The 104,259-nt window shown below is 32.9% G+C and overlaps 6 protein-coding genes across 6 annotated transcripts; 3 read left to right on the top strand and 3 right to left on the bottom strand.

Annotated features, from left to right (window-relative positions):
* Window positions 1-519: 519 nt before the first annotated feature.
* Window positions 520-12,889, bottom strand: LOC105317319 (titin homolog). The gene is made up of 12 exons (XM_066075907.1): window positions 12,757-12,889; window positions 12,045-12,362; window positions 11,420-11,592; window positions 8,682-8,811; window positions 8,221-8,370; window positions 6,490-6,606; window positions 5,797-6,075; window positions 2,711-2,998; window positions 2,335-2,496; window positions 1,965-2,141; window positions 1,083-1,406; window positions 520-761 (listed from the first exon to the last, which is right to left on the bottom strand). Exons 1-12 carry the CDS (start codon window positions 12,803-12,805, stop codon window positions 601-603), a joined length of 2,328 nt encoding a protein of 775 aa, XP_065931979.1. The 5' UTR covers window positions 12,806-12,889; the 3' UTR covers window positions 520-600.
* A 2,664-nt stretch (window positions 12,890-15,553) lies between these two features.
* On the bottom strand, window positions 15,554-19,904 carry LOC105317326 (ankyrin repeat domain-containing protein 7). The gene is made up of 5 exons (XM_034462277.2): window positions 19,771-19,904; window positions 19,180-19,648; window positions 18,565-18,666; window positions 17,422-17,628; window positions 15,554-16,040 (listed from the first exon to the last, which is right to left on the bottom strand). The coding sequence occupies exons 2-5, from the start codon at window positions 19,529-19,531 to the stop codon at window positions 15,781-15,783; spliced, it is 921 nt and encodes a 306-aa protein (XP_034318168.1). The 5' UTR covers window positions 19,532-19,648; window positions 19,771-19,904; the 3' UTR covers window positions 15,554-15,780.
* A 364-nt stretch (window positions 19,905-20,268) lies between these two features.
* LOC105317314 (uncharacterized) lies at window positions 20,269-29,500 on the top strand. Its single transcript, XM_066071447.1, is given in 13 exon segments — window positions 20,269-20,417; window positions 21,140-21,330; window positions 21,609-21,666; window positions 22,015-22,066; window positions 22,293-22,483; window positions 24,021-24,115; window positions 27,508-27,512; window positions 27,653-27,782; window positions 28,291-28,464; window positions 28,943-29,000; window positions 29,137-29,188; window positions 29,307-29,388; window positions 29,391-29,500. Coding segments are annotated over 12 exon segments (1,188 nt in total). The 5' UTR covers window positions 20,269-20,417; window positions 21,140-21,149.
* A 2,477-nt stretch (window positions 29,501-31,977) lies between these two features.
* Window positions 31,978-34,259, top strand: LOC105317315 (uncharacterized). Its single transcript, XM_020062819.3, has 2 exons — window positions 31,978-32,157; window positions 32,873-34,259. The coding sequence occupies exons 1-2, from the start codon at window positions 32,055-32,057 to the stop codon at window positions 34,078-34,080; spliced, it is 1,311 nt and encodes a 436-aa protein (XP_019918378.3). The 5' UTR covers window positions 31,978-32,054; the 3' UTR covers window positions 34,081-34,259.
* A 5,719-nt stretch (window positions 34,260-39,978) lies between these two features.
* On the top strand, window positions 39,979-44,262 carry LOC105317316 (large ribosomal subunit protein bL17m). The gene is made up of 4 exons (XM_011413926.4): window positions 39,979-40,189; window positions 41,520-41,591; window positions 42,091-42,241; window positions 43,899-44,262. Exons 1-4 carry the CDS (start codon window positions 40,013-40,015, stop codon window positions 44,252-44,254), a joined length of 756 nt encoding a protein of 251 aa, XP_011412228.3. The 5' UTR covers window positions 39,979-40,012; the 3' UTR covers window positions 44,255-44,262.
* A 170-nt stretch (window positions 44,263-44,432) lies between these two features.
* On the bottom strand, window positions 44,433-59,425 carry LOC105317317 (neuronal acetylcholine receptor subunit alpha-10). The gene is made up of 8 exons (XM_011413927.4): window positions 58,926-59,425; window positions 50,823-50,962; window positions 48,803-48,847; window positions 47,483-47,589; window positions 46,634-46,726; window positions 46,097-46,539; window positions 45,497-45,696; window positions 44,433-44,970 (listed from the first exon to the last, which is right to left on the bottom strand). Exons 1-8 carry the CDS (start codon window positions 58,987-58,989, stop codon window positions 44,551-44,553), a joined length of 1,512 nt encoding a protein of 503 aa, XP_011412229.3. The 5' UTR covers window positions 58,990-59,425; the 3' UTR covers window positions 44,433-44,550.
* Between the last annotated feature and the right edge of the window lie 44,834 nt (window positions 59,426-104,259).

Genomic DNA, 104,259 nt, shown 5'->3' with positions numbered 1-104,259 from the left:
TTTCTTGAAAACCTGCCGCCACAAAATATACATGTAGTCCCTTACTAAACTCTGTAAAATTGTAATTTAAAAAAAAAACAATTTTATTCAAAAAATTGTAAAACAAGAAAGGTATAAAAGTTGGGTCATAAAGAAAGTGGATAGGCCATGAAGTGGATGATTTCTAGGTAGGCTTGAAATAGTGATGTCTTTGATTTGATTTTAACCAAATAATTGTAAATCAACGTATACAACTGTTACTACTACTACTATTACTTCTTTTGGCTACTTTGTAAGTGTGCTAGAGCTTCTAGCACGTTTTACCAATATTAAGAGAGAAACTAGCGGTATATAAAACTCTAGAAAAGACAATTATCACGTCAAATCTTTCTGTGCGAGAATGTACATGTAATACTTCTCTCATACATGATGATATCATTACTTGTAAATATGATATCATGATTAAAAGGCTTAACAGTTAAAAAAAAATATCTAATTATATAATGTATACATAATTAAAACATAGAATAAGGTTTCATAACTTTATTTCAACACCATATAACAATTAAGCAACATTGAAGAGGATCGACCAATAAATATTTTGTTTTGTTCAACGATTTATTAAATATTGTAATTTTTTAATATATATCCTCGAAACATAAGAAACGCTATCGCAGAACCCATAATGATTCCAGCTGGGCCATTCATCTTAGAGGAGGATGCGTTTGGAGGTAAGGTGGCAGCTACGGATGGGACAGGTCTTAGTGCTGTAGTTGATTCATCTATAAAAATTAATTTCTCTGAACGTTATGGTTACGTATACTTTTTTAATCATCTTATCTATAATCTTATGTATCGTTAATCTTGTTGGTGGGAGGGTTCAGTTGAATACTGCCAACAGAACAATCTTTAATACAGGACTTTAAACACTTTTAGGAATACAAAACATCCATCTGTTATGATACACACTATTAGATTTTAAAAAGTTTAACCTTTATAAAAAAAAAACCCAGAAAAAACTATTTCACTCATTCTATTTGATTTGTCATTTTCTAGAAATATTTTACTTGATGAGTTAGGAAAGAACAAGAAGAGTAAATTACCTGAGCAAGACGAATTCTTTAATACCCGAATGTAAGTCTTTGCAATTGATCCTCTGAAATTATTTGCTTCAACAAGATATGTTCCAAACAGATGCCTATGCATAACGGGAATGTGGTAATTTGTTTTGTAAAATACTTTTGTGTAAGTTCCGGGTCCCACCCGTCCTTCAAGGTGATGCACATATTTACGGGTATTCGGTAAAAGATACCAGGAAATAAAAGGTCCAGGAACAGACACAAATGATGCTGTCATATTCAGCTCAGCCCCCTCACAGGTTCTGTAGGTCTGATTCATCGGCGCATTGTTAGCTAGACGAGGTGTGCCTTCGGGAGAAAAAGGTTTCAGCGTACAAATTATTACAGGTATAGATACTTCTTGAAGATAATAGAACAGATAAACTGGTTTTAACATAAATGTTATGTAGCATGTATATTGCTGAATTAGTGTTCATGTACACTTTGTAGAGTCTGCATCATTTTAAGATTCGGGAATTTGCCCCCAGATAATAAAGTTAAGTCTGTATTATTGATAAGATGTCATAATGTGCCAAAAGAAATCAAATATGAATTGTGATTTCAATGTATAGGATCTCAGCTTACCTTGAAAAACTGCCATCATTGATAAAAAAAGAACTTCATAAAGAAATGATAGGCACTTTGCTTAGTGAGAGTTTTTTTCCATCAATATAATGCAATAATTTTGCAAAAGAAATCCAAATTATTTATGTTATAAATCAAAACATCTATGGCCTACCTTGCACAGTTTTAAATTTGCTTTTTTAAGCTTTAAACTTCAATTTTAAAAAAATACAAACTTTGCTCGGTACATGAAATTTAATATTGGTTTAGAGGGTCAATGTACCTTTAGATGACTTAACTTACATGCGATGGTATTGCTGTAGTGGGTTGTTTTTATCGTGGAGTTTCCTTTCCTGTTCGTGGCATACACGGAATACTTGTTTCCTGTATCAGTACACAAGGGAGGGAACACGGTCAGAATGGCCGTGATTTCACAGTCATAAGTGCACGTCATGGTCTTGTTAGCACTGTATCTGGAGTCTTTGGTAGAATGAACAAAAATCAAGTCTTATTAATATTTTAACGCCTTACACGTTCATATTAACACTGACATCTTTTGATATCATATATAAAATTTGCATGTACACGAAACTAATTTAACTTTTCTATTAGATTTCGCGAACTACGGATCTGGATAGAATTTAGCCATTCCAGTTAAAATGTATCATCAAACCTAAGGGCAAAAACGAGTTCAAAGATTTTTCATGTGAGATGCCCCACGTGATGGTGGCATTTGGATACGTCCTTATGATACTGGTTACAGTGATGGGAACACTTTCACTGTATGGATTCCCAGTGTATCCATTTAAAGTCACTGACTTTATTTCTGGAGCATCTGTGAGAAAAAATTTCTAAGTTCAATGTTTTTACCTAATCTCATTCTTAAAAAAATAACAAAGATTTTTGCTATGATATGCAATGCATTTTTACGTAAAAAACAAATAATCAAATATTCAATTAATTAAAGACAACTATATTTTCTGCACTTCCAATAATATGATGTTAATAAAATTAATAAAATGGTCTTCAAATAGCATCGTTTTACTAACATTTCACACGCAGCTCAAAGGTCACATTTCCTTCAAAATTATCTCCAATGACGTTGTTACTTGCTCTACACATGTAGATTCCGACATCGGAGGATGATGCATTGCCGAGGTTAAGGACGGCAGTGGATGCCCTGTATCTGTATGTATTCGTCCTATAGTATTGAACCCAAATGTATCTGCAGGCAGGTTCACATTCGGCGGAGCAAGCAATGGGCGGTACAGTCTCTCCAGCGTCCACTTCGAACGTTGTTAAATTTGGAGACAGCTTAACGGAGTCTCCAGGCCCATCTGTGTTACAAATAAATTTATCAACTGTACATATGAACACCCAGGTCAACTTAAGCTACAATGCACCCTAATCTATTCTATGCAGCACTATTCAAAATACGAAATTATTGGTCTCAGAGATTATAAGAATATAAGGTAAAAAATGAATTTTGTTGTCGTTATGTGAGGAATAAAGTTATTTATTGCCTTGTTTATAAGAAACTAAAACATGGAAAAATAAAACCAATGATTTGTACACATTCATACTACTATGGTATCATTAAAATTCATGGCCCAATTAATGTTTGTAGTATTTGTGAATTAAGACGTTTATTTTTTCTACAGAAACTGTAAACCGACGCATCAATGAAATTGCATCTCAATTAACAAGAGGCCCATGGGCCACATCGCTCACCTGAACAGCAGTTCCTTGTAACATTACATTTCGTAGCATATGCTTTTTCTATTTTAAACATTGAACCCCTTTCTCGGGACCCAGTTATGGTCCGAGGTTTATGGTTGGCTTGAACAACATAAATAGTAACATAGGAATGAAAATGTGAAGCACTGCGGTGGGACCGCACGTACACAACCTAAAAAACTGAACATAGCAGAGTTCCACTTCAAGAGGAATAACTCTCAGACTGTACAGAACACAAGAAAGATAACTCTTGGTTCCTCTACATTAGAGTTTACACAATTTGAGGATCCTTGCATAGTAATCTCACAAACTGTAGCATTATAGTTCTCGAGAAAAACTTTTTAAAAACATTTTCAATATATCTGTCTATGTTAAACTTTGAACCCCTCTTGGGGCCACAGTATTAGTCCAGTGCTAAAGTTTTAATTATTTGGAATCTACATTATTTAAGGATGCTTGCCTAGTTATCTCACAAGCTGAAGCATTATAGTTCCCTAGAAAAAGATTTTTCAACATTTTCCCTCTTTATTTCTATGCTAAACTTTGAACACCTCTTGGGGCCCCAGTATTAGATTGAGATCACGGCTTTTATAGTTTCGAATCTACATTATTTGAGGGTGCTGACGTAGTTATCTGACAAATTGATGCATTGTAGTTCTCGAAAAGAAGATTTTTAAACATTTTCCATATATACCGGTACTTCTACATTTAACTTTAAACCCATTTTGGGTCTCTAGTATTAGTCCAGGGGTCACTATTTTAAAACTGTCGAACCTTCATTATCCAAGGTTGTATGCATGATAGTAATCTCACAAATTGAAGCATTGTAGTTCTCGAGAAGAAGATTTTTTAACATGCTACCTTTATATTTCTTTAATAAATTTTGACCCCATCTTGGGGCCCCAGTATTGGTCCGGGGGTCACGGTTTTACCAATTAGGAATCTACATAATCGAAGGATGCATGCATAGAAATTCCACAAACTAAAACATTGTAGTTCTTGAGAAGAAAATTTTTAAACTTTTCCTTTATGTTTTTTAAAATGTTTAAATTTTGAACCCCTCTTGGTGCCCATCAATTGTCCGGGAGTTACAATTTTTTGAATCTCCATTATTTAAGGATGTACATGTATGCATAGTAATATCCCAAACAGTTGCACTATAGTTCTTGAGAAGAAGATTTTAAAACATTTTCCTACATATGTTAAAATCTAAACCCCTACTGGGGCCCCACTTTTTGTTCGGGGGTCACGATTTTTACAATCTTCACTATGTATACAACCTTTTGTGTATGTATTGGCATTTTTGGTGAAGCGGTTCTTGAGAAGAAAATTTTTAAACATTTTTCATATGTAGTTCTATGTTAAACTTTGAACCCCGCCTGGGGCCCCAGTCTTGGTCCGAGGGTCACGATTTCTACAATTTAGAATCTTCACTATGTATACAAGCTTTTGTGTAAATATTGGCATTTCTGGTGCAGTGGTTCTTGAGAAGAAGATTTTTTAAACATTTTCCTAAGGTATTTCTATGTTAAACTTTGAACCCCGCCTGGGGCCCCAGTCTTGGTCCGAGGGGCACGATTTTTACAATTTAAAATCTTCACTAAATATACAAGCTTTTGTGTAAATATTGGCATTTCTGGTGCAGTGGTTCTTGAGAAGAAGATTTTTAAACATTTTCCTATGTATTTCTATGTTAAACTTTGAACCCCGCCTGGGGCCCCAGTTTTGGTCCGAAGGTCACCATTTTTACAATTTAGAATCTTCACTATGTATACAAGTTTTTGTGTAAATATTGGCATTTCTGGTGCAGTGGTTCTTGAGAAGAACATTTTTTAAACATTTTCCATATGTTGTTCTATGTTAAACTTTGAACCCCGCCTGGGGCCCCAGTTTTGGTCCGAGGGTCACCATTTTTACAATTTAGAATCTTCACTATATATACAAGCTTTTGTGTAAATATTGGCATTTCTGGTGCCGTGGTTCTTGAGAAGAAGATTTTTAAAGACATGCACCCTAAACTTACTGTTTCGCAATTATCTCCCTTTTGAAAAGGGCTGTGCCCTTTATTTTAACAATTTATAACCCCCTTTCCATAAGGATGCTTTGTACCAAATTTGGTTAAATTTGGCCCAGTGGTTTTTGAGAAGAAGTTGAAAATGTGAAAAGTTTACAGACGGACGGACAGACAGACAGACGGACGGACGGACGGACGGACGACGGACAACGGGTGATCAGAAAAGCTCACTTGAACCTTCGGTTCAGGTGAGCTAATAAGCAAAAAGCCCACATTCCAAAAACATGCACCCCCTCTACGAAAATAAACGGTGCCACAGTACTTGAAACTAAAATGAAAAGTATGATTTCAAAAATTAAAACATTTCAACATGTTTAGCCATACATTTGACAACAACATTGACTGTGGTGTTTCCTGTGACTTCTTCAGTCGTGTTGTTCTCTCTCATCCTTAGACTTGTGGCTTCTACGACATACACCCCTGCTTGTTCTCTTCTTATGTTTTGGAGACTTAGCTTCAAATTTCTGGACAATAACTTAGTACTGCCTTCTTTTCTCCACGATATTTTCATAGGGTGTGGATTTGCAATAATATAGGCTTCAACAGTAAAATTCTTTCCTTCCTTTACCCACATTGTTGAGAAAGTAGAAAATTCTGGTCCATCTATTAAAACAGTTAAGCTGTTAAGCTAAAATTGTTTTTATAAAAATTGAATCTTTAATAAGTACATTTCAAGTTACGACACTTGAATGTAATACTGAATTTACAAATTTGAATAATTTTAAGAACTTTTCTTAGCGATACCAATACAAAAAAACCAAAACATTTGACTGAAATGAAAAACTCTGTAGATTAATAAGTTAGATGACTCTGATGTGTAAATAAAAAACTATCCGCTTTTACTAATATGAAATGTTAATTGTCTTCCAAATTGATATTGTATATTTTGTCTCATATATATATATATATATATATATATATATATATATATATATATATATATATATATATATATATATATATATATATATATATATATATATATATACATAATCTTGAAATAATATAAATACAAACACTGTATAACAAGCTTGACTTGAATGGAACTTCTGGCTACGGAGTTTTGAGCTTCACAAAAAAAGTCAGTAGAGCTTAGGTGTCTTGGCATGTTAGTTATTACTAATTGGTCACTTCCTGAAAAAAATATAATAAAGAATAATTAAAAACTAGACTTTGACCCGTGCGTGCATGGGTTGACATTGCATATGATATGATGCATTTACATAATTTTTAGCTTTCAGCCTAGAATAATGCTTTTAATTTCACTACACTCTTCTTAGTTAGAATAATCTAACTGTGTCTAAGGACAGGCCTTCACAACAGTTAAACTGCCTCCCTGGTTCCATATACCCGTTATGTAGCAAAAAAATGGCAGAATCGCTCCGAAATTTTGGAGAAAATTAATGAAGCTGCATTGAAAATATAGCGGTTATATTATTCATAACAAACCAAGAATTCGATTCTATTATTTTAATATAGAAGTATAGATGATTTGAACTCAGACAAGTTCATCAATTACTGTTTATGAAATACTCTACATAGTTGATATCTTTTTCATTCTAACTATGTTGTCAGTAGAGAGAGCACGATGAAGTCAAAAAGAAGTTTCACACACAAATTCATCCGATAACAAATGGTCTCAAAATAACAATTTCGGTGGATTTTGACATCAATACAAATTTCTGTATTGTATTGAAAACCGAAAGCATAAATTAGAACACTTACTGTGGGTCATCAAACTTTTCCTGTTCTCATGAATAAATCATTCCTTTTTTTTTTTGGATAGGATTATTTTCACTTAATTTTCAAAACACACACACACCCACACACCCATATATATATATATATATATATATATATATATATATATATATATATATATATATATATATATATATGTAGCAGTGTTGATTTTATATCTTTAAATGAATAAGAAGAAAATAATAACAAGAAAACAAAACGGTTGGAAGTTTACCACAACAACGATAAAATCATGAAAAACAGCAGACATTTCGACACTAATGCTGATGTGAGCCTTTGGGTAAGTTTATCCAAAATTATAAACTAGGCTCTCATTTTAAGAATTTTAGAATATATACAAATTGATAAAAATAATAATAATGATAGTTTAAAGGGACTTGGACACGATTTGACTTACAATTTCCAAATTTTATTTTTAAGTTTCAAAGTTTATAATTTCAAAGTCAAATATCAAGTTATAAGCAAGAAAGAGAGTTCATAATTCTTTGTTTTGTAAACAAAGCTCGAATATTGTCATTTTTACATATGTGTTGTATTTGCGTAGGTTTCAATCAAATGTATCTTTCTATTGTTTATAATAGTATTTATGAAGATACTGAACAAGTTTAAAATGTTTTTTACATGTCATTTTGTCTAAGAAATGGTAATTCTCTACATGACATTTTTTGTAAACAACTATAAGACTCGAGCTTTGTTTACATAACAATCGATTTTTACCTCTGTATCTCGCTTGTATCTTGACTTTAACAATCAATATTTTGGTCAATCATTTAAAATGCACCAGTAAACCATTTTATTCACAAAAAATAAAACTAAAATTTTTGATCTCATATCGTGTCCAAGTCCCTTTAAGCCAACAAGTTATTCCAGTTAATGTTTGTAAATCTCGGTATGTGTTTAAAACAATGAAAGTGTTCTTGTGTTCTTTAGACAAAATGATTTCTATCAATGTTTTTAAGCAGTGAGGGACTTTAAAAGTGATGGTACCTCTTCCAGACCAAACTGCACTGGCCATGGGACTGGCTGCCACCACTCCACATGTCAGATTCAAAGTGGCTCCCTTATCTACATAACACTTCATTGTGTCCTTATCTGTGACGTATAAGTACTTCCCCCTGACTTCTAGCTCTGAAGCAACTGAAACGAGATCTCAAATATATCTAATTGTTATTATAGCATATACACACAAATATACCTTGATTCGATGCCATCCTGCACATTAATTTTACCTGTATATTTATATGCTTGTTTAGATTTCAATGCATTGTTTATGTTGCTTGTATTGTATTTACATAAAAATGATCCTGTACATCAATACACAATCATGTATTAATTAAGATACTGGTGGATAACTATCATTTGAAACAAATTTAACGCAGTTATACCTGCTGAATTATTTAACATAACATATCCTGAGTTTTTATTCCTTACTCGGCATACAAACTTACAATTGACCTGTAACTGCTTCGATTTAGTGACTCTTTTATTCTTGTATCCTGTGGCTACACAACTGACATTAGACCCAGTGTAATCTCGAGTGTAGGTAAACTTCCACCATTGCTCGGTTTTGAAGTTACCCTAAAAAATCATGAAATACAATAGTAAACAAAAACATTAATGAAATAGTAAATCATTTTTTCACGTGTAGTAAAGAAACATAACTAAAGACCCATTGGCCATATCGCTCACCTGAGCAATGATAGTCGTTATAAAATCAGCTTTATGGAGTCATTTACACAATATCTGGACTATGTAGTGGAGAAGATCCTTTATAAAAAAAAAAAAGATTTTAATATTTTTTTCTAGATATTCCTACTTAAATTATTGTAACAGGGAGATTTCATATTCATATCCTACATTGAGCATTGCAGTTTTCAAGAATATCTTAAACAACTGTTTAAATATATATGTAAACATCCATCAAACTTTAAATCTTTTATTGGGTTCAAAAAATGTCTAATAATTCAGAATCAACAATATGTCAGAATACTTGCATAAACGTACATGCAATACCATATCTACTAACATTTTAATTTTTTCAGATTTTTTTTTCACATGTAAAATTTCACCCTCAAATGTTGCCCCACCCTACTCCCGAAATATCATGACTTGAATCTACACTATTTTAGGTCGACTTCACACAAGTTACAACCTCTAGATCTCTGGCCAATTGGTTTTAAGGATGACGTTTACTCAGAATGAAAAAAAAAATCCACTGATGATAATGAAAAAACCATCAATTGTATGTAATAGACCTTTGATTGTAGTGTTATTTTTTATTTTAAAAATATAGGTCAATGACCTACTTTTCGAGTTAATGGCCATTGAATATTTTTTGAAAAATCACGAAAAATCCCATAAAATAAAAACCATCAATTGTATGTTATAGACCTTTGATTACAGTGTTATTTTTCACTTTCAAGAATATAAATCAATAACCGACTTATCGAGTTAATGGCCATTGAATATTTTTTGAAAAATCACGAAAAATCACATAAAATTTTGCACTACGATTGGATTTTTCTTCATTGTAAAAATATTACAAATAATAAATAAAAACACTTTAAAAAATTAAATACAATTAATGAATGTTAGTGTCACTATATAGGTATAAAGCATTAAGATTTAAGCAACAATTTTTAAAAATATTCCAATCCGAATTTCCTCTATCAGTTTTCGCATCCCTACCCATTTTTGATCCAATTTTACAGAAATTTAATGATAATAATACATAAACATTGATAGTACTAAACTACGTATAATTACCTGATTCTGTTGGCATTAAGTTTAAATGAGGTCAATGATCAAAATTTTGAGATATGGTGTCTTTTATCATTTTTTAGCATTTTTCAATATATTTGCAATTCGTGCCATACGATTACATGTATTTTAATGAAAAAGTAAGGAAAAACCATCAGAAAATATACAACATTATATAGACTAAATATAAAAATGTTTTAGCGGAAAACAAAATCTGCAAAATTAAGTCCGAAATCCCTCTGTTTGGCCAAAAGTTTATTTTTGTTTGAGCCTAACTCCATAATAAACGGAAAAAATTGAATTTATTGTCAATAATAATTCATTTTATAAAATTAAATACCTTTTGTGTTTAGAACAAATTTTACTCATAACATTGAACTTTATAACAATCCGAATTTGAGAACTCAAACCCTGAGTAAACGACACCCTTAAGAGCAGGATTTTAAAGATTTTTCTCTATACATTTCTTTGTAAAAATTCAAACCCCAAATGTGGACCAATCCTTCATCTATAGGTCAACATACAGCTTGTTTTTGAGAATATTTTTTAGACTTTTTTTTTTAACTACCACTGGGGATCATGCTTTGAAGAAAATTAAGTCTACACTATCTAAGAATGCTTCTACGCAAATATCAGCTACTATGACAATTGATTTTTAAGAAGAAGATGTTTTAAAGATACCAATAAATGTTCAATAACTCTCTAGTAAATGATTCAAATAAAGCGTGACCCTTTTTTTTAACAACCGTGAATCCCCTCTACCGAATTATGATATGTGTCAAGTTTTATAGAAATCGGCATAGTGGTTGTTTAGAAGAAGTCAAAAATTTAAAGGTTTACAGATAGACAGATAGACAGACGGAAAGACAGACAGACAGACGGGACGGACAGACAGCCACACAAATGAGCGGATGCCAGACAAAAAGTGAACAGAAAAGATCACTTGAGATTTCAGCTCAGCTAAACATGTCATTTCAAATGCTGTTTATAATCATGTATTAATAGGTAAGCATGCGTGTGTATACATGTAAGACTCAGAATATATGAGTGGTCAAAATTGTGTGATCAAATAAACTTCGAGATAAGTGGTCAGAGTTAAGAATTATTAAAATCCGGAAGTGGAGCGACACTCTTTGTTCGCTCACTGGAAATAAGTTCATTACGGATAAGACATACATGTAAAAAAAACCCTCAAGCATAATTGATGTATGTAAGTGTAATTAATCTATGCGTAGAAGAAAACCAAACTCTTGCAATAACGTTTCAGTGGAAATAAATAGTTTTATTTGTTGTTTATACAATCAGCACCTTTCTTGTTTGACACGTTCGTTCGAACGTAGTGAAAGAGAACTGAACTATCAAGTAAGGCAAACCGAACTGAATGTTACATTTTTTATTCAAATGTTGTTTTAAAAGTCAGGCTTACATTAGTATTGGTGACAACAGCTTTAGAGTCAGGAGTGAATTCAGTGGAACCATTGTACCAAGTGAGGTTGACTGCAGGATAAGATTCGCTCACTGCACATTTCCAGTTGCCAGAAAACCCTTCCCGTCCAGTCTCACTGCCCCAGAGTGTCATTTTATTATCGTCTGGACCATCTACATGAAAAAACCTCGAATTAACCGACATATTGAGTTTCTTAGCTCGGCTGTCCCTATTTCATATTCAAAACGCTAATATAATACATGAACGCAATCATGACCGCTACATACAGTTCAGAGTTGTTGTTTTACAATGAAACGTACGACAAAGCCGTACATATTTTCAGTTAATGGAATTATCATAAATATCCAATAAACGAAATTTAAATAAAACCACTGATACACAACAATTCTGATTTGTTCATAATTTCAATCTCATATAATAATTTTCAATGATTAAATATTTTATGAAACTCTTCATTGGCAATAATTCCAGTTTATAAGATTTTATTCTTAAAAGCATACTATTAGATTGTAATATTAATTTTTCTGCAATTAACAATTGTACACCAATTTAATCGTCAGCTGTAAGTTACAATTATAAAATAATTCATAGAATTGCGACTCACAATGAACGGTCAATCTTTTCCCGGCGCCCACCAGACCACTGAAGCACGACAAAAACTGGTAATTGAATCGTCGATCAACGAGGACATTTGATACTTTGAAAATAGTCGTGTAATTCTGTGTACTGTTATCATACTCAATTACTGGATTCAAGGTAGAGTTCATGAAAGCACCAGATATGTCACGGTTAAAAAAGAAAAAGAAATAGGTGAGCGAGGTGTTAGGTGTTGTTGATCCAATCCAAGTACAGGTAAAGTTGACGGTATCGCCCTCCTCTAACTCCCCAAAATCATTAATGGTCACAATGAATGATGCACCAACTATTGTAAAAAAAAAAATACATCGTACGTATAGAAAGAATAACGTGTAAGTGTTAAATCCTCAGTCAAAATGACATGAGTTGGCAACTGTCTAAACAATGTTTCTGGCATTTGGGGAACATGCATTTAATTTTATTATATCAAATGAATTTCAAAATTTGTCTTTTAAGTGACAAGTTTATAAACATTACAAAACGAAGGTTAATACAAACAACCAATATTGATAGCAATAGCTCACAGAAGTTCTTAAAAAGAACATGGGATCTTAAAACCAGCCTCATCTCTGTGAGTTTAAATTCCGATAAGTATTTTTGTTCACTCTTAAGTCACTTTGCTGGAGTAGTCGGAAAAGCTATCTAGACCCAACATGCATGCTCATGTTTTAAGTCCAAACCTTTTATTTGCACAGCTAACACCAAAGAAATCACCACGAAGAATCTCATTTTGGAATTTGGTTCCAAAGACCTGATTTATTCTTCTACTAAAGGTGCGAATCTTTCTTGGCTTTTGACTTTAGTTTAAACTAAAAGAAAAGAGTATTAATTTAAATGCAGGTTGTTTACATTTACAATACAATTTAATATGCCAAATTTTACTATAGAATACATGTTACAAACGCTTAACAATGAGAATTATCATCAATATTAAATCAAGATGATTTGTCTCAAAAGGCGAATAGTTACATTTTCCAATTTATTTTCTATGAGACAAAACTCCAAATCGATTTTTATAATGTATAGTCCAATATATGTCATCAATGACAATTTTGATGTCTAATTGGATGTTATACTGAAACTTATCTATACTACTATATTAAAATAAAAGACTCGAATTTTTGGGCTTCAATACCGAGAAATCGGAAGAGTACTGCCTTTTGTTTTATATATTTTTAACATCATTGGTACTTGGAGATTACCAATTTGGTTTTGGTTTTTTTCTATCAGGCTTCGCTAATTAATAATCAACGAAAATTCCTTTAAAAATCCGGAAATATTCTGATTTTTTCCGGATTTTACAATCTTGCGCATGCGCATTACATTCACGCTAAATCGCCGGATGCTCTATAGTTTATGTTTCCACAAAATCATATTTGCATGGATAAACTCAAAAACGATAATACAAAAACGTGTAAATTTTTCATTTAAAAATTGCTATATATTCTGTTCATCAAAGGAAATACGGGAGATAACTTTAACTCAGTGCGTCTAATATGAAAAATTTCCAGAGTTCTGAATGTCAAAATGGTGTGCAAATTTGATGTATCTATTTCGTAATTAAAAATGATCGACATAATATGCAATGTCAACCCGTGCACGCACGGGTCAAAGTCAAGTATAATTATCACTAAGAAAGAATAATTCTTTGATTGTTATGATGAGATCAAATACGGTCAGGGGTGATCAACTCTATCATAAAGACATTCAAAGTGGTATCGAAATATGAATTTCTCTAGAACTAACTTCTGGAAGACATTGCCTATAAACGATAACCTGTATGTTAATTGTTTTGTCTCAACAACGTTCATTAATGTGTAAACTTTTAACGGATTAAGATGTCCCGTCCCAGAGAACTTTATAACGTTGCTGTTTATTTATCAGCTCTAAGAGTTTTTAAATATAGATTTAACTTTTTGGAATGCACCTTACATGTAAATAGTGCAAAAGTGCCAACTATTCCCCAGAATTTTTTTCATGTTCTAGCTGTTTTCTAACCCTTTTATAAACCAAGAAAAAATTGATTGTTGCATATTGCAAATGAACACTGTTTTTTTTTTTGGTTGTTTTTTTTTTTGGTTTTTTTTTTTGGGGGGGGGGGGGGGTATTTAGTTTAAGAATGTGTATTCCAGTGTTCATTTGCAATATGCGGCGACTATCAATTTACTCTTAGTTTATAAAAATTCTAATTCTTTTTAAAGTGATAGATATGATTTACCTTTGATTAAAACAGCGTTGATCAATTCCTAGGAGTATATATGTATATCCAAAATTTAAAAAAGAACAAAAAAGTATGAATGTTATATCCGCGTACTTAACATAAACAATCCATTACATGTACAGGTAGGCGAAGGCTAAGTGCATTACGGAACAAGATCGTTACAGAGCCTGGGCACTACATAAGATGTTCATGCACTCTCTCTGTATATACTCCTAGAAAAGATCCTTCCGGAAATGACTTGATCCTATATAATACACGAATCAAATAGTTCCTTATTTCTACATATCCGTGGTTTTACACTCTCCCATCTTAAATATCTGCCTGTATAATTAGTACAGCACAGAGTTAGTTTGAAAATTATTTATTATATATATTTAGTAAAACTAATTTGGAGGTGTGGTACTAATGTAAGTACTATGGTTAGAAAATTTGGGAAAAAACGTGCTACATATATATAATCTAATTTTCCTATCTGCTTTTTTTTAAACATTAACATCAGTGCTAGCGTTTGTAACATTCACCTTAGGTCTAAAACAGGAATTTTCAAAATGTATACAAAAACATGATCTGAGCTTTGGACATTTGGTTACATAACAAAGAACCATGAGCTCTGTGTCTTGCTTATAACTCGACGACTGACACTCAAATGTCGGTTGACCATTAGTATATCTTTCGGAAGAATTGTACACATTAAAAACGAAAAAAAAAAATAAATTTCAACCAAAACCGTGACCATGCACCTTCAACATGTTATTTAGTTCGCTTCGGGACGATAAAACCTTTGTTGAAAAAAAACTTTTTTATTGACGAATAGATATATGATTTAATGATTATTTTCGATTAGATCATATCAGATTTGTTATGTAAATCTGAACGTTTCATTTAATCTTACAATAATAAATACGCTCAAAACGCGTGATGACGTTTATATTTGTGCTCATGGCGCATGAATTAGCAAAGGAAAATGAACGTCGCAGATTTCCAATGCAAATATAAGGGGAAATATACACCGAGTGTAAATATTCATAGGCATTCAAAAGTTGGAGTTCTATTCGCTTTTCACTATCACTATTCGAATAGCGAATAGTTCTGAGTGCCATATTCATATAATATATAATAACCTGAAGTGAAGACATTTTGTTTCGAAAGATTACACATACATGCACATCCTTGTGAATTCTGACTCTTATCTCCTTACGAAATGAAGTCTCTTGATGCACCAACCCCCCCCCCCCCAAAAAAAAAAAAACCAAAAAAAAAAAAACACACACACACAAAGTGGCATGCCTAGGCAAAAATATAGAAATTTCATCAAGAGTATTAATTATCCGACAACCACTCCTCTCTGTGTTGGCGTAATTCACTCTCTTTTGATTAACAATGTGACAAATGAAAAATGCGAACATACCTAAATATTCTTATAAAAAAATGTTTTTCATAGTGTATGCACAATATAATACAAATACACAATAGCCACTGCATTTTAAGGTTCACATTCCTCAATATCTGTGATTGACAGTTGTTTTCCGTAAATAAAGGACAGTGAGATCTCGCTGACATTAGAGATGCGTCTGGTTGCTACGGAATTCCGGCGGCTCCACCCACCATTAGAAAAAGGATTCTGACATGCCTCCTTAATAGACTTTTTCTGCAACAACATTTCGGCGTACACTTTGTCTTGTGGGTCCCGACTTTTTTTTACCATCTCTTCCAAGTAATCCCGGTCATAGTCAATGCTATACTCTGTGATTGATAAAAAAAAATATTCATTCTGTGAATGGTCTTTTGTAAAATTTGAGTTTATTGGGTAGCAGAAAATACAAAATGTACAGCATGACTCTATACTAGACTAAGTATTTAATTCAGGGTAATCGTGTGTATGCGTTGCGTTTCATTGTAAACTTTTAACTCCATAACCTTCGTTCTTTAGTGGACATCACAAACGTTTCTTTCAACATGTTCTTAACAATATACATAACTGTCTAGCTGCAATAATGTAGCCCTCTCCGATTTTTTATATCTGATGTTTAACTGGAGAGGGCTACAATTCCACAGGATCTCCGTAATGGTGCAAAATTAATTTTTTAATGCGGCTGACTTCGGTCTAAAAAGATCGATTTTATATTTGACTTCCTTTAGATAAAATGATTTTTTAATTCAGGTTGAACAAATTAACCGTATATAAACCAAAACCAGATAAAACACATCAACATGTTTACCAGTCGTCTTTTTCAGCAGCCATGACAGTTCTCGCGTGATTTTATGGGATGTACGCTTGGAGTTTTGATGGGCTTGTTAACGTGAATGTCAGTGTAAATAATCGATCTTACCTCGTTATATCACTAAAACATCATTTAAGGAAATGGTATATAATGGAAAATTCATATTTACCGCGTTAATTATGTTTAAAATAGGGGAATTCCTATATTCAGTTCAAGATCCGCTCCTGAATTCTCATTGGCTGTCCCAAAATAAAACCGGTCAAGGTCAGTAAACATGGCGGACAAATTCAACTTTCGTTGTTGACATACACGAAAAATAACCGATATATAGACTATACTTGATATTTTTGGATTAATTTATGCCATAGACATTTACAATGTTTGAGTTCGGGTAAGAAATGCAAATGTTATTGTCATTTATGTACGATTTGAGACGAAATCGTTGCGGGAGTGAATCACTCCCGCACTTGCACCATTACGGAGATCCTATGGAGTTGTAGCCCTCTCCCAAAAAAAAAAAAAAAAAAAAAATCGGGAGAGGGCTACATTATTGCAGCTAATAACTGTCATGTACTTTATCAAACAAAAGAGTATTTGAAAAATGAGATACACAAGATACAAATAGTGGGGATGATGAAATATATATACATATAATGCTTTCTTCATGAATTCATAATGAAGTGCATACTAAATTGTATGTTCTTCAAAAATGTAGTAGGAATTGGATTTTTGAAAAGCAACTTGCAAACTTTTTTAGCATTATACTTACTAGTGCTCAATTTATTTTTTATTGTATGCCTGATATAAACATTAACTTGCATATCTCAGTGACACTTTTTATGCCGCATGACTTTTCAAGAAAGTAAAAACCACATGCATATATCACAGAAGTTTTAACTGACCGAATTTTTGAAGTAGTTTGATTGCCTCAGCTTTGATGATGGAGTTGGTTTTGAAAATGGTTTTGAGGATGGTGAAGCCATGGTTGTCCCTGACGTTCGTCTTACAGCCATTCTTCAGCAGGAGCTCCATACAATTCAGACTGCTCTCCAGCACTGCTATAAATAGAATTGTTCTTCCCTTAGCTCCGGACGCGTCGACGTCTGCACCTGATAATATATATACTAGTATATAGAAACAGGGCCATATACTTGTTAAATATGTATACATAAACACATAGACTAAGTAGAATTTACAACAGTTTTAAATTCCTTATCATTAGTCAAGAATAGATCTCGTTTTTAACAAAATTACTCATTTTTAAAGAATTTCTAATTATTTGAAAAAAGAAATCTTCATGCATTTGTGTTCTCCCAACCAAATTTTCTTACGATTTCTTCAGAGATTGCTATCTAATAATTTGCAGATCTGGGCAAAATAACGAATTTAAATAGATGATAAAACTTCGCTGTGACGAAACTTCAATTTCATTGTGAATATGCTTTTTGAAAATTCTTGTTCTTGGTTTATTACCGCTGTGGGATTGTGGCTAAATCGTTTAAATTTTTGTTCTACTTTCAAACGAGAGAGATAGATTTTGCTTCATTTTGAACTTACTCTGTATAAGTTAACGTGCACGTGGGGTTTCATAATAAACAATACATGTGTTTTTAACATGCCAATCTACCAAATGTGAAGCAAATTCAGCATGATATTTAATTATTACTATATGAACCTCTATGGACCACAAATTCCCTAACATAATTAAAACTAAAGGATTTAAAAATTTAAAGTTATTGTGGATGAGGAAACATGTACACTATATCCAAAATACATAGATTTTCAAAATGTGCTTAATACTAGACCAAAAATTGCATTTTGAAATTTCATAGAAAGCTAAAAAGTGTATATACATGTAATTCCCAGCTGGTTTCGAACTCATGACTTGCAGATCAATATTTCACGACTTAAATTGCTCTGTTATACATAATAGATATTGTGAAATATACAATTAATTAGACAGTTGCAGTCAATTTCATCGTCTATTAAAAAAATACGGCTTAGCATTGAGTTGTGACATACTACATGAGCTGAATTACATGTACCTGCAGTGATAAGCGATTCTGCGATCTCCTCATAGTCATGGTACACAGCAGTCATTAAAGGTGTGTATCCTTGCGGGTTTTTCAATTCCAATTTGCACAATCCTGTTTTTAAAATAAAGAAAAGTGACTTTAATGTGTCTGAATGAGATTAAACTCATCTGAAGTAAAGGCTGAAGTGGGGTTTTCTTTTCTGTCCGACCGGCGTCTGTCGTCGACGACGAAATCGTGGTTAACTGTTCACATTTTCGTGTCTGTCCAAACTTGAACCACTGTGCCAACATCAACACAACTTAACAGAAAATATCCCTGGATGAAGGGATCTGTAGTAATGAAGTCTAGATCTGTTACATGTAAAATAAATGATCCGATCCCCTTTTAAAATGAGATACATGAACATATTATTAGGAAATAATGTCTTTAAAATTGAAACCCAGAAAGCTGATGATCTCAAACCTTTTACATTAAAGCTTCCTTATATATGGAAATTTCAAGTTTGTTTGTAGCATATAATTATATACTTTTGGTCAGAGAGAGGCAATACACATGTATATGTAAACCAATGGATGAGGTGGAGAGAGATAGAAAAAGAGAACGAAAGAAAGAGAAAAAGGGTACCTGTGTTCACAAGTTGTTTAACTATTTGTAAATAACCCCTTTCCACCGCCTCATGGAGAGGCGTGTTTCCATTTTTATCCGCGATATTCACATCCGGTTTCGGATCACATTCAAGCATTATTTGTACCAGTTCCGGATTTTCAAGATACACAGCAAGTCCCAACGGAGACCGGAAGTTGCCTGTTCTTTTGCTGAGACTGGCATGTCCGTTGGCTTTGATGAATTGTCGCAAACCCTCAGCATTGCCTGTAGAGACAATGGTCCATATACTGACTTCGTCCTTGTCTTTGGCCTTTGATCCCTTTGAGAAATCAGGGATCTGCAATGCCACACTTTTTCGACGAGTGTTCATGATAGATGAGAGAAAGATGCATAGATTTCATTTTGTTGTCCCTGATTTAAGTCTTTTTGGAATTGACATTTCTCCATAAATCTTCTATTCAAATATTTTTGATACAAAATCGGAAAGCTGTAATTAACATAAACATTATATTAATCAAATTGGTTGCGTTTCAAAGGAGAGAGAGAGAGAGAGAGAGAGAGAGAGAGAGAGAGAGAGAGAGAGAGAGAGAGAGAGAGAGAGAGAGTTACCTGAATGCTAGTAAAATATAATATCACATTTACATCAATTATACTAAATTATGCATTTTATATTATTTACTGCATGACCTCTGGTAAGTTCCAAATAACCACACGGAGTGGTTTCCAATTCATGTAATAGGATTGGAATAAGAGGATTATTTAAAGCACTAGCAATTCATTATTAAAACAACAACATGAATGACAAAGAAAGTGGGAATGTTACTAAATTTAAAAAGAAGAAAAAACAATTGGAATGAATAAGGTAACTATGTTTAATTGTTTTTGATTTTTATACCAATTATAATTGAATTAAAATCTTAAAGTTTGAAAATTCTTATCATAATTATAAATTATAATAAAAATCACCTACAGCTCTATTACAACATAATTATACATATTTCGGATGTGTTCTAAAAACTGAATTATATTTATACCAATCGATGACCATGTACATGTAAGAAAAAGGAAAAAATGCAATTCTTGGATCCGCTCCAAACCGAATATTTTGATGTACAAGTGCTCTAAACCCAATTTAATAAAAAATCGTGTATGCCGATCTCGATTTATTATTATTTTTCGCAGCTGAACAGAACCAGCCACATTGAACCAAATAAGACATTAAAGCCATAAAGGACGCCTCAGGGCCATACATTTTGGTAACTGTCAAAGAAAATAAGAAGACCATATATATGGTATTCAAATGTTATATGAAGAGTACAAAAATCTTTTAGTCAGTACATGGTAATCGGAAGTTCAACATGTGGGGCGTACATGCTGCACATCAGCTGGTCACTCCGGCGTGCCATATGGATTTTGGATTTAATTTTGAAATTTACTTAATATACATACTATATATGCTGCAGGAATTGTAGCCCACAGGCTCGGGAAATTCGAGTTGACGGACCGTATGCTAGATCTCTTAGCTTAGAAAATTCTGAATTTTAGCTAATGTTATAACTACGCCTAATATTCTCAAGTAGTCTAATTAAAATTAGCCTTACGATTCATTATAACAAATGATAAAACGTATGGTCTATTTTACATGCATTTTGACTGTATTCTCAAGAAATCGTCTCTCAACAGGAGAAACGATCTGTAGAAATACTGGGCTGTTAGTAGAATAGACATAAAGTTCTTGTTTTTGTGAATATTGCAGGATAACCCCCTCGGTCTCGAAATTTTGTTTAAAATATAAAAGCCTCGGCTAACGCCTCGGCTTTTATATTTCAAAACAACATATCTCAACCTCGGAGGTTATTCTGCAACATTCACGATAACTCGTACTTTATTTCTTAATTTAACAGCTGAAAGCAGTGTAACGGATCCATGGGTTCAGAAAGGAGTATAAAAAGTTAAACAATAAGGATCTTTTTTGCAGGTTCTAGAACATGCAGTTTGAAATAACGAAAACCTGGAATAGTAGAAACCTTGATCATCCACCTGTACAGCTCTCTTTCAAGGCAGACAAAGATGGACTTGAAATGAGAGTGAAAGCCCCCTTTTTCAACGACCCAGGAAATCCCGGAGGAGAGCCTGGTCAACCATTTCAAAATCTGTGGGACTATGAAGGTAAAACTTGTACATTTCATCGGTGAAGGAAACACCCTTTAAATTAGCAGTTTTAGAAAGAGTATAGAATTAGCCTTATGTGAAATCTGCTTTCAGAGAATGTTTTATTTAATTGTTTTAAATAGTTTTATTCAATTGCTCGTTTACGGTTTCTTTGATATCGAGTTTTGAAGATTTATATAATTTATTTAACTCATGCATATGAAGAATTCATAAGAAATATTTTTTTTTAATATTCAAACAGTTATGTAATCGTTAAATTCAAACATACGTTTCAGTGGTTGAGGCATTTTTTCTAAATGACGACAATCAGTATTTGGAGGTTGAGCTCTGTCCGTGAGTACTGTGTCCCATAAATACACATGTAATAAAACGTGTTTTATGTATCTACATACATTTACATGTACACTGTTCAAGCCATTTTGATTCTTTACACTGCACTTTCATGATGCCAGGCACGTAGCAACAGGGGTGGGGGATGAGAGCGGGCAGGCCCCTCCGCTTTTCAAAAAAAAAGTACCAATACCCTTTTATAGACACATTTTTATGAAGAGAATCATAACGTATGTGTACAATTCAAATCATCCTCAACTTTGGCCACTCCACTTTCATAAAAACGATGCTACGTGCCCACATGTAGAGTTATGAGTTTATTATGATATATCAGATTCCATCATTTATTAGACATGGGCAGCACATTTTATTGCTATTGAAGGGCTACAGGCAACCCTTTGCTGTAAGTACACGTACACATATAAAATGAGAAATATCAGCTTGAATATTTTCAGTCTTATTAAGATTAGATACTAATTTAAAATATCCGCTCACACACGATCGTTACAATTGTTTAGCGTACATATCGTAGAAGAGCGGATTTACAAACATAATTTTTATTAGATTGCAATATTTTTGACATTTAACCAAAATATGTTCTCAATTGATCTTTGCTTTTCTGACAACAGGACTTGCTGCCTTTGAAATATACCTCATCCATAGGCGGGGACACATGGGAAGGAACTGCTACGATTCCTTTGTCATATTTTCCGCCTAATGTTTCTAAGTTTAATGCTTACGCAATACATGGTTCAGGATCTTCAAGAACGTACGAGGCTCTATATCCAGCACCAGAAGGCAGCCACACCGATCCCGATTTGTAAGTCGCTGACATTTAACACAAGTATAAATCCTGTTTGTTAATTCACGTACATATATATACACGTATCTAATTATATAAGTTCTGTTGCAGGTTTCTATGTCCTTTTTTAAAACTATTTTCTGTTCAAACACACTTGACCTATATTTGATTAAACCATGGGCCGATATATATATATATATATTTTGAAAATGATTCCAGATAATGATATCCATATTAATATACTTATTGGTGTTCGTAGAATTGTTATGATGTCGTACGTTTGTAAACGACAATGTTACCGGGTGGCGGTAAATACAAAATATCATACAAATATACATCAAACAAACTTACTATTTATGTACTGCCATAAGTAAAGAAGATGGGTGGATAAACAATGTATATTTAACAGTAATGAATTTTTAACTCTTGAATATGTTCAGTGAATATAGTTAGAAAATGTGCTTTTGTTAACTTGTACACAGTATTATACCATTATCAATTATTATGCCTTCTGTCAGTTTGTCACTATATATTCAATACTCATCTATTTTCGCATAGTATGAAAGGATTTACATAGCGTAAGCATACTATGCCGAAATAGAGCACGGCAAATGTTTTCAACGAAAATCTTTCAAGCGCCGACAGCGGGATTTGAACTTACGACGCTAAAATCATTCAAGCTTGCAGCCCAACGCATTACCGCTACGCTAAATTAGCCGTTATTAAAATCACTGGTATTTATATATATAAAATGTAGATATATAAGGCTGACATCAAGCATTTAAAATTATTCATTTTTCCAAAAACACTTCATTATTGACGGTAAGTTTTAAGTTAAAGTTTCTTATAAACTTTTGAACAAATTGATTGAACCTTTTTCAAAGAAATTCTACATGAAAATCACAAAAACGCTTTTTTAAATGACGCTTGATAAAGAATGTACAAGAAAAAAATTCAATGAGATTTCGTCTGCTAAACATTTCGAGTTTTCTCGGTAAGGCCAAACGTCTCTCATTTCTTGAAAAGAACATAAACCTTTGTTGACTTTTTCTTGTACAACAACTTGTTGATTAAATAAACAATCAAATCAATTGATTAATTTGAAAAAAATACCAAAAGCTTGCTTTTCCAGTGATAATTTATAGGGAGTTGTCAACACTCGAACGTCACAGCTACTTAAATATAGCAAAGTAAGTCAGTATATTCAACAGTCGGCATAATAATAACAATAGTGTTGTGTTGTGCATGTACTATGCCTAAAATTATAGTAGTCAGGGTTTGATACATAGTGCACTCGCCTCCGGCTCGTGCACTATGTATCAAACCCTGACTACTATTTAGGCATAGTACATGCACAACACAACACTATTATATAAATAGAGTATTATATATTTTATTTAAATTATATTCATTTAAAAAAAATCAAATTTGAAATTGTATTTTTCAAATAAATCAAATAGACATTTGCGCTATATCTCCCCCTTCCACCATCTTTTTCAGCAATCAACATATCGCAATATTGATGAAACTGCTGAAAATGGTTTTTATTTTATAGTCACAGACTAGAGTATTTCCAAAGGATTGACTTCCGGACTCTCCTTCCGCAAAACTGGGCACCGGATTACCAGTCTAAAGAATGGGAATCCGTCTTAAAATGAACTTTTCCGGATTTGTGCAATTTAGAATGTTCATTTAATGTTGATCTATTCTACATGTGAAATACAAATATCATTAGCTGTTGAAAAATACACGTATCATACGATCATTTAGTATTGATATTAAAGCTCATTAATGTATATTTAATGATATTTGAATTATCAAACTTTTCAATATTTAACATGTATATCATTTTGTTTTCTATTTATTTTTTTTAAATTACCCTCACTTAGCAACACGTACATTGTTCTGATCTCAAAATCCAATTGAAATAAAAGTTAAATATCCATCAATCTTTGATATTAATTTATTAACATGCTGAACAAGCTGAAATACACAGATGATTGAAAAAAAATTGATTCGATCACAGTTTTTTGTAAGTCAAGGATCCGAATTTTACAAAATTTGAATTTTCACACTTCTGTTTCGGGAAACTTCAAGCTCATAGTAACATTTGATATATGGTTTTGGGAAAGATCCAGCAATTCCGATTCTTCTACATTATATAATACATGTACTGACTGTTCTCAATGATAAAGACCGTCCGCCTTTTTCCCTTCACACGTACATGTAGCATGTGAGTGCCACCAACCTTTTCTTTAAAATTTCCTCTTCTTGTAAAGTTTGCCAGACTTTCAATCGCCGACCACACTGCTGCTGTCGTTGGTGATAATATGAATGGAGATGATTTCTTCATTGATGTCATGCATAGTAGGGGATTCGTAGATCTCCTGTTCATTCTTATCTTTTTTGAGTCTCGAACATTTCCAGCCAATGAGACCTGCTAAAAATAAGACCAGCAGAAATCCTGCGTAAAACATATACAATCCAGAGCAACTCTCGTTCTCTTGCTGGGGCCATCTTGTTACAGTATCACCCTCTGCTGCTGGTAAAGGTGCACAAAGTGCTGTCGTAATAGTAGCTGCTATCTGAAAACACCGCTTTGCCATCTTTGCTGTCTATGAAGCTAACAACAGACGTCGTGACGTCACAGTGGATATTGTGACGTCTTCGGTCTTTGATTCCTACGTCACTTGGTACTGTGTTCTTAGTTGTTTTTTTTTAGCGGCGCTAGAACCATTATGATGTCATAACTGATTCGATTAATCTTTTTCCCGTTACGGGGAGATAGCTCACAGATTTTCATTCTGACGCAACACCAACTTCTCATGATATCTCAGCTATGACGTCAAAATTTATATGACGGGGTTTTTATTATTTTGCGAGGTTTTGTTATTTCATTGAAAATATAACAGAACATAAGGGTAACCATTCTATCAATTTTCACAAAAAAGAAGTCTGCATAATATGGTTTTGAATAGTGTTTTAGACACTCCAAATTACACATTTACTAAGGTACGTTTTCCTTGAAATCGGTGGACTTGGAAAGGTTTCAAGTAAGATGTTTTCTTTAACATAAAAGTAGTCCTAAATAAAGACTTTTGTTGCATTCTATTCTATTTTAAAATAAGGTATTAGAAATTAAGAACAAAGAATCTGATTTTTCATTGTGTTTACCAAAAGACCTGGTACACCTTTTTAAACAAAGCTATTGTTGCAAAGCATTATTGAAAAAAAATAGTGTATATCTAAAATATCATAAACCAGTAGGCTCATGAAAAAAACCCCTTTCATTTACTACTTATAGATCTTGACCTTAAAGTGTGTTTGTTTATGATAAAAAAGAATTCAGGACCCCAAAACAGATATATCATTTACTACGTATGACCTTACGTTGTATTTTCTTACAATGTAATGTCATATTACTAAATAAGGATGAAAACATAATTATCTAAATCAATTAAGAAAAGTATCACTTTTTGAACCTGCTTTCTTGAATTTTGCTCATTAAAACTTTGCTAGATTTGAAAAAATAATAACCCCCCGGTGAGGTTTGTATTTACGGTGACCATCCCTAAAAATCAATGTAACGTCATCTAAGCAGGCTGATTTGTTTTAGACGCAAGTTGATTTTAAGAGGATCATACAAACTAGGCCTCACGATATATTTTAGCCAATGGAACTGCATTACAAAAAATTCAAATTAAGATATATCGACGATAACGTCTGTCTCTGTGATGAATTCGCTGATCCCACGACCTAGTTAACCGAACATCTACTACGGTAACAAAGAAATAAGATCATCCAAATAAATATAGTAAATACATATAGTTATCTTTTTGCACTTACTAGTACAACAACTAAATTTTCTTTCATTATACAATACTTGGATGTACATTGTATAAAAAAAAATAGTAAAGTATAAGATCGGGTGTCAATTCAACAATTTTTGTGTCGTCTAGATAGAAAATAAAATTAATTATAGTCTCGTGAAATAAATCAAATCTTGTACACTAGGTCTACAACAGTACATTTACATTTAAATATTTACAGACACATGTAGTATTTAATACGTATAGAATGTATATTTAAACAATAAAGTGCTTTTTGGTGATTCATTCGGGATATGAAGGTAGCGACATTGCAGAAAAAAAACGTAACCCGCGTTAGCGGGTTTTGTAAATTTTTTCTGCAATGATCGTTACCTTCATAACCCGCATGAATCATCAAAGAAAGCATTTTATTGTTTATATTAACATCATAAACAATAAATTGAATTGATTATGAAAAGTTAGTAAAATTCACTAAATTACTGTTAACGTACATAAGTACTTTAGCTAAAAGAAACAGCCAAATCGTCTCCTGTGAGACATTGAGTCTGACATCATCAGGTCCATTTTTAACCCGAGTCAATATTCTTGGTTGCATCGGTAGCTACAGACCTGGAACTTAATTGTGAGTACAGCAATAAAGCGTAAAAATTGCAATTTTCAGAAACAATTTCTGAATTTTACTTAGAAGTTTTTGTTTTTCTATAAAATATTGATATCAAATGATTATTTCGTGGTCCGTGATTTTTCTTTGGTCGCTGTAGGTTGCGACCAATCGATAAACAGGGCTTGTCAATTTCAGTCCTGTCAGTTTCAGCCGCTTTAGATTTCGACAAATCGATTAACGGAGCGTGGAGATTTCAGTCGGGCTGTTTCTATATATTATATTTGATTTCTGCACTTTATTTGTGCCATGTATAGTCAATGAAGAGAACGGTACCATATGTTCATAATTTATATTACAACACAAATTGAAAAAAACCCAGGTAATCTTGCTATAGAACTAGTACCGACGAAGGTCTCGTACGATATTCTGATTAATTATCTTGTAAAAAATGACAATGATGTATCCTGTTGTTTTGAAAACAGTTTATGTGACATGAAGGAGTCATTACTAGGGGAAAAAGTATAATTCAACACCTTATCTAGTTTTGCTATATAAGTTAAAGCCGTGGTCATATCGGTAACGGAAATTAATGTGAACGTGAAACACAGCACATGTAAGTAAAATCTTTCAGTCATATCTCATAAAATTGGTCCACTGCTAATGCAGCTAAGATGAACTATAATAACTATCTATAGAGTCTCCACATATATAGTTCCTACGTCAATTAATCTTTCTGAATTGGTTTTGTATAAGTGTCCCACTGCTTGTCGGAAGATTGGCGATAAAACGAAAACAATGATGGCGACCCTTATATCTACTATGTTAATCCTGGTATTGCTACGGATTAGCGATTCTGTAACGGCACGGACCACTCACATTCCAGGTATCCAACATTTTTTATTTTATTACAAATAATGCTACCTCAACAAAAGCACTTTCGGTATGTTGTAAATGTAATGTACATACATTGTACATATATCTATAGTTCTTCTATCGCGACAAGTTAGTAAATACATCAAGTGTGAAACAATATGCAATGATTTTATGTTAGTAAAACATTACATATAACTAATTTATGTTAATAATTTGCATGTAATGAGATGACTTAAATAACATTTTTTGCATTTCACATCAAGTGTGAAACAATATGCAATGGTTTTATGTTACTAAAACAGTACATATAACTAATTTATATTAATAATTTGCATGTAATGAGATGACATATCACATTTTTTTGCATTTCTATTAGATTATCTTATGTTGTAGTATCAATTATATCGTCTTGCTTTAGATAATCCCAATATTTATTTCTTAAACTCTTAATAAATAGACATTACGCGATAGCAGTGAAAAAAAGTAGTGAAAATCTAAAAATTTCATATTACATGTAGTTGCCATCACCAAGACGTGGAATGGTTCGAACATTGATCACCGACCTGTTCGATTGGTCTTTGCACAGGCGACTGGTGGAATAGAAATCAGAGTGGAAGCCCCCTTTTTCAATGACCCAGGTAACCCTGGGGGTGAACCAGGACAGCCGTTCAATGGTCTGTGGGACTATGAAGGTAACTTTATGTTCTATTGGCATCATATCATTCATAGCCATCATCAACATACATGTACAGATAAATTAAGATCATACCATCTCGTACACACAGTAGGTATCAATTCCTTGTAAGCTTTCCATGACAATTGGTCATTTCGAAGAAATGTGATAACCGTTTTGAAGAGACTTGCATGTATTACCAAGTTCATGTTTGAAAACGGTATATTGAATATACATCTGCAGAACTGCAGCTCTAGACCTACGAGAAAATTCGAGTCTTCATACGTCGCCCGTGAAATCGAAATTTCCTGTTTTGAAGAGACTTGCATGTATTATCGAGTTCATGTTTGAAAACGGTACATTGAATACTGCAGGTCTAGATCTACGAGAAAATTCCAGTCTTCATACGTCGCCCGTGAAATCGAAATTTCCTATAGAGCTGCAATGATGACCAGCCAAAGATATTCTAAATGTGTGTCTTTTTTTTTTTATTGCAGTCGTTGAAGCATTCTTTTTGAACGACAATAACCAGTATGTTGAAATAGAACTATGCCCGTGAGTATTTACAGTAATAAAGGTTACTTAAATAACAAATTTAGAGACAAGTTAGAAAACGCCATACTATTTTATGCAAAGATATAGACAGTTTTGAATTTACGCCATGTGATTTAGATCTATAATTTTTTTCCAGCCACGGTCAACACCTTGTTTTACTTCTGAAAGGCTATCGAGATATGTTCACTGTAAGTAATATTATATTTCAGTATCCTACTATTGTAGTTTTTATTTTAAATTACAAGATAGCTGTACCTCTAGAAGTTCTATGAATAGTAAAATTTATTTTTTGATTTACCAACGCAGAGTCAACTTCCGTTGAACTTTACATCGTCCATTAACAACGGTAATTGGACAGGATGTGCCTTTGTACCCGCTTCCTATTTCCCACCAAAGTTACCAAATTTAATGCTTACGCAATACATGGTTCTGGGCCAGGAAGAGTATACGAAGCGCTGTACCCTGCTTCTGCAGAAAAGCACACTGAACCCGATTTGTAAGTACAGAGAGTACTCTAAAAATCACAAAATCTTATCATATTGTATTTGATAATCATAAGTATGCCATCATAATATGATAGTACCTAACACGCAGTTATGTCATTTTCATTTTGCAGTCACAGATTGGAATACTTCCGAACGATTAATTTCCGAACCTTACTTCCTGAAAACTGGGCTTCTACATACAGCTCAGCATTGTGGGATTCTATCGTGCTCGGATAAAATAGAAATGATTTAACCATGTACATTTTTTATATATGTGGAAAAAATATCTAGATTTAATTTTAGATCGTTTTCAATTGAATTGAAATGTCTTGTGCTGCATAAGTCACTTTGCGATACATTTCATTTTTTAAAAAAATCTACATTTGACTTTTATTTACCAGTCTTACTGCTGCTGTAGATTTTGAGAATCTAAGTAATGAGGATTTCTTTGTGGTGAAATTCCTGTATCTCATGTTTACGTAAGCCGTTTCAAACCATCGTCAGTAAGATTATTATGCATTAATTAGTTGAATTGTACCAATGAATATACTTGAATATAATTTTAGTTAATTGATATATTATTTTTCAAATTTTTCAAGACAGATGCATTTAATATGATGAAAAATGTCCATGAAATCTGTGGGCAGCAATGTTACATGCATCCATTTTTTCAGATATATCAGAATACGCATGCATGTCGCTGAACAAGCATTTCTTTTCACATAAACTGACCATGAATAGATCCAGTACCAATTAGGTACCAATCAGTTTGAAACAACTAATAATGAATTTATGAATGAATTAATTAATAGGCTGATTGAAAATGAAATTAGGAAATCAATAGGACTAGTAGCCGCTGAATTGTAGTATTCCTCAATCGATGATTAATTAAACCAGTCTACAGATTTACAAAGTTGAGCATATGGGGTTGTTTTGTCGTTTTTAAACGTTAACCCTCCTTCTCAAATGCGTGGCACGTATATATAGTCATAAATAGAAGTACATGTATAACGAACTACGGGCTAAAATTAGTGTGAGTAATCTATATGTAAGTTATTTTGAAACAAACGCAAAAATACTAAAATACTAACACAGTCTTATACCAAAGAACTGGGATTTTTAGAATTATTCGTTTAGCACCCCCCCCCCCCTTCCCCCTTTGCAAAATTCATATTTCTTTAAATCTACATTGTAAAATCACAAAAGATATGTCTCGAACCCCCTTGGCACTGTATGTAAGTAAATAAGTGAAAGAATGTGAGGATACTAATAGTACAGTTTTTAGGTTGTATAGAAAAAAAAATTAAAATACGTTAAAAACCGTACCATTTCATCCATAGACTAAAGAAATTGTATAAGACTTGGGAATGGCCACAAGATTAATGCTGATATCAATGTTGTGGTTGTGGTTAAAATGATATTAATCATAAAGACTTTTCTAGCACAATGTACACCGGCGATATTGACGAACGATTTCGGAATCTCATATGACGCAAATTTCTTTTGATGAAACACCAATTAACATTTTCAGCTGAAGTTAATTCCTTGTAAAGTTTGTGCGGATGCATTCTTATGTACTCACATTTCTGCAAAGAAACATGATTTGGATACTATAGCTAGGTAATACTTAGTGGAATGCAAAATTGAAGACTGATTCATTTAACATTTGGTCACCTGAATACTAGTAGTATCTTTGTCTAGTGTTTCTTAGTCCAGTAGTTTATTAATTAACAAATTATGGTAATCCCATGAACTAGTTGCATATAGTTAATATTTTACGATTCATTTTGAACAGTTTTAGGACAAAAACCGTATAATAAAAATGAATAACCTTAAAAAATATACATGTATGAATTTTTAGTATTGTGTATTCGATTTTGTTGTCAAAAATATTCAGCAGGAGTTCCGATGTGCTTTAAGGCCACCATAAATAACGCTAAGCCAGATGTTGCACGTCCATATTGGCATCTAGTCTGTCTTGTAATGAGATATAGGTTAGAATTATACAAAAATATACAGATATATGTCATAGATGAATCAAGATACCTGATGTTGAAAAACCGCACTATTGACACCAATTTCTCTCAGAAAATTGTATTGTCATTGGTAATTTTTTATACGCACGCCCTTCTGCTATTTATTCATTTGTCTATTACTCAAGTGCATGTACATAAAAATATTTTTCACCTTAAAAAAACCCCAATCCTTTAAAAGACTGTCAGCGTCATTACCGAAATAAATACTGATAACATTTCCATCAAGGACTCTAATATTTCAGTGGACTATTGTCAAAAATGTAAATAATTTTCTTCCCATGGTAAAAATAAAGTAAAGATTTGTGTTCAGAATTAACGTTTGATAAAATTTGATAAATGAGTTACAACACAATGATAGCGTACTTTAACGATTTTCAAGCAAATGGTTTCAAGTTGATAATGCAAAGCTGGTTCCGCTTGGGGGCATTCCGCCTGATGACGAATTTCCACGCAAAATTAATTATTCATACTTCTTTGTTAAAATGGCTCGTTCCCTCTTTAGTACATTGGGAAGAAACAAAAATACTTAAACAATGTTTCGGCTAGTTTATGGGACTTTTATCGTAATTGCATGCCTTGCCTTTGCCTTGACCCAAGAAGCGGAGGAATCTAGACGAAATCCAAACAGGAAGAAAGGTAAATCTACTTGAATAAAAAATAAGTCTGAAAGTATTGGGGGAAATATAGGATTTAATTTGTAAGCAACTAAAAAGGTAACAGAATCGTTCATGATAGTAACATATATTTTTTTGAAAATTGAATATTTTATTTTTGTGTTGACAATATTCTAGTATGTAAACAAAAAAAAATTAAGTAAATATTCATGTAACAACCTGATAATTACTTATATTTGTAGTTGTAATTCAATGAAAAAATCTAGCATCAACGTTAGAATAGCAGGCCCGGACTTAAAATCATATTTATGATTAAAACGTAAAGTATATATGTAGATTTGATTCGATAAGAAAGAGGTTATATAAAAATGCAATTGTTATCGCTTTCAGAAAAACGAAAGTATTTTGTTCCATGTGTATATTCAAGATCTGCATCCACGTAAATAGAAGACAAATCGTCGGAATAAATTACAATTGTGTTACGCCAAGCTTAAGCCAATTAACGTAATCTGTCAAAATACTTCATTGTTATCGTTTTACGTTGGATATAAACTTGTGGAAATTCAATGCATTTCATTACATTTTACTGAATCTCTAAGAAGATTGATTGTTTACCGGACTTGGAGCGCTTTTAAAAAATGCATACATATTCCAAATGCATATACATTTATTAATACTGATAAATAAAAACAGTTGTATCCAGATATGTTAAACCTTCTTTTACATTTTTTTTGTAGCGGATACACAATGTATGCACTGTGTGGAAAACACATGTGATAACAGTACCGGAATTTGTGGGAAATGTATAAAAGGCTTCTATGGTGAAAAATGTCAGAAATCCTGTCCGAATACATGTCCATCATGCCTGCAGGCGACAGGGCAGTGTCTTTCCTGTAGAGACGGCTGGTTTGGTCCGCACTGTTTCTTCAAATGTGTCCTCTGCTTTTCTTGCGAAATACAAAGCGGAATTTGCACAACCTGCAAACCAACCAAATGGGGACCCCATTGCCAAGACGACTGCTCGCGCAACTGTTACATTTGTCGTATACACAATGGGCAATGCGTCCAATGTTCTCGGGGATTTTACGGTGAAAACTGTGAAAAGAGGTGTCCCAACTGCTTCAGAGGCCTTTGTCGTCCAACAACTGGAGCCTGTCATTTTGGCTGCCAAAAGGGGTATTACGGAACGCATTGTGAAAACCCTTGTCCACCCAATTGCAAAGAGTGTGATCGAAATGATGGGACTTGCAAGGTGGAGAAACCTTCTAAACAAGGTAGCATTGCGATTGACGAGAAAGAAAAATCGACAAGGAAGGACCCCATTTTTGGAATGGGAAAAAAACCAAGGAAGCTGACAATTATTTCAAACCCCAAAAGTAAAATGACGTTGGGCACGTCAAACGACGCAACTCAAACGGACAGTATGAAAAGTTTTTCTAAGAAAATGGCATCTGATGTACATGTTCTTGTGGAAGGCGGCCTGGATACATCTGTAAAAGATTCGCAATCGGCTCCAAATGAGACAGAGAAGACGGGAAACAATACAAAGACCTCCGATCAATCGACTACAACACCATCAGTTGCGCCAAGTTCACCGCCAAAGATAGAGGATTCTCTCAAAATATTACGGGAAGGTGGTCCCGGAACATCCAACAAAAGACCGGACTCAGTTCCTGCAAAGGAACAGAAGTTAGGGAATTTGACGATCATTTCAAATCCTTTAACAAAAATGACTTCGAACATGTCGAGCGCTGTATCCCAGGCAGAGAATTCAAGAAAACTTGCATCTGATTTGCATATACTAACAGAGGGTCATCTAGATACTTCTATCAAGCGACCGGAGAGTAAAAGCGGTGATCAAAATTCCAATTCTGTGTCACAGACAAATACTGCACGGAAGGCCTTATCGCTGTTTAATGAAACGGGTACAGAACCTCGAAAATGAGATTCAGATTAAAGTTTCTACTTGGCTTTATTTCAATGCTGTAGTGATGTCTGATTTCAAGAAACAACATGCATCTATTGATGTGTTCTATTTACATTTGTTTAAAGGCAACTACTAAAAAAATTGAAATGTTGAAATAAGTATTTATTGTTTTAACATAATAAATTGAATGAAATGAATATTTACAATAAGTATTTCATTACGAACGAGGAGGTATTATACAAATGTAAACAATTGTCAACGTCTTTTCAGCAATTTTATTATAATAATTACGAAAGAAAAAAAATATTATTTAACTTTGCTTCCAACAGGATTACAACAACGATCACAATCAAACGGCAACATATGAAGACAGGATAACAATATGCAAAAGAAAAATCATTCCATCAATCATGGCGTTGATTTAAGTTTTTGTAGTTTTTTCTAAGAGCATTGAAATGAGACAAATATTTGTTGCCAACAAGGCAACGAAACAAATCCAACCACAGACGATATTAAAAATTCTTCTGAACCTATGTATATCCACGGCGTCTCCGAATCGTTTTCTCTTCTTTTCTTTGCCCTCTCTTTCTTCATCGTCCGAATACATTGGGTCTGCCTTAACCTTTTGTTTCCTCTTCATGCATTGAAGGCAGCGGGCGAATCCTTTTATGACGTCGGGCAGATCTTCTCCTCTCTGTTCTTTCATGTACAGGTATTGACTAAAAATGACACACATCTGAATAATGACACTGATCAAAAGGTCAGCAAAAACTTTTATGCTTATAATTGGTATCTGCGGGACCGAGGCTTTCGGAAGTGCCTCGCTTAACATGCTCTGATAGACCGCCAGTGACAACAGAACTGTAACGGAGAAACCAACACGTTCTCCGGAGTCGTCTGGAAGGAAAAATGCTAACATGTGGACGAACCCCATTAATGATGTCGGAACAATAACTGTTATAACATGAATGATAGATCTCCGTTCGTACGATAAACTCACAATGAACGCATCCGCCTCAGACCGTTTACCCTCTCTTGCGAATGCTTCCCCATTTTTGAATTCCCAAGCACTATTTTCTTTGTAGTCGTTACCGACGACTTCTCTGTCAATAATATTTATTCTAATCTCGTCCGAGCTGTATCCATTGGGGGAAAATTCAAACAAGCAACTCTGTACATCCACTGGGTAGTGTGAGATCTGAATTTTACATGTACTCCAGAATATACTCTGTACATCCAAATTAGCCAATCCCGTGGAAGAAAACTTAACCATAAAATTGTCTAAGCCTATACCGGTATTTTGGGCCAAAGATGAAATGCAGTACATTTCAGGGGCCCATAATTTTTGTTTTTGAATGAACACTTGCCTAATGCCGTTATGATCGTCCGGATCCCAAGCGATTCGTTCGTCCATCCAACTAATCTCCAGATCTCCCTTTATCGTCATTGTTCCGGCAATTTCGTCTATATCAACGAGGTTCCCGACTTTCATACGCATTGATACAATAGTCGGTTCGCTTTGGTTTTTTCCTGGTCGCAAGGTTTGGTCGTAGGTCGATGTGTTAAACAACATCTGGTGCAGGGCCATAACATCGTCCAAAGTATGAGACAATGTGCCTTTTAAGAAAATTAGAATATATATGTTCACATACAAAATTGCAAGTTTCATTTTAGAACTCGCCTAACTCGCCAATATACTACTTCTAATATCTGTCAACGGATAAATATCTCAGTAATACTAGTATCGCCTAACTCGCAAATATATACTAATATCTGACAACGGATAAATATCTCAGTAATATTAATAATATTCGATATTGGCTATACTAATACCCGTAGGTGGATGTACCATACATATTTAATTTGTTTATAATGACCTTGATGGGTTTCATTGATTATTTGACAAAGGTTTAATTCACCTATTTTTCCTAGATGTGGTTCTATATCTGTGCACTTACAACTATTATAGAAAGTTCACACTCGACACTGAAAGAATATATAAACGAATTAATCGACACAAATGAAAAAAAGTTTAAAATGATAGAAAATATTTTGATTATCCAGTGTGTTTGCCTGTGATAACACTACGTATCGATTTTTTACTATATAATCCATAATACAAATGACGCCAAATTGAGGCGCCAGCGGGGTTTGCTTATTTATATTTAAAGATTTAATCGTACGATGGCCTAAAATTATATAAATATAAGTAATAAGTAATCATTCTTTGAATATTATGAGGTGATAATTTCGGTCGGGGCGTGATCAAATCTGTCATAAAGCCCTTCGGGCTTTATTGGATTTGATCACGCCCCGACCAAAATTATCACCTCATAATACTCAAAGAATGATTCCTTATTCCTTATATAAATACAATACTAGTAAGCCCCCCTCCGGTATAACAAAATTTAATAAAAGAAAATCCTCACAAAAATTAGAAGTTTGGTAATGATAATAACGTGAAATTTCCTACCCCCCCCCCCAAAAAAAAAACCAACAAAAAAAACAACAAAAAAACAAGGCGCGATGTTTTTTATTACAAAATTGAGACCCCTTCTAAAGGGACTTAAATACGGTTTTAGATTAAAATTCTTATTTTCTTTTTTTTATGTATAAAATGGTTTACTTGCTCATTTTGAATGATTAGCCAAATTTTGATTGTTACAAGTCACGTTATACATGTAAGAGAGATACAGAGGTAAGAAATCATTGTTATGTAAACAAAGATCAGCTCGAGTCTTATATTTGTTTACAAATACCGGTAATGTAAAGTATGGAACTGCCATTTCTTTGACCAAAGGAGTGGTGGCAAACATAGTAAACTGATTTAATGTGTTCATAGATAATATGATGAACAGAAAAAAAAAGCAACGTTGATTGAGACATATAGTTACCAATAAAACACATAATTATGTAAACCATATCAAAGCTCGAGCTTTGTTTACAAAACAAACATTTTCAAACGCTGTATCTTGCCTATAACTGAATATTTGACTTTCAACATTTTGACAAAGCATTAAAAGTACCCATATTAACCATTCTAAACATTTCAAAATTGGAAATTTTGAGCTCAAATCGTGTCCAGGTCCCAAGGTTTGTTCACTGTTTACATATTTGGTACCTACATATATTTCGTTTTTTCTTTAATTCAAACTGATTTCCATATAGGTCTATAACTAAACTGACATATATGTGGGTCATTATCAAAATATGCAGACTTTTAAAATATGTATATAAAACATGAGAAAACTATTGGTGAAAAAATTACTTTGATTGCAAAAAACACATTTAACAAACAATGAAGTATCACATCTAAAAATTTGCAAACATTGGAATCTACCATTTGGTTGATAATTAGACTAAAATTAAATGAACTCTGAAAATTTTGTCAGTGGTGTAACAGGCATATAGTATAGGAAAAAATTCTTAAATAAAATAAAATAATTCTTTTAAAATGATGGACATAAAGTTTATATCAACAAACTTCATTTAAAGTTATTAGAATTAGATAACAGAAAATATTTGACACATTTACATAGTGACCAACATTTCATTTGAGACAAAGTCTTGATGTTCCTCAACAAATTTTTAATTTGAGCATTAAAAAGAACACAACTGGATTTTTCTTTTAATGGAGCATAAAAAAGACATTATTGTAAATGCACTGGTGTTTTCAAATATACATGAATCATTGTCAGTTAATTTTATTTGGAGAAAAATGTACACGTTACACCACTGATTATTTTGTTTTACCACTGACTAAAAGTTACACCACTGACTTAGCGATAATAAATAAGAGATAAGCGTGTTAAATTTTGTAAAATAAACTAATTTCTACTTTTGATTGCATTTAAAACATGATAAATTTGATCTTAAATAAAAGTTTTCGTGCCTCCTTCTTTCATAATCTGAAGATAGACACACTGTTACACCACTTATAATCAGTGTTACACCACTGACACAAAAATGGCATGTAGATGTTTTTTTTTACATGAATTCACTCATTTTTTGATGTTATATTTTTTACTATTGGCATTCACACACTTTTATCCACCTTGTACCGAGTTCGAACTTTCTTCGGCTCATCAATCTCACAAACAACATCTTCAATACTATACCAGCTCATATCAATCATACACTTTGGATAATAAAATTGAAATTTCTCCAATCTTCTCCAAAATCTATGCAAACAATGCATATACACTTCCTCTTTGTCTATATATGTTTTTTGAAGCTCAGCTAGCATTTGTTACCTTTAAGTATTTGAAAGATATTATTATAACATAATAGGGAATGTGAAATGTCAGTGGAATAACATATATTATTGTACACTATAAGTCATTAAAAAATTAGATTTTTTAATAAAAATATGATGTGGATAATTTCATTTTTTTATTAGAATAAATTTGTTTTTACTTTTATCTTTTAATCAAGTATTTAAATGGGTAAAACATAATTAGAGCACACAAAATGTCAATGGTGTTTCAAATAATGTCAATGGTGTAACAGGTCTCATTTTCCAGATTAAGAAAACACAATTGCAATTAAATAGTCAAGCTTTCTTTATTGTGACAGTGTCTAACTTGTAAAATTGATAAATAACAATTGTTCAAAATGCTCAAAATATAAATGAAATGGAAGAAAAAGTAAAATAATTAAATAATGTCATGTGGTGTAACAGTTTTTTCAGTGGTGTTACAACAATTTTTGGTTACATCACTGACCGTTAAACCACTGATGTATCCATAGTAAATGTAGCAGTATGACCCAAGAGAACAGATACTACACGAAGCTACATAGCCTATGTTATAATGTGATAAACATTCATCATTTATGTGAAAAACTTTTTTGTTCTTTCATAATAGAAAACCTTAAATAGCACGTTATCCCACTGACACAGTTTACATTGTATTTTTCGGAGCATACTAACATTTTCTGCCATATTTTCTATCACAATGATGTCATCACTGATACATTTATCTTTTTAGTAGCAGGGAATGATGTCACTATGATCTGGGGGATTCCAACTGTAGTACAATATTATTTACTTGATGTATTTTAAGATATTTTTATATAATTTGCCTTGTAACACCAATGACAAAAAATTTTTGTACAAGCATATATCTCATCAAATTCATTGTTTTTAAAAGAGAACTTGTTAAGGAGCATAGCAGAAATTAAAATATGAATGTTGTTTTGAAAATTAACGGCGATTTTTGGAATAAAACATCAATATTATTGAAGATATTGTAGGTTAAAGACGTTGGAAAAATTTAATGACAACATAAATTCACTGAAATCTCATAACAAATAATATTTTTTTTATACTTTAAGCAGTAAAATTGTCGATTTTTTGTTCAACAATATGGGTTTAAGTTTCTAAAATCCAATGGTACTGTATATATTCCCAAGAACATTATTTTTCCCCCTTTAAATTGACACTGACGCAAAAGGCTGCATATTTTGATAATGACCCATATATAGCATCACATCTCTTTTGCTTCTCGGCGGTTATTTGTTTTATATAGAGACGAAAAGCATCATATCCTAAGTACACATCATGGCGCAAAGTTAGTCAAACATGCAGGAATGACATCTGAAAATGACTGTCAACAGAAGACAAAAAATGGCATTTAGTTATATAATTTTCTGTCTCTCTACATATCGCATTTCTGAAAGAATATCGTCATTTATCCACTTCTCCGAATCACTGCGGATGCGTCGTTCTTTTATCGGTATTTTAGCGATATTTTAAACAGACATGGAAGAATTTGCGAGACGTGTATTAAAATGTTGTCTAAATTTTGATCTTTACATAAAATTCAAGTAAACTGGTAAATTGGGATTAAAATTTTAAAATGTTGGACCAATACTACATGTATTCCGGGAGCGAATTATCATTTAACCTTCAAAAAGTAGGTTGTGTTACTATACTTCCGGGTGAAAAAACATGAGTCGATTTGCGTTTAGAAATCGTCCTAGGAAATTATCCAAGGCCATGGGCCATAATTCTGGTCCACCTGGCAGAGAACTACGATTGCAGAAAACTATTTCAATGCTACTGCGTTTTCAGAGAATTGAGGGAAGTTGGGGAGTCATCAATGAAACTAGAGAATATACAGAAGCAGTGAGTTCGAATTTCCTCGAGAATAGGGTCAAATCAGTATAGATTTTTATTTCTATGTACATTGTAGCTCAGTATTTGTTAATCAATATGATATCGTTAAATGAACTTATTTGGAGTATATGATATTATAGGTCTTTTTCTTATAGATTTGAAAATTATATTCTTTGCTTTAGTTGCTTTAGTTGCAGAACATATGACTGCAGTTCCAAGAAAAGTCGGGTTGACGTCCGTGTAAGAATAATCTTACCGTGACAAAGCTACGCTCAGGTCACTTGAAGAATTCGTCTCATATACTTGCAATGTAGCTGCTTTGCATCGATTTAAGTTTCTAAAAAATAATATGCAGGGGGAAAACATTTTTTATACAATTTTAGACAGAATATATTCAGTGAAAGTTTAGATGATAAAAAATCTCAGAGTGGTTGAAAAAATTGTATCACTGTCAGGGGGACATTCGGTCTGTCACACTGAATGGTTCTGTCAGACAGGACAAGGTTCTGTCGTACCAGAAACACATAAAGAAACAAATAATTTAACTGATTATGCTGTGCCATCTTAATGATTTTTATTGTGTATTTGACTATTTGTACCATTGGATTTCAGAGTGTGTTTTTAAAATATGGTTAATATCCAATGAAATTGAATTTTTTTTGGATTTTTAAGGGCTTTTCCTGTAAAATAGACTTCTGTAAATTTTTTTTTACTAAAACTGGATTTTAATTATCTTACTAATTGGTCAATCTGATAGCTTTTCAGTCAATTTATATCTTTATATAAAGTCTTCATATTGCTTAAAAATCAGAAATATTTAAATATAGCAAACATTGAAAAAATATCAAAATATCTTTCAAAAGAAAATTTGAGGAAGTGCAGGCTAAACAATATCAAATTTAGTTAGAATGTTTACTAGTATTTCAATAAAGTAGCATAAACTGATATACATTGTGATATTTTATCATTTTTTTGAAAAATAAAACTTCATATCTTTAGAAGATGTCTACATAACTACAGATCCTTTATGTTGAGGAAAAAGAAAGCAAATGACCTGACCTTGATGCGAAAATAAGATAATGTTTGACTGTAAAAATTTCATTTTTTTTTCTATATAAAAAGTATGCCTGATAACAAGAAGACAACTTCCTTAAATGCAAGACTAGTCAAGTTTACTTTAAATTGGCAAATATTTTTGTTAGATTTTAATATAGAAAATTGAATTACCATGGAGTTGCCCCCCACCCCACCCCACCCCAACCACAATATTTTGGGAGCTTGTAGAAATTGAAGTGAGAATAACTTAAGGACATTAATGGTGATTTTTTTTTCTTTCCAGCTTATTGAAAGAGCTATCAAAAAGGGACCAGAAGACCCAGAAATGATGAAACTTGCAAATCATTGGCTTTTGGTAAGCAAGTGTTTTTTCGTTTGTTACATGTACATGTATACATGTATATCTATCATAATAAACCACATGCCAAAAATTGATTGTTGCCATAAAGAACTTAAGTATGAAATTTGTATTTTAAATTTTGATTTTATTATATATCTGTCCCATTTCAATTTTTGCAAAAGTTATCTGAACATTTGAATTTCTTGCATTTTGCTGACATGTACCCAGTATGTAGGAAAAGTTCTTTTCTTTGCAAAATTATATATACCTACATTACATGTATATAAATAAATTCTATGGTACTGTAAAATTACAATTGGATATCTTAAATATCAATTACTCAAATACATTGCATATTGAAGTATTTAAATTGCAGTTTACTATTCGTATATCTCAAATCCTGCATGTTTTGTACATGCATGCTATATTTTTTCCTTGGTCTGAATTAGTTCGAGATAAGTTCATAAACAAATTGCATATGTGATTTTTGTCATGTTATTGTGGTATCTTAAAGGAGAAGGATCTAGTCCACATGTTGTTCAAGGAATATGTTCCCAGATTCAGTCATCCCAAGTATCAAAATCAGCCTTACCTACAACTGTACAAGATTGAAATGCAGCCAGGCAGACAATACATGACACAGATGGGATGTCTGGAATTGAAAGGTATACTTTTGCTGTGCATGAATGGGATTTCATAGGCCAATATTGGTAAATATCAAACATTGTTACAATCAGTCAAGAATTCAATTAATGGTGTTTTATTTGATAGGCTCCCTAACTATCAATTTTAAGAGACCATTCTGATAGTGAAATACATTTTTATTTATAACAATAATACTGAACACAAGAAGTTGTGAGGGATATGATATTTTTGACCTGTCTGTCGAGCAGTCCGTCAGTTCTGTTTTTTTCTGAAGCACAATGCCTCTTAAACTGTTGCCTATAATTTCGGAATTTTTTTTTATGGTATTTAAGACTCAATGTGAAGGTGTGCATATTTCCAGGAAATCTGGATTTCATTATTTTTCAGGGGCTATCAGTCCTTTTGAATAATGAAGAATTTTTCGTCCTTTTGGCCATATACACATGTACCAGTACTGAATATACATGTAGCAATGAACACTCTGTAATCACAACCCCTCTTTCACCTGCAAGGAAATTATTGTGAAACATTGTATTTAGCATTCAGGACACAATGTGAAGATGTGCATATTACCAGGAAATTTTGATTTCGTTAGTTTTGGGGAGTTTCTTCCCTTTTGAAATTAGAGATTTTTTTTTTGCTTCTAAAGACAAAGGAATAGATACAGGAGTTTTGAGCTGTGAGTTTTATGGCATGTTATGCTCTTTATCAAATTTATTTTGTGTATTTATGTCTACAAGTACCTTCCCATTTAATAATTAAATGCATAGCATTGTCAATTACCGGTAATAGTTTAGGGTATATACGGTATATGTAAGCTAGCTTGCTCAATTTTCCTTTCATTTTTATAAAAATTTCAGATGCTCAGTATATTAGATTCAGTTATTAAGATAGGTCTGTAGATATCAGATTTCGTAGTATCAGCTTAAAATTATATTGTCAAAATGGATTTTTAAAAATGAAGTTCATTAATGTTATACACACAATTTCGAAAAACAGTTATTTCTGTCAGCTTCTCAGGAAGATTGATAATTCTTTGCATCGAGAACTATTTGTTTTGTGTGGAATCATTTAAATTTTGAGGAAACTAATTTTCTTTTGATAATAATCTATTTAAAAGTTTGTGTGCATATAGTTTTGTCAATTTTTTTAATTATTTACTCAATACCAGTTAATATTGAATAAAGACTTTGTTTCACTTTCCGTTGGGATTATCAATTTGTGGGTAAGGGGTAGTTGCAAAATTCTCGAAAATTGATTCACCACAAATAAGTGATGGCTGTCATGTTAGAAACTGTGTAGTCATCTTAATTTTTTCTATTGGAAGAAGTTAATTATCATTCACTTCTGCTCTTTGACATATCTTAGAAGTTAATGATCATGCCTTTAAGTTAGAGGTTGTTGGGTTTGATATTCTGAATCACCATTCTATGGTTACATGTATACATGTAGACACATTTTTATTATTGCAACATTGTGGTACTGAATTGCTATCAATTTGTGAAATACCTGGATTCCATAATGAAACATTTTGGGATTTTAATAAATACATGTGTAAGTACATGTAAAGACTGAAAAATATGTTCAAGACTATTAGGAAAATAAGTAAACACTCTGAAAACTACATGCACAGTTGAAAGATAAATCTGTATAGCAAAATTTATCTGTCTCTCACAGAGAATCCTTGGCCAAAGGTTAAGCCTGATCCACCAAATACAGAGGGGCAGCTTCACAACGTTTTACTGAAGGCATTCTTTGAGGACAAAAGAAAATTCTCTGGAAATCATCGTCCACATGCAAGTACCAAGCCAGAGTTTGACAATGTGAAGGACATGGAAAATTTAACTCTAAATCAAGATGTGAACCAAAGTGAAACTATAAAAAATATGGACAAAGACTCAGTAAGTGCTGAAAATCAGAATGCACAGTCTTCAAAAATGGACAAGTCCGAAAATTCAGAAGAAGTGGTTGATGCGGTATTGCTTGATAACAAAATTGACAGAGAACGAACCAATACAGAAAATAAATGTTGAAAAAAGTTGTTTTTTTTCCAATTTCTTTGTTTACTGTAAGTTTGGTCCATTGTCGGATAGCTTGAATACAATGTTTGAACCTTATAGTCTATCAGAAAAAAGACAAATCTATACCCTACATAAAGTAAGACATATTAACTTGATTTTTTTATTGTTAACTATTATAAATATTGCATTTTATTAACCTGTAAGTAAACATTCTTCTATAAAATATAATACGAGGACAAGGATTTGATCAGACACAAAGTTAACATAAAATGATGGAATCAAAAACACAAATACTGATGATTAATTAGCTAGTCATTGTCTTGTAAATAGCTATTCATCAGGAATGTCAATGAGTAAATGAAGGAAACTAATGTGAAGAAGATGAGAAACACCCTGTCCATAATTTGGGCCATAGCCTGCCATTCCTCGACAGATTCGGCCAGTGTCCTCTTTTTGTGAAGAACGTTTTCAATATTCCCAAGAATTGATAACTGTTGTTTTACACAGTTAACGATCTCGGAAGTTGCAGAGGATGAATCCACAATGGTTTCGTCAGGAATCATCTCCTCTGCACGAAGGTTATCGTTTTCGTTTTCCGTCACTTGACGGTGGTTTAAGTGATGAAAACCGTTGTGGAAAAACATGTTGATTTTTTCATTCTTTGACGTGTCCAAGGTATTCCCATTGGTGTGTTCGAACGCTCTGTTGTCGTGATGTGTCACCTTCCGCTACAAAAAATTAGATCATTCTCTAGAAGTATATTACGCATGCGTCACAATATTAAGTATGGAAGAGTTTTCCTAAGGAAAAATCCAGTTATTGAAATATTGAAAGTGGTGGACTGTCGGGCAGGCGGGCGGACGGCTGCCAAAAGGGTACCCTATTGTACAGATACTCCCTTTTCAGTTTTCAAGATACTAGGAAGTTGATGTTTTGCTGATCAATTTGACATATATCCGAAATATGCATAATACTCTGATTTTGAATATTCGTAATAAAAAAAACCTTAGTAATTATCTCGCAGAATATTGCATATACATGTACTTGTAGGGTACAGTATACATGTATTTCTGAATAGGTATTGTTAATCAGTTCAGTGTTGGCAAATGGATTATGGATACAGTTCACATAAAAGAAAACCCGGTTTGCTGTCACATTGAAAGCTCTTCACTTGAATTATTTTATTATTAAATCTAAATTATTATTTGCTTTTGACAGTTAGTAAATAAGAATACAAAGTCTCCGTAAGTTTACCTCTTTTAAGGTACTCTTCAGTTCTGTTGCATCGTTTATTCTGATCTTAAAGCATACTATAGTTGCCAGGAAACTGAACACACGCTTCAGATACAGTGGGACCTTCTTGCCACTGCTGCCCTTAAAGTGAAGGTTCAGGACGACCACAGTCATGAGACAAGACATCGAAACCAACAACATGGCGCACGTGAAGTACACACCTGTTGAAAAAAACCATCACAATATATCATGCTGAAAACAATAGCATGGCACACGTGGAGTTTACATGTACTTCTGTTCACAATCGTAAAGCAATGTGAAGAAAAAAAGAAACGGGGTAATCGTGAAAAAATATAATTATTAGCCAAATACACGAAATGACATCAAGATGGTTTTTATGGCCAATTTTTGATAAGATATAAAGTGTTTAGTGTCATTTATTAGTGTAAAGAAAACTTATGAAAATATTTTAGTTAAAGGGTCAGAATAAACGCAACCTTCATACTTACTGATTTCGTTAATATTGTACATGCAAATTTTAAAGTTCATAGAGAAAATTTAAAGTTTAACGCGCCATTTCAAACACTGAATAAACTATCTAGAAAGAAAGCAATGTTTTACCTATATATGGGAATGTTTCGGAGGAAGGAGGCATAGTTTCTGATACGACCATCAGAAACACAGCTAAGGACAATAACACTGTGATCTCCAGAGAAACCTTTTCTCCACTGTCTGGAGGCAAGATGAACCCCAAACAGGCTACGGTTGAAATCAGCATACAGGGAAACACCAAATTCATCAAATAGAACAGAGGCTTTCTTTTCATTTTTAGATAAAACGTCACATCCGGATAAGGTTCCGGGCAGCATTTATAGTACAGGACATGGCGCACCATTGGAACTGACGTCACTTCCCATTCAACACTGTCCACAAACGCACTAAGGTCTGCCTCGTTGCTTATGCCAGACATGTTGAGTTCTAAACCGTTGTGTGCCCAAGATCCGAATTGCAAACGGCAGATTTGTTTATCAAAGGGGAAATAAGTCACGTCAACTTTGCACAAGCTATGATCATAAAAAATTAAAAAGGTTTAACCCATATTCACATGAGGAGAGAAATATTTAACAATGATTGAAACGTCTTGAAAGTTGTAGTCACCTTGAGATAACAGTTGGGAAGTTATACACGACACTGCCGTCAGAGTAGATGGCCGGCCTGTAGTCTTTAAGTCCAAGCAACTGACTGTCAACACTTTCCGCGTACCAGTAGAAAGAAAGAAGACATTATAGTACATGCTTGTAATGCGTTAACGAGTACAAAATACTTGTAGTATGTCCCAAGATATTTATGCAGCACTTATGGACAATTTTTAATAAAACATACCTGTGAAAGAAGTCAATAAAAATCTATGAAAAGGAAAATATTCAAATTATCTTTATTGCCATATGAATTTTCACTAGAAGAAATTTACAAGAACGAAAAAGATTTTTCACGGTTATTTAAAATGGGAAATTGTGACATCTTTTCTCCTTGCGGAAGTCAGTTATATTTTCAACGTTATCATCTGGGTACTTTCATTTCTGTTGCAATATCTTTGGACAGACTTTACATAAATTTAAGCAGTTTTATTTTTTTTAAATTTGATTCTAAAATTTACGGCCCCTCATTACCTCATTTCTTGTCATGTAATTCTATAACCGCATTAATTGAGACTAAAATTTAGTTGTACTTTAAAATCAACTAGAATTATATAACCTTTTGATTATTTTGAATCAATAGGATGGTGATAATATTTACAGCTTGAATTTTTGCTCCACAAAGTCAATATATGGACCTGATCTGTCTTTAATCGATTTTTGGTTTAACACCATTGTTATAAAATTCACAATATGGCAACAATGGCTGCAGCTTTGTTTTCTGTACAATCAAGAGAAAAGGCCTTGTTGACCTACTGACGGCTAGAAAATTAATATTTACAGAATGAAGTACAAATTATTCAATTCTTACTTGTCATATAGAGTTACGTCGGGTACCCAGACTTTATTGTACGGGACAACAAAATGTCCTATGCCGTATTGCGAGCTATTCCATCGCATGTGACAGTCATTCCAGCGCTAGAACAGAAGATATTGAAACAACTACTATTTTCCGTTTAAATGTACAGAGTTTTATTTATTGTTTTTCAGGAATTAGAATTAAATCGTTGCCAAAGAGCAATCATGACTAAATTACCCGTTGCTTAAAAAAAGTTTGAAGTTTCATACATGTACTAGACGTGGTAAAATACGTTTTAAAGTTTGTTAACTTCCCTAAGACCTTAGTGCACAAGTCCTTGCTATTGCTCAATCAAATAAACTGTTTAGTAAGACGTTTAATAAATAAAAAATAAAATGAACTCAAGTGTTGCTTGTGAAATATAGATTAAATGCGTGTCATTCAGTGAAAAATTGCAAAGTTATATATGAAGTGCTTTAATAGTTTTCCTCAACAGAGTTCATTAACGAAGCTAATGAAAAATTATTAATAGGCATCATTATTTTTTGGGCATCAAACATACTGAGCAATTCATTACTTGTTATCAATATAGCTGTCGATAATTCTCGTTCTTTTGTTAACTTAGAGACATCGGTAAACAACGATTTCGTTTGCTAATTAACCTTAAAATCTTAACCCCCCCTCCCATAATTTGGTTCTTTACACGTGCATCAGCACTTATAAAGAAAACAGCTGTTTCTTTAAACTAAATGTACACGAAAGGGGGGAGTATCAATAACACGGTGTTTTGTTTGCATATGTATTGTTTTGTGCACTCGGATACTAAATAAATTAGTAATTATCTATTTTTAAAGAATCTTTTCAAAAGGCTGGAATTGACCACGTATCTAATATGAAATGTCAAACACATCTGTGTTACTGGTGACAATGGTTTGTAATTAAGAAATTGTGTTTTAAGGATCATTATTTTACTCGCAACAGCTTGTTCATAATAGAGGATTAAGGACACGAGAGGTCGACAACAATATTATGTTTGCGTACATGTATCAATCTTTAAACTTTTTTTTAAGACCAATATTTTCAATGAATTTGCTTGTCTAACTCTTTTGATTTGCATTGTTCACATATATCTCACCCAGGCAATAAGTAAACTCCATTATTTTTTCTCTCAGCTTGAAATTTGAAAGACAGTTACTGCAGTAAATTTTCTTTTGATCTTGCAGAGCGAATTAAATATTTGCTTTGCAAAACATTATTTTAAAAACTGTATAAACAATGCTGTTGTAAATATATTTATCGTTACAAAGTATTAAAATTAAACGTTATACATACCAATCTAATCCATGCATTGATTTCTATTATCTGTTTGGGTTCATTCTAAGAAGAAAAAAGATATATTAATAGTATAATTTAATATTCAAATTGGCAAGGTATTGATTTAGTAAAAATGGAATTTCGATTTTAAGATACTCCGTTTTAAGATATCTACATGTACCATACAATCTCATAGAATCGCATTCGTCATATCATAGCATAGCATAGCACACAACATTATTTTAACTCGGTTTTAAATGTTTTTATTTGAATAAATAAATGTTTACATGATAGATTTGTGGTAAACTTTGGCTTCTTATTATTTCACTTCAAAATGTGTGGAACTCTTCTGTGTAAGGAAGCGTTTTTGTTCAAATCTCATAGCATACCATTGCATAGCATACCATATCATTAAGCCCTTCATTTCAATTTCTCATAGCAAAGCATACAAATCTCATAGCATAGCATACAAATCTCATAGCATATCATTAAAATCGCATACCATAGCATAGCATAAAATTGTAAAAGATATGCATGAAATGACTGTATATGATAAACTAGATTTATACCGCTGCATTGGCGGTTTTGCGGGAGCACGCTTTGACTTTGACCAAATCAGTTATTTACACAGATAATCAGTGCGGTATATTGTGGTTTCCTTAATATTCAAGGGTATCAATTTTCGTGGATAAAGTGAAAATCACAGTTTCAAGGATACTTAAATTCGTGGCCAATAACCCTATCAATACAAATTGTTAGTATAAAATGCACTTAAATTCAATAAACATTCAAATTCATGGTTAAACTTAAAAACAAAATCCACGAAAATTGGTATTCAACGAATTTTGATGAAACCACAGTATATTAACAATATTGTTTCACCTTCGAACAATTGAATGTATATTGCTGGTTTTACGAAATCTTATCTCTTAAAATTGTCAGAGGACCATTATAAAGTTTACTATCATTTTCATCGATCAAGATTTATTCTTTATCAACTGTATGTTGCTTAGAGAAAATGTAAACGCGACCGATCGAATCTAAATAATTTAAATGAAATTTTCGCCTGAAGTTTTCTTATTGTATTCGTTATCTTTACATTAAAAAATCAATTCATCGACAATCCCAATTTCACAGGGGGGTTGTCTCGAAAATGTGTGTATCTCGAAAGTAATTAATTTTACTATTGAAATATGATAATTTGTTGGACATACGAAAAATGTTCACATTTTTGGAAAAATTCTGCCCTGCCGGTTTCTTTCTTCTTCTTTTTTAAAATATATTTAAAAATAATGTTAAAAAACACAAATTTTGGTCACTATACAAGCATAATGTTGGAACCATTTTAACAGGAGCTTGGACTTTGGGTAGTTGTGCCAAACAGCAATGTGACGTATGCCTAGCCAATCTATTTCATTGCTGGCCTCTCACCGATTCTTGAGCTAAGACCACGCAATTTGTGTATATTTCACCTGAAACCGGCGTCATTTTTAACTTGTTTTGACGTACGAAAAAGATGGTTACATCCTACCGTAAGTCCAAGGTCTTATTAAAATAGTTCTATGTTGGTTAGAGGTAAGATTGATTGTTCAATTTCTCTTGACCGATTGCGATCTACGATGATTTTGCACTTTCAATGCATCAGAACGTGTTATGGTCTCCTTCTTCGTTAACACCCCCACTCCACCCCGCAATTGTCAGTACCGCAACGTTTTACATATACTTCGGCCTCCCATTAATGGCTAAACCTTAGACAAGAATCAAACATGAACCATTCTATTCATGTGTAGACCACTCTATCACGAGGTAATGAACAGAGAAGTGATTTTTGTTCTCATTAGAAATGACACTTCGAATTCTCTGATATGCTCAATAAAATGCAGACTATGAATCAATCAACAAAGATAGATTATAAATGCACATTATTAAAACATTAGAGCTGCAAAAATAGACACTATGTGCCTATTTCCTGCAGGGAGCAATCTCATTATCGAAACAACTGCTGAAATATTTGTAGATTGACTGCATTTGTATTTACAAGATTTATTATCTGTCGAACGGCTATTCCGAGCTTGACGTGGATTGGAGAATCTGAGTCGCACACTGGTCGAACGTGCGTGTGATAATTCTGGAACAAGTTGTCGACAAGATCTGAAAGATTCGACGCCTCAGCAAATCCTGCAATGAAGAAAATTGATTAAGTAAATATAATCAAATTCATTATTTTTTAGTAACGTCAAATATTATCTCGCGTGCATCAATACGCAACTTTCATTCATACGAGTGCACATTTCATGCCAAAAAAACCATGATTGCATAAATAACGTATATGTAAATTATGCCATTTATTTTGTATGGTAGAGAAAGTTACATCTGTGGCAGTGCGCTTAAAAACACGGCACCAATGCATTGTGCGAGACCAAAATAAAACATAAACCCCTGGTATAACATACATATACATGTATATGTACCATTATTATGTTAATTTGCATGTATCAAATATATTGGCATTGTTCATCATTGTGACGAAACTTTTGAATGTTTTTAGCTCACCTGAGCCAAAGGCTCATGTGAGCTTTTCTGATCACAATTTGTCCGTTGTCTGTCGTTGTCGTCGTAGTCGTCGTTGTCGTCGTTGTTGTAAACTTTTCACACTTTCATCTTCTTCTCAAGAACCACTGGTCAGATTTCAACCAAATTTGGCACAAAGCACCACTAGGAGAAGGGAATTCAAGTTTGTTCAAATGAAGGGCCACGCCCTCTTTAAAGGGGAGATATTTGAGAATTATTGAAAATTTGTTGGTATTTTTCAAAAATCTTCTTCTCAAAAACTATTCGGCCTGAAAAGCTTAAACTTGTGTGGAGGCATCCTCAGGTAGTGTAGATTCAAGTTTGTTCACTTCATGGTCCCCGGGGGTAGGGAGGAGATACAAGAGGGGGATCAAGTTTTAGATAGGAATATATAGAGAAAATCTTTAAAAATCTTCTTCTCAAAAACTATCAGGCCAGAAAAGCTAAAATTAAAATGAAAGCATCTTCAGGTAGTTTTGATTCAAGTTTGTTCAAATCATAGTCCCTGGGGGTAGGGTGGGGCCACAATTGGGGGATCAAGTTTTACATAGGAATATATAAAGAAAATCTTTAAAAATCTTCTTCTCAAAACTATTAAGTCAGGAAAGCTCAAATTTGAGTGGAAGCATCCTCGGATAGTGTAGATTCAAGTTTGTTCAAATCATAATCCCAGAGGGTAGGGTGGGGCCATAATTGGGGGATCTAGTTTTACATAGGAATATAAAGAGAAAATCCTTAAAAATTTTCTTCTTAAAAACTATTAGGCCCGGAAAGCTCAAATTTGAGTGGAAGCATCCTCGGATAGTGTAGATTCAAGTTTGTTCAAATCATGGTCCTTGGGGGTAGGGCGTGACCACAATGGGGGATAAATTTTTATATATAGAGAAAATCTTTAAGAATCTTCTTCTTAAAACTATTAGGTCAGGAAAGCCCAAATTTGAGTAGAAGCATCCCCAGATCATATAGATTCAAGTTTGTTTAAATAATAGTCCAGGGGTAGGGTGAGGCCACAATGGGGGATGAATTTTTACATAGGAATATGTAGACAAATTCTTTAAAAATCTTCTTTTTAAAGATTGTTTGGCCGGAAAAGCTTAAACTTGTGTAGAGGCATCCTCGGGTAGTGTAAATTCAAGTTTGCAAAATCACAGTCCCTAGTGGTAGGGTGGGGCCGTGATGGCGGTTTGAATTTTTACATAGGAATATATAGAGAAAATCTTTAAAAATATTCTGGGAATGTTTTCGGTCCAAAACTCAGTACTTTAGTGTGAAAGCACAGGTTATGCAGATTTAAGTTTGATGAAACCATGATTCCCTAGAGAAAAGTGGGGCCACGAAATGGGGGGTGGGGGGGGGTGGGGGGGGGGGTGGGGGGTATATAGTAATAGAGAAAAATCTTCTTACGGGTACAACAACAAAAGGGGCTTGGTATTTACCAAAAAAAAAAAGAGGTGGATAAAAATTTCAATTTTTTAGCAAGATCTACTGTACTTAGTTGTCAAGATATTTTGATGCTAATTTGATCAGAATTAAGGCAATTGTTGCTCAGGTGAGCGATTTGGCCCCTGGGCCTCTTGTTTTTTTTTTCTGTATTTTTGAAATACATTACTACTACTTTTAGCAGCAAACATGGATTAAAATGATGTCATTTGCATAACATGAAGATAATAATTTTAGGGTTTATTACTAGAACGATACTTCAAACTTCTCATAAATTTCATGTAGCAAGTGATACAAACATGCAATCTCATATTTTGTTTATTTATTACCTTTTATCGAGTCAAATTCGCTTACAATGAGAATGGAAGATACATGAAAGTTATTTAAAAAAATCGGCATGAGCTTTTTCAGGGCACTCAGAATAATACATTGTACTCGTAATCACCACTCATTCATCTTCCAGTATTACTGTATATTCTATGAGTAATGATTATCCATTTTGTTAGTCCTCCGTAAAGAATAAATGCTTGAGAATTGTTTTTAGAGTTAAAAGACAAGGATAGACAGAGGATAATGAATATAGTTTTTTTATTGACTTTGCTTGTTACCATTAGAGAAAGTTAGTAAACATCACTCAAAGATAATAGCTTTCACTTTTAACTCTAATGCACTTGGTTTAAAAAATTCCGTCTGCCGATACCTATTAAAGGACCATGCAGAGGATTTTATTTAAAGTGACGTACATGAACGACTTTATCATTACATGTATAAAAGAATTGAAATGATGTCAATGGACAAAAATTCAGGGAACAAATTTTCCATTGATGACGATACTACCCCGGAATTGACTTTCTGTCCCACTTTTTAAGTTACGCCAATTAATATAACCTCAAGGTTATACAAAAAATATATGGACATTGAATGTTAAGTATTTTTTGCCATAGTAACACTTAATTGTTCAATGTTGTAGTAATCTAATCGTTATGTGTTCGGGGAACAATTGCATTTGTTTTGGCGTTTCTAGGTGTTGTATGAATGAAAATCGGTTTGAAATGGTAAAATATCCCATGTACAGGGCCTTGCCGTACATCGATATACTTGACTGTAGCCAAAATCATACAGAGAGAGAGAGAGAGAGAGAGAGAGAGAGAGAGAGAGAGAGAGAGGGGGGGGGGGGGGTAAAGGCAATATTCACAATATTTATGTTTGCCATATACCGACCGATCTCAGATTAACGTTGTTCCTGATACATGTAGCTCTGTCCTGAACTAATAGGACAATGTATGAAATGTATGAATTCTATCACATTGGATCTTTTTTTTCCACGCTTGATCATTGTTTCCGACTAGATTGTAGTTAATGGTCACAGATTCTAAATTGATAACGTTAATTCATTGTTGGCTTATAACGACCGGAATTAGATGACGCAAATAACTGATTGCTTAATTGCAATTTATTTAAAGACGATATAATTGTATGTTCAACGTTCTTGTTTACATGGAGTTCAAAGGGTACTTTTTCACTGTCTATGTAAAATTTGAGTATCGCAAAACATAAAACGGAACTGCAAGGGGAGCGGAAAATATAATGTATCAAGTTATTCATTTGAAAAGTGTATAATTTTGACATGAAACATATTCAAATCAATGATACAGGCACGTAGCATTGGGGGGGGGGGGGGGGGGGGGGGGGGGGCAGCCCCCCCCCCCCTTTTTTTCTCGCAGCAACCAATTTTTAAAATTTACATATAAAAAATGTAATTAACATGGAGTTGCCCCCCCCCCCCACTTTTTTGGGAGCATGTAAAAAATTAATATGAAAATAAGGAAATAAGGATTGAAATTGAAGTTATATACTTCGCCAATCCCCCCCCCCCCCCCCCCCCCCCCCCCGGATTAGGATTTTGAAGATTTTGGGAAAGTCATAATTTCCTTTTTTTTTTTTTTTTTTCTTTTTTTGCTTGTCAAGGTTTTTTGGATGAGTCTGGCCCCCCACTTTCAAAAACGATGCTACGGGCCTGTGATATTAAAAACTTAAAGAATAATTCATGTATAAACAATTTACATAAAGTAAATCGATTATGGCTTATTCATTATTTATCAAGTAAATGATCTAATATAAAATTTTCCGTTTTCCGTTGTTCCGTTCCGTTTTGCTTTCCGTTTTATTATCCATTCTGTTCAACGGTTTAGAAACGTCCGTAAAAATGGCAGTCAAAAAAGAAATCTAATACAAGATAATGCCGTTAATTAGCAGACCCTTTACTATGGTGGCATATCTCTGCCCCTTGTTTGCAATTTATCTTTCTATAAAATATGTCGACATGCAAGATAAATATGTCGACATGCAAGATAGTTATGTAACGTGCAAGGGGGTCACTGCCTGTGATCCCCGCGGGCCCGTACCCGGTAGAATCGGATAGCCCTGATTGCTGCCAATATTTACAAGTGCAGACTTTAATCACCGCTCCTGCACATATATTGGGACTCAACGTTACGCAGGCAGGGATGACCACACACCTACGCAACTGAACAGGTACCAACGTTAACGCAAGCAGGGATGACCGCACAGTTGGGCCAACCACGCAACCTAACGCAAGCAGGGATGACCGCACACTTGTATTAATGCGATACAAAGCAGGGATGACCGCACACTCTGTATAGTAAGTTGTATCACACGATTATTAGAAAGAGCAGGGAAGTCCACACACTCAATCTAACCGTACCTGTTCAAGTTTTACCCCAAACTATCGTCTTCGTAACGCAATTGACACTGTCCCTATATATGTGCCGGCCTAAAATGATTCATAGTATCTAAAAACAGGAAATCAAAAATAAACAAACTAATCCAACCTAATCTAAAACTACTTATGGCAAACAACTTATTTACATTAAATATTTATTATTGTATAAAAATAATTAGCAAACTCATTCGTCATTATTAGGAACATTAATTAAATCATCAAAAATCAATAAATCAAAGGGGAATAACTCTAACCAAAAATACAGTAGTAAGCTGCCCGCTTCACTTATGTCAGCATGCAACATAACTACGTTGACATGTCAAAAAATTGCCATCAAATGAGAATTATAAAAATTCTCCCAAAGTCTCAAATATTGCCCACATGTGACATCCAAAATGCTAGATGCTACTTATTTATATCGAAATACAACTTATTTATGTTGACATGCAAGATAAATATGCTGACATGCAACTTATTTATGTCGACATGCAACTTAGTTATGTCGACATGCAACTTAGTTATGTTCACATGCTACTTATTTATGTTGATATGCAACTTAGTTATGTCAACATGCAACTTAGTTATGTTGACATGCTACTTATTTATGTCAACATGCAACTTAGTTATGTTGACATGCAACTTATAAATTGCATGTCAACATAACTTAGTTGCATGTTAACATAAATAAGTTGCATGTAAATATATTTATCTTGCATGTTAAAAATGAATGGTTTCTTATTCCTTAAATTTTTTTGGGCATGCTCTTTGGTTGACGGTCCATTGCTTATGTTGCGATTTGACTTGACTTGATATTTGATTTGTATTTGTACATTGAATGCTTATTTTTATAACAAATAAAACCGTGACCATAATATCGCTACGTTATTAAAATAAAATATCATGTCAAACTTTTGTCTTTGTTACACTCTTCTGAGATAATAAATACTATACCCTGTTTTGGGGCATTATCTTTGCTGCAAAATCAACGTAAAAATAACAAAGTATTATTTTCAAGTTCAAATATTTTTGTTTTTCATTGAACACTACTGATTTTATGAATGTAATTTGTTAAATATAGAGCATTTGAATACGAAACACCCACGGACTAGACAGGCGTCTAAACCCTTAGGATAAAGACGACCTATACACAGACATATACCCCTTTTCTGCTTTCCATAAATGATTGCTGAAGTAAAACATTTTTCTTACTGTAGATTTGTTCGATTAGTTTTGTCCGCCCTAAATTTTTAATTAAAAAAAATTGATAAAAATATATCAATCATGCGTTCAATCTTAAAATCAGTTGCAACACATTGTCAAATGATATAAACATCTAATACATAACTCTCATGGATAAAACTATCATTTTTTTTTTTATAAATAACACAATCTTAAAAATACATGTCTAATTGAAAGACATAAATTTTTGGATATCTTTGTTTTCTTATTTCTATCCCTAGAAATCATATCAGGTAGCTTGTTAAACGGGTGACCATTTTATATCGTTATCGTTCGTGTATCATAAAAGTTCAGTGATCGTGCGTGTATCCTGCCAGAGATCCTTCGTGAATTTGGTGAATCTTGCGTGATTGTTCGTGCATCTGGATCGTGCGCGTGATATGCCAAGAAGGATCCCGTGAACACTATAAAAAGTTCTAGTAAATGTGTGATTATAATATCAATTTTTATATACATGCAACACAAAAAGGGACCCAAACCGGTAAGGCTATTGAGTGCCGCATTAAATCGAGCAAAAAATGGGGGTGGAATGATTGAGGCGCACTCATGAGACTAATTTTCGTGACGCACAGAGTAAAGTTTAATTAATAGTTTTTTGATCAGTTGCTATGAATGCATTTACCTTAATTCTCAAATCAATTCACATTGTGCACACAATTTTTTTTAGTATTTACACATCGGAAAAGATAAACAATTAATTAACTTGAGTTCTAACAGATTATGCAAATATGTAGCTAGGTTATATTGAAATAACTCTCATTGTTAAGCTCTAATCGATCGGATTATCTCGAAACATGCCCTCTATCAGTGTAGAAAATGTTTGTAATTAATGTTTAGATTAATAAATTGGGAATACGCCTTTAGAAACCACATATCTTCAGGGATCTACCAAATATTTTATCATTAATTTTTTGAAATATTTCAAATTTGTCAGTGACTAAAAACAAATATTGAAACCGATTTACTGCTTCTCAAATAGTCTTGCGATAGTCTAATGAACTAGTACTAACAATCATAATAGAATGATGAATAATTTGAATGTATGGATATCTCTGGTGTCAATCAGTCAACTAATTGATTATTTCCTTTCGTTTTTAGATATAGAAAAACCCCTGGCTCAATCTCTTTATAGTACATGTCATTGTTTAAGTGTCTTTCTATATTTCACTATTTTTTCCCAATTCATACTGTTACAGATAACCCAAAATCAGCGCCTAAATCAAACCAGTCTAAAACAATATATGAATGTCCTCAAACGTCATCAGTTTCTTACAGTAGTTTGTTAAAGTTATAAAATCACCGTGATGTTTTCATTCTTAAGTGATTTCTTAATTTTTAAGGGAGAAAAAATGTAAATAGCTACAACGTATAATTAGTAATTACATCAAAACTCAGTTGCAGCGAATTGCAGAGGACGAAAAAATATGTACCACTTCGATATATTAACTATATTCTTGACCTTTATAGCGCAATTGTAACAAATTAAATGGGGTTATTGTTAAAAAAAGGTTTTGCTTTTGCGTTTGAAATCTCAATAACCACCTGTCAGCAATCGAAAAGTTATTTTGTATCAAATGTTCGAATTGTCGTAAAGGGTATCGATTTTAAATAAAATATATCATAAAAAGATCGTTTTACGGATAAAACAACTCGAATGGAAGTGTTGAATAATAGTTAAAAGTTGAAGTTACAAAAGATTCTGTATTATTTAGGTCAAAACCAACCTTACATTAACTTTGATTACATGAAAAATCATTGATTATTCTCAACATTTCCTAAAATGAATGCTTTTATGTATTACATAACATATTTGTACTAACCTGAGATATTGAAAATCTTTCGTACTTTGCTATTGCTGAAAGATTTAATATTTTCAACAAAAAACCTGTACACTCCTAATTTATTGATAATTTGAGAGGAATTCAAATGGAAAATAAAAACTCCAGAGTATTTCCTTTTTGCACCACATGTACTAGTAGTATAAACATGTATGTAAAAATGATTTACACAGCGAGGGGAGTGGAGGATATGTAATCTTTCAAATATAATTGAAAAATCTTTCATCCATTAACATGCATAGATTTGATTAATGTTGTCAAAATGTTTGAGAAAACAAATTTTTCCAGAAAAATATAAATAATAACTTACTATATCTGGTGAAAAATGTCAAAATAACTCCATAGCTAAATAGTCGTAGAGTCTTTGGGGTCATCTTTGTTTTCTGGCCAAGACCTATCCAGGTGACAAACAAAACAGTCGCAAATATGGTCGCAAAACAGTTTAACGACAATCAGCCGCAAATATGGTCGCATGCAAATTATACCGCCAAGCCCAGCAGCAGCACTTTCTATGTTTGACAGCGATTAAAGGATGAATGGTAATTCTACAGCTCCCATAACAGTTCGAGAATAGGCGAATCGAATGATTAATTCTTGCGCATTACACGTAACAGCAAATCCAATCATGTTCACTGAAAAGAAATTGAGCGGAGGTCTCGATCTTTTGATCGACTGCTGCCGTCCAGTGATATTCGCGAGCAAAATCCGGTTCATCGGGTAGTACTAACATGTATGTACAATATGTGTCAACCTCTCATGGCCTCGAGAGCATATTCGTACCTTTGCATCTCTGTTAACAACCCTCTCTGAACGAAAGTTGTCAATTATTTATTGGTGTCATCATTTATAATAAGTGTAGCCATTAGAGTAAACATGCATTGGTCGTCAATAATGGAGCTTTACAAAGCACTTGGCCTGATTACTAACCGAATAAGTCGTCGCCATGTTAATTACTATGGGCACTTGTACAATATTTCAAATGAAAAGAAATTGATTAATTTCATAATAGTATAAAACTACTGATTAATGTAGTTTGCATGATAAAAAGAATGTGGGCATCAGTGTGATATCATGATATCACGTACAAATTGATGAATGAAATAATGTTTAAAGTAAACTCAACCATGAAACGCTGGATGTGCAAATTGTGCTATTTGCACATGTTAAATACCACTATATACTCATTGAAAACAATGACCGGCAAATTCGATTTCCCTCTCATTACTTAACTTTTCGGATCTTATCTTGATCGTTACAGAGTACATTTATGTACCTATAGGACTGTAGACCTACAAATCTAGCACAGTATGATTTAAGACCAATTCTGTATAACATACGTCTTTAACTAATATCTGTCTATGATTTATAATGATTTTTTAGAAAGGGGGAGGGGGGGGGGGTCCGAGACTTATTTTGGAGATTTTATTATATATAATTAATAAAATAAAATTGTCCGGGGGAATGGGATCCGGACCCTCTCTCCCCCTTTACTGCATGTGTGAAGTTATTAATATTGAATTTTCCGGGGGGACCCCCTCTCCCCCTCTAGATCCATACAAGAGCAAGGAGTGTCGCATTATGAAATTAGAATGTTACTGTGTTTGATCAACGGTAAACAGACAGCTGGTAAGTGAAAGGAGTCTGGAAGTGCATATGTATACATTATGGCGGACATTACATTTTATGTGGAGTATATAATGACTAGACTCTTGTTGCAAAAGCAACAAAAAGGTCTTCCGTTTTGATATACATGAATCAATTTAACCGTAGACATTGCTTCTCTTACATAAAGAAAATAGTTAATATGATAAGTATTGTAAATGATATATCCAGACGTTACTTCCATGTAAAACAACGAGATTGAAAAAGAAATCAATTTTTGAAGAACTCTCTGTGACGACCGGAAGTAATGCTGAACTAAACAAAACAGGTTACAAAGTTTCGTTGTTAAAAATATGATTTATTTGAATCCTTCCGGTGAAAACCAGAAGTGGCAGTTGACGAAATATAACCCACTAAACATATCATCAATCAAATTTCTATCATTCATGAAAGCTTTGTGTCTCATTCACTTACAGCGACAAAAATCTTGCGGGCATCAAATTTGTAAAAGGGAAAGCTACATAGAGATATTTGAGATATCTCACCGGAAGGAACAGTTATTTGAAAATTTAACATTATAAAGATGACGCATCTAAGATTGTATACTGATATATCCATTCCATATAAAAGAAATAAATAAAGAAAAAACATATTATTTGTATTGCTTACAGTGAGAACCGGAAGTTACGCCAAACAAAATGAAATAGTTTTAAAAAATGTACATATATAGGTCTATCATCCGACAAAGTTTGATTGTTCAAGTCGACATCGTTTATGAGATCTCGTCGAAATAAGGTTTTTTGTCTCGGGACAGGAAACGGACAAACGGAAGTGTTCAATGTAAATTGTATTAAATATTTCTTGTATACTTGTCTTTTGTACATTATTGTTCATCGAGCTCACTACAAATATCAAAGAAAAACAGTTAAACTGATAAAAAGTTCGATTTGTTTGAACTCCTCTTGTGTGGACCGGAAGTGACGGAAGACAAAATGAAACCGGTTAAACATATCTTCAATAAAATGTCTATCATCCATTAACGTTTTGTGCTTTGATCACTTATAGTTTCTGAGAACTCGTTTCTACAAAAAGTGTTTCAAAAAAGCTACCTGAGATATTTGAGATATCTCACCGGAAGTAGAATTTTTTTGTTGATATAACATTGCATTGATAACGTATGTATAGATTTATACTTATATATCTATTCTTTGGCAAAAGAATTTAATGCGTAAAAAAAGTTATTTTTGAAGAGCTTCCGGTGACGACCGGAAGTTACGCCGAACAAAACAGAATAGTGTAAACACATGTACATACATAGGTCTATTATCCCACAAAGTTTTATTGTTCAAGTTGTCACAGTTTTTGAGATCTCATCGAAATAAGGTTTTTTGTCTCGGGACAGGAAACGGACAAACGGAAGTGCTTAATGTAAATTGTTTTAGTTATTTTTTGTATACTTGCCCTTTGAATTTTATTGTTCATCGAGCACACTACAGATATCAAAGACAAAAAGTTTAACTGATAAACAGCTCGATTTGTTTGAACTCTACCTGTGTGGACCGGAAGTGACGGAAGACAAAATGAAACCGGTTAAACACATCCTCAATCAAATGTCTATCATCCATAAAAGTCTTGTGCTTTGATCTCTTATAGTCACTGATATCTCGTTTGTACAAAATGTGTTTCAAAAAAGCTACCTGAGATATTTGAGATATCTCACCGGAAGTAGAATTTTTTTGTTGATATAATATTGCAAAGATTACTTTTGTGTAGATATTTGTGCTTAAATATTTATTCTATTGAATATGAATTTAATGCGTAAATGTAGTTAATTTTGAAGTACTTCCGGTGACGACCGGAAGTTACGACGAGCAAAACAAAATAATTTAAACACATCTACAACTATAGGTCTATCATCCCACAAAGTTTGGATGTTGAAGTCTCTACCGTTTTTGAGATCTCGAATGTACAAGCTTTTTCAACGCGGGACAGGAAACGGACGACCGGAAATGATTTTTGACAAAATGAAAAAAACTCCTCGAGATATTAACACTTTCCATTAGTCCTGAAAATTTCAAGAAAATCTATCCAGCCATCTCTGAGAAATCTTGTGGACAAAAAAAGGGGAAAAAAAAATAATAATAATAAACTAGACTCTTGTTGCAAAAGCAACAAAAAGGTCTTCCGTTTTGATGTACATGAATCAATTTAACCGTAGACATTGCTTCTCTTACATAGAGAAAATAGTTAATATGATAAGTATTGTAAATGATATATCCAGACGTTACTTCCATGTAAAACAACGAGATTGAAAAAGAAATCAATTTTTGAAGTACTCTCTGTGACGACCGGAAGTAATGCCGAACTAAACAAAACAGGTTATAAAGTTTGGTTGTTAAAAATATGATTTATTTGAATCCTTCCGGTGAAAACCGGAAGTGGCAGTTGACAAAATAAAACCCGCTAAACATATCATCAATCAAATGTCTATCATCCATGAAAGCTTTGTGTTTCATTCACTTACAGTGACAAAAATTTTGCGGGCATCAAATTTGTAAAAGGGAAAGCTACACAGAGATATTTGAGATATCTCACCGAAAGGAACAGTTATTTGAAAATTTAACATTATAAAGATGACACATCTAAGATTGTGTACTGATATATTCATTCCATGTGAAAGAAATAAATAAAGAAAAAACATATTATTTGTAGTGCTTCCGGTGACAACCGGAAGTTACGCCGAACAAAATAAAAAAGTTTGAAAAAAAATGTACATATATAGGTCTATCATCCCACATAGTTTGATTGTTCAGGTCGACATCATTTATGAGATCTCGTCGAAATAAGGTTTTTTGTCTCGGGACAGGAAACGGACAAACGGAAACGTTCAATGTAAATTGTATTAAATATTTCTTGTATACTTGTCTTTTGTACATTATTGTTCATCGAAGTCACTACAAATATCAATGAAAAACAGTTAAACTAATAAACAGTTCGATTTGTTTGAACTCCTTTTGTGTGGACCGGAAGTGACGGAAGATAAAATGAAACCGGTTAAACATATCTTCAATATAATCTCTATCATTCATGAACGTTTTGTGCTTTGATCACTTATAGTTTCTGAGAACTTGTTTGTACAAAATGAGTTTCAAAAAAGCTACCTGAGATATTTGAGATATCTCACCGGAAGTAGAATTTTTTTGTTGATATAGCATTGCATTGATTACTTATGTATAGATTTATACTTATATATCTATTCTATGGCAAAATAATTTAATGCGTAAAAATAGTTATTTTTTAAGAGCTTCCGGTGACGACCGGAAGTTACGCCGAACAAAACAGAATATTGTAAACACATGTACATACATACGTCTATCATCCCACAAAGTTTTATTGTTCAAGTAGTCACCGTTTTTGAGATCTCTAGGAATCAAGGTTTTTTGTTTCGGGACAGGACACGGACAAACGGAAGTGCTTAATGTAAATTTTATTAGATATTTTTTGTATACTTGGCCTTTGCATTTTATTGTTCATCGAGCACACTACAGATATCAAAGACAAAAAGTTTAACTGATAAACAGCTCGATTTGTTTGAACTCTTCCTGTGTGGACCGGAAGTGACGGAAGACAAAACAAAACCGGTTAAACACATCTTCAATCAAATGTCTATCATCCATGAAAGTTTCGGGCCTTGATCACTTATAGTTTCTGAGATCTCGCGGGTACAAAATGTGTTTTAAAACAGCTACCTGAGATGATTGAGATATCTCACCGGAAGTAGAATTTTTTTGTTGATTTAAAATTGCATAGATAACGTATGTGTAGATTTATACTTATATATTTAATTTGTGGAAAATAAATTTATTACGTGAAATGACTATTTAATGAAGTGCTTCCGGTGACGACCGGAAGTAACGACGAACAAAACAAAATAGTTTAAACACATCTACATACACAGGTCTATTATCGTACAAAGTTTCGTTGTTCAAGTCTTCACCATTCTTGAGATCTTGAGGTGACAAGCTTTTTTGTTGTGGGACAGGAAACGGACGACCGGAAACGATTTTTGAAAAAATGAAAAAAACGTCCCTAGTGTTTACCATTTCCTACTATTCCTGAAAATTTCAAGGAAATATATCCAGTCATCTCTGAGAAAATCGGGGAAAAAAATAAGAATAATAATAATAACTAGACTCTTGTTGCAAAAGCAACAAAAAGGTCTTCCGTTTTGATATACATGTATCAATTTAACTGTAAGACATTGCTTCTCTCACATAGAAAAAAAAGTGGATATGATAATTATTGTGAATGATATATCCAGACGTTACTTACATGTAAAACAACGAGATTGAAAAAAGAAATCAATTTTTGAAGTACTTTTTGTGACGACCGGAAGTAACGCCGAACTAAACAAAAATGTTAACCATTTGTACAATCATATGCAAATCTTTCCTCAAAGTTTTGTTGTTCACGTCTCTGCCAAATCTAAGATCTCTTTGAAACAATATTTTTTGTCTCGGGACCGAAACGGACGAACGAAATTGATTAATAAAAACAAAAGCTGGTATTTCTCGTACATTTGCTTAATGTACATCACTGTTTATCAGGCTAGATGAAATTCCAAGAAAGTCAGTTAAACTTGTTAAAAACAGGATTTGTTTGAACCCTTCCGGTAAGAACCGGAAGTGACAGTTGACAAATATAAACCCGTTAAACACATCCCCAATCAAAATTCTATCAATCATGAAAGATTCGTGTCTCAATCACTTACAATGACGAAAATCTCGCGGACATCAAATTTGTAAAAAGGAAAGCTACATAGAGATATTTGAGATATATCATCGGAAGTCAAATTTATTTGCGAATTTAACATTATAAAGATGACATTTGTAAGATTGTATACTGATATTTTCATTTTATGTAAAATGAATATAACAAATTTTTAAAGTGCTTCCGGTGACGACCGGAAGTTACGCCGAACAAAACTAAATAGTGTATACACATGTACACACATAGGTCTATCATCCCACAAAGTTTGATCGTTCAAGTCGTTACCGTTTTTGAGATCTCCAGGAATCAAGGTTTTTTGTGTCGGGACAAGACACGGACAAACGGAAGTGCTCAATGTAAATTGTAATTAATAATTTTTTTGTACTTGCCCTTTCTACTTAATCGACTTTTCATCGACTTCACTACAAATATCAAGGAAAACAGTTAAACTGATAAACAGCTTTTTTTGTTTGAACTCTTCCTGTGTGGACCGGAAGTGACGGAAGACAAAACGAAACCGGTTAAACACATCCTCAATCAAATGTCTATCATCCCTGAAAGTTTTTTGCTTTGATCACTTATAGTTTCTGAGATCTCGTTTGTACAAAATGTGTTTCAAAAAAGCTACCTGAGATATTTGAGATATCTCACCGGAAGTAGAATTTTTTTGTTGAGTTAACATCGCATAGACAACATATGCATAGATTTATACTTATTTATTTATTTTATAGAAAAGGAATTTTATGCGAAAAAGTAGTTAGTTTTGAAGTGCTTCCGGTGACGACCGGAAGTTACGACGAAGAAAACAAAATAGTGTGAACACATCTACAGCAATATGTTTATCATCCCACAAAGTTTGGATGTTCAAGTCTTTATCGTTTCTGAGATCTCGTTGATACAAGCTTTTTCAACGCGGGACAGGAAACGGACAAACGGAAGTGCTCAATCTCAATTGTATTTAATATTTCTTGCATACTTACCCTTTGTACTTCATTTCTCATCCAGCACACTACAAATATCAATGGAAAAAATTTAAACTGATAAACAGTTCGATTTGTTTGAACTCTTCCTGTGTGGACCGGAAGTGACGGAAGACAAAACGAAACCGGTTAAACACATCTTCAATCAAATGTCTATCATCCATAAAAGTTTTGTGCTTTGATCACTTATAGTTTCTGAGATCTCGTTTGTACAAAATGTGTTTCAAAAAAGCTACCTGAGATATTTGAGATATCTCACCGGAAGTAGAATTTTTTTGTTGAGTTAACATCGCATAGATAACGTATGCATAGATTTATACTTATATATTTATTTTATGGAAAAGGAATTTTATGCGAAAAAGTAGTTATTTTTTAAGTGCTTCCGGTGACGACCGGAAGTTACGACGAACAAAACAAAATAGTTTAAACACATCTACAGCTATTGGTCTATCATCCCACAAAGTTTGGATGTTCAAGTCTTTACCGTTTTTGAGATCTCGTTGATACAAGCTTTTTCAACGCGGGACAGGAAACGGACGACTGGAAATGATTTTTGACGAAATGAAAAAATCATCTCGAGATATTGTCATTCTCTTTCATTTTAGAAAATTTCACATTAATCTATCCAACCATCTCTGAGAAATCTTCTGGACAAAAACTTGGAAAAAAATAATAATAATAACTAGACACTTGTTGCAAAAGCAACAAAAAGGTCTTCCGTTTTGATATACATGTATCAATTTAACTGTAAGACATTGCTTCTCTTACATGCAAAAAAAAGTTGATATGATAATTATTGTGAATGATATATCCAGATGTTACTTACATGTAAAACAACGAGAATGAAAAAGAAATCAATTTTTTAAGTACTTTCTGTGACGACCGGAAGTAGCGCCGATCTAAACAAAAATGTTAACAATTTGTACAATCATAAGTCAATCTTTCCTCAAAGTTTGGTTGTTCACGACTCTGCCAAATCTAAGATCTCTTTGAAACAATATTTTTTGTCTCGGGACCGAAACGGACGAACGAAAGTGATTAATAAAAGCAAAAGCTGGTATTTCTCGTACATTTGCTTAATGTACATCACTGTTTATCAGGCTAGATGAAATTCCAAGAAAGTCAGCTAAACTTGTTAAAAACAGGATTTGTTTGAACCCTTCCGGTAAAACCCGGAAGTGACAGTTGACAAAATTAAACCCGTTAAACACATCCCCAATCAAAATTCTATCAAACAATCTATGAAAGATTCGTGTCTCAATCACTTACAATGACGAAAATATTGCGGACATCAAATTTGTAAAAAGAAAAGCTACATAGAGATATTTGAGATATCTCACCGGAAGTAAAATTTATTTGCCAATTTAAATTTTATAGATGACATATGTAAGATTGTATACTGATATTTTCATTTTATGTAAAATGAATAAAACAAATTTTTGAAGTGCTTCCGGTGACGACCGGAAGCTACGCCGAACGAAACAAAATAGTGTAAACACATGTACATACATAGGTCTATCATCCCACAAAGTTTGATCGTTCAAGTCGTTACCGTTTTTGAGATCTCCAGGAATCAAGGTTTTTTGTCTCGGGACAGGAAACGGACAAACGGAAGTGCTCAATGTAAATTGTAATTAAAATTTTTTTGTGTACTTGCCCTTTCTACTTAATTGTTCATCGACTTCACTACAAATATCAAAGGAAATAAGTTAAACTGATAAACAGCTCGATTTGTTTGAACTCTTCCTGTGTGGACCGGAAATGACGGAAGACAAAACGAAACCGGTTAAACACATGTTCAATCAAATGTCTATCATCCATGAAAGTTCTGTGCTTTGATCGCTTATAGTTTCTGAGATCTCGTTTGTACAAAATGTGTTTCAAAAAAGCTACCTGAGATATTTTAAATATCTCACCGGAAGTAGAATTTTTTTGTTGAGTTAACATCGCATAGACAATCTATGCATAGATTTATACTTATATATTTATTTTATGGAAAAAGAATTTTATGCGAAAAAGTAGTTATTTTTGAAGTGCTTCCTGTGACGACCGGAAGTTACGACGAGCAAAACAAAATAGTGTGAACACATCTACAGCTATGGGTCTATCATCCCACAAAGTTTGGATGTTCAAGTCTTTACCGTTTTTGAGATCTCGTTGATACAAGCTTTCTCAACGCGGGACAGGAAACGGACAAACGGAAGTGCTCAATCTATTTTGTATTTAATATATCTTGTAAACTTGCCCTTTGTACTTCATTTCTCATCCAGCACACTACAAATATCAATGGAAATAAGTTAAACTGATAAACAGCTCGATTTGTTTGAACTCTTCCTGTGTGGACCGGAAGTGACGGAAGACAAAACGAAACCGGTTAAACACATCTTCAATCAAATGTCTATCATCCATGAAAGTTTTGTGCTTTGATCACTTATAGTTTCTGAGATCTCGTTTGTACAAAATGTGTTTCAAAAAAGCTACCTGAGATATTTGAGATATCTCACCGGAAGTCGAAATTTTTTGTTGAGTTAACATCGCATAGATAACCTATGCATAGATTTATACTTATATATTTATTTTATCGAAAAAGAATTTTATGCGAAAAAGTAGTTATTTTTGAAGTGCTTCCGGTGACGACCGGAAGTTACGACGAGCAAAACAAAATAGTGTGAACACATCTACAGCTATGGGTCTATCATCCCACAAAGTTTGGATGTTCAAGTCTTTACCGTTTTTGAGATCTCGTTGATACAAGCTTTTTCAACGCGGGACAGGAAACGGACAAACGGAAGTGCTCAATCTAATTTGTATTTAATATATCTTGTAAACTTGCCCTTTGTACTTCATTTCTCATCCAGCACACTACAAATATCAATGGAAATAAGTTAAACTGATAAACAGCTCGATTTGTTTGAATTCTTTCTGTGTGGACCGGAAGTGACGGAAGACAAAACGAAACCGGTTAAACACATCTTCAATCAAATGTCTATCATCCATGAAAGTTTTGTGCTTTGATCACTTATAGTTTCTGAGATCTCGTTTGTACAAAATGTTTCAAAAAAGCTACCTGAGATATTTGAGATATCTCACCGGAAGTCGAAATTTTTTGTTGAGTTAACATCGCATAGATAACCTATGCATAGATTTATACTTATATATTTATTTTATCGAAAATGAATTTTATGCTAAAAAATAGTTATTTTTGAAGTGCTTCCGGTGACGACCGGAAGTTACGACGAACAAAACAAAATAGTTTAAACACATCTACAACTATAGGTATATCATCCCTCAAAGTTTGGAGGTTCAAGTCTTTATCGTTTCTGAGATCTCATTGTCCATAGCTTCTTGTCGCGGGACAGGAAACGGACGACAGGAAGTGAATTTTGAAAAAATGAAAAAAACGCCTAGAGATATTATCATTTTCTATCAGTCCTGAAAATTTCATGAAAATCCATCCCGCCATCTCTGAGAAATCTTGTGGACAAAAAAAGGAAAAAAAAAATAATAATAAGAAACATTACAATCACTATAAGGTCTTCCGTTGGAAACGGAAGACCTTAATAAAAAACATTACAATCACTATAAGGTCTTCCGTTGGAAACGGAAGACCTTAACTAGACTCTTGTTGCAAAAGCAACAAAAAGGTCTTTTGTTTTGATATACATGAATCAATTTAACCGTAGACATTGCTTCTCTTACATAGAGAAAATAGTTAATATGATAAGTATTGTAAATGATATATCCAGATGTTATTTCCATGTAAAACAACGAGATTGAAAAAGAAATCAATTTTTGAAGTACTCTCTGTGACGACCGGAAGTAATGCCGAACTAAACAAAACAGGTTACAAAGTTTGGTTGTTAAAAATATGATTTATTTGAATCCTTCTGGTGAAAACCGGAAGTGGCAGTTTACAAAATAAAACCCACTAACATATGATCAATCAAATGTCTATCATTCAAGAACGCTTTGTGACTCATTCACGTACAGTGACAAAAATCTTGCGGGCATCAAATTTGTAAAAGGGAAAGCTACATAGAGATATTTGAGATATCTCACCGGAAGGATCAGTTATTTGAAAATTTAACATTATAAATATGACAAATCCAAGATTGTATACTGATATATTCATTCCATGTAAAAGAAATAAATAAAGAAAAAACATATTATTTGTAGTGCTTCCGGTGACAACTGGAAGTTGTGCCGAACAAAATAAAATAGTTGAAAAAAATGTACATATATAGGTCTATCATCCCACAAAGTTTGATTGTTCAAGTCGACATCGTTTATGAGATCTCGTCGAAATAAGGTTTTTTGTCTCGGGACAGGAAACGGACATGCGGAAGTGCTCAATGTAAATTGTATTAAACATTTCTTGTATACTTGCCTTTTGTACGTTATATTTCATTTATCTAGCTAAAAATGTCAAAGAAAAACAGTTAAACTGATAAACAGCTCAATTTGTTTGAACTCTTCCGGTGTGTACCGGAAGTGACGGAAGACAAAATGAAACCTGTTAAACACATCTTCAATCAAATGTCTATCATCCTAGAAAGTTCCGTGTCTTGATCACTTATAGTTTCTGAGATCTCGCGGGTACAAAATGTGTTTTAAAAAGGCTTCCTGAGATGATTGAGATATCTCACCGGAAGTAGAATTTTTTTGTTGATTTAACATTGCATAGATAAGTTATGCATAGAATTATACTTATTTATTTAATTTACGGAAAATGAATGTAATGCGTAAAATAACTATTTTTGAAGTGCTTCCGGTGACGACCGGAAGTTACGACGAACAAAACAAAAGTGTTTAAACACATCTACATACACAGGTCTATCATCCTACAAAAATTGGTTGATCAAGTCTTTACCATCTTTGAGGTCTCGAGGTGACAAGCTTTTTCATTGCGGGACAGGAAACGGACGACCGGAAATGAATTTTTAAAAAATGAAAAAATCATTCCTACACTTTATCATTCTCTATTATTCCTGAAAATTTCAAGAAAATCTATCCAGTCATCTCTGAGAAAATCGGGGAAAAAAATAATAATAATAATAACTAGACACTTGTTGCTATAGCAACAAAAAGGTCTTCCGTTCCTCATGGAAAAATCTGCACATAAAAATCCATTTCTCTTGTGAAAAGAAAAGAAATATAATATATATTAAAAAGAAATTCCCAAGAAATTATTTCCAAGTTAAACAAAACAAAAAGACAAAATGTCAATTTTTGAGTTCTTTCTGTGACGACCGGAAGTTAAGCCGTATTATACATACAGAGCATAGTAAACATAACTTCATGCATTTTTTGTCTTTCCTCAAAGTTCAGATGTTCAGTTTTTTGTTTATTATAATATTTCTTTGAGAAAAGGTTTTTGTCTTTGGACAATTTAAAAAAGAAATTACCAGATATATTTGAGATGTCTAACCGGAAGTATATTATTTTATTGCGTTTTTTTTACCATGAATAGATGACATTTTGTATTTCTATTGCTAAATTGATACTTCCATGCTACATAAAAAAACATTTTTATAAAATCAAATTTGGGCGCACTTCCTGTGACGACCGGAAGTTATGCCGGATTAAACAAAAAAGTTTTTACACATGTACATACATAGGTCTGTCATCCCACAAAGTTTTGTTGTTCAAATGGTAAACGTTTTTGAGATTTCGTCGAAATAAGGTATTTTATCTCGGGACAGGAAACGGACAAACGGAAGTGTTCAATGTAAATTGTATTAAATATTTGTTATATACTTACCTTTTGCTCATTAGTGTTCATTTAACTTACTCAAAATGTCAAAGAAAAACAGTTAAACTGATAAACAGCTCGATTTTTTAAAACTCTTCCTGTGTGGACCGGAAGTGACGGCTGACAAAATGAAACCGGTTAAACACATCTTCAATCAAATGTCTATCATCCATGAAAGTTTCGTGTCTTGATCGTTTATAGTTCGTGAGATCTCGCGGGTACAAAATGTGTTTTAAAAAAGCTACCTGAGATAATTGAGATATCTCACCGGAAGTAGAATTTTTTTTTTAATATTACATCGCAGAGATTTCCTATGTATAGATTTATACTTATATATTTATTCTATGGACAAAAAATTTAATGCGTAAAAATAATTATTTTTGGAGTGCTTCCCGTGACAACCGGAAGTTATGACGAACAAAACAAAATTGTTTAAACACATCTACGGCTATATGTCTATAATCCCACAAAGTTTGAATGTTCAAGTCTTTACCGTTTTTTAGATCTCGAGGTGACAAGCTTTTTGTCGCGGTACAGGAAACGGACAAACGGAAGTGAATTTAGAAAATGTTTAAATAAAATCCTCTAGATCTTTTTATTTTCAGTCATTCCTGAAAGTTTTATAAAAATCCATTAAGACATCTCTGAGAAATTCACAAGACAAAAAGGGGAAAAAAATAATAATAAAAAGAAACATTACAATCACTATAAGGTCTTCCGTTGGAAACGGAAGACCTTAACTAGACTCTTGTTGCTATAGCAACAAAAAGGTCTTCCGTTCTTCATGTATTAATCTGCACAAAAAACCAGTTATCTTGTAAACAGAAAATGGATATATAATATATAAGTTTTGTGTCTTGATCTATCACAGTTTCTGAGATCTTATTTATACTTTGTTTTAAAAAAGAAGGCTATCTGAGATATATGAGATGTCTCACCGGAAGTAGAACTTTTTTGACCATGTGTAGTTGACTTTTTGTATTTCTATAGCTAAAATGTTACTTTAATGCTAAATAACCAAAATATTTTTAAAAATATCAAAATTGGGTGTACTTCCTGTGACGACCGGAAGTAACGCCGGATAAAACAAAATAGTGTTAACACATGTACATACATAGGTTTATCATCCCACAAAGTTTGGTTGTTCAAGTCGTCACCGTTTTTGAGATCTCGTCGAAATAAGATTTTTGGTCTCTGGACAGGAACAGGCAAACGGAGGTGTTCAATGTACATTTTATAAAAATTTTCTTGTATACTTGCCTTTTGTACATTATTTTTCATTTATCTAACTAAAAATATCAAAGGAAAACAGTTAAACTGATAAACAGCTCGATTTGTTTGAACTCTTCCGGTGTGGACCGGAAGTGATGGAAGACAAAATGAAACCGGTTAAACACATCTTCAATCAAATGTCTATCATCCATGAAAGTTTCGTGTCTTGATCACTTATAGTTTCTGAGATCTCGCGGGTACAAAATATGTTTTAAAAAAGCTACCTGAGATGATTGAGATGTCTCACCGGAAGTAGAATTTTTTTGTTGATTTAACATCGCATAGATGACATATGTAAGGATCTATACTAATATCTTTATTTTACGGAAAATAAATTAAATAAGTAAAAATAAAAAAAATTGAAGTGCTTCCGGTGACGACCGGAAGTTACGCCGAACAAAACAAAAATGTTTAAACACATCTACAACTATAGGTCTATCATCCCTCAAAGTTTGGATGTTCAAGTCTTTATCTTTTCTGACATCTCGATGTGACAAGCTTTTTGTCGCGGTACAGGAAACGGACGAACGGAAGTGAATTTAGAAAATCTATTTCAAAAAACCTCTAGATGTTTATATTTTCAGTCATTCCTGAAAATTTTATAAGAATTCATCAAGACATCTCTGAGAAATTCATAAGACAAAAAGGGGAAAAAAATAATAATAAAAAGAAACATTACAATCACTATAAGGTCTTCCGTTGGAAACGGAAGACCTTAAAAAGAAACATTACAATCACTATAAGGTCTTCCGTTGGAAACGGAAGACCTTAAAAACCTTACAATCACTATAAGGTCTTCCGTTGGAAACGGAAGACCTTAATTAGGCATAGCCAGCACTAGTAAACATATTTGTCACATATACACATTAAAATATTTATAAACATTTATAGTAAGCACAATGGCATAGCGCATGCGTACCAATAATATCATGGATTAATCGGAAAACCTTGGCGAGTACTGTGCCTTCATCAAATTCTATGTAATAGACCGAGACTTTCTGAATGCAATCAAAAAAGGATTAGGCGAAGGTGCGAAGTTGCGAAGGCGAAGGAGCGATAGTAGTATCGCTCCTTCGCCTTCGCACCTTTGCACTTTCGCCATCGCATCTTCGCGCTTCGCCGTCGCATATTCGCTCCTTCGCCGTCGCATTCTCGCAATTTCGCAACTTCGCACTCTTGCATCTTCAACCTAAAGGCGAAAGTGCGAAGGTCGAAGTGACCCTATCGGAACACCATAGAAAAGAAATGTTTCTTTCTTCCTCAGAAACCAAGTATCAGAGGGCTAATTTAAGTTATTCAGGTATGATATTACCTAATAGGTAAAAGAGTACCAATTTTTCTCCAATAGAACTCAAACTTCATGCCCTCTCAGTACTTTACTGTAATAGTCTCAGTCAAATCTTTTGTATCATTTGAAAAGTCATTCCAAGCCCTTTACAGAAAATGACAATAAAATAAAGGGTCCCGTAAGGTTTATAGGTAAAATTTGCAGTAATTTTGAAACAATAGGGACCAGCAGTAAATGACATTCTGTATAATAATCAATCCCCACCCCTATAATCTTTCCCTAGTGTTGTTATAAAACATTCCCCTATTCCATCAATCATTTTAAATGCTGACATTTTTACTTCAAAATGAGAATTGTTACATACACATACATGTACCTGAATTTAGCCAATTGCGAAACGCGTAGTTACCCATTTATTCCTTATCACAACATCCTATAACTTTTCTATGAAGGGTTTGAAGCTTTCATTCAAATACAGTAATGAAACTGCAGTATCCACAATCATCAGCCAGGTCCACCTGTCGGTCGTTTTGACTCCCTCGGGTACTGAATCGGCAAAAACCTGCCAAATCATTTCCCATCTGTAGATAACTTCCAGCTCTATACTGCTCTTCTCAACCATTTCCAGCATGGTGACTTCCCAGCTGTTGTAGATAGTGCATTTTGCTTGTGATTCCAATGACTGTCATCGCTTTATAGGTAGACTGGGTCGGGAATATCCAATTGGAATACCCATGCACTCCATCCACATGTATTGCTACGGATGTCGTCCGCCAGACCATGGCCTCTGCTTTCTTTCTCCGGTAGGCCTCCTCGCTTCAATCTTGCTATGACACCTTGTTTTCCATCAAAATGATTCTTACATTCATGGGACCGTTATACATGTATACATGATAGGTTAAATAAAAAAAAAGATAACTCAAATGCAGTCCAAGATACCAAAAACGGTCTTGAACGGCACTCCCGTCCAACCATAAAAAAGGAAAATCGGGAGCGAACCAAAAAAAAATTAAACATTTGTAGACAACAATGTATTGCAAGTTTCTATAAATATGTGTATCTGTTTTCCCAATAACTAATACTAGTAAGGGCACACAAGACATTTCTCAAATTTAGAAGAAAAAATAATTCCGTAAAATGATCTTCTTTTATTTTTTCGCATCTAAACATGTTTATGCATGTTTCAGTGTAAATTACCAGAATATTTTTAGAGTTAAGATATTTTTAATTTGTTTTTATTATCCCATGGAAAAGGAACTGAATGTTTATAAATAGAGTTATGTTAAATATTTACCATTATAGCTACAATCATGTAGATAATTATCCAAAAATCAAAAACTGTCAATAAATGAAATTTAGTATGATTCTAAATTTTCGTAGATGTAATCTTCATGTGGTGATTTTAAAAAAAATATGGGAGAATATGGAAGATAAGTCGTGGCTGACCTTATTATAAAAGACAACAAAATTTCTTTCACACAATAAAACTATTCAGTGTATTGTTGCTGGTAATTTAAAAAAAAACTATTCAGTCATATATTTTAAACTTTCTATTTTTCTGAGTTCTAAAAATATAAAATCACCACTATTTCAAAAAAGAAACGATTTTTTGTTTTACCAAATTAAAAAATGTCTTTTGATGATACAGTTATTGAAATTTATCAAGCACAACTTTTAAACTTCCGTCATGTTAAAAGTCATCTTCCGCTACACTTCTCAGAAACCCTCGACTTGGGAAGATGGTTAAAACTGAAAACTCACAATTTGTATGGGAAAATATGAAGATGTTATGTTTTTTCAAAAAACCCAAACTGTTGTTCATTGTGATTACACAGTTCATAAATTATTGTCTTTGATTTTTAGGAGTAATTATGCTTTTTTAACCACGCTCGTAAAATCGCGAGAAGCATCCTTCGCGGAATTTAAAATCTCGCCATTATTTTCTTAGAGTTGAAAACTAAAAGAAATAAGGAGAAAAACTCATCGTTCGCGAGTTTATATTCTCGCGATTTAATACAAACCAGCGGGATCGCAGAATTAAGTACTCGCGTAAAATAAGGAGTTTTACAGTACCATTCAAAATTTGTATCGTGTGAACTAAAGACGCCTACAAAAAGGAGACATCATAATGACATTATATCATTTAAAATGTTCCTGTGTGTAGCAGCTATAACAATTCAAATGTGTGCAAAGCGGGAGGAAACCGCCTAAGCAATTAACAATTAAAGAGTGATTCATCTTTCGAGACTATGACGCAACATATATACATTATCACCAAGATGTTTATCGGTATTTCTGTTGTTGATTCATTCAATTTTTTATTATTTTATTTTTAACTTATTTTGAAAAAAATTTTGTTTTTAAATGACTAAACTTGTGTTTCCTATGAAAATCTCATTTCAAAATTATATAAATTACATTTATATATTAATAAGTTACAAACGAATTGAATTAAAGTACTTGACCAATTTTGTTTAATATAAACTGGTATAAATTACATTATTCGTACTACATATATGCATTTAGGTATACATATACAACATACCTCATTAAACTTAAACTGTTTCGGACATGTTAATCTTCGTGTTGAGGTGGTATGAGACTTGTGTCAATATTAAAGTTGATAAAATACATTATACTCAAAATGCTTTTATCAGCTTAGATTTGTCAAATTTTACAATATTTATCAATTAAATAGATTTAAGGTGGAATGGGACATCTGTCGATATTAATGTGGATTAAAGCCAATCATAATTAATTATTACTTTCACTGTTTTAGAATTTTCGAACTTAACATTGTGGAGTCGGTAACCGAGTGATTAAGGTGCAGAACTCATGACCGAAAGGTTTTAGGTTCGAATCCTGGCCGCGGCAGGTCGACGTTGTGTCCTTGGGATCCTTGTGTCATTTGAATTTCCTCACTCCATCCAAGTGTAAAATGGGTACCTGGCTATAGACAGTGAAAGATCTTGTTTGAGCGCTTTAACGGCTGCCGCACTGAGAGACTCTGGGGCCCGTTTCACAAAGTTGTCATAAGATTTATCATAAGACATGTCTTAAGATTGTCATAAGATTTGACTTATGATTATCATAAGATATGACATAGCTGTTTCACAAAGCTGTCATAACTTTAACTTATCTTAAGATAATCTTAAGATAATTATTATAGGAGCGAGTACATAAAAATTCAATCAGTAAATTGTAAAGTAAAGAATTTATTTACGAAATCTGCAGCATAAATATATATTTAATAACATTACTGGATACTTTATAATGTACCGTATGTTTTTGTACTTTCTTTTGATAAGAACAATAAAAACAAACCAGTGAGGAAAATAGTGTTCTTTTATTGATTGATGATTATTATCTTTAAATTACTATTACTTTATTATTACCAGTATATAAAGCAACAGAAACAATTTTGAAAATTTAATAAAATTTGAGTGAACACAATACTGTAAATTCCTTATATTACGCGAGTACTTAATTCCGCGATCCCGCTGGTTTGTACCAAATCGCAAGAATATAAAATCGCGAACGTTGAACTTTTCTCCTTCTTTCTTATAGTTTTCAACTCTCAGAAAATAATGGCGAGATTTTAAAATCCGGATGCTTCTCGCGATTTTACGCGGATATTAATTCCTCGCGTTTAATTAGGAATTTACAGTATTCAAAGGAAGGATGGCAATTACTTAGTTCTCAAGATCGAGTTTGAATTAATCTTCTAACTTCGGCACCGTCATTGTTTACTCCTTGGAATATAACATTGTCTGGTTGTTGAAAAACATGATAATTATTTATGTTTCGGGGCACATGGACGTTGTTTTTGATGCAAATATTATGTAGCACCACATAAGCAGTCACGATTCCAAAAGCTCTCTCGGGCCGGAAAAGTAGGGTCCCTCCGGAGCGTTCGATGCATCGGAACCTCATTTTAAGGACGCCAAACGCTCGCTCAATGGGGGCCCTGGTTTTAGCGTGGGCATCATTGTATGCCTCCCGTTGGGGGTTGCTTGGGTTCAAGACGGGTGTTAGTCACCAACTAGACAACCTCTGTTAAAGTTGCCATTCTCAAACATTTGACACAAAACAGAATTTGAGAACACAAATGCGTCATGAGATGATCCAGGCCACTTTGCCTTCAAATTCAAAAATTTCAAATTGGAATTGCAAACTGCCATCACATTTATTGAATGAAAGTATTTTCTGTTAACAAACAAATACTCATGAGTTGAAGGTGCCTGAATAGGAATATGTGTCCCGTCTATTGCCCCTATCACATTTGGGAAATTACATATATGAGCGAAGTCCAGTATAGTATTGTTTATATCTCTGTCAGTAGAAGGAAATTTAATGTAGACAGGACGTAAGGCACTTAGAGTAGATGTAACAGCGTAAACAATTCTGGACACACTTGCTTTACTTATGCCATGAAGATCTGCGCATACAGCTTGAAAACTTCAACTTGCATAAAAGCGAAGCGCAACAATGACTTGCAATGATGTTGGAAGGGCATGTAATTTTTTGGTTTGGTGCTCTAAACGATCATTAAGCTCATTACATAAGTCAAAGATAACATGTCGTGGCAAACGGAACTTCTCTAAGATGTCACAATCGTCCATATAATCTAATGGGTTGATTCTGTCCCTGAATACACGCTCGCGCCTTTTAAGTTGCCTATTTCTTATCAAAACATAGGCCGCCGCCATGTTTAAAATTGACTTAAGAGAAGTATCTGGGTGTCTTAAGATTTTGAACAATCTTAAGATTATCATAAGTTAAGACACTTTTGTGAAACAGCTATGATAAAAACTTATGACAAATTTTAGTCTTAAGACAGATATTTGTCATAAGATAGCTTTGTGAAACGGGCCCCTGGAATGCTATAAGGTCTGCTGGGGTAATAATTGTAAAAGCGCTTTGAGATTGCTTCAGCATTATAAAAGCGCTATATAAGAATTGCAATTATTTATTATTATAACATTAACAATATCTAACAAAAATGGCTTTAAAAAATATTTGGAGAGGTAAAAATTGTAAACCCCTGTGGGATTCGAATTCAAGACTTACAAATTTGTAGTAAACCATATTCTATTTTTTTTTTATCTTATATTATATTTTATAAAGAAGATGTTTAAAAGAAAAAGTGTTTGAAAGAAAAATTACATTAATATTTCAGGTTTAATATGCAATATTACATACACCCAGTGAACAGCTGAAAACATCGAACATGGTATGTACTCCTAAAGGTTTCTTACCAGTGACTTAAATAATGAGTTATCTCTCTTAGGACAGAGTACTTCATTTCGAAAGAAAAAAATTAGGCACACATTCATGAATGGTGTTTTATCGTGATAAAACATTCCGTTTTAAATATGATCTTATGAAAGTTTATCTGGTTTATAGGTTCCATAAACACATCAATATTTTGCATTGTTTATTAAATAAATATAGATTTTGAATACATGAATAACAGGCGTTTTATGTTTATGTTGAAATTTTCAAAGTACTTCTGATTTGTGAAGATTAAAGAAGCTTAAATTCTTAAGATTCTTTTTAAAGAAAATACTTTCTTTTGAGAAACACACTAATTGGGTGTAATTTTTCTTATAATAAAATCTTACATATACAGGAAAAGGTGTCTTAAAAAAACTTCTCAATCCATGAACTCCTGGTTGATCTCAAAACCCATATAACTACACTTAATACACTGACACAAAACAAGGCAAATATCATAATTTCTTAAATCAATGGACTGACTGGCTTTTTCTCATGTACATGTAGATCCTGACCATTGACATTATATTTACATATTTGCACGATCTATGTATACCTTGACTGAATACAACAACTCGGCAGGACATATTTTGATTATGCCAATTTATTTGTAAAATATTTCTGACATGAAACATGAATTCTCATGATTCCCCCATCTCTCCCCACTTTCTTACCACCTCTCCATTTCCTACCTTCCCTCTTTTTCTCTGTCTTAAAACTTTTGAAATTGATTTTGCCAACAGATCTGTCAATTGTGCTAGAAATGCTTACATGTATTTATTGTATGTGCAAATGAAATTCATCAAGTTAAAAAAAAGCGTTTCGGCTGTTGTGCATTTGCATTAAGCGGTGATATATCAAAGCCGTAGGGATGTCAAATGTAAATGCAATTATTTGTAGCAATAGATGTTGCAATTGCAACGATTAATGCTGTTTACTGTTATTTCCTAATAACAAGTGAGGAATTAATATCCGTGTAAAATCGCAAGAAGCAGATATCGTGGATTATAAAATCTCGTTTTTAGTTTTCAGTCACCTGTAGACTATAAACATTGATAATCACAGATTACAAAGCTCACCGAAACGAAGCATCACCTTTATGAGGCATTACCTTTGACACCATCTTTAGCATATTATATGAAAATCATAGTTAATGATCATGGATATGTATGGATACTGTTTTTACACAATATCGTATAACTATACCATATGTTGAAAAATTGTATGATAATCATAAGTTTCATACGGTATTATAAGATACAATGTTTATCAATACAGTGATATGAAATACGATATTGCATCCTAAGATACTTACATCTTATACGAGGGTCAATCAAAAAATACGAAGACTTTTACTAAAGCTATTAACGTCATATTATTACTTAATTTGGTAGACAAAATTAATCGATAGTTTCAAATAGTTCGAAATCAAAAAATTGAATATATGTCCTTATTTCTAAGAACTATTCAAAATTTAATCCTGCAAAATTTAGGTAACGGCGCACGGTCAAAACTTGTGTTATGTCAACAATAAACCATATAATGGCGAAAGTAATATCTCTACAAATTGGACTTTAAACCAAAGAATATTGAAACCTCAAATTAAGTATTGTGTTGCTATTTTATGTTCCAAAAATTGACGAGATATATTGTTTCGTTGAACAGATATCGGTTACTAAAGACAGATAGTCCTGTTTAAAATTGACTAAAAACGTTAACGTCGCCGACGTCACGGCGCAATGAAAGATACAAACAATATGGATTAAGCTCGGGAAAAACCTATGCAAATAGTACAAATACTCAATTGTGCAAATCGTATGTCAAAAATTATTTCCACATATGTGTTTGGTGGTAATACATTTGTGGGTGTGGCAGTAACTATATTTTGGACATCAACTTGCCCGAAAGCAAAAAGTAGAGAATATGTGAATATTTGGTCAAAAGAATAAGTAACGTCATCTGAGGGTTTTCATACCGTAAACGAAGAGACATACGGTAAAAAAATACCTGTAAACTCCCAAAAACTAACTTATGATTTTCGAAAAAATGTGTGAACAAGTAAGATGGCAAGTACTATAGTGTTGTTTTTAGTTGTAATGTTAAAGTTATACCATACATAACAAGTTTGGTGAAGATATGACAAGTAACTTAGATACATGACCTGCAACAAAAACCTTAACCAGGTCCGGCCGCCGACACCGACGCCGGGGATATTGCATAAACTCCCCCCGACTTCGTCTCGGTGGGCTAAAATGTTATGATAAATATTCGGCCTTTGTGATTTAATATTCTCGCGATTTGATGAAAAACAACTGAATCGGGGAGTTAAGTACTCGCAGAAAATAAGAAATCTACAGTATATCATTTGGCGGCATTGTATCATTAACGGTTGATACAGGTGTATCCTTCTCTCTGTTTTCTCATCTAAGGATTACCTTGTATATTTGATCGCAGATATTGAAAAAAAGAAGGATATACCCTAATTAAGAATTAAAATACGCCTGCCATTGTTGAAACAATGACATGTTTTATTGATCCCAATATGTATTTTAATGCAAAACTCTGAGAAAACAGATATATCTTGGTAACCTTTAAGTCCTGTATCAGAGAATGAAAGAAAATTATAGATTTAGAAAAGTAGCCCAAGAACACTAAATGGCATCTGTCTATATACATGTAATTAAAATACTTAATTACTTTCAGAAGAAACCATCTTTGTATAGAAGTGATTTATTCAAACACATTAAGAGCTTCAGATCTGGTGGTTTAAATTTTTTTCTTTTGCATTTTATTTGTAGCCCATCATGTATTTCTTTTACAATAAAGTATAACAATGAATATGGACAGAGTTCAAAGCACACGGCGAAAATGAAGGTCTTTCTCTTAATGTCTGTTCTTTCTCTTATTGCCGGGGAGTATGATTACATTTATAAAACTGTGAAGCTCAATCTTACAAAGAATCTCCAACTCCTTTCTAATAGAAACACGGGCACTACTAATTTTATTATACTTGATGTACATATACTTCCTATAATTATCAAAAGAAAACCCCATGTGAACAAATTTGGCAACAACAAAATAAAACCATTTTGAAGCTATAGCTCTAAGTATTCTAATATGTCATTTTAAATTCAACAATATCTACTTAAAGATAATTTGAAACATAAACAAGTACAATTTCTTTTAAGGACAAGAGATAAAGCAAATCATAAAATTAAAAAATATTCAATCCCTCACCAAATAAATTGATAAAAAAAGTATTTGACACGCGTTAATACTCTCTTCTTTTAAATTAAAGGACCGTAACATGAGAAAATACAGAATCATTAAATAAGTTGTTTACATTAGTCAAAAATACTTTTCAACTAAGTTACTAGCTTGACTTTGTATGTGAATATTTGTCAATATTTGTAAATGTTTTGCTGTTCTGTATCCAATGTACAATTGATAATGTGGGAACAATATGTAGTGGTTATCTTTGTTATTCATTCACGTATATAAATCAGTGTGTAATTGAAAGTAATTAAAAAGTCATTAAAATAACACGCCTTTTGAAATAATTAATTAAAATTCAATTACATGTAATTGAAAATTTGGTCAATTACACGTTGCTTTTTATGAAAGGCAATGATATGCAAAACACCAAAAAAAAAGAGGAAAATAACAAGATACACGCAATAACAAGCTACATGGTAAACAGATATGTGAATAAATAAATTAAACAGAAATATATTCACACGGCGGAATAAGGGTAAAGGGAGGGTTTATCCGAAAATATTTTATTAAACCGAAAACATCATAAGATTACTTGTAGGTAGCAGAAATGACCTGGCTAAGCTGTTTCTGCAGACCATTTTTTCTCCTCTTGAGGTTACATGTACCATGCATTACATATACTAGTATTTGGAAGCAGATTTTCTCTGAAACATAACTGACAGTCTAGGTTAAATCATGATTAAAAGAGATTAAAATACCGTGGCCTCAGTTTAAAGCAAAATTAATGATTTGTTTTATTGATCCCAATGTGTATTTAAACGCAAAACTCTGAGAAAATAGATAAGTCATGGTAAAAATCATGTCGCTTCTGCATCAGAGAATGGAAGAAACTCAAATATTTGCAAAACTGGCCGGACAAGACTAAATGGTTTCCGTCTATATAGTTACAATACTTAATTGGTTTCATAAGAAACCATACTTAGATAGAAATGCTCTATTCAAACACATTAAGAGCCTTGGTTTCATAACAATTTTTGTTTTATACGCCTTTTCTGCAGCCAATAATCAATATTGATGCATTCCTTTACAACATAAGTATAAAAATGAATACAGACATATCTTAAAGCACACGGCGAAGATGAAGGTCTTTATCCTACTGTCTGTCCTGTCTCTTATTGCCGGGGAGTATGATTACGGTTACCGCGTTGATAACCAACTACTAAAGTCATTTAACGACGTTGGAGAGAGATCTTGTTGCAAAGAATGTATAGCTTACACAAATTGTCAGTCTGTGAATTACAACAAGAATAACTATTCTTGTGAGTTGAACTATCAGCACATTTCTGGTCCTGGTAAGGCACAGCACGCCGAATACGTCTACATGGACAGATCTCACTGCTTCTCGCTGGCTTCATGTAGTGAGGTAATCAGGGATCCTAGAATAGCACTAAAATATTACTTTTTCAATCCTACAAATAGTTTTAATTTTATATTATTTTGCAGTTTCAGTGATTGTTATTTTTTTTAGATACTTTCTTTCGATAGAATGTGAAATACCTATTGGTAATTGATTTTAATTTTATTTTTCAGAGATTTTGCAATCTTTCTTGCAATGCCAACGAAAAATGTGTTTTGACCTCAACGAATCAACCTGTTTGTATTATTTCAGGTAAATTAATAACTTTTTCAGAGTCAAGAATATTTTTTGTTTTTCTTCATATTTCCTTATGCTGCAAATAGTCACCACAGCTATGTTTGTTTAGTTAGGATATAACACCCAATGTGTTGGAGAAAAAAGGATCATAAAATTATTGAATTCATACAAACACCTAATAACACAATTGAAACCAGCTAAAAAAAGTGTTACCAGGTCCGGACTCCGGGTATATCAAATTCAGACGACCCCCCCCCCCTTCTTGAAGAGCTAAAAATCATTTTATAATTAAATGTTATAGATGAATGACATGCACCTGCTGTTATATATTAAAACCGTTATGAAACTACATACAATTATAATTCATACCAAATGATGATAGCATTCTCTTATATTGAGAAAAATATTGAAGTCAGATTTCTGTGACGTTAAAGAAAAAGTAACGCCACCCAGTTCGATTTTTTCAAATGTAAGTATAACTGAAAACTGTTTATTTTTATTACTGTAGAGTGCGACCCGACTTCTAAAATACCGGATATTACACCAAAACATGTCAGAAGAGAAGTGGGTCTTTCGTGGTGGTTATGGTGTACAGTGCCACCCACTAAAAGTATACAGTTTTTCACATGTGATACAAACGGAAAATGGGTCAACAATTACAGTAGTTGCAGTAAGTAACAACACTGATATGAAATGATTACATCAATAATAGGTGCAGAACTTTATATGTCAGTAAATTTTATTCTATTTATAAGATAAGATTTCAAAAGTGTTAAGGAAGCGCTATTAAAAGATTTTTTGAGTATGTGAAGAAAAATTACATAAATGTCATCTCTTACAATTTTTAATGGCTATTTGGGTTTTGTCAAAAAAAAAAGATCGACCTACAATTATCTGAACATTTCCATCATTTGAAATTAAATCCTTACGGACGATTATTGTCATTTATTAATAACATATCATAAAATTAACTACAAATAACTTATTAAACTAATGATGTAAAAGGTTTTGGGGAATCTATCTAGAAACTAAGAAAATAATGTTGCATAAATTGTATCTGTGAATAATTAGTATGTGTACGAAATAGCCAACAACAGTTGTAGGGTTTTCTCCCTTTGATTCAAACTAGATAAAACAAAGGGAACATATGTACATGTGAAGAGTTATGCCAAAAAACTTTAAAGCACATTAAATGAAATGATCAAAGCAATATAAGCTGCAATTAGACTTTTTATGTCAGACAACTTTATTTTTAATTGATTTTTTGAAACGATAAGATTTTAAAAAAAGTTCTTTGAGGAAAACGTTTCAGGGAAAAAAAATATGTGTCGTATTAAAATTTCTTTGATAGATGGTAGTTCAAAAATCAGATGTAACGATTTTTTTTAATTTTTATTTAAGAGAGCTGAATGGTTGTGGCCATTTCCACACTATACAATATCCTTAAAGCTCTAGAAAAATATATTATAGCAAAGTTGCATGTACGAGGCAGAATTCAATAACACGTTATATAGACAATCTGTAAACACGTTATATGGATTTCAGATTATATTGCTTCAATGCTATCATGATCAACAAGTTATCAACAGTACAATATTATAACATTTCAAAAGAAGTTTTAAACAACTCGTCACCATTCTTAGTTTTTAACACTGCTACTGCATTTCCTTACTCATTATTTCGGTTCTAAATTACTCTCCGTGTTATGATAAACTAGTCTACCGTGTAATGGTTGTCAAGATTGTAAAACAGACGGAGAGATGCATGAATGTTATGATAAGAAATTTAGTATTTTGGTTTCGTTAAAAAATACCCAGAGTCATAGAAGTCCCGATCGTTCCCGTTTCCATCAGGTTTCGTTGATTTGTCTAATGAATACACGTAAATTTTGCCAAATAACAGTTAAAAAGATGGTTCTTTCTTTGATACATCCCTCTTTTAACCTGAAAAAATGACGCAAATGAACTCAAGTTTGCTGTGATTTATAGTGGTAAAATCTGACATTACTATCGATTTGGACGTTTTGGTCTTGCACAATTTTTGAAAAAAAATTATCATTCGGTTATTTTAATGTCGTTTGCAATGCAAAATGCTAATATACTTTTTATTTTTGGCTGTATATTGAAACTTAAAGCGATAGAGGGGACATTTGAAAACAGAATAACCTGACATTATTTCCTTCCTATATATTTATGTAGTTTGGACACATAGATATTTATGAAAATCAAAATATTAGATGTAAATGTAGTTTTAACACCGTTAACTTGGGAGAGACAATAAGTATTCTTTTATTATTTTATATAGTTTTTTTTAAAATATAAATCTACATATATGCCCCGAAAAGTACATATTTGTCCAATATATATATATAATATATATATATATATATATATATATATATATATATATATATATATATATATATATAATTAGCAGACCTTAATTCTGAAAAATAAAAAAAAACAACTTTTGGGAGTTTATTTTAATCAACTCTCTTATGCAGTTGCTCAGACAGACCGAAAGTGAAACAGTGTTTGAACCTCAGCACAAATCATTGCTTCTGACAAGATTTAGTTCTTGAAATTAATTTATAAATTCGATGTAATGTATGCTAAAGCATTGTTTTTCAAGGAAACTTATCTATAAATAACTTGAAAATAGTCAGATTTTAAATGGTACGAACAATTCAAATATTTTTATAGTCGCATGTATTCCTACGCCAGAGTTCAATATAGTCTCGTTCAACTCGACGCTCGGCTGTCTCCGTAAATCCTTGTCGGAGATTTACGGTGTCAGCCGATCGTTTGGTTGAACGAGACTAGAGTTTAATATTGCTTGGATCCATACAATTTTCGAGAAATATTTCTTTTACTGATACATAGTTTGATTGAATTAATTTTATCTTTAAATATTATTTAACATGATTCATATGGGGGTTTCTCGACATTCTTGTCGAAAAAGTCCAAAAATTCATATTATAAAAATGTGCGTAATTCAACTTCATAAATTAGAAACTACATGATCTTGTCATGCAAAATAACATATCATTGATTTTAAAATAAATAAACATCGACAAAATCAACTCCCGTCAGTTCTTCAGTACTTTGATTTTTCCATTAAAATGGGTTACAAACAATTATTTTTTTAAAGAGTGTAGTTACCTACAAATTGAATTGATTTCATGTTTCTATATTTCAGTATGTTGGTATGGGACATATCTGGATGGTAATTTTTGCACAAAATGTCCTGCAGGAAAGCATTTACCATACTACAACAAGGTAGGACTTAGCTCATGCATTGACTGTCGTGCAGGATATTACACACCAGGTCCAGGCTATAAATGGTGCAGTGCATGTTGGGCCGGGTCTTACCAAAGCAGCCCTGGTAGATCTTCTTGTGACCTTTGTCCAGCCGGTAGTTACAGGAATGTTGAAGCAGCGACAAACTGCATTGCGTGTCCTGCAGGGCAGCACGCACCAAATCCAGGATCCACCACTTGTATTGACTGTCCAGAAGGACACTACACACCAGCTCCAGGTCATGGCAATTGCATCCCATGTCCAGTTGGATATCGCCAAAACCACGTCGGTCGAACAGAATGTAGACCATGTCATGCCGGGAAATATAACGATGATGTAGGGATGAGGAATTGTAAACATTGTAGAAAAGGGACCTTTAGCGACTCGGAGGGAACAACGTCCTGCAAACCATGTCCTGCGGGTACCTTTAGCGATGCAGACGGAGCAACATCCTGCAACAAGTGTCCTGTGCGAAGTTTCCAGGATGAAACTGGACAATCTTTCTGTAAACCGTGCAACAGTGCGTTATTTGAAGGGTATACATATTGCCCTTTCAGCTTTTTTTAGTTTTTATATTTAATTGATGATAAGCGACACGCACTTCGGCTGGAGATATTATTTTCAATATTGCATATAATATGGTTTAACGAAATGAAAATTCTAGCCAATGCATGCGGTTACTTTTTAAATATGTGGTTTTTTCTATAAAAAAAAATACAAACATGCTCTCTGCCTTGCAATGAACTATTCTTATCGTTAGATGTTACGTAAAGACAATTGTTAGTCATACCAGGGCAACGATATCTAGATACGTGTATAGAATACAATTACTATAGATAAAGACAATAGATAACTTTACCACTAAAGTAAAAAGCTGCTTGGAAAAAACGTTTGTCCATGTGAAAAGTAAACATTTATTTAAAGTTCTAACTCACTGACATAAGTACATGTATATTTTTGATCGTATGTTTAGAGCCTATGACTTTATATTTACATTTTCAACTGTCTTTGTCTGTGATAGCATTACGAATCAATTTTAAACCCTAAAACCCAATAACTTCATAAAACATGAGTGACAGAAAATGGGGGTGTCTTATAGAATAACTGAAAATGGTATTGGAATACATAGCATTTGCTACATAAAAAATAGTGGTTTTAAAATAATGTTGTTTTAAAGTGTAAAAATTGGAAATGATATAAAATAAGTAATAAGGAATCATTTTTTGAATATTATGATGTGATATTTCGGTCGGAACGTTGTCAAATCTATCATAAAGCCCTTCGGGCTTTATTGGTTTTGACCACGCCCCGACCAAAATTATCACCTCATAATACTCAAAGAATGATTCCTTAAATAATAATGAAACACAATCTGCTTGTTATAGTACACATAACAAAATGGTATTTAAGACATTTCTGAATCAACCATATTATGGACATTTCTGAATTTTGGTTGCACTAAATTGCCCTGTTCAATCACACCAAATCTTAACGTCTCTGCCCTATTGCACACAGGACAATTCTTTCATGATATTTTCATCTCTTTATTACTACATGTATTTGCAGGTAAGAGAAAAAAATATAATTAATTGATTCTACAAACGACAATATTGAACAAGTTTTTTTTTAAATAACAGAGCATTCCTAACCTGATATTTTGTATATTAAGGAAAATATTCCTGAGTCTTTTCATATAGTTGCCAGGTTTTCATTGTAAATTATTTTGTTCTTATTTTGTATTTTATGTGCATTTTTTTCTATGCAGCTATGTGCTTTGTTAACTGGACGAAGATTTATGTAGGTCAAGCTTGTAACCTGGCTCATGTACTTGTGTCAATTTACTAACCCAGGCTTGTGCATCATACAGTTTTATAAACAGTTGTGTCACTCGACAGGTGCAAGCTTTATTCTGCATTTTTCACGACCATTTTTTAACCTGATCAAATAAACAATTTTATAAATTAAAAATTGTGGAGTTGAGTCTAACAAAATTTCTTAAATTTTTTCTAATAGAAACTTAAAATGGTTTTGATGAATAAGAGAACAAAAAATTACTTGCATTATCAACCCGTTGTAATGTATATGCGGTATATTCAGTTTTATCATAATAACATAGATGCAATAAATTAATGTATAGGTATGAGCATGTACCCCGCACATCCAAATAATGTAAACATTTTAAAGAGGAAAAATGAAAAGATATTTTATTGATTGTTGCAATGTCTTTTAAGCATTTGGAGATTTTTTTCAATAAACTTGCCATTATTCAAAATTCAGATTTTCCGATGATAGACATGTAACATTGACATAAATCAGCGAAGTAAAAGGGTCTTAAATATTGATGTATAATCCACTTAAAGTAAACTAAACAGTATTCTTAAAAGCTTTGTTAGGATTTTGTAGACAATTATTAGCAATTTTTGTTTGGATAATCCATGCGTGTATGAAGGTAAAAAACATTAACTATAAAATACACAACATGCGTTAGCGGGTCTTCAGTTAGTTGTTCTGCAATAATTGCTATCTTCATGATCGGCAGTAACCGTTAACTTAAATTAAAAAAAACTATTGTTGTTTTACATCCGTCTTCTTCTTAGCATATCTTTATCTATCCTCATATATTGAGCCAAATATTAGTATCGTAATTCTGAATTTTAGTGCATAGCCGAGTACATCTATATGAAAAGGTCGGATTTCTGAGCAAAACGCTATATATGGAGGGTAATCGTGTTCAACAATCCAGACCTTAAAAATTGTAAATTAAATATGCAATCGTGTTGGTGTGTGAGCCTGAGTATAAATGTGTGTAATTCTGATCGTTTAACCTATTAGATACACACTCGGGTATAAACACTTAAAGATTTGACTCAGTTCCTTCGCATATGCACATTTTGCTGCTTGCTTGGTTTTGTTAGTTTATTTAACTTTAAACTTTGCACATTTTCAGTCAATAGTTTCTGCATTTATATCTTAATCCACGGATATAGCACGGTTGACATGTTACAAATTAGCAAATGTTAAGTCTACAAGCTTGTCGAATTTTGACATGACGTTTATATATAATTATGCCTTGCTGCACGAAAATGCATGCCGTAATCGCCGGAATGGACTAAAATAACCATTTATAAAATTCAGTTACACTGTTCTAATGAACAATATTTTATTTGGATCAAGAAAATTATTTTTAAAAAAAGTTATTGTGGTATGACTGAAACTCTAACAAACAAGAAGAGGCGTATGTTTGTAAAAATGGGTGACGGTGTGACGAATGCGCTAGTTTCTGTTATATATAATTCCTGTGGACATTGGGTCATGTATCATACGATAAGGGTTAATTTTCACTAAAAAAGAAATGCCCAATATATATTCTAATATCGCTGAAATAATTTAACATGTAATTCAAATTGGATTATTTGAACATCATTCGCAAAATTTTTGCGTTGAATTGCAAACATTAGGCTTTTATTCGCAAACCTTTTGCCAAAAGAGATGTAACATTTTTTAAATACATTTGTATTAACACTTAAAACACCCCTGCAAATGTGTTTGGAGTGTATCTTTATCGTTGCTAAGTATGCAATAGATCCATCGGTGCTCGAATGAAAGTTCACGAGACTTTCCCGCGATTTGTTTAGTTCCTGTGAAATTTCGAGCGAAAGTTTATTAAGTGTTCGGATAATATTCTCAAAATACGTAAGTACTGGTCATTTTTTTAAAATCATATCCTTGTCTTTCTTTTAAAACTTGAAAATCTATTAAGATATTTTTCTTATTTCAGCATCTAGCGGTTATTAAAATTATACGATGATATTCAGAACAGAGTTATCGTTCGTGTTCAACCACTCTACCCGTGTGTGAAAATATAAACAGTGTGTTTCTTAATAGAATCATAGTCAAGTTTGCGTTTTTGGTGTGCAATACTATGCTTTAAAGAATGTGCGTCTGTTTTGCATAATAACTTAGTATATCGAGCCATTTTCAAGGAACATTCTGCATAAAATAGTATAGTCTGTTTCACTATTGATGCTATTATTATGTCAGGCGCGGATCGAAAATTAATACTTTGGGGGGGACATCGCTTCTATTTTAAGCATGTTAATTGTTGCAACAGCAGAAAAACTCTTTTTTTTCTTTTCTTACATTTATTTCTAGAACTTATATTATCTACCAGTTAATGAAGATTAAGGTTTAAAATAAAAGTCTAGATTTTATATTTGACTTCAAATACCTAGATTCTATAAAATAGACTATAAACACGAGACACGATTTTTACTGCGAAACTGAAAGGGTTAACTAAAACCTTGTGGTCTAAAATTTATATGACAATAACATTTCTGGAGGTGAAAACACAAGGAATCAAAGTTTATCGATTATTTTTATTCTTAAATCAACGATATGTTATTTTGATTGGCAAGTAGGTTTTTAGCTCTATATGAATAATATTGCGCACATTTTTTTCTAATATGAATTTTTTGGCTTTCTTAAAAAGAATTTCGAGCTACATGTACATGTTTAGTATTGTAAAACCCCAAACATAGTCATCTATTTTGACGCAGATCATTTAAAGGTATCATTTATATAAAATTTCAGGTAAGCTGAAATTTTCTAGTCTTTCATATTTTTGCGTAAATAATTCAGATGCATGTCATTTCATGATATTTTTCTACCACTTTTTATATCAAAATATAATAATCACACGCACAAAGTAATTTTATTTGACGCAAAACATTAAACTATATGATTTATATACAGTTTAAAGTCATTCAGGTCTTTATAGTATTTCATGTCTTTAGTATGTTCCGATCCAAACACTTATCACTTCCGGTTTGCCAGAGTAACTGCATAGGAGAGTTGATTAAAATCAACTCCAAAAAAGTTAAATTCAACACTTATGACACACATATTCTTTATTATCGTTTTTTTATGGTTCTGCATTTGCTATGAATTTTGTCAGCCATGGCTCTCGTGGCTGACTGTAGCGTTAAAATCCGTTTTGAAGTGATTGAGATTGATGTTAGATTTGCCTTTTGTAGGTGTCCCGTATAAGATTGTTCGGAGATGAGTTGCCACTCGCAACGTGCGATGTCCGTAGGTATAGTACTTGCGTCTCATTACTATCGTGTAACAGACGGATTTTTGAATTGCGAACGTCCTCTTTCTGTGTCTAGCGACAGCTGCACAGACAATTCCTAGTTTTTACATTTAATAAAGAATATTTTTCTTTCTTTAGAAATGCACTGAAAAAATCTACTGTAAGCAAGTAAATATTGAAACGTCAAAAGAATTCGAAAATACTTACTATTTAAGTCTGTAACCTCTGCTTTGGTGATAGGACTAGTTAAACTGTACGCCACAATAACAGGAAGAACGTTTTGAAAAAAATAATTTCTTTCGCATCTGTTACCTTAAATGACTAAAATTTTCTTTGAAATCTAGAAGAAAGTCTGCACAAAAAACTAATCCAGCGAAGGAATTGTTAAATAATAATTTTCCTGGCCAATGTTGATACATCTTTGAATGTTGTTACATTTTAAATTTTGTTAAACTTATCTTTGTGAAAGCTCTGACGAAACTTTTCATTGAAAGTAAAAATCCACATCAGCTTATTTCAATTTTGCAAATGTTATTATCTAAGGAGTGACATCATCTAAAACTCAATCATTCTAAAATCAAAATCTATAAATTCTTCTTTAGCGTAATGATTTTGATTTTAAAATAAAAAAAATTGAACAGGTTTTAATATTAGTAAGAGATAATAATCAATATTTTTCATTTATTATCCTAAAATCTTTAGTTATACCCTAATTAAAGAGATTCATGAAAATGCTCGTGCCCCTGTTTAAACAGTAAGATAATATTTTTATTGATCTTAATATGCATTTAAACTAAAAAAAAATATGAGCGAATAGATAAATATTAGTAATAACATGTCGTTTCTCCACCAGAGAATGAAAGAAAATCAAATATTCGCAAAAGCCCAGCAGCATTAAATGTCCTCCGTCTATATAGTAAGAATACCTAATTGTTTTCAGAAGAAATCAATTTATACAGAAATGCTCTATTCAAACACATTAAGAGCTTCTGGTTTCGTAACATTTTTCTGTTCTGTACTTTTGTAACCAATCGATTAATATTTTATGTATTTCTTATACAAAAAAGGTATAAAAGTGAATACGGACAGTGTTCGAAGCACACTGCAAAAATGAAGGTCTTTATCTTACTGTCTGTTCTTTCTCTTATTGCCGGGGAGTATGATTACGGTTACCGGGTGGATAACCAACTACTAAAGTCATTTAACGACGTTGGAGAGAGATCTTGTTGCAAAGAATGTATAGCTTACACAAATTGTCAGTCTGTGAATTACAACAAGAACAACTACTCTTGTGAGTTGAACTATCAGCACATTTCTGGTCCTGGTAAGGCAATGCACGCCGAATACGTCTACATGGACAGATCTCACTGTTTCTCGCTGGCTTCATGTAGTGAGGTAATCAGTGACCCTAGTATAGCATTAAAATATTACTGTTTTTCAATTATACAAATAGTTTTAATTTTATATTTGCAGTTTCAGTTATTATTTTTTGCCAATATGTATTTTTGTGAGATATTTTCTTTTGATAGAACGTTAAATACATTTGGTAATTGATTTTATTTTTATTTTTCAGAGAATTTGCAATCTTTCTTGCAATGCTAACGAAAAATGTGTTTTGACCTCAACGAACCAACCTGTTTGTGTAATTTCAGGTAAATTAATAACTTTTTCAGTTTTTTTTATTAAATGTTATAGATGAATGACAGGCACCTGTTGTTATATATTCATACCGTTATTAAAATACATACAATTATAATTTATACCAAATGATGATAGCATTCTCTTATATTCAGAAAATTATAAAGTCAGATATCTGTGACGTTAAAGAAAAAGTACGGAGTGCGATTTTTCAACATGTAAGTTAACAATAATGTAACTGAAAACTGGATTTTTTTTATTACTGTATAGTGCGATCCGACTTCTACAATACCGGATATTACACCAAGACATTTCAGAAGAGAAGTGGGTCTTTCGCGGTGGCTGTGGCGTACAGTACCACCAACTAAAAGTAAACAGTTATTCAAATGTGATACAGACGGAAAATGGGTCAACCATTATAGCAGTTGCAGTAAGTAACAACACACTTATATGAAATGATTACAGCAATAATAGGTGCAGAACTTTTTATGTCAGTAAATTTTATTTCATTTATAATTATAAGTTTTCAAAAGTATTGAGGGGGGGGGGGGGACGCTGTTAAAAAAATTCTTTGGGGTAAGTAAAGACAAATTACATAATTGTCATCTCTTACAATTTCTTAATGCCTATTTGGGTTTTGTAATAAAAAAAATTATGGACCTACAAATATCCGTACATTTCCAGCCTTTATAACTAAGTTCTTACGGACGGATATTGTAATATATTAATAACGAATCATAAAACTAACTACAAATACATTAATATATTTCTGATTGGGAGATCACAAACTAACTTAACTTATTAAACACATGATGTAAAAGGTTCTGTGGGATATATCTAGAAATGAAGAAAACAATGTTACATAGAATTGTATCTGTAATAAATTAGTATGTGTACGAAATAGTCGACAACAGTGGTAGGGTTTTCTCCTTTTGATTTAAATTTGATAAAATAAATGGAACATATACGAAGTTATGCCAATAACCTTAACAGCGCATTAAATAAAATGATCAAAGCAATATAAGCTGCAAACAGTGTTTTCGTGTCAGTAAATTTGATTTGATTTTTTTTAAAAGATAAGATTTTAAAAGTTTAATTTTGGCTGTTTTTTTATAAACTTAAAGCGATAGAGGGAAACATTTGAAAACCGAATAATCTGACATTATTGCATTCCTGTGTATTTATTTAGTTTGGACGCAAAGATATCCATGAATGATTTAATTCTGGTTGTAACGCGCTTTCTGATTGGCTAAAAAAATTATTTTATATCGTATAAAGAAGGTTGCCTACGTCATAGTAGGACTAATGTCAAAAATGTATCAATCCACCTGACGTTACGTTTGAATTTTGTACAATTTGATGTCATTTCATAAATCAAATGACCGTTTTTATCAACAATTGATAGCAAAAGAATTAAATTATAAGGAATGAATTCAATATTTATTAGTTTTATACGATATATAATGGTTTGGAACAGTTTTCGCTTTTTATTAACCGCTTCGCGGTTGCACTTTTTGATTGGTTAAGGAAGGAGTTTTCTCTTTATCAAACATACTGCTTAAAATAAGAAATTCATGAAATTTTGACACAGTCAAACGGATCATATTACCAAATGATTCTATCAGTTTAATCAAATTTGACCTTTTTGTTTTTCCATAAAGGTCAGGTCAAGGTCACTACCTGTTTCTTCAACGTAAAAGATGATAGAAATAAGGGTAGCTCTTTGTTGTTCTGTAGACATTTGATTAAGATTTGAAGATTTTATTCTTCAATGAAATGATAGAATATCAGAATGTCTATAAGCTTATACTACTAAATTGGAATAAATTTTTATACTTATATTGATATTGCGTAGTCTGCATTTCCTCTAAATTTCTTAAATTTTGAAGAAATTTTGATTATTTTTTTATGCTTCCAATAATAAAATATTTCTGATTTTTATGTATAATGAAGGCTTTATACAAAGATACAAATTGACTAAAAAAGTAATATATTGATCATTTGATAAGAGAGAAAAACTGATTTTAGTGCTTTTTTCACAAAAATCAATGCATAGAATGGGCGCTTTAAAAAGCTTATAAAATATAATTTTATAGGCAAATCATATTTTAAAAACATATCCCAAAACCCAAGAATCATATCATCACTTCACATTAGTAAAAAAATCCAACATTAATGGTATTGTTTTTAAAATGCTAAAACAGACTCATTAATCTGCAGCAATTCTGAATTGCGATACATATGATATTTTCCTACGCCAATATTACGCCAAAAATATAGTCCTTGTTAGATTCTTAACATTAATTACTTTTTCTATGCCAAGTTGTACGATAATAAATAAAAAAGAAAAATATACTATTTTAATTTCCTTTCATCTTTATTTATTGAACAATCAATTAAATTTACGTTTGACAAGTCGAAAACCAGAAAAGACTCCTTCCTTAAAAATTATTTCATATGGTATAAAGAATGTTGCCTACGTCATAGTAAAACTAAGGTCACGTTACGTTTGAATTTTGTACAATTTTACGTCATTTTAAAGGTGAAATGACCGTTTTTATCGAAGAAGTAAAAAAATTAAATTATAAGCAATGAATTCAATATTTATTAGTTTTATACGATATAAAATGGTTTGAAAAAGTTTACGCTTTACGCGTAAACTGCCCAAAACCATTTTATATCGTATTAATGGGGGTATTAACTCGTATAGCCTGAGTAGGAGCAATTTTACGCTTCTTTATAAACCGCTTCGCGAATTATAAAGCGTAAATTGCCCCAACCCAGGTTATACTCGTATAACTTGGGTAGACATTGAGTTCATTTTATAAATAGACAAGAAGTCTCTTTTTACTATAATTATTTTTTTTCAATTTACATATATGCCCCGAAAAAGTACATATATGTACCACATAGATATTAAAACATAATTATTAAAAAATAATACGGAAAAATAAAACAAGATTTTTTCATAAAAATGGGTTACTAATAATTATATTTAAATGAAATTGGTTCCATGTTTCTATATTTCAGTATGTTGGTATGGAACATATCAAGATGGGAATTACTGCAAAAACTGTTCAGCAGGAAAGCATTTACCATACTACAACAATGTAGGACTTAGCTCATGCATTGACTGCCCTGCTGGACATTATACACCAGTTCCAGGCCGTAAATGGTGCCAGGCATGTTCAATCGGATTTTACCAAAACAGCCCAGGTAGATCTTATTGTGACCTTTGTCCAGCCGGTAGTTACAGGAATGTTGAAGCAGCGACATTTTGCTTTAAGTGTCCTGCAGGGCAGCACTCACCAAATCCAGGATCCACTTCTTGTATGTACTGTCCAGAAGGACACTACACACCAACTCCAGGTCATAGCAATTGCATCCCATGTCCAGTTGGATATCACCAAAATCACGGTGGTCTAACACAATGTAAACTATGTCATGCCGGGAAATATAACAATGATGTAGGGATGAAGGACTGTAAACGTTGTAGAAAAGGGACCTTTAGCGACTCGGAGGGAGTAACGTCCTGCAAACCATGTCCTGTGGGGACCTTTAGCGACTCAGAAGGAGCAAAATACTGCAAAAAGTGTCTTGTGCGAAGTTTCCAGGATGAAACTGGACAATCGTTCTGTAAACCGTGCAACACTGCCTTATTACATGAAGGGTATACCTATTGCCCTTTCAGCTCTACTTAGTTTTTATATTCAATTAATTATATGCGACACGCATTTTAACTGGACTTATTATTTTCAATATTGCTAAAAATATGTTTTAACGAAATGAAAATATTCTAGCCAATGCATGCAGTTACTTTTTAAATACGTTTTTTTTCTATAAAAAAATACAAACATGTTCTTCGCCTTGCAATGAACTATTCGTATCGTCAAATGATAAAGACAATCGTTCGTCATATCAGGGAATATGTGCGTATAATACAATTACTATACATGTAAAGACAATAGATAACTTTACCACTAAATAACAAATCTGCATGAAATAAAACGTATGTCAATGTGAAAACTAAAAATTAAAGTTCTAACACATTGATATACGTACATGTATATAAGTACCTGTATGTTTAGAGCAAAGGTTTTTATAGTATTGAAACATATTCTACATGTAAGAACATATAACGTAAGAGCATTTAAGAAATTTCTTAATCAACCATTTTATATTATGGTTACACTAAATTGTCCTGTTCAATCACACCAAATCTTAACGTCTCTGCCCGATTGCAAACAGCACGATTCTTTCGTGATACTTTCATCATTTTATTACTACATGTATTTGCAGATAAGATAACAAAAATATAACAACCTGATTCTACAAACCACAATATTGATCAAGTTTTTTTTTAAATATCAGAGCATTCCTAACCATTTTGCATATTAAGAAAAATATTCCCGAGTTTTTTCACACACGTGTAGTTGCCGGGTTTTTTCATTGTAAATTATTTTGTTCTTATTTTGTATTTTATGTGCATTTTTTTCTATACAGCTGAGTGCTTAGTTAACTGGACGAAGGTTTATGTAGGTCAAGCTTGTAACCTAGCTCGTGTGCATGTGTCAACTGTCGCCATTTACTAACCCGGGCTTGTGATAAATTTATTTATTTAATATAATCACCATTATGATACAGTTTTACAAACTGTTGTGTCACTCGACAGGTGCGAGCTTTATTCTGCATTTTCACGATCTTTTTTAACCTGATCAAATAAACCATTTTACATAGGGCCTTAAAATAAATATTGATGTATAATCCACTTATAGTAAATTAAACAGTATTCTTTGTTAGGATTTTTAGACCATTATTAGCAATGCAATTGCTTGTGTTTTAGATAATCCATGCGTGTATGAAGGTATAAAACATTAACTATAAAATACACAACATGCGTTAGCGGGTCTTCTGTTATTTGTTCTGAAATGATCGCTATAGCCATCTAAACTTAAAGAAAACTATTGTTGTTTTACATCCGTCTTCTACTTAGCATATCTTTATCAATCCTCATATATTGCGCAAAATATAAGTGAAGTATCGTGATTCTGAATTTTAGTGCATAGTACGTCGATCGAGTACATGTATATGGAAAAGGTCGGATTTCTGAGGAAAAAGCTATGGAGGGTAATCGTGTTCAAAAATCCAGACCTGTAAAATTGTAAATTAAATATACAATTCTGATCGTTTAACCTTTACACATTCGGGTATAAACACTTTGAGGTTTGACTCAGTTCCTTCGCATATGCACATTTTGCAGCTTCCTTGGTTTTGTTAGTTAATTCAACATTAAACTTTGCACATTTTTAATCAATAGTTTCTCAATTTATATCTTAATCCACGATTGACATGTTACAAATTAGCAAAGTAAAGTCTACAAGTTTGTCGAATTTTGACATGACTTTATATGGCAAATGCCTTGCTGTGGGAAAAGGCACGCCGTAATCGCCGGAATGGACTAAAATAACCATTTATAAAATTCAGTTACACTGTTTCAATGAATGATAATATTTTCTTTGGGTCGAGAATATTATTTAGAAAAAAAAAGTTATTGGGGTATAACTGAAACTCTAACTCACAAGAAGAGGCGAATGTTTGTAGGAATGGGTGACAGTGTGACGAATGCGCTAATTTCTGTTATATATAATTCCTGTGGACATTGGGTCATGTATCATACGATAAGAGTTAACTTTCACTAGAAAGGAAATGCCCAATATCCATTCTATTATCGCTGAAATAATTTGACATCATTGGAAAATATAACTTGAACACGAACCTTTTCTTGGAAATGAGACGGCTCAAGAAATTTCTTAGAGGTGGATATATAGGGGTTCGAAGACCGCCATAAGGCCCATGTAGCGTCCTTGGTTACCGCAATGCTAAGAATTTTGAGAGTGAATTTTACATCCCTCATATATTTTGAAAAGAAATTTGGTAATTTTTCGGAAAAATGTATGTATCTATATATATTTTTTTCAAATATCAAAATGACTTCGTTGTGCAGGTGCATGATAAATATTCTGTAGCTGTTATAAAACTTTTTTATAATCATTAATTAAAGTAAAATTGTTGTCAAAAATTGAAAGGTTTTGAAGAAATAAAATAGGGATACTAGTATGTTTATGTTTTTATCATATTTTTCTTCGAAAATCGAATTTCTAAAATTAAGGAACGGGTGGGTTAAATAGATTTAGTCATATATGAACTGATAAAGTTTTCCTCTGTAATTATAAAATATATATGACAGTAACTTTACAAAAGTAAGCAGCTGCTTTATGGTAATGAATACATGTTTACAAGTGGCTGTAAAGCTGGAAAGGTTTCTGGAAAATTTTTGATTAACCAACTTCACTGACGGTGTCTGGATTGAATCGACATTCAGGACGCCGTACTTACATCCTATAATTATTACACGAAATCAAAACATTTTTGGCAATTAATTTTTACCTTCTATTTCTATATATTACCGACGAAATGAAATATTTATGTAATAATTTTTACACATTTTAATTTTTATTTTACGACAGTTAACCTGATCTTTTGCTTTATTTTTTATTTCATTTTTGTTTGTTCATTTTAAAGGGGGTGGCGCTACTAATATCTTATCTAAATCAAAATCTTAAAACTACTGTTTTCAGATATTAGTGTTTTGCTCTTATTGATAACCCAATTTTTAAAATTAACCAGCAGGCCATTGACCCGTGGATATCTTCTTCTTGGTGGGGTGGGGGGTATGCGTTTATACATTCAAAGAGGCCATTATATGTAAAGAAAAAATTCCAGACATAAGATTTCTTATGTCGATTGCGTTATTTACTCGCATCTTTTCTGGATTCTCTTGATATAATGGATACCGAACTCATAATCTATTTTTAGAAAAATCGTACTTCCTAAAAACGTAAAGATAGATAAAAAAGAGATATGTAATATTTTTGTTTATTCTCTGCCCATTCCGGCGATTACGACAGGCCTTTTCCTGTAGCTATTTGTATAGTCATGTCGAAATTCGACAAACGTGTAGACTTAACATTTGCTGTTTTGTAATATGTCAACTGTATGGTGTTCCGATGGGGCCACTTCGACCTTCGCACTTTCACCTTTAGGTCGAGGTGCGAGAGTGCGAAGTTGCGAAGGCGAAAGTGCGAAAGTGCGACGGCGAAGGAGCGAAAGTGCGAAGATGTAACGGCGAAGGGCGAAGATGCGAAGGCGAAATTGCGAAGTTGCGAAGGCGAAGAAGCGATATTACTATCACACCTTCGCCATCGCAACTTCGCACTATCGCCTTCGCAATTTTGCACTTTCGCCTACAGTCTGCGCAGATTCATAACTTTTTCAAGGGGGTGGGTGGGTGGATGGATGGATAATTATATTTGTCAGGGTGGGGGAGGGTTCCGAGATATATTTTGGAGATTTTATTATATATAATTAATAAAATTAAATTTTCCGGGGGGAGGGGGTGAGATCCGGACCCTCTCTCCCCCTTTACTGCATATGTGAAGATATTAATATTGAATTTTCCGGGGGGCGGACCCTCTCTCCCCCTCTAGATCCATACATCAGCAAGGAGTGTCGCATAATGAAATTAGAATGTTACTGTGTTTGATCCACGGTAAACAGACAGCAGGTAAGTGACAGGAGTCTTGAAGTGCATACATGTATGTATACATTATGGCGGACATTACATTTAATATGGAGTATATAATGATTAGACATAGCCAGCACTGGTAAACATATATGTCACATATACACTTTAAAATATTTATGAATATTCATAGTAAGCACAATGGCCTAGCGCATGCGTTCCAATGATATCATGGATTAATCGGAAAACCTTGGCGAGTACGGTGCCTGCATCAAATTCTATGTAATAGACCGAGACTTTCTGAATGCAATCAAAAAAGGAGAAGGCGAAGGTGCGAAGTTGCGAAGGCGAAGGAGCGATAGTAGTATCACTCCTTTGCCTTCGCATCTTCGCGCTTCGCCGTCGCATATTCGCAGTTTCGCTCCTCCGCCGTCGCATTCTCGCACTTTCGCCATCGCAACTTCGCACTCTTGCATCTTCAACCTAAAGGCGAAAGTGCGAAGGTCGAAATGGCCCTATTGGAACACCATAGAAAAGAAATGTTTCTTTCTTCCTCAGAAACCAAGTATCAGAGGGCTAATTTAAGTTATTCAGATATGATAATACCTAATAGGTAAAAGAGTACCAATTTTTCTCCCATAGAAATCAAACTTCTATGAAGGGTTTGAAGCTTTCATTCAAATACAGTAATGAAACTGCAGTATCCACAATCATCAGCCAGGTCCACCTGTCGGTCGTTTTGACTCCCTCGGGTACTGAATCGGCAAAAACCTGCCAAACATTTCCCATCTGTAGATGACTTTCAGCTCTATACTGCTCTTCTCAACCATTTCCAGCATGATGACTTCTCAACTGTTGTAGATAGTCTCTGTATCACCGCTCCTTCATTTTTCTTGGGATTCAAATGGCTGTCATCGCTTTAAAGGTAGACTGGGTCGGGAATCTCATGCAGCCAGTATCCAACTGGAATACTTATGCACTCCATCCACATGTATTGCTACGGATGTCGTCCGCCAGACCATGGCCTTTGCTTTCTTTCTCCAGTAGGCCTCCTAGCTTCAATCTTCCCATGACACAGGGGTTTCTATCAAAACGATTCTTATATTCATGGGACCGTAATACATGTATACATGATAGGTTAAATAAAAAAAAGATAACTCAAATGCAGTCCAAGATATGCATGTTTCAGTGTAAATTACCAGAATATTTTTAGAGTTAAGATTTTTTTAATTTGTTTTTATTATCCCATGGAAAAGGAACTGAATGTTTATAAATAGAGTTATGTTAAATATTTACCATTATAGCTACAATCATGTAGATAATTATCCAAAAATCAAAAACTGTCAATAAATGAAATTTAGTATGATTCTAAATTTTCGTAGATGTAATCTTCATGTGGTGATTTTAAAAAAAATATGGGAGAATATGGAAGATAAGTCGTGGCTGACCTTATTATAAAAGACAACAAAATTTCTTTCACACAATAAAACTATTCAGTGTATTGTTGCTGGTAATTTAAAAAAAAACTATTCAGTCATATATTTTAAACTTTCTATTTTTCTGAGTTCTAAAAATATAAAATCACCACTATTTCAAAAAAGAAACGATTTTTTGTTTTACCAAATTCAAAAATGTCTTTTGATGATACAGTTATTGAAATTTATCAAGCACAACTTTTAAACTTCCGTCATGTTAAAAGTCATCTTCCGCTACACTTCTCAGAAACCCTCGACTTGGGAAGATGGTTAAAACTGAAAACTCACAATTTGTATGGGAAAATATGAAGATGTTATGTATTTTCAAAAAACCCAAACTGTTGTTCATTGTGATTACACAGTTCATAAAATTATTGTCTTTGATTTTTAGGAGTAATTATGTTTTTTAACCACGCTCTTAATTTAAAATCTTCTTATGTCTTACAAATTAAAAAAAATATCACAAGACTTTAAAAGGAATTTTTACGGATATTTAATTTGCTTGTTTTATAGTATCATTTGATATTTAACTCTATTTTAAATGTTGTATCATTCATTTTACCCTTTACTGGTCTTTTAAGCTTTCGTTGAGCATTTCAGTTCATTAATTCATTATTCAAACCAATGGTTAATATGAAATTAAGTAATAAACTGAACGTTTCGTTATGTGTTGGCCAAAATCCTCCTACCCATATATACATAAGAGATGCAAGGTATGGGCTACATCATGATATTAATACAATGTTC

The sequence above is a fragment of the Magallana gigas genome, chromosome 2 (assembly GCF_963853765.1).
Source record: "Magallana gigas chromosome 2, xbMagGiga1.1, whole genome shotgun sequence".
NCBI classification, from domain to species: Eukaryota; Metazoa; Mollusca; class Bivalvia; order Ostreida; family Ostreidae; genus Magallana; species Magallana gigas.
Note: the sequence above shows the minus strand (reverse complement) of the source record. Positions and strands in the feature narration are given on the sequence as shown.

Coding starts and splice junctions, on each gene's coding strand:
- LOC105317319 (XM_066075907.1), bottom strand. CDS start 12,805: ATGAGATTCTTCGTGGTGATTTCTTTGGTGTTAGCTGTGCAAATAAAA. Junction 6,076..6,489: donor AGTCAAGCTTGTTATACAGT/GTTTGTATTTAT, acceptor CTGTTTTAATAG/ATGGACCAGAATTTTCTACT. Junction 2,497..2,710: donor CTTTGAGCTGCGTGTGAAAT/GTTAGTAAAACG, acceptor TTTTTCTCACAG/ATGCTCCAGAAATAAAGTCA.
- LOC105317326 (XM_034462277.2), bottom strand. CDS start 19,531: ATGAACACTCGTCGAAAAAGTGTGGCATTGCAGATCCCTGATTTCTCA. Junction 18,667..19,179: donor TAAACAACTTGTGAACACAG/GTACCCTTTTTC, acceptor TTTTAAAAACAG/GATTGTGCAAATTGGAATTG. Junction 17,629..18,564: donor AGAATCGCTTATCACTGCAG/GTACATGTAATT, acceptor ATATATTATCAG/GTGCAGACGTCGACGCGTCC.
- LOC105317315 (XM_020062819.3), top strand. CDS start 32,055: ATGTTTCGGCTAGTTTATGGGACTTTTATCGTAATTGCATGCCTTGCC. Junction 32,158..32,872: donor AAATCCAAACAGGAAGAAAG/GTAAATCTACTT, acceptor TTTTTTTTGTAG/CGGATACACAATGTATGCAC.
- LOC105317316 (XM_011413926.4), top strand. CDS start 40,013: ATGAGTCGATTTGCGTTTAGAAATCGTCCTAGGAAATTATCCAAGGCC. Junction 40,190..41,519: donor CTAGAGAATATACAGAAGCA/GTGAGTTCGAAT, acceptor TTTTCTTTCCAG/CTTATTGAAAGAGCTATCAA. Junction 42,242..43,898: donor GGGATGTCTGGAATTGAAAG/GTATACTTTTGC, acceptor TGTCTCTCACAG/AGAATCCTTGGCCAAAGGTT.
- LOC105317317 (XM_011413927.4), bottom strand. CDS start 58,989: ATGACCCCAAAGACTCTACGACTATTTAGCTATGGAGTTATTTTGACA. Junction 48,848..50,822: donor TTCGACAGATAATAAATCTT/GTAAATACAAAT, acceptor TTTTCTTCTTAG/AATGAACCCAAACAGATAAT. Junction 45,697..46,096: donor CGAAACATTCCCATATATAG/GTAAAACATTGC, acceptor TTTTTTCAACAG/GTGTGTACTTCACGTGCGCC.